Below are 144,179 nucleotides of genomic sequence, written 5' to 3'. Positions count from 1 at the left end.
TTCAGATGTGTAAGCTAGATAATGAAAAGCCATTCCAGACCATTTTAGGTATTGCTGGGATGAAGGTAAGGTTGTTATCTATTTGAGAGAGAATCATTTTTCATTGTCTGCTGGTATAAACGGGTAAGAGACTCTTTTGCTTTCCCCTCACATCCAACTGACATAAAAATCTTAACATTCTCTAAAGAGCAGTATGGAATTTATCCATTCCATTTGCTTTAGCCTGCAACGAAAGGAATAGGGACCGGTGCCTAAAGCTATGTTTTTCCTTGAGCACTTGGAGTGTACAAATTTCATATTAAGTTGTATTTATTTTACATGGTTTCATATTTTTATTCTTCACTCTTTTTTCTTTCCTCCTTATCAGTGTTGCAATACATGCAGAGTGTAAACTAAAGAAGGAGCTACTTTGTCTTGAACTTTGACTTTCTTTCAACAGCAGATGGATATAATTGAGACCAAGATCTTGATTTCATGTCATTTAAAAGAGGATTCTGATAACCCATGTCCCACTGTCTACATTAGAAGACTGGATCTACTCCTCCAAATGTGTCCCCAATACATTTTCATAATTTTTTAAAATATCATTCGTACATCTGCTGAGCCAACTGACCAGTAGTAGTTAATAGGGTATAGTAACAGCATCGTTTGTCAGGGGGGCCTTAGCTAAAGATAGTGATGGTGAAAGACAACCCAATTCTGAGTGATGTGAAATTACTTGAGAGAGAGAGAGAGAGAGAGAAGACAATGAAAAAGCAGTGTTTTTCTCCGTCATTGTACATTTCTTAATTCTTTAGGCCTTCCTCTAACAGTCTTTTTAAGTCATGAGTCTTTCAGAATCCAGACCAGCCCACTGGTTTTGGTTCTTAGAAACAAACATCTCTTACAGTCAACAGGCAACCGAACCAATTCCGTATTGTCAGGTATAAAAAATCCCCATTCTGGAAAATCACGAACCATTATGCAAGCTAAATGTACATTGACTCCACTACACCAACTTTGTTGATTAAATTTCTTGTATGTGAAACAACATGACTCATAATTTTCATGAAAAAACAAAACACCACAGCAATTTATTAGTATAAAAAAACCTCTGAGGAACGACGATTCACCTCATTTCTCAAACTACTCATGTGAATTTCTCAAACCGCTCTGGCTGTTTTCAGAGCTGAATTGTACTTTTGAGTTCTAAAATTTACATAGACTCATTTTTCAGGGAAAATGTATTTCTGGAGTAATGAGCCCAAGGCTGGCTGCATCAGGCTTTGAGTGAAATGGATATGCCATGTGCAATCTACTATTCCTTATGCCAGGACGAGGCCACTGGATTTAACCACACTCCCATCATGCAGCTTTATGGAGAAAACAGATTTGTCAAATCAGCAGTTTTTAACTGAACTCAAAAGCTTTTTTTTTTTTTTATTTTTTTTTCCAGTTAATATAAAAGCTGCTACAAGAATAAAGATGAAGATTATTAAAAATAGAAACTTGTGTAAATATTTCTAAAACCACATTTGAATTGGGCAGATTGCCAAAAGTGCTTACTGACTGCAACAGGAAAGACAAATGTTTGGTATTCTTGAAAACAAGCCATTTAATAAGGAGCCTAATTCTGGACTTCTCTGGACTCATGAAGGAGTCTTACACCCTTTCATGCTCCAAGACTCAAGAGTGGACAGTTTTAATTCAATCTTTACAAAGTCAACCTAAATTCACCCATTGAGTCCTACATCTAACCTCAAATCATGTCAGTGATCTGGGGAACTGCTCAAGCACAGTGCAGATTCCGGACACTGATTTACAACATGGAAAGCCATGGGGACTTTCAATCCCTCAGCTCAGGAGGTGCTCCTCCCCAGCCATTGTGTGGCTACCTGCCAGTGCTGCCCTTCCCCTTCTGATGTTCAACAATACAAAGTGCTCTTCACTTCAGCCCAAGCCCTACGCATTGCAACTGATCATCTTCCAGTATAGATTGCCTGAAAGCGGTGTGACACAGCATTAAGCTACAGAGCTATCCCTTAGCAAGTGCAAAATTAATAAACATTATACTTGGCAAGCTTTCTACTCAACTCCCACTGGTCTCAGTTCTGCCTCAGGACTGGCACACATCTTTGCACCTGCATCAAGTCAACTTACAGCAATGAAGATCTGGCACAACACCATTTTGCTAAGTCAAGTATTGCTAAATTACACCACATTAATTTACTTGATTCCATTTGTCGTTACGCAAATGGCCACCTTTTGGAACAGCAGTTGCAGCATGACTCCATCATCTCACAGATTTTCTCAGGACAAAAAAAGTAAAAATAGTAAGTCCTCTGCAGCTTTTGCTCAGGGATTTGCTTTGGCACGGCGCTTCCTTCCTCAATCCCTGCCAAATGTCAGAATGTTTGGAGAGAGAACATTTCATTCTTTGCCACAAACAAAGCAACACAGAAATAAATGAGCAGTTAAGGGAGAGAGACTGCAGTCTTCTCACCTAGAACACACTGTGATGAGAGGCAGTTGACTGCAATACAGACTTCCAACTGTGGGACAGCTTTCCCAACCCAAGTATGTAAGCCTAGAGCCTGCCAAAGGAGGAAACACCATGGGGGTTTTGTTATTATTTATTTTCTATTTTACTAAGATGCTTTGGTATTTTGAGTTCAGTTGACAACACCTGGAAAAAAAATATTCGAAACAATCACCAGGTTTATATTTCCCCTTCTTTTCAAAGAAACTAATGTAAAGAACAGCATTGCTCTGGCCTGCAGGCACCTCTCCAGCCGGCAATTACAATTGAAAAGAATTACAGCTGCAATCTAGCTGAAGAAATTGTCTTATCTGCTCCACGAATGCACCCTTGGGAGGATTCTTAAATGCTATTTTATATCCCCAGAGAAGAGTAACGCAGAGACAATGATGAAAAAGGCATCTGTTTTAGATGTGTGCAGTTCTAACCACTAACATTGGCTGTGTGATCTATGCCTGTGGATAGTATGACTACTGCTCATTAAAATTTGATCATAGGTTGCTCCAGATCTTATTCACAGTGTAGAAACTCAAAGGAGACCCAAACAGAGTCAGTCTGGAACCTCCAGAATAGGTGTTTTAAAATGGTGAGGGACAGGCCATAACATTTGTCACATTTATGGGGGAGGAAAAAAAAATCTTTAAATTTGTCTGACTGCTGCCAGCTGTCTTCCTAGGCTGAAGTAGCATAGATAGTATTTCACCAATATGGGCTCCTCCAATGACAGGTAAGACAGGAGATATATTCTGAAAATAAGTTTCAAGAAAATCGATCTAGAGAATGATCAAGAAAATTTTCCATTAACAACTCTTTTCAAAAAACATCTCTATTTTTGAAAAGCCAGGTAATACAGATTCAAGCTGAAAGGACTACAAGTTTTCAACCTTCTCTCTTGAGTGACACATGTTAAAGAAAGTCTGCTGGTAGAGCCAACTTGCATCTTCACTCCCACCCGGATTCTCACTCCTATCCTGTACCACAGGATACATGAGACCCCATTGTCCTTTAAGAAATTATCCTAATCATGCGTCAGCCACATCTGAAGCATCAACTCCAGATCATTCCAAAATTAGCATTCTTCATCCAATTTTAGTACATCTTACCACAAATTTAGCTGGCTTAATCCCAAACCAGAGAGAAAACTGCTAAATAGAAAGAGTTTAAATGTAAATTTACTTAAACTGGTTCTAAAGAAACACAAATAGTGAGGTATCCCAAGGTATTTGTTCATATACATTTAGTCAGCTATTATCTGGCTAGAAGAAAAAAAACATTAAAGCAAGGTGGCACTTTTTGTTTGATCCGTCATACGCTGAGGCATAGGGATGGAAGTCACTTGTTCTTCAAACAACCCCCCAGCGTATGCAGAGAGACCGGTTTTACATATATCATCTTCCAAAATCCAAGCTTCTAAATCATGTTTCATCCCAGCCCCCAAAAGGCATGGAGAAACAACAGCGCTCTCATTAAATACCCACCTCTAATCCCACACGTCTAGTCAGTAGTGTTAATGATCTTCAAAGGCGTGGATTGTGAATAAGTCCAGACACGCTAGGAAGGCAGTCCTGGGAAGCTGAGTGCTGAAAATTGGCAAGAAATGATGAAATGAATAAACTACATTGAGGTGCACTGAGTACCTGAGTTGTCATCTCCAGTTGAAGATATAAGTACTCAGCACCTCTCCAAAACTGGGATTCGGGAACAAGAAGCTTACTACCAAACTAGAGCCAGCCTCTCAGAAAATGCTGGTCTCTCTGCCACCTACCCAAGGCATGGACTGAGAAGAGACAGTAACTGTGTCTGCTGTGTGGGGAGCACACTGCGGGGATGCCCTTGCTAGCATCAACCCTGGCTGAAGACTCTTGTGGAGATGCCAGTTCAAGTCCAAAAGCCTTATCAGTTTGATGCTCTGCACAAGATAATAAACGAGCCTGTGCGTAGAGATAATCGGCCTAGTTTCAGTCCTGTGCTGACACAACTGAAATACTTCTCTGTGTGGCAAACCCTGCTCTTGCAGGCGCTTCTTCCAGTGCACCACGCTTGGTGTGCACCGTGCACATCCAAGGCTTGGGTCCCAGCTGATGCCAGCACAGGAACTGATAGAAAAGCAAGGGAATGTTGCCCAAAAACATAAAACAAACAAACAAACAAAAACTTTACTTTCACTGCTTGCTCAACAAATTCTGCATATATAAGAGCAGAATTCCGTACCTGTGATGAATGAGAAGCGTTTTCTAAAAGCTAGGCCTCCACATTCTAGGACAGAGAATATAATTGCCTAATGCATCCCACTTCTATTCTTTCTGCCTTAACACACATACTCTGCCTGAATTTTCTCTTTAATATTTTTGGGAAACAATACCAAGAATTAAACTCAGTATTAACATTGTTATTCTTTTTACTAATGCCCAAAGAAGACTGTTGGTTTGAGGAACTGCACCAGGATTCAGATCTTAGACTATTTAAAAAAATGTCCAACTTATTTCTGCAACGTATGCATGATCCAGAACAACCCCCCGTCTCTTTGTGTCTGTCTATCCATTCGTAAAATAGTGAAAATAACATTCTTCATTATTCTCTGTGTTGCCTTTTTTTGGAGTGATTATACAGCAGCTACTGCAAAGAGGTCTCAGGTGAGGTAGTTAGAGCTTCTCTGCAATGAATAATTGCAACACAAAACACAAATAAAATGCTTCCAAGTGGCCTTTTGTGGGGATTTGTCACTGCAATATTAAAAACAGGTATAGAGCAAGTCAATGCTTTAGGTTTTCTTGATCTACGGTCACACTCTGAAACTCAGTCATTAAAATGACATGATGTTATTTTGGAATATTCATCCAAAAGTATATTGTTAAAAAAAAATCTCCATTGTTAATATTTTTCATGACTGACTTTGTTGTCTAGCCCCACGAAGGCAGAAGATAAGATACAGCAGATAAGAAAACTGAAACTGCAGAGACAATATTGATTTTGAAACATAGGAACAAAAAAGAGAAAATATGATATACTACCCTAGCAAGAGAGTGAAGACATGGGTATCTCTACACCTCCCAACAGAATAAAGCACAAGTTTGTACAGATTCATTTAGGCTTCCCAACACCCTGTCCACAAGTGTTTCACAACAGATTTATGTTTTAGCACTTAACCTACTACACACAGCACAAGAGAATACAATCCTCCAGGTATAATCCATATGCAATCACATTAAAAAAAATCATTGAATTGGTGTATTAGTACCAAAAATAGTACATTTCTAATGTTTTCTATACACGAGCAGTCAAATTACATGTTTGCACAAGCAACTACAGTTCCACAGATCGTTCACACAAAATACCTTGGTCACTTGAACTAGCACCTTCCTTTTACAGGGCCTTACAGGGATGTAGTTCCACCAACTGCACACAATCACTGAGACTTGCTGCTTTTGAATTACTAAGACTTTTTACCAAATTGTTTAAGCCCAATTCTCTTGCCTTTCTTTCATACCAAAGAAAAGAAAAATAAAATAAATCAGCTATAATGAAAACCAGCGATGTCATCAGCTAAAACAAGAACCTTCAGATTGAACTAGTTCAAATGTTATAATCTAGCTCTATTTTTAGGTTCAGGTAAACCACTTCATACAATATGAAGAACATAAATATATGGTTAAAAGTAGAAAGTAAGCACACCATGTGGGAACCAGAAAACATGGGGCACGTTACCAGGTAAAGTTTATTTCTGCCTCCTTTCCTATTCAGCCCTTCTTACTGTCTTCTGCTGTGCCACAATCTGTAAAAGCGTGCATTTACTAACAACACAAAGCAGGAAACAGCAATAAGGCTGAGCGATTAAAAGAAGGAAAGAAAATGAATGTCAATGTTATCAAATTAATTGAATATAGAGTTGGACAGAGGAATCTAATCAGAACATATACTTCCATTAAAATCCAAGCAGCTTGAAAAGTTAGGCTGATTCTATTGTTATTTTATCTGGAAGTGTTATTTTGAAACAACTATATTTTAAACGGCATTGTGTTTAGAATACAGTAACACAATTCCCGCATACATTTCAGGATTTTTTCCCCTTTTCACTTCTTCCTTGCCCAGCACAGCAATACTTACTCAGGCCCCTCTCAGGCTTCTAAGAACAGAAATCCTGGCTCCTGCCTTGCCTTGCTCCTGTCCAGCTCGCTTACTTTTCACCCCTGTGAGCAGAGTCCTGTTGGTGAGCGTGCCCTCAAATCCAAAAGACGTTATCAGATTTTTCCCATTCCCTCTTTATATCATTAGCTACTCTGCAGCTCTATTCAACTCTTCCTAAGCCTTCCTTTTGTCCACCTGCCCCACTTCTCCACACCTCCTGGGCTCATCAGCTCTGCGCCTCTCTGTCAACAGCCACCAGCAGTAGGAAAAGCTCTTTTCCTCCTAAGCACTCTTTTTAGAATGGGACAGAAAAGAGCCAGAGCAAAAGGATCCCTTCTGCAGCTGGCCATACTCAATTTGGAGACAAAACCCAAGGAGAGTCAGGGCTGGGGGTGAAGGACAGAGCTGGGGGCTCTTAGTCCATGCAAGGCAACACCCACGGGAACAGGTTGGGTTGGGGCTGGAAAGCAGCAACTTTCAGATCAGCAGATGGGAAGGACGGGACCAGCTGCAGCACCCCAGGACCACCTCTCAAAGTATCTGCAAATATTAATGGTATGTCTCTGATATGCTAGAAAGAGCTGCAGAAATTTGAAACTTCAAAGAAAAGAACAAGAATTCGGCGTCCTTTCAGCAAAACAGATGATTGCTTCGGAACATCCAACTCAACATTTTTAACCTCTTGAGGCTGGCAAATCCAATAATATTCACTTCAGGCCACCTCTTTACCTCATTTCAAGTACCTACTGCTTCATATTGTCCCAGTTTTGTGGTTTTGGCTTTCCTTCTCCACTGGACTTTCCTCATTGCCTCAATATTGGATTTTCAAGCCCAGCTGGGGAGCTCTGATCCTCTGCTATGTCCCTGAAAACGATCACTTACTCCACCAAGAAGTTCAAGCCTTTTTTTTCTTTTTCCCCAAAGAAAATGCAAAACATTTCTCTTCCTGAAGAATTCAGTCAAAGGGGGAGGGAGAGAGAGAGCATTTGTCTCAGCAGAGAACTAAATCAAATTTAAAACCTCAAAGAGGGAATTTCCAATTTCCGCACAACTCTAAGAAGCACACCAGACCTGAAACAAGGCTGCTCAAAGAACAAGAGGCAGGAAGCTGCAACCAGAAGCAAACAGGCCTTGCAGCTGGTGCTGGAAAGCAGGGAAAGAAAGACACTGGAGCACAATCCAAAGCCTGCAGAAATCGGAGAGTCCTTCCAACGAGTGTCAACTTTGGGCTCAACACACCCAGTCGTTCTCTGCCAAAGTGAATAATGCTGCAATGCTTTACAGAATCATGAAAGAACAGCTAGGCATTTCTGATTGTAACAAATAAAGGAAAGATAATGGCAATTAACCACACAGAAGAGATCAGCTTCTGTGGACAAAACAGAAACTGGTTTGGCAGCAGCTTGCTCAGAAATGTGCTACAGATGTACTCAGCGTCAGGCTACTGGGATTCGCTCACAATTGGCTTTTTGGAAATAAAACAAATCAATAACTAAGAAATTACACTCTGTGTCATGTCTAGGGGAACTCCTCTCCCTGTGTGTGCTAGGAGAGCGGATGTACAATCATCTCATGCTGGTTTGGGCTTTCTAAACACGGAATTAAATGCCACTCATATCATAGCACTTACATAGTGGAATTACTGTGCAGTGTCATTTCAGAACACATGACGGTGGTGTTAACAAGACAGCCACTACAACTGGGTAAGCCCCACTTGAAGTTTTTTTGTTTTGTTTTTTTTTTAACCACCTACCCGTGGCACATCATTTCATATTGATTAGCAGTATTGTGCAAATGGCAGCCCATGGAACAGGTTCAGGAGAGGTGCGGGTCTGAAAATAAACAGCATTACGTGCAACCAGCAATCCTTACTTACATAAGATCATCCCCCAAACCACAACAACATGTCGAATATTCAGAAGAAAAAATGAAGATGTAATTGTCACTTACGGATAAATGTGTTTTGGTTTTAAAAGAGCTGAATGATTGTAAGGGATTTCATCAAATCACATTGCAGCTGTAATATTTAAAAAGCTCTAGCTGCAATGTTCTAGATTATAAATTACATTTGATTTCAGTTTTATCACTCTGAATGGAATATGATTGAAATGAGTATGCAAAGTAATTGCCCATGCACGCCATGCGCCACCCTCCCCCGCCCCCCGAATCTCTTGTACACAAAACAAGGTAACTCGAAGGAAAATGCAGGGAAGAAAAGTTAGTAAATGAAAAACAACCCCTTTTGTCAGGGCCTGTAATTTTTCTGTATTCTTTCGCAGCCAATATCTGCACTATCTTTCATTAGCAGAGCACTCTGTCTGCAGCTATGGATGGCAGAAACTAATTATTATGTTTCTCCAATAAAAAACTTCTGTTCTAAAGAAATTCATTCCATTGCCATGTATTTTGTACTGATTTACTTCATCCTCGTTTTTACAAAAATCTTCCAGGCCCAGTAAATACACATATATATTCATGAAATCCACCTGCTCTCTTTACTTCACAATGGAACTGATTTGGCATGTTTTTTCTATTCCATTTGAAGGTGTCACCATGCTCCACACTTTTCATGATAAACACCTTCCAAAAGTGTGTGGTTTTCTGTTTGCTTTGTTTGAGGAGGAAGGGGGGAGAGGGCTCTGCACTCAGGCGAGAGCTGGGCTGCAGCCTGATTGACAGGGTAATAAAATATCACAATCTTTCTTTGTAATCTCACACGAAATAATGTAAGTTAGCATTACTTCAGCAAAATGAAATCTGCGACTCTTGACACCGCATTCAGTGCTGTCACAGGCAGGCAGCGTGCTTTGGGTCTGGGAGGTCTGGTGCTCACCAGCATAGCTCTGTTCTGCTAAAAGAAGATTTATATACGTACAGATATTAATTACTAATAACATCAGAGGAAAAAGGCACCACACACACAGGAGCATCACGGTGAGCATGGAGGGTGAGTGGGTTGTAACGGCAGTATGCAGAGATGGCAGCAGGCTTTTCACAGATGCTCAGATTGCTCTTTGGAGTGGTTGCCTCCATATTCCTGAGCCCCTTTTGTACAACTTTTGGGTACCTTTAACCAGCAGCCAATGCTGCTCCATTGCAGGAGCTCCCAGCAGGGTTGCACATGGCTGCACCTTCTCCACACCAGCAGGGCCAGGTAAAGGCACTTGGCGGGTGAAGGCTGTGTAACTTCCCCCTGCAGTCAGAGTAAATGGGACATCTCTGTACCTGGGGAGGTCAGAGCCAGGGGGCTAAACAGCCTTGGGGCTTACCAGACATTTTATTCAGAGATGGTCTGTCACGTGAAAGGAAAACAGCCTAAAAGGCTGCAGGTTGGACGATCTAGTATTCAACTGCCACGTGGGTGCAGTGAGTAGCACAAAGAGCCTCGACAGGGCATGAGAATAAACATGCTAACAGAGCAGATGCAATGAGCTATGGCTAAGTGAGAAAAGTTCGATTTACATGATATAAGAGACGTTTTCTTCGCCTCAGGAATTTTTAGAAAGACAAAGTAACTAAGGTTTTCATGGTACTGATTAGTTTCTAGTTGCTAGGAGTCTCATTTTTAGGGCTTGTCCAATTTTACAGCTGTATCAGCTGGTTTACCCAATAATCCTAAATCTCCCCACAAGACCACCTTCATTCATAAAAGATGAGTGGGTAATCCAAACCACAGAAAATAGACATTATTATTTTCTACTCAAACTAAGCAAAACTAAGGCCCACTGTATATACTAATGCAACACATACAAGGCGGCCACCAAAACCAACGTTAAGCACCATTCACCCAAATTTCACTTAAACCACCCTAGCTTTTTCAGATGCTCAAAAAACTCCTCTCAAGAAGATGAAATACCCCACTTAATTTACATGATAGCCAAATTTGCCTTCAAAGAGGTGCTTAAAAAAGAAGGCATGGATGTTCTCATTCAAAGAGCAGGCTGCTGGGTGAGCTAAGGTCAATTCCCTGGTCAGACTTCCCATACAGCAGCAGACAAGTCCCCTGGGACCTGATTCAAATCCAAAGTAGTCTTTCCTTGGGCTTCACGTGGGTTTTGAAGCAGTCACTAAATCTCCCCAAGCTTTATTTCCCCTCCATGAAATGCATACATGAGAGATTCCCACCACACGCGTTAAGATGCTACATGAACCAGGCCTGTGGAAGGACACCCACAAGCACAACCTTGGTAGGCCGTGTTCTCCATAATCCACTGACTGAACAGGGGGAAATCACACGCATTTTTAAAGCCTTAACAACATTTCAAACTGGTATTAGCAAGTTTTATAATGCTTTTGGATGCTTTTTCTTCTCCACGTGCTTTTCGTTGTGGCAACGTACATCCGAATCCTAAAGAAAATCACAGTTCCACTTTTTTGTTATGGTTTTGCTCTCACTGAGAATGATCTTAAAGTCAAGTGGCCTAGGCTGCAAAACCCACCCTTCTGCTGCGATGCTCTGCATACCCCTGGGAAGCAGTGGTGCAAGGCAGCCCAAGGAGACAGAGGCAGCGACCCAGTGCTCTGTAAAATTAAGAGTGCACTGGAGAGAGAAATCTCCTGGTTGGGAGGCAAAACTGTCATGTGAGATGCTTGGGTAAAACCATTAGTTACATATCCCGCAGCACAAAGTGCACGCCACCCATTTTTTTTGTAAAATTATCCCTTTTTTTGTTAAAATTGACTGCTAAGTTAGCTATCATTGAATTATTTTCCTTGGCAATAGGCTTAATTTTTGGTTATTATCCTCCCTGCTGTGTTCAGTTTGGATGCCATGCGACTGCTGATTTCTCTCATAATATGTCTATCAGTGTTTCAACAGATCAACACCAACAGATTTCAGTTCTAGAAGGAGGCCACAGAGGACAATGTGGAGTGAGGTGAAGGAGAAAGCGAGGCAGGCACACTTTTGTCAGAATTCAAATTAAAGAGAATCTTTTTCTGTTATGTCCTCACAAAGCTTCATCCTTCATGCTGAAACAGCTTTCTGAATACACACCAATGGAGATACAGATTTAGAGCAGCTATTGTTGATTAAAAAAACGTGGTGGAAGAATTTTAAATATTTTTTTATGAAAGAGGGGGAGGGCAGAAAATGTGTTAACTTCACACAGCTCTGTGGAAAGCCTGAGAACACTGTTCTCTGCTGAATCTGCTCCTGAGAAGGAGCAGCAACACATCTGCCTGCTTTACATATCCCCACGGCCCCCCCACACCACAGTGTCTGAGTAGACGACATGCTTACAGTATGCCTGTGAGGCAGGAAAATCCTGCTCTCTCTGCTTCCAGACAGAATCAAAAGAGTAAGTGATTTGCTCAAGGTCACATGGGAAATCTGTGAGATACGAGGAATTAAACCCAGAGCTCTTCAGTCTTACTTCATCTCAGCCTGCATTCCTGTACAGTACGGAGCTGAGCACAAACGGGTTAATAGCACGTGGACTTGCACCATCTCCGGTCCTCAATGGGAAGTGTTTTAGCAGAGTATTTCCTAAGGGTTCTAAATAAAATGACACCAGACTTATCTGGTTCTCTAATAATCTAATATGAGAAATATTATTAGTTACTTATGCCATGAGTTTTATGTCATTTACAGAATAAAACGAACCCTGACAATGATGTGAAGTTTTTGCAATATCATAATCAAAACCTTCAACTTTTACTTGCCTTTGAAGCAAAAAGCAAACCAAGTTCAAACACAGCATAGCTGTGAGTTTAAGCATCCTTGGAACATCCCTAGCACGAGTCAGCATTTCAGTTCTGACTGCAATGGCTCTGTTATGGAAGATGCCTTCCCTCGGTGGCTGATGATGTTGTCTGAATACTAAAAATGCAGGACTAGAAGATGGTCTGATACAGCCCATTCTTGTGACATTCACATTTCATCCAGATAATACTGCTCTTTCCATTGATGTAGTAGCTTCTAACAGCGATGGCAAGGAAAGGTACATCGGATCAGCTCGAGAGGTGAGTCAGATAACTGCCATTTCACTCTACAAAGGGCTGCCTTGAACACGAATCTAAGCAGCACAAAAGCAGCACATCACAGGCTTGACTTCCATAAGCTGGGTGAGGCCAGCCTCGAAGGCCAGCAATGGCATCACTTAAACTGATTGTGAAACAAAGATCTCAAAGACTTTCTCAGCTTGTTTGAAAGACCTCTTTTATCCTCCATTGAATGAAGCATAACTTCTTGTAAACTGTAATAATTCGTATACATTCTTCTAAGCTGGAAACAAAGGGATAGATCATAGGGAGTGCAGCAATTTGCAACTGAATATAAATTTGGCTGTCTAGATTCTGGCACTGTCAGTGAGGAATCAGCTGAGACTCAGAGGTGACAGTGCCACCTCCACCGGTGGCCTTCCAGCAGCCTCACATTCTCTGGCAGCCCAGGACCTGCTGACAGATTGCATCTCCAGGGCGAGTGTTCTCTGGACACCTCACAACTCCAGAAAGACTGTGCTATAAATCAACAGACACAGAATTTTGCTTCCCAATTAATCATGGGACCTAAAACCAGCAACGAACAACAACGGGTTAAGAAGCTGCTCGCCATCTCCACAAAAAGCATAGAGAACAGGAGATGATTGCAGCTTGTCTTCAAGAACGAGGAAGCAGCCAGAGTCAGCAAAAAGAACCAAGGAGACTACACAGTAATTTGATTATTTAAGATATTTCACAGTAATAACATGCTGTATTTCTCATAATTTTCAGTGGGAAACATATTCAATAGCACGATCTAACTGAGAAAATATTGCAAATGTTTAAGTGCAGCTATAATTTGTGATGCCAATAGCACAGAGGTATTTGGTAGAATTTATGTGCCCATTGACTTTTACTTATGCTAGTTGAGCATCTTGTAATACCTATCAACAGGTGAAAATACACATTATACTGGAAATGAAAAAAGATTAGACATTTGATGTATAATAAGCAGTCACTGAATCTTTAAAACGCCTTGATAAAAACAGTTATATTGGGTTATTTTTTTAAAATACCATTGTCTTTGTCTAACAAAATACAGATACCCCTCCAACGCCTGCTAAAATTAACCATGGTGCCATTACAGTTAATAAAGAGAAGTTATTATTCATTGATATTGATTAAATACACAATGTATCTATTACAGCTCTATTAGGCAGGCTGTGACCACCATAAATGTACTATTATCTGCTAAATATAAAAGTTATTAGAAGAGTTTCCTACAAATAGTCCTAAGGGTAAATTTAATTTTCCTTCAATTATCTTAGGTATGAAGTTGAGAGTTCAGAGAGGTTTTCAATAGGAAGCGCTGCTTAAAATTCTCCAGCATTTCTACACAACTATTCATTTCAAAACTGCCATTTTCACTGTGCTTGCCTTTAAATTATTTTATCCCTTTTTGCCTAACTAAGAGACTTTTCATAAGGGTTTTTATTAATTTAGAGCTCTATTTCTAGAGCTATTTTTAAATAAAAAAGTGGTTTTCAGGAGTCCATTGTCCTATATTTAGAGAGGCTGTATTTCTAGCAGTGTGTTTACAGAACTGTTTTACACGCATGTCACATAATCAGGCATAAAAATAAATGTAAAAAAAAGACACCCACTAATAAGGGATGTGTTTCTCTGTATCCTTACATTTAACAATGTTTGTTGCAGGTTTGTTTCTTCATTTTTTTAAGTGTGGTTACAATATTTTCATGATATCAAAGGCTAATCAAAGAAGTATCCACAGCTTTCCCAACCAGCCATGTCTCCACTCTCCAGAGCTCACAAGCAAGAAGGCCTTCCCAGCTTTCACCATGATGATCCTACAGTACTCAGGGTATCTGCTTCCCCCGAGTAACAAATCTTCAAAGGTTTTAAGTGTGATCTGTTCCAATAAATCAGTTATTTTTAATCTACTTTTACCATAACTATTTATTTTCCATAGTTATGCATGCAATTATGTCCAACATACATCTATACTAGTCTGTTACTGAATAAGGCCCATTGCTTTCCACAAAGAAAGTTTCTTTTTACTAAATATATTGGATTTGTTTTGATGAAGCTTCAGAGAAGCTGAAGAAAATTTACAGAACATGAAAATTCTCCATCAAGTACGGTGAATTTCATCAGGATTGTATCAGACATCTAGAAATGAGAAAATTTCTCTAAAAATTAATTTACATTTTAACAAAGAAAAATATGAATGAATAATGGAGCAGTACTTGATAAAATCCAATGGAATAAAGAAGCAATAGAACAGACAGATTAATATATGTAGGACAAGAGTATCAATACACCATGTTGCCATAAATGCAAGAATAGAACATTCAAGAGCAAGAGAAATGGGTGAAGAAATATGAAAGAATCGGGGACAGATTTTCTATTTTTTATTTTTTTAAGAGATGCAGTATGTATTAAACATCAGCTCTGCTGAAGGACAGAAGAGATTCAAAACTTAGTTATGCGCACAGGGAAATTAGAAGAACAACTGGCAGGAAAGGCTTAAGGCCTGAGTGCTTAAGACAGGTGAGATGGTATCAAGCAGATAAAGCAAAAAGAGATGGGTGAAAAGCATGACAAGATATCTGAGAGGGTGACAGCATAATTTGCAGCATGGGCTGCTGACATATGAAAGGAGGCAGCAAACCTACCAGTGTATAAGTAGGTAGTAATTTTCAGTATGTTTGGTGTTGGAGAGAAAGAACATATTTTAACAATTAATTGTGCATAGTATCAATCAAATGACAAAGTCCACAGAGAGGCAATTTGATAGATCTTTCACACAGAGCTGCTTTGACCCACACCTGCAGGAGCACCCACACTGGTTTTCTCAAGGCTGCCACATAATGCCAAAGGAAAGGATGCACTAAAAAGTTTCCTGCTGCAACATATAACGCAATGTGGACAACAAAATTTCCACTTACCATCTAAGCTAGCTGCCCAGAAGAAGATGCATTGGTTCAGAAAAAGAAAAAGGGTAAAGCATTTTACTAGCCCCTCAGGAGAAGGGAAGGAATCAGGACTCAATCCTGTGCCTGGAGCAGCACTTACACCAGGGCAGACTGTAAAGTTAGAGCCTGGTCCTACACAGTGGGAAAAAAAATTGTATTTTTGTGAAAAAAGATGTATTTGTCCAACTTTTTTAGATTGTTACTAAACACAGTTCACTTGTCAGAACAGTAAAATTTTGCAAGTTACCACCAACCATTTTTTCTGATCAGTTTAATTTTATGCCACAATAAACACTTGCATCTTCCAATTAAAATCTGATATTTCCACCTAGCACCTCATGTCAGAAGTTACCTGGAGCTAAAAGGAAGGCAAAGAATACTTTGAATAAAATATTTAAATGAATTAATTCAGTGGTACTAGTAATTGTTACTGAGTTCACTCTTCTCTAATTCGCTGTTCTAGTACTTTATTATTGACTCATTACAGCCCTGCTGAAATGAAAACAATATGCTGGGTGAATTGGTTTTCATCACTGCAAAAATCTGAGCTGCTGTATTTACAAACCTTTACCTGATGCTTTAGTGTGTCATTTTAAAGTCAGCTGTTTCTCTTTTGAGTTTCCCTATTATAAATGTAAGTAATGATCAGTAACCGTTACAGTTTTATATAATTTAAAGAACTATGGGTACTGTAGAGTAGCTTAGTTTAAGTGTGTTATGCATGGCACTAACCTCCTCCAGACAGTAACAGGCACGGCCTTGACACTCCTTCCCTCCTCCATCTCCTCCCATCACCCAGTTACTCACACACACACCAGCAGAGGCCAGGTTATCTGCAGGCAGGTGGCTTACAGATACCGACTGCAAACAGCCCCGCAGGCCAACGGCTGGAAGCAGCCATCAGATTTGGCCAGCGAGAGCTTCTTCTACATAAACCAGGCTCAGCTGAAGTTATCTAGAGAAGGGGTGACCAGAGCAGAGCATTTAAATAATCTGCATCTGTGTTATGGTTGGTGTTGTGTCTGTGAAAGTCCCACGCCGCAGCTTTTGCTCAGTCTATCTCAACAGGACCGGTGGTTTCTTTTATCAGTTCTGTCACTGACTCACTGTCTGCCTGTGGGAAATTCATTTAGTTTTGTCTGTCCTCCAGCTTTCTCAACTGCAAAATAGCAACAGGCTTATATACATAAGTGTACACAAATACATGAGCACATTTTACCACTTAAAGAGGATTTTTAGCATGCCTTGTAGGTCGAGGCCCTAGAGTCAGCATTTAACACCAAGTGCAACGTTTTAAAGTTCTTGCCACATTTTTTGATATACCAAAAAGTTGTCCAATAGCAGCAGTCTGCACCTTTCAAAAGCATCCTCAGATTCTAAGCTAAAACAAAAGCTATTTAATCACTACAATCAAGGCAAAAGTGACTCAGATGTGAGATATATTCAGATATAACTAATCATCCATGTAATATTTTTGTTAAATACAACATCATGTTATGCATCTCCAGGCACTCTGAAGACAGAGTACAGGTTAAGTCTTTCAGCTTTGTATAAATGGACTTTTTATGCAAAATATTCAGCAGAATCATGGTCACCACTGGCTATTTCTCCTTTTTGAAAGAAGTGATTAACTCTTTTTTTTTTTCAGGCTAAATGTTTTATTCATTGTCTATGTTGTTTTCCAACTCATAGAGGAGGTCAAAGAACAGATTAAGTTGCTGCATTAAGCTCTTACTTTTTCTTAATAAAAGATATGGGAATAATTTTCAGGCAGTGTTTCTAAACTAATTGATCTAATCACAGCTTCTCAATTGTTGGTTCATATTTCTTGCATGCAAGACCTGAGGGTAATTATTCTGGGTTACATATGTATTTGGTGGAAAGAAACTTCATAGGTGATTCAAAAAATTCTAGACATTCTTTGCAGGTATTCTATACTGGAAATTTAAAGTCAATTAGAAACAAGTTCTGAAAAGTCAATAATTAATGATCCTGAGAAAGCCAGATAGCCAGGCAAATGCTCAGATAATACTTGCCTAATCTATTTTATTTATTTGGGTATTTATAGGGCAGTGATTAACCCTGACATCATTAATCTTGAATGAGCAAGGAAATTATTAATATCCATTATTTTGCTTGCAGTATTTACTTCTGTTTCTACAAACATCTCAAGACATTGAGCAATTTTCAAATACTTTGCTACTGCTAATGACTCAGACAGATTTGGGAGTTTGCCTCCATTAATGAACACAAACAGTGAAGGTAGAAGTAAGGGTGTCTTTTCAATGCCAGTGCTATGTCACCTGAAACACCTTCCCTGGCAGGTATGTGGTGAGGGGCTCACGTTTGGAGATCTCATCACATGCAGACATTCTTGAGGAAATATTGCAGTCCCACTAATTACTGCAATCCCACTAATACCTCACAGAATGCACCCTCCCAGCTAAACAGGTAGTTTCTCACTGTAAAATGTACTCTCACATACCCTTATCACACATACGGAACAGTTACAAAGAACCTGAACAACCTTTGAGCCTTCCATGACAGCTGATTTGTACTGACCTTTGGCTTCAGTCCATTATTTTTTGCCAGACAATTATTACTTCATTTTACGTACAGCATATTATAAAGCTTGCTGTCTGGAGCGAGGTTTAGTGCAGTATTCCCAACAGACTTGATGAAAATCCCACTGAAGCCAATGAAGAACCTCCCACTGACTCTCATGAACACTGGTGAAGGCCATGAAAATGATTCTGTGCTGTTATTTTAGGTTAACATCCATGTTGTTTCACCCCTTATTAAACTGTGTATTATTTATTCACCCAGGAACTTCAACTGTAAAACTGAGACTCTCAAACAATTCCAGGTGTCCATGAAACACGAAGAGCACCATGACTTTTGACAGGAACTTACACAAGATACTAAACCACTTCAAATAAAATAAAACACAGATGCAGCAAACTTCCAGCCCTGCAGTTTTCATGAGACTTGGTTGTTGACATGTGTATCCCTAATTGCCCTGGGACTCACCTTCCTAGTACAGTGGTAAGGAAAGAAAAATAAAAACAACACACAAATCCTGTTAAGTAAGGAATGCAGCTTGCAGAAATGCTGCCTCACGGGACAGGAGTATAAAGGAGAAACTGGAGGCTGTGTGTACACAGAGGAAGGGGAAACCAGAAAGAAAAGAATAAGAGAGCAAAGCTGGAGCAGGTGGGCTGGAAGTGATGAACAGACAAATCTGGGAGAGAAGGGAGGGAACTGAATATAACGAGTAAAATGTATCTGTAAGAATAAATGCAACATTACTCAAGCTGACCTTCATCCAAAATGTTTGGGGGGTTGTGCTTGGGTTTTTTATTATTTTTCATTTTTTCCCCAAGCTAAAAGGACTAGACTTTGTGAACACAATCCTGTTCTATGCAGGCTGAAAACTTTGGGAGTTGTATCTTCCTGGTTGAGCTCACACACAGCTGTGTTTGGGTCCCAAATGCATTGGATCCAGGTATGTTCAACAGCCCTGCCAGTTCTCCCAGTGTGGATACTGCTCCGTGGTTTATAGCAGGAAATCTCCCTCTCTGTGCTGCTCTGAGCACTGACTGAATACATTTGTCTAAACGCTGGATGCCTGTCCTACCAAAATGGCCAGCTCACAGCAACGCTGAATCACATATGCGTAGAGCACTGCATCAGCTTCACTGCACATATGATGCACAGGCTGTGTACAATTGTGCAGTATGCCTGACCCAGCTGGGATGTGTCAGATTTTCTCTGTATATATACATCAGCTGTGCACCAACCATCACTGAACCTAATGCTTTTGGACCTGCCGGCGTTGGTAGGTACATCTACGTTTTGCTTGGCCTAAGGGGGCTCTGGCATTGCTTTTTGCCTTGGCCTTTCTGTAGCAGTTGACTCTCCTCTCTTGTATCTATTTTCATCTCTGATTAGCAAACCCTCCCTTGGTTTTGCTGTCCTTTTTAGGCAAGCAGTTTTGCTCTTTTTTTCAGCTGTCCTACAGCTCTTCCTATCAATGAGGCAAAGCCCTGAGTCTGCTCCCTTTTTCTCACAGATTATTTGCATTCCTACCTAGAAGGCATCCATGGTTCTCAAGTCCGAGCCTTAACACACAGTCTCGTACTCCAGTTTCCTAGGAAATTACCATCTTCAAAATAACTGAGGACAAACCTGACAGACATGTTTATTTAATGATCAGCTATTGCAGTGTCCAATGCTTAGACTGGAACAGGTTCTGATGCTTACTGACCCTCCAATACCACCTGCCTGTAAAACACACAGTCTGGGTATGATTTCATATCTACAGGGGAAAATGTTTCCAGGCAGTAGCTCCATAACCTCAATCAGAACTCATAGGTAAACACAATCCTGAAAATATCACGATATCATTACATAAAACATCAAATGCCAGATTATCTTCACCCTATTATAATAATTCCTCCTGGCACAGGAACTGATCCTGTCCCACTTAAGCCAATTTGAGTTTTGCGATTGAATTCAGTGAGTGGAAGATAAAACCCAGAGAGGAAACAGAATAAAAGAAGGAAAAGGAAGATGATTCATTATTAAATGCAAAGTAAACTCATGTTTTTTGCTATTCATGTGTAAATGTTCAGGGTGGATTTTCAGAAAACCTTTATGACTTCAATGAATTTCCAGACTCTGGGTGCCAGAAGAATGCTGGTGACCAACTGGAGCATCCCGACTGCTCCATGGCTCTTTGCAGCACTTCTGTTCCAGCCTTCTCGCACTCCCCTTGAGACTCATCTGTCTCTGACATTAGCGACAAGGGAGATAGAGCAGTTGGGGAATCAATAGGGACAAGTTGAAAGTTATTTACAGATGTTAGTTGAGAAAATGGAAACCTGCAGAGCAGGGTAGTATATGCAAGTCTATATCTCAAAACAAGCGTTCTGCTGTTGTTAGAAATGGAAATGTTTTCTACCAATATTCAGCTTTTGCTGTGAGCAACAGGACCTAATCTCATGCACAAATATTCTAATATTCATGACATGGAAAGTCTAAACTCTCAAAGTGAAAGAAAAGAAAAAGCACCGTGGCATACTTCCAGTTATCTGCTGAGGCAAAATGTACAGAGTTTCCTGCATCTCGGCTTTGTCATAGCTCCACAACAATGACTTCAGCCAAACACAGGATGTTTATGAAGATCTGAAGAGGGCAACTGCCATCAGCCTTAATGCCATCTCCAATGAGCTCAACTAAATCCTAAATTTATTGTTAAATTTGCTGATGAGCGTGTCCCGCGTCTATCCACGCTTCAGCCATTTCACTGGACGGCAGCCAATCTGCGATCATTTAACCTCATCACAAATAAACAGGCAGAGCTGAATCATAATCGTACTAACCATCATTACCACCATCCCATCCCCGATGCGAGGTCTGGGAGTATGACACACCACTGCCGTCCACAGATGTCTACTTGTTCCTAATCTTCTAATTTAAATTGATCACCTGAGTAAAATTACACAAGAACATGTTGTACTTGCAGGATGAAAGACGCACTCAACAAATCTATGAATACTACGTCCTGGACAAATTGCCTATCAATGAGATTTGTAACATCACCCTTCTCACTACAGCCCGCAATTGAATTCACAATTTGGAAAAAACGTTCTCTGTTATCTACTTCAGAAAACCTAGTGCAATTTCTAGCTATTTTAATAATTCTCCTGCTCATAGAAAGTAATTAACTCAGAAAATTACAGCTGCTTTCTTCAGACAAGTTGAAAAAGATTACTTTTTCTTTATTTATCCATCAACTACTTGGTGGCATATTCCAAACACAGCTTGTTCATATATACCAAAAATCCACGCTAGTTTCATATCAGCCAATCTGAAGAACAATTCTGACTAAAGGAGACAGCAAAATTACAAAAATATGCCAGAAAAACAAACTGGAACTTAACGCTTCCATAAAAATAGGCTTGATTTTCCAGATAGTTGTGTTTATCACTGATGTGCTAACTGATCTGAACACAAAGCAGAATGGAAGTATCGGTTGCAAATCAGATGTCTGCCTGGCCTCTGGCACATACCTCTCCTTTGTGTATGAGATTGCATAACTCCATGCTGGGTTTCTGCACCAGCATTTTCAGGTGTCATTCAAAACAGATATTCACAAGTGTTCTGTTTCCAAGACTGGCCTTAATCAGCCCGGTAATGCCTTCACAGTAGGCTCTCGCTCTCAGCCTTCTATTAAGGCTATAATTAATCCTGCAGTTCTAAATGTTCCATGGCTATTATTTATTTATGGGTCCAGCATTTTCCTCATATCTGAAATTAGATTTTCAGCTCTTTAGTTTTTCCTAAATCTTCCCTTGATCATTCTCAATATATATGGCTACTACACTGAGTGTTTTTCTCTCTGTGACATCTTCAGAAAAGGCCTCTGGTAGAGGATTTTCTGGTCGAGTGTACTGTGATAGTGTCACCCAGAGTAAAGGTCTGTGCTAGATATTTGCTCTGAAAGGCTGACTCACTGCTATCATTTGCTTTTCCCTGTTTTAACTTGTCTTGAACAACACACTAGTATTATTATCATCATCAGACACCGCTCATCGTCATTAGTCTCTTTTCTAAAAATTAGAAAACAACGTTAGACGTGCACATCATGCTTTCTTGATCTTTCTAAGCAAGGGAATACTGGGACCCCAATCTAAAATCTAAACAAAAGAAACAGTGAATAATCACTGTGGTAAGATACATGTATATTTATTTCAGACACTACATATTCAACCCAGCCATGGTAAGTGAACCAACATGGTACATAAAGCCAACAAATCCCAAACAAGCCTTCCAGCCAGCACGCACACAGCCTGACACACTCAAGGGTTTTGCTGCAGCCCTCACTGCCAACCAGGATACTCACAGGCAAATAAGCCCTTCGGATAATCTCCCAAAAAAATGAGCCTTACCTGTTTCTTCTTTAAGAGCAAAATGTTTACTAGTGCCTCAAAAAAAACTATTTTACAATCAGTTTTAAAGGCGTGAGGATGGACACACATTTTTCTGGCATTCATTTCTGCTGTCACTGTTTACACGCAAAGATAGCATAGTCTGAGTTAGGCACGAAGCAAAAAGCCTGCCTTCTCCTTTCAGTTCGGTCACTGGCACGTGTGAAACAGTTTGTTTTGCTTCATCTTGGTCATTTATGCAGCACTTAGCACAAATTTGGCTGAACCTCTAGTAACTGCTCTTATAATAAAGACCTTATTATCTGTATAAACTGCTGCAGTCCATCTAGCAAACGCTGCTTGTACCTTGCACTTCTGACAGGTACACAGATGCTGATGCATTACTCTCTGATAAGTACAAGTTGATACTGGGAAGCTTAAGCTATCCCTACTGAAGAGAACGAGCTACTGACTTACATTACTGCTCAATTATTTTTTCGATAATAGGGATTATGCAACTCCATCTGAAGCATTTGCTTGTCTCTGTTGCCTCCACACGTAATTTCTCTGCTTCAAGCTGGAGAACGGCATCTGCTGTGGTATTGGAGCCTACCTACCAATTGCCCATCCAGAACAGGCTCAGATTTTTCTGTTTCAAGAATGGGGAAGAAAGATCTGGTGTGTGAGTGCCTGGCTGTCAGAACACCTCTCATCCTCACCAGCTTACATCTCCTGAAGAAATGATCCTCTGTGTCTTTACACGTTACGTCAGGGCACAACCGACAATATTATGGGAATTACGTATGTAGTGTAACAAGAGTTATGTTTGCTGATCATATGTTAAGAAAACAGGAAAGTCTCTTGGTTCGGTTTCAAGTGTGTAGGCAAACCAAAACCTATTCCTAACTGTCAAGAAACCATACTACACGCAGTCTGCCACACTAACGAAACCACCGAATGCCACAATGATCTGGAGTCTCCTTTCCAGGTTTATGTCACATTTATTCTCTCAGCTTAGAAACACATTTGGTTCACAGAAAAAAACAAGGAATGGCTTTAAGTGAGTCACTTATACCTCATCCAAATCATGCCGCTCTGCAATGTACTGCAATGCTTCTCTTTCCTAAGAGCAGCCGCTCCATTCAGCTCCAAGCCTGTTTGATTCACAGCCCTCCGACAACTATTTTCCTCTGTGAGAGCAGAGCTCCCGGAGCACATTTGTGTATTCGATCCGAGCAGACATTTCCATGATGAGGGAACCACAGCGAAGGAGTGGGAGTAGAAGGTGGGTGTCAAAGAAAACCAAAGAGCTATCTTGAAAGCACATTGAGGACAGGAAATGGAGTTGGCTGTACCTCAGCTATGAGACCTTACTGATGACAGGGTGAGAAGGAAGTTAACTGGCAGCATCAGGAGGAAAGAAGCATAGTACTGGGACCCAAAATTAAATGAAATTACTGGAAATTCCACTAACTGAACCGGATCAGGAAATCAACCTGATGAGGGCACAGCAGTCTCTGAGGGATGAGGGACAAGACTGATGTAGTTAGCAAGCCAGCAAAAAAATGATTCAAGACAAATTCAAAAGAGAACAGGCAGAGGTAGGAGTTTGTGGATGCCTGCGTGTGTACCACAGGCAGTGATACCAATAAAAATACTGAGTGGTTTGAAATGCTCTGTCACCTGTGATGCTCAGGGAGAGAGTCCCATGCTTCTTACTGCAGAAGGACACAGAAGAGGAACTAATTTAAAAAAAAAAAAAAATAGAGCCAGAATACGGGTAAATATTGCCTTCAAATAAGTAAGTCCATTCATATTTTTAGAGAGGAAAGCATATCTAGAGATAAAAAGGCCCCTGAGTTCAGCCTCATTTTAGGAAGTTTTAGGCAATTACACTGTGATGTCTAGAAACTTATCACGTCTGTACCTGAATGTCCTGTCAGGCTCTCCCAGCGGAATCTCATTGCAACTCCAACACTTGACGCAGCTGAATTCCTACAGAACCGAAGGGAAAACAGAATAAATATTTCACCTTCATGCATTTATTTCAACATTACTTAGTTCTTTAAACATCTGTGATTGAAACTCCTCACAATCACTTAAATTCAAGTAGCAAGAAAATGATACTTCTGATTAGAAAATTAAATTAAAATACAATTAAAATAATTACATGTGAAAACATGTATTAGCTATCGTTACTTTTACCTTGAAAAAATCAATGCCACCTGAGAACTAGTGCATCCAGCCATACAAAATGCATAATTTCTCCAAGCCAGGAATGTCAAAAATAATCTCCCCACATATTCAGCTCCACAGACTCCTACATAAATCACTGAATATATCACCCTAAGGGGACTATGGATGAGTTGCCAATTTCTTTCTGGAGGCTTGCAACAAAACTCTCTCAAAACAAATTTTGTCAAATCATAAGATCAAGGGGATGTTTTGGAAAACCAGAGCATTTTGCTGTGCTCCCTCCTATTGTGGCAAGAGACTCCCAGGGAATGCAAGTTAAATAGTTGTAGCTGAATTGATTACTACCCCCCAAACTCACTGACATTAAATCAGCTGGTGACAGCTAAATCACGTAATTTTGCTGTTCACACTGAGCAACAGATGCGTAGCCTGACACAGGAACCAGATTACCCAGTGAAACATCCCACTATCAAATCAGAGCAAACAGGCTTCATCACGCACTCCTTCTAAAATAAAAAACAAAATAGTTTAGCTAGCAAATTTTAAAGGACTTATTTTCAGGACACTGAGTAACACAACACCAGCACAAGCAGCCCAGGAGTGGCCAACATGCCAAGGAACAGCAGAAGGGAGGAATTTAGCACAGTGCATCACCAAGTGAGGAGCAAGCTCCCTGCAAAGACTCCCAAACAAATGCCACTGAACTTCCAAACAAATCTGCTCCGACTGCATTGCAACCTTCTGTGATTACTTCCCATGAATATTGTATCATGGAAGATGGCTCACTGGAACGCTGAATTTTAAAGGAATGTTGCACAATATCTGAGGAAAGTGTGTTATGAATTTTTAATTTAGGTATCAGCATCAGAAAAAAGTCTCGAGAAGTTTTCGGTCATCTGATCAGATAGACATCTGGTGTCACCTGTGAGTGCCAGTAATACAATTAGAACTTCAAGTGTTAAATAAGAACAAATCCTGAACAAGCATCAGAGCAAGAATTAATGAGACATGGCCTGCATTTTTCCTGACACTAAAATATTAGAATTGTAACTAATGACACTAGCATTTTTTTTTTATCTTTTATTTGGTTTTCAGAAGAAGAATACAATGGGAATTCAAATTCTATCTTCCAATATCAGCCACATGTAGCAATTTATGCAACTCCAACCCACTCCAACTCCTACTTACACCAAGAGAAGTTGATCCAGCTGATCCAAGCCAGCTGACTGAATGGGAGTGGGATCCAGCTGACGGTGTTCTTGGAGAAATAAAAGAGCTGCAGCTCCTCAGCTAAATCCAGTAACAGGGGTTTTCTCATTCTGTTGAGCTACAAATGCTCCAAACTTCACTATGCCTTAATAAATCCTACTGAGTCATAAACGTACGTGATAGCAAGCTTATCACATTTTTCCCATTTTGGGTTTCATAAGTTATTTTTGCTACAGAAACCTATTGTGTATCTCACCCTACAAAATTATATATTAACCAGATGTTGCTTGGTAATCCCCAAACAACTCATATTTTAGCGTATAGCATGCAGACGAATTTTCAGCTGAAGAATTTAATAAAGAACATTAGGCATCCAAATACAGGGAGCTATTACAAAAGCATCAATGAGGCACTGAAGGTCATTACTAATTAAGAAAATAATTAAGAGGACATGACTACAGAGCAGGGCGATATTTCCATACGTTGTACAACTGATACAAGAATGTATTATTAGGTTGATACCACTCCTGTTAATATCAAGTTTACTGTGAAATCACGTACAACCAAGACCAGTATATTTATCACGTAGCTCATGAAAAATTTCTTCCAAAGTCGGAATGATAGAAATAGAATAGCAACCAGAAAGTGATCTGAAAGCCTGCAAGGGGCATATACGAGCAGCCACAGGCCAGATTTCACCAAAAAGCCATGCAAGCTCTTGCAGAGGTTATGATGAACTAAGCCTTACCCCACAGCACCCTAGAGGAGCGGTGCTCAGGCTCGTGATGCAGAACAGCACACTTTAAATGAAGCATGAGGCAAAGTCAAATTTCTGTCAGCTTTTTGCAGCTGTGCCTCCAAAACACGGGGCTCTGCAGACAATTGTGCCACAGCAAGGGGAAAGGGAAGTTAACAGCATCTCTACCCAAACGGAGCTGAGGTCAGCAGCCTGGGGAAACCTGAAGGGGTATCAGCCACAGAAAAGACCCAAACCCACCATTACAAAATGTGTGGGAAATTTAGGCCAGAATGAGAGTGGAAATGAATTACCTGTGTGCTGATTATCTTAAACTCAGCCCTTCTTCAAGTCTGGGCTTGTACAGGTGCTGGTAAGTTGGAAGGCAGCTTTTGTGTGTTTTAGTGATTAAAAAATTAGATGGATTGTGAGTGGCTGGACAGGTATGAATCAGTCCATCAGCGTATCAAGAAAAAAAAAAAAAAAAAAAAAAAAAAACCATCGTGAAAACCTCACATCCTGCCAGACTTCACGGGAATTTAACACATCAGGACATACGTCATACACTTCCAGATTAAAGCTTTCATGACCTTTGTTAAACCTCATCTTTCCTTCTTTTCCTTTATTTATGTGGTGACCCATAAACAACAACCCCTTCTTTCATAAACAGAAATTGTAAAATACCAGCTTACCATGGCCATGCACGTCTTCTTTCACTGTCACTCTTAAACAAATAAATGAATCATCTTCCTCAATCCCCTACAATATATGCCCTGACAAAAATGTTTGCTAAGAGCTGCAATAGTCAGAGCCATTTCATGCTAATATTTCATGCTCTGATTATCTTTTTTCCAATGCATTACCTTTAAAAAAAATATAACCTGTCCAACAATACTATTTACAGTTCATTTCTGTCCTGAGTGTTTTGTGCTTGTTCATGATAGTGTTCTTTATTTCTTTGGTTGATGACACTATCACCTCTCACTTCATCTGTCATTTACACCTCATTAATATCAATTGTGCCCTCAAGGATGGGTTTTGTCATCAGAAAATGGCACAGAGGTTCTGCAAATGGAAGAAACACCAAGAATCAGTGTCAGAAACAGTAGAGACATCACACCTCTTTCTCAGACCCCACAGACACTCCTATGCATAATTAGAGTACATTAACAAAGGTCTACTCACCAAGGTGTTGGGAAGTCTATGCCTTATTAGTTTTAGCACTGAGAGACTCCTCCACCTACTCACATGTAGAGCCACCTGCCTAACTGCACAATGATGGACTTACATCCTATTTTATTGCAAATGGAGTCTACCAGACCTTCTAAGAGCTAGGAATTCCAAACATCCTCCACTACAGCCCCAAAACCTCCATCCTAATGTCACTGGTCAGCTTCTGAAGCCTTTATACACGTATAGCACACTAGCATCTAGGCTGCCTCAGCTTTTCCACCTCAGAGGCCATGCATCTCCTTGGACTGTTCCAGTTCATCCACTGGACCCACAGCTCCCGTGTTGCAACATCAAGATGACCACTCACCCAGATAAAGCTGGTCAGTCCTGTCACAGCTTTGGCAGCACACAGCTGTACCTGTCACGTTAGATAAGCTACCCCGTTTGCTTCACATTAAGCAGCACGGCAGTACATGGAGGGCATCTGGCACGTGAGAAACCTTGGTGAAAAGACAGCTTTATCTAACACAAAAACTATGAAGGGGGGAAAAAAACTAGCAACTGGATGAAGTGTATTTTAACATTTACAAGATTCCTCTTCTGAATTAAAACAATTTAGGTGAAATCACACATCACCACCTTGCTAACAGATGGCCCATTCTTACCCTTGATCTCTCCCAACCGTCCCGTTTCTGTCAGAAACACTCTCCATGTGATAAGAAGTTCAAAAACTTCACGGAATTACACAAAAATCTTTCACCAACTGACAGTCTATGCATCTAACCTTAGTTTTAACAGAAAATGTAACAATAAGGATTTGAAAATCTGTAAGCACAGTCTAAAGGACACCCTCCAAAATACAACGAGCCTTCACATTAAGGCTCTATTCAACTTTGAGGAAAGACATTGTGTGGACAGTACACCATTTGTGATATTTTATCTGAAGAGACTGATGTGACTGGCCTGTATGTAAATTGTTATCGAGTTGAAGCTTTTAATTACCTAAGTAGCCAGGATCCTATTACCCTCATCTCTGGAAACACGGGAGTTCTTCCAGCAAAAAGAATTGCAGCAAATGCCAGAAATAAACAGGAAAGGCAACCAGGTTTGGTGGTGGGTGGTGGGCATCTTATGAAATGATGATTTGTACCACAACAATAACTCACCTCTGTAACTTAATTGATTTAATGAATCAAATGTTAAACAAGAGCTGCAAGAGAAAGTCAGGATCTCAAGTTTTATGACTGATCCAAAACTACAAATATCATTTTACATAGTTCATAACACTGTGAGAACTTACAGCTCAGAACATCAAGGACTCTTCCAAGAGAAGTTAGTCAAAACATGACAGAATTGCTATCTTCTTTCTCTCTTCCCCCAGCACTCAAAATATAGATACTTTTTTTTTTGTCCAAAACAAAAATGCAAACTTCCAAGCTATTTCCTTAAGTTTAACCATTTTGATCATTTTGATTGGAGTTATTCTTACTGCACTAAAAACTTAATTTTTTCACTTGGTAGAAAATTTGTTTTTAATATATAGAAAAGCTTTCATAGAAATTTTTCAAGAAGCACTAAGTTTAAGTTTCTATTCATTTGTTAAATAAAAACAACCAAAAGAGCTTTAGAAGAAGGGCAGCACAAAATTCAGAAGGAAGTGCAGTCTCCAACCCAGACTGCAGCAGCTCACGTCAAACCAAATGTGAGCTACTGGTTTAAGTGAATGTCCGTGGTACCACATCTGCAATGCTTTTCCTTTCATGCTATGCAGATTATTAGCAATCGTGTATTTGACTGGAGTGTGTACATACACAAATTCACTTAGCTTTTAACCCAAGCAATAATATCATCTCAGCAGGAAGCTGGGGGGATAAAAACATTCAAGATCCCGCAGCAATCCTAAATTACGGCAGCAGGAGTAATACAAGATAGAATTGACTGAGGTTTCTGCCTACCACCACGTTTACCCTTTAGCTCTGGCAATGCAGCGAACCCCACAGGTGCAGGGCAGCATTTCCAAAACCCCCATAGTGGGTTAGAACAGGGAGTGCAGAAGCAGTTGCTGTTCCTGGTGAGCTAATACACACCTGGCCACAGTGCTCATCGGTTTTAAGGCTTAAGGTAGCACATCGCCACTCTTTCAGCTGCTCTTTAAATGGGGTATTTGTGCAAATACCAAAATCATGCATAGATATCATGACTATGTCTGCTAATGACCAACTAGATACTAATAATTGTGCTTAACTGCACACGCAGTAGAAACTAGATCCAGGTGGTAGAATTCAGAATTAAAAGTGAGTATCTGAACAAAGGTTGGTGGGTTTGGGGTTCTTTGTTTTGTTTCTTTTGTTTGCTTGGTCGACTTGTTGTTTTACTTAACCTTAGCAGATCAGTGTCCCCTACTGTGGACTGGAGATGTTCTGGGATATATCTCTCATGATATTTATTACCTCCTCTACTGGAGAACTGTCAGATTTAATCAGTTTGTACTTAAATATTCTAGAGACGGAAATTCTGTGTCAGGCCAAAGTATTAATATTGCTTAAATAGTGTAAAGCAGGTGCAGTATTTCAACTCTAAGGTGACTAGGAAAGAGGCATTGTATAAAGCATAATACAAACATTTCGTAGTCAGGACTTCTGCTCCAACTCTGTTGGTATTATTTTCTTTCATTATTTAACTTCAGTGTTGATAAAAAGTCAGCTCGTACTGGAAATTAGTACTTAATATTTCAGGAACTCCAAAATTTTTCTCTTTTTTTGCTCCTTTGTTTATGTGCTTGGAGTAACCAATTGCTTTTTAAAAGAATGGATTCCTTTTTAACTATGAATTACACAGTAATCTAATGAGGAAGGAGAGGAATTAGTCATAAAAACAATCGTGTGTTTAAGCACAGAAGAATGCGTAGAGCCGGATAGTAGGGGGTGGGAGGCCGAGACAGATACAAAGCTGCCATAGCTATTTTAATCAGCAAAAATAATATCGTAGTGGAAAAAAAAATGCTAAGCCAGCTTCATAGCCAGCAGAGGGAGCCAGGAAAAGCCCTTAGTACGCAGAGTTGAAGAATAAAGACAAATTAAAACAGATGCATCTCTTCTCACACCTCTGCTCACATCTTCACCTCTTTGTTGAAAGCGACACTCTTGGATTCTCAAAACGAATCGTCCTTTTCCACCAGGGCATAGGCATAGTAGATGCAACGAAGTATCTTTCAATGTTTCATACCTACTTCCTACCAGATGCCAATAGGATTTCTACAATTTACAGAGAAAATGGAGAGTGCTGCGTGGACTTTGATGTCTTACCTACTTCAATCTTCATTTCAGAAACAAAAGTTCTCCTGCAGTGTTCTGCATAGCTCAACCACAGAGAATGCATGCCCCGACCCATGGCTCATGCTTCTCCCCAAATACTTACCCAGATGATTACCTGGAACCAGGTGACTGAGAGCCGGATACTGCACCTGAGTGGTGAAATGACTAATACTGGATTAGCAATGGACTTAGACACTGCTGTTATTCATCAGACAGGAGAGCAGGAAACCTGAAGGATTATTCAGCCAGCAACAAAAATGACTGAAGAAGTTACAGAACAGATTAGTAATAGCACATAAATCAATTATTTCACTAAGCAAATAGAATAGATCATAATGAGTTGTAGGAAAAACCCAGCCACGCTTCTTTCATTGGAATTTGTCTTATTTATGCAGCTCTGAAAGTCTGACCCAGAGCTGGGCAAATGCTCCTTTAAAACAAAATTGAGAAAACGTCTTTTGTGGGTTATTCTCATTGCTGTTGCTTTTCCCCCCCACACACACACACACTACATAAATGTAACATTTCTTGGGTGCTCATTTCCATCCCTGCTCTTCAGCCACAAAATCACATAGGTAACTTTATCTAAGTGAATAACCCAGAGCCTGAATGGGCTGGTCTTTCAAGGAGGTGATCAGCACTTACTGCAAGTGGGAAGTAGGACTGAATTTGGGCAAGTCATATATAACCTTTTTTTCACCATAAGCAAAATATTTGTTCCAGAACATCTTAATTTTCATTTAAAGCATCATAATAGCCTTGCTAGTTTCAATCTGACAATTGTTTTACCTTGCCTGGTCACAGATACAAGGTTCTGCAGGGAATAAGTCAGGTTGCAAGCATTTTGGAAAAAAAAAAATATTTTCCAGAGTTTCTGGAAACAGATCTTTGACTAATACTTCCAGAAAGCTGTGTTCACATTCATAACCCTACAGGCTTAGAAAAAAAAAAAAAAAAAGAAACACACCATAGTGTCCAGGAATAGCATCACTTATCCCATCTGAAGGACTTTGATCAACATTAGGCACTCACAATGCACTGGCTACAGTGAGCCATGGACCAGGATTTTTTTGGAAACTGTTATCTTGTAAGCAACACTGAAGTGCAACTAGAATCAAGGAAACGTCAGTCTACTCATGAGCATGCTGATATCAGAAAAGGCTGGAATATAATTTATAAAATCCAACTCTTCATAAACTGACCGTATTCTTCTGTGCCCTCTTGGAATGCCAGAACGAGCAGAAACAGGCATTTTAAAAGTCTGTAACTCGGTTCTAAGTGCACTTAGGACAAAAATGATTTACTGAAGCTTACGTCATGTGCTATTATTTTCCACTATGACACAGAATCATAGTTGTTTGGCCCATAACAGTGATATGCAAACATCTTCTGTCCCAAGCATTTGCTCTGTGGCAAGAAATACAGAGCACATTATGTTCTCAGCTCTCCGAGCAATGACAGAGGACTATTCTACTGGCTGAGCAGAAGAGAAAGGAAGAAAGCTATCCATGGCTTGTATTTATAGAGCCTTTTTCTGTAATTACATAAATGTTGCCTGTTCAGCTGCATGCTGTAGATTGCAAATACTGCCTGATCTACCTGACTTATCCCGAATGAAAAAGTATTTCACTTAGCCTTTACTGTTGCTTGCTACAATCTCCTTCTTTTTTTTGAATATTACCTAAAAATCTTGTATGAATATTTTGCAATGCTGTAAAACTGTGATAAATCTCAATTATAAGGAAATACAGAGCAAACAGGTCAAAAATTCTTTTTCTTTTCCTTTTAAATTTGGTGGTTACAATAGTTATGGTGTTTTCCCCTTTGCAAAGCATGTACTTGTTCCTAAGAGATACCGATATGTGCGCCTTACCAATGTTCTTTCTCTTAAAAATAGCATTAGTAATACACAATATAGCAGTTGCTTTGGTAACTGATTTTTTCCCCTTTTAAAAGCTGAATAAATAGTTGTGTAATACACATGTAAATTATCAGCAAGTATGTGATTGCATTGGGTCTGAAGCAACTTTCATACCATATTTTTTTCTGTTTTACCATGAATATGTATAAATGTTGTGGTATGCCATGCTTACTAAGTAAGTAACTTTTGTCAACATGGCATGTTGTGATTAAAGGAGGTTATTAGAAAAACTACGAGCAGAAACTGCAAAATTAACAAGTGTGAGAAATAAGACTTCAAATAGTCTCATTCTACCAGTAACCTCTAATTTAATGAGAGTCCCACCTGTACAAAAACTTGGGTAATTAAATAACTGTAACCTGCATATTTTGAAATGAATCCAGTAGCTGAATCCAGGCCTGTTGCTTTGTGATTCTGGGACAAAGCCACTAAAAGAGCAAATCTTCTTAAACTGCACAAAACTATTAACGCCTGGCTCACAACCTACTTACTTGTGCGTACTGCTCAACTTTCAGAGCAGCCACAATCCTGAGCAGTGCAATCCTGCACTACAGTGGATATATGGGACATCTGCACTGTAACATCCCAGGGAAGCAGAGAATCTCCCTGTTCTCATAACAGCCTGCACAAAGGCAGGGAGCAGCTAATCAAGGGCCAAGAAATTCCAGCTGACTTTTCTACCAAAGTCCCCCAGACCCCAGTGAGCAGAAGGAAGGCACTGTGTGACTCCTGGCAAAATGAAACACATGACACTAAGCAACAACATTTCCACTGAGAAAGCACTTGTTACTAATTTAGAATTGCAGAAGATTTTTACTTATATATGGGCATACTTTGGCATAAGACAGAAAAAAAATGATCAATCATGCCACTGTGCTACACCTAGAAATAAGAACATTTCTACCCCTAAAATGAACGCAAACACATTTGATCTCAACCATTACCATAACATCTCTCTAGCTACTTACTTAAAATAATGTATTATTTTATTACTGAGAGCATTAAAATGACATGTTTCTATAGCAAAGACTTAATTAAAATTCAGATTATAATAATAATTTAACGCTGAAGCATAGAACTAAACTTCTTTTGTTATAAATTCAAAAGAGTACATTAGCACTGATGTATGTCAAGAATATGCCTTACTATCCCATTTGTGAATTAAGTGCATATTAGAGCAGATGACCCTATTCTTATTCCTGCTAATAATGGCCAAACTACTATTCAAATACAGGGAATGCTGCCTGACAGTACCAGAGAAAGAATGACTAAGTGTAAATATTTTCTGGGAAAGATTCCTTACAAGGATGTTCTCAACAAATCTTCTGTTTCTTAAACCCAGATGCAAAGGCTACCAAAGTCAACTGAACAATTCCTGCGAGTTTTGGCTTTAGGCCATAAGAAAAGAGGTTGCTTTGGAAGAGTGGTGGTCCTGCCTCAAGTATCTTAAGAATGTAAGTACAGTGAGTAAGTACAGTGAGTCCAGCAGTAGTTTCAGGCTTCAGGGTGTCAAAGATCCTTCAAGGGTGACATGGTAAGTAATGTGGAACAGACATGAGATCAAACATAAAAACATCTCAAAAAATATTGTCTTATCACTCGTTAATAAATTAGACATAAGTAGTAGCTGATACAGCTAACAGGAGTGACTTTGCAAAAGGATTAAAATTTTTCTGGAGTTACACGTTGACTAATGTTAAGAATTTATTCTTTTCCATCAACCTCTGGAAAAGATTGCCCCATTTCCATTCAAAAGGGCAATACTTCAGAATGACAAGTGTCATAGTTTACTCTCTCTATGTGGATAATCAGACATTGTCAAACATCATCCTCCCTATCATCACTTCAGAGGAAAAATGTAAATTGGCTTTCAATGTGTTTAATTTTCTACTTACATGTCCTTACTTGCACCTTGGTCTGCATAGGAATTTAAAAAGAATTTTATTCACTCCCATCCTGTTTTCTGTACGTGTGACAGTGCAGTGAGCTAAAACATTTTTTATTTTTTTTTTTTTTTAAATTGGATTCACACTTCCAGGCCCCTATGAAAAAGATGCTGATATTTCCAAACAGCTATGTCATGTAATCTGATGTCCAGCGGGACCCGTGCTCATTTAATGCTTGTTACATGTGATTGCCATGTTTTCTCTGCTCCAGTTTCTGACATTCCACGCTAATTTAGAACACGCAGTGTCATTACACCGCTCTGATGCCTCCACATTAGCTAGCAGTTTTACCAAGTGAAGTACTTCCCTTTTATCACTATAGGCAGTGAGTTTCATGTGATCTTATTTTCAACAGCAAATTACTTCCTGTTGTGAGTTCAACTGCTCGAAACACTCTGCAAAGAATCCTACACTGCAGGAAATAGTCCTGTTCTATTTAAATATTTGCTAGTTATAGAAATTACTTCCTTTCCAATTGCTTTGCTTCTTTGGCTTTTTAAATTGTTCAGTTTAATTATCAAACTGCTTTCAAGTACAGGATAGCTGGGTTATTTTTTTTAAGAATACTATTAGTTTTAAGTTATTTTTGTAACCAGTACCTGTTTTTATTAGATGCTTTTCATCTCCCACAAAAAACAATTTGAAAATAATTACAGCATCAGAATAAGTACCACGGGTATAATTAAAGTTTAAGGGATAAGTTTAAATGACAACTAAATAGCAATTTTTTTTTCATTCTGATAAAGACAGACCTTGTCCATTCGACCTTTAAAAATCAAAATAGCTAAATATTTCCTTCTTTTTTTTTTTCATAACAAACACAAAACATATTACGATTTTATTTAAAATGGGAAAGAAGACAGTCTCATGTCAGATTAAGCGCATTAAATGACTCCTGGGGATATTTGATTAAATGTTTTGGAGGCAAGTGCACAGTGACATGAGCCTAATGAACTACCACCAGCTCTGATTTGATCCAAATGACACCACTTTAAGGTTATTTAGAAAGGTCACTGTAAAAATAACATCGCGTTTTTAGCATCAGCTCCGATACCTGCTTGCTCAGTAGAGCAGCACACATCAAGCAATGACAAAAGCAGTTTTATGAAAGTTGAGTAGTTACGGCTTAACTCTGTCGTTTACATCAGGATCTAATTATAGAAGGCTGGGTCACGCCGCTGGCTCTGCCGGCTTCCTCCAGCACACCAGCCCGCAAGGCGGATGGGGAAAGCCTACCACGGGCACAGCTCTCCACCTGGCAGGAGCCACGTCTCCACTCCTGGTCAGAAAAGGAGGGGCGTTTGTGTCTGATTTCACGTGGGGGCATTTCTGATTCACCTCTGCTCAGAAAAAAAAAAAAAAAAAAAAAAAGTATAGGAAACAGCTATAATTCTACAAGACCTTATTCTTTGCCCATTCAAAGCTCTAAATACAGACTGAGCACTGATACATTTTAAGTAATCCAACTGAACGTGTGAAATAATCTCTAGCATTGCTGTTTGTTCTTTTGTTGTTGTTTTGTTTTGTTTTTAAACACAACCTACTTGATCACCTTGTTGCAAAATAAAGGAAAAAATCCACAAACAATTTTGATCCACAGAAAGTCACATCTTCACAGAGGCTAGAAGTTCAGACGTAAATGCTGCTTTCCAAATTACACCGAAGACCTCTCTTATTTGTTATTTTACAGGAAACTGTCTGCTGTGCAATATGGTTGTGAAACAACAGGACTGCGTAGAGGACAGCACTTTGTAAAAGAGAAGGCAGCCCTGAAAACGAATGCAGAAACCTGCACTCAAGAATGCATTAAACTCATTAAGTTTCTTGTGCAGAAATCAAAATATTAAATTATCACTTCTTCAGCAGCCAATGCCCAAAATGTCACTGTTAGTAGTGTCACTACAACACTAATTCATTCGCTATTTTACACTTACTAAGCTTCAAAAATTTGGTCTATTCCTTTTAGCTAAACTTTTTAATTCAGTCCAATTACCATGTTTTAATTCCACAAATGCAAACCGAAAGGTCTGATTAAATGATTTTTTTTTTACCAAAAGGATAGTGATTGTTGACAGCATAAAATACAGTGCAGTTTTGGTATCTTTTTTGTACGCATCACCACTAACCTTTCCCAAGACTGTTTGGTCCTGACTTATGACATTTCAGTGCTGGGACTTTTATGATCAGTTAAATGTTGCTTTTCATACACCTGTCAGTTACAGATTACAGCTGAAACAGTTTCTATTGATGGAATTTGAAGCTAATTTTTCCTTCAGAAATAAGTATGTAACTATACATAAATGAAACAGCTGCAAAGTATTTATTAAATCCATATTTACTGATGAGTGAGCCCCAATTCTGCCTGTGCTTAAGAACTGCACATACTGGAGGAATGGAAACGGTACTAAATGGAGGATATTGCACTACAAAAGAAAACACAGTATCTTCACTCACTAAACTAAGCAAGAGGGTCCTGAAAACTGAAGCAGAAGGCCAAGATGTTACAATTCTCCTTGTAATTAAGGTGATAATTTTATATGACTGAATTAAAACCAAAAGGTGCCAACTCATTGCTGAAAAACTGTTTGAAGGTCAAGTTGCACTGCAGCTGCATAGAAGTCACCTGCATTTCGCATAAAGGGCAGAACCGGCCCTGCATTAGGAAACGAAAATAACTCATGTTTAATCTGATATTTCCTCTGCTTCTAGGTCTCTAGTAAATGCTCATACTGATGTTATTCCCTAAGTTTATAAATCTGAATGGCCCAGTCTTCAAACAGACAGTCTCCCAAGGAAATAATATATAAGCATAGAGTTAAAGGGAGGCAATAAAAATGCTTACAAGCTTGGTCCATACAAACGTTTTCTGGCAACTAAAATTATTGTATTATTTTAAAGGATGATGAAGTTAAACAATGGGAAAAAAATATATATATATACCCCAAATATATGATGATTCTCCACATGTTCGGTACAGGACAGCAGTTCTGCATCAGTCAGCTGAACAGTTTCATTGTGCTGCCAAATTCTTGTAGGTTGATATTTACAACAGCAAAGAGCCATACAAAAGGATGCATTTTTACTGGATTTCAAAAGGAGCCATCCCATTCTGTCTACACCAGGCCCAAATGAACTCTCGTATTTTATTCTAATAAAGGATACTAAGGAAAGCTTTGCATCCTTCCCTGTCCAAATACACATTAATAGCACAGCCAGAAATTTTAAAGTGTATTTAACTGGAGAAACTCAGCGCTTCATACAGATTGGAAGATCCACATTAAGGGTGGTTGTCCACAAAATGAACCCCAGAAAATCAGGTGACCAGCATGACACCAGTGAAGGAAGGGTTTTTCAATCTGCTTTTACATGTATAAAATGACTGAGTATTTAATAACAAGTGGAGACAATGACTCTGGCTCTATGAGCTGGGAGATAGCTTATTGAGGAATATTTTGAAAACCATCCTACGGCTGTTTACAGTGAATTACAGTATGAAAAACTCTCCAAATACTACTACATTGCTTCAGCTTATTGGAAAGAAGAATGACAAGTTGACCAGGCATCAATATTATTACCCAATAATGCAATATGATTCAGCAGCCTCTCTCATCTATCCTGAAAGCTGCAAAACTGAAATGTTTAGAGAAATATTTCCATCACTAGTGCAAACAGTAGCAAACATGATGGCTGGTCTCGATGCGAGGAAGCGTTGCTGTCCCAAAACCCTGGGGGCTGACACCCGGGGATCACCGCTGCTGCACGGGCTGGCACAGGAATCGTCGCGAGTCCACTGGGAACACTGAATTCTGGTTCCTGAAGGAATCTGGGCTTCATGCCAAATTCTTAGTAAATCATAATTAGGAGCTCAGATGTTGGGAATTGGTATAATGATCATATCCAAGCAGGGAATTTGGTTCCAATCCCCTCACTTTACCATGCAAATAGAAGAATGACCACCCAGCACTGAGAAAAGCTCAATTTAGCGATGCATATTGCTCAGTTTAACAGAGTGAATTGCACTTAATAATCTTCTGCTCTCAGAGCAATCTGTCTCCTGAACAATTCTACTTCATCATAGGGAACTAGTTCAAGAAGAAATTATGTTAACCTTGGCATTGAAAATCTCAATAAGATACTTAATACTCACTACTGGACAGAGAAATAAGGTCATACAAGACAGTGCTCTGAAGCCTTTTTTCCTCTTTGTATAGATTTGCAGCCATATTGGGGACCTACAAACACAGTAAGAAATCTAGCAGACAGAACAGAGCCTCTCCTTCGTTAGAGCCCTACTTGGTGCAGAAGACAGAGAAGATATTAGGAAGGAGAGAGATCCCGGGCTGAGGTCCAGCTCTGGAGCCCCAGCAGGGAGTCCTCCTACAGTAAAGGATTTCTCTGCTAGCAGTCTGTGGCCAAGCCCCATGCCCTTTGTGTAATGGAACATACAGCCCAGAACGTCAGCATCCATTCCAAGAATTGTGCCAGATACCAGTTAACAAGGAGACTCATTTTTACATGTTTTATAAATGCTGATGGCATTTATGTGAAGGCTTTGGACTTTGCTGGAGAATGAGTATGAAAGAGCCCACTTTGCTTCCTCCACTGAGGTTGCTTTTCTAGTTCCGAGCAGCAGGACTGCAGCAGAATCAAGATAAAAGAGCAGGTCATGCATAATTAAATATTAATTTCTACCAAGTTTTTAGAAATGCTCATAATATTATTCTCAGTATGTGTGAGAACTCATATATGTCACTGCTCCTGTCTGGAGAGTTTTGCTTATGCTAACCTGTCAGTGTTTCCAATAGCATGAATTTATTTTCACTTCTTACACCTGCTTATCTAAATTAGATATGAGTTTTCTTAAGCGGAATAATTTTCTTCAAAAAAAATTAGTCTAATATTAGAAGTAATTTCCGGCTTTCTGTATATTTTGAGGGAACTAATGTATTTTCCTGGTATTTTTTTTTTTTAAACAATTCTGTGTTTGGACACATTCTGCTTACACTGAAGTCAATGTGCACTCTGCCACTGACTTAGATGGGAAACATTAAGCCAAAACCAAGAGTGTGGCAAATGCCATCCTTGATCCTTGGGTTTGAGCAGGCATCTTTCCTTTTTTTATTATTTTTTTTTAATCAGTTATAAACAGATATCGTATCCAGCAGAAATACATTCCTTGTTGTTAGCCCGTTCTTTAACAGCAAAATATTTGACCACTGCAAGTTTTTTCTACTAGAGTATTAATGGAAACCTTATTACAGCTCCTATTATGTATTTAAACTATTTGCCAATTTTTTTCTCAGCATGTGAAAACCCTTATTTGTGAGCAATGTGCTTCGCACACTGGGAGTATCCCGAGGAAGGCAGTTACTGCATACACCGTGGTTACGGTGTAACCTCCTCCAAAGTATAAAAGCATTAGACAAAACAGATGAGAGTAGCTTTTCCTGCTGCCAGACTCTGCAAAGAGTTACCCTTTAAAACCAGCTGTACCAAAGGCTGACCTTTCTTAAAGGATCTCAATCGCCTTCCAGTTGGCAACACAGTGAATTTATTAAAACACCTTCTGTTTTCAGAATGAATCTCATGAAATTTTGCTAAATTTGCTTTAAGTCAAACCTTCAGCGGTAGTATAGTTTTTCTTTCAAGAGACAGAAAATATTGAATCATTTGTTCTTTATGATGGAAAAGACAAGGAATGGATTTGCACATATCTGTGATGCCTCCTGAAGTTTTATGGACATTTAATTTTCCTTAAAAATACCTAGCAGATAGCCAGCAAGTTTCCAGAAGCGATCACAAAAGTTGAGCTTATAGGTCAAACCATCCTCTCTGAATATTAACAATGGAATAGCTGTTATTTGAAAACCAAAAAACCACAGCCCTATTGAAATATTCCAGTTTAAAAAAAAATAATAATAATAACAGGCAAATTAAAATGTGCTAACACCTCCTTAGAATTCAAACCCTTCAGAAAAAGAGTGGAAAAATCCAAAAAAACAGACCAAGGGACAGGAAAAGATTATTAGGGTTATAAAAAAAGAGTTCAAGAACAGTTGTTCAAACACCTTTTGAAGCTGGGATGTGGAACAAAATGGGAAATAAAATTCCCATTCTAGAACACAGCACAACCCTCTTGCAAGCTAATCATATGAGCAACGTCTGTACACACAACTCAGGAAATCAGGCTAAAAAAAATGAGAGCATTTATGACTTCTGTAATGCCAAAGAAATGCCTCAAACAAAAAACATACTAAATTAGCAATCATTTGCACCAAACAACGAAAGCAATATTTTAGAAGTCAGGTTCAAAATGTTTCTTTGTGTTTTCAAAGCATTTTGGATGGTCAAGCTCTGCAATTCAGTTAGAGAAACAACTTTAGAAAGCTTCTCAGTTCATCAGAAACTGTGCTTGGGTGGAAGGTCACAGACTGCTCCACACCCAGCTATGTGATTCATCTCAGACCCACTAGGAAATAGAAAGTTTTTTGTTTTGTTTTCTTATCCTTATCTCCAGTGCTTAGCATTTCACAATGTACAATATATGCTCAACCAGAGCGAAGTTGTTCTTTATTGTGCTAGCTTTCAGATGCGGGGAGGAACTCTCTGTCATCATGACTAAACATCATTTTATTGGGGTAGTCTGCACTACAAACTACCCCGCAAAGTGAGGAACAAGCATGTTTCTGTCTTTCTTTGGAGCTGAACCTTTCTGGGTAACTTTCTTACGGCTCCTTCCTTCTCCTGCTGAAGCCTTGGTGTTCCTTTAAGGATTTCTCCATTAGTTGTTCCAGTAAAGGGACCGGAAAGGACAGCTCTGTAAAGGAGGCTGCACGATGGCACCTTCCTGCATACAGGGAAATACCTCAAGCCAGAACTGATAAGAATCAGAATTTTTTTCTGAGGACTCAGCTGAAGCCACAAGTTGGTTCCAAGTCCCGAGCTGGCCAGGAGGTGTGGCAGCCCTCCTCGACTCGATGGCAATGCTTGGAATGGAGAAGTGACTGGTGCAGCCCAACGGAGGCTGCATTCACCTGGGCTCTGCCATTACAGATCCAACATCTTAATGACAGGTTTGGCTCCAACGTTCCTGCGTGAAAACATTCTTTTGGAAATTAAAAAATTAGAGTCTTTTGATGCTTTGAATTTTTCCCCCAAAAATAATCTTCATAATTTTCTAGAAAGTTATACCACTGCCACACAGTTTTATGAGCGATTTCAAAAGTCTACCTAAGGTATCCCTTACTATTCATTTCTATGGTAATTCTAAAAGTTTCCATGGGACTTTATTAAATTCTTGTAGAATCTTACTATTCTTGTTCCTATTAAATTTCATAGCATTTTTCCACAGGGGTTTGCAGTCTGTTAAAGCAAAAGCCTGGAGTCAGTATAATCTAATTTGGACATTCTGATGAATGAATTTAAAGGGAAAAATTGAGTCATCATTAATTTATAACACATTGCCAGACTTAACAGTAAATACTGATCACCACAGTTTTGGAAATATCTATCACAAAGCTTATGCTCCAAGCCTTTTACTAACCGGTTTGCTATCACAAACAAGCAATGTCAACAATCGCATGCTGACGTAGACAGCTAAGTATTTGCAACGGATTCCAAGCCCTTATTCTTGAAAAGATGATTTAAAAAGACCAAAAACTTAGCTTCCTTCCCCAAATATTATTATGTGAAAAATAAACAACAACAACAAAAGCAAGCAAACAGAATAGTTCAGTGTCATCTAATTAGAAAGCAGAAGCTTTAGTCTGAAATAAACATATTTTGTGACTATCCAGGATGAACAAACAAATTGGGGCACAGAGCTAATAACTTATGCCAGCATCGCTCCATGCATCAAGGATCTTATATGCACATGGGAAGGCATTACAAAAATTAGGCTAATGTACCAGAAAGAATTAGTTTGATCTTCCATTACAGCACTATTCTAGCACCATGGCTTTGCATTTCAGGCAACTTCATGACAAATCCCTTCTCCAAGACCCTAGATAAGTGTACCTGCTGATCAGAATTCCCCTCGCTTATGTTGGACTGTGGACTGCTGGCCTTTTGAAAAAAATGGAGCAGATGAGTCAAGTCATATTTCCACTACGCTTGCTACCTTTTGTGCAAATGGCTTTATATGTGATGAGAGTATGGAAAATATTTTTCAGCCTCTCTGATCAGGTTGTTTACAGTCATTTAATCAGCTCCATCCCTCCTTCAAGTGACTTCATGGGTTTCACTTCCCCAGCGTAGGAGCATCATCAGGGGACCAATCCAAAACATCTCAAATGGCAGGTGGGAAGATGCTATGAAAACGCTGTGGCAGGCAGCAAGGGAACGCAGGATTCCCATTTTGAACTCACTACCTCAGGAAGTGAAGAAAAAAATAATATTCATTCCTTATTATTGATATTAACAACAAAGTAGCTAGATAAAACCCGATTTATAGGGCTAAATTGTAATCTGCTTTGTGGATATCACAGAAGGGCAGCTACCTTCAGCAAAATAACCCAGGAATGCAGTGACCTGTAATAAAAGTGATAGGCTTTTGATGCTGAACATGTATTCAAATAAATATAATTACTACAAAGCAGCAAGAAATGGTGAGCTGCAAGTTCTGTTACTGAAAAATCCCACATGGATTCTGCTCTCCATTTCACAAAAAGAGTTCACTGGTTGAGTAGGAGCTGCACAATTCTTTCCTGATTTTTTTGGACCTGTATATATATATCAATATATAATAACATTAACTTCTCACGTATGTAATACAGAAGCTCAGGGAATCTACCAATTCCGTACTTCACCCATTCTCTACATTCAGTGTATATTTTGTGGACAAACCTCTGAGACACAAACCCTAGCGATACATTAGCATAACAACAGTATATTAATAACATCATTGCCACAATAAAACAATAACAGCTTAAGGAACATCAATATTTTGTCACCCATGGATCTTCTGTGGAAAAGAATGCTAATATAAATGCCTCTGATAAAAGCATGACTTTATTCTTCTGTCACACACAAAATATCACTACCATATAATTAATGCCAGTAAACTCACGGGCTCTATTTGCGCATTGCTTTTATTCTCTTTGGGAGAAATAATTCCAACGGTTTCCATCATGTGCAAGTCAGTTTTGCAATGAGCCTTCAATCAAAAAAAAAAAAAAAGAAAAAAGAAAAAAAATGCAACATTTAAAGATTTATTAAATACTGTTTTCAGCCCAGATTCCTACAACAAAAGGCAGGGAATCCCATTTCCATGATTTTCCTCTGCAGCTTCTGGAGTTCTACAGCATTTCCTTTAACACACAGAACCAAAACTTGACATACAGTTGTATAGATCAAATGCACTATATGCAGTGACATTGTAATGCTTTCTATTTTCTTTTTTTTTTTTCTGGATTTTTCTCAATATCCAGTTTTCTTTCTTTCCTTTTTTTTTTTTTTCCCCCCTCCAAAGACTACCGAGCATTACGCTGACATACTGAGCTGACTGATTATCAGCTGGCTGATATGCTGACCCTGCTTCGAGCAGGAAGGTCAGACTCTGATTTCTCCAAGCCTCTTCCAGTCTCAACAATTCTGTGAGTCTGGGGTTCAAGGTTAGCAGGCAGCAGGTGAAATGTTTTCGTTCTGCCACTCCACAAGATACTGGAATCACTCCTGTCCCAGCATTACGCATAGCCTCAGCAGCTCCCATTCAAGAAAAATGAACACAAACTGAATCAAGCACAGAAAATCATTACCAAGATGAATGGCAAAGGCAGACCTTATCTTCCATGAGAAAACTGAATGAACTTAGGTTCAGCCTAGCAAACAGGAGCCTGAAAAGGTTTATGATTGATTGTCTGAAGTACATTAAAGAGCTAAATACTGTGAATGTCTATTTAAGCTAAATGACAGCATTGACTTAACAACAAACTGTCCATGTGTATTAACCATTCCTGAAAAAATTTGAGCCAGAAAATAGTAGAAAGGTTGTATGAAGGCTTTAAACAGCATTTCCGTCTGCCAGCAATCCTGGCAGTACCAAAGTCAAAAGCTCATTACATTTAATATGGAGTTCACTGAATTTTGACGTTTTTGTGAGGTCTGTCTGTCTTCAAGCTAAATGCTGGGGAAGACAATGCAGTTTTTCAGTGTGCTTTAACTTTTGTGGAATTTCACACTGTAATGGAATATGACACTTTAGAAATTTCTCTATCCATGTCTTTCTCAAATGTAATACACACAGTTTGAAACTATTAGCTCTAACAACAAGCAAGCGATTTGCTTTCCACCAACTCTGGATAGAACTCTTCAAAATTTAATGCGAGGAAAAACTTCAAAACTCTCAGAACTGTCTATACTAAAAAAAGAAAGGCAGGCCCAGAGGCATACAGTTCTCGGAAAAAAAGCAATTAACAACTTTGAAATTACAGTTCCTAAATCTTTCTAAGGACGCGTGACAAATCTTTACAGCACTGAAGTAGTGATTGATACCTCACATAAAGCCCTCTATTAACGACTGGAAAGACCAACAAATTGCTTGTCTATTAGGTCAGAAAATTCAAGGCAACAGCTTGTATGTTTTCTGTTAAAAGAGACGAAGAAAACATGACCAAATTAACTAACCTGAACAGGCAAAACTTGCTTTCTAAAACTCGGTGTTTCCTGGACTCCCTGTTCATTATGCATCTTGGCTACCAAAAGGTGGGGCAGAGTTTGAAAACCCTTGGTCTCAGCCCTTGAGAGATGTTTAGCTGCCGATGTGTCGGCATGCCAGACTTTGAGCTGCAAAAGTCAACCTGGTAGGTAGGAAGCACAGACATTACACACCTCATAAAACCCTTTAGTCAGGGCATTCCATATAGAAGATTTTGAGTCATTGGCTTCCTGACTTTCAGGACTCATTAAGAACAGAAAAGCAGACTCAATGGATCATTGCTGTGATGAAAGGTCTGTGACTCCAGGCAGATGGCTCATGCCTTTTCAAAAACAGCTTTGTGTACAACCTCTTCTTCCCCAGCAGTGTCCATGTGGACACACACACATGATGTTTGGTGGAGAATCACATGCAGAGATGTGTAGACTACGGTGAGACACTTGTTTGTTTGCTGAAGAAAAAGCAACAGAGCCTCTCTTAACTCTTCACAACTGAAAAAAAAAAAAAAATCTTTAAAGTAATTTTAAATAGGGGAAAAAAAAGATTACTTCCACTTCTTAGAAACAGTCTCTGAGGATCAGCTTTCAAACACGGATAGCACAAGTAGTTGGACATTTTTCCATTTTATCCTGCCTTTTACAGGGTAACAATTACTACATTATCTCTGGAGAGGGCACAAGTCTCCCTACAATTCACATTTTAATTCTGATTTTTATCACTCCCTCTTATGAAGTCTTAACCTCGCTATGGGAATGGGAAATACATCACCGACCTCGAGGGAGTCGGTCTGAGGCAGTTTTGTGTACATAAATTATTTCTAGAACATGTGTGTAAGACACACAAAAGTTTGTAACACTTAAATCTTTAATTACTCTTTCTGCAGGTTAAAGGGATCACTCTCTTATTAAAGTGGTGAACTTCTGACAGGCTTTAAACAAATTGCTTTTCCGTGGTGGAACAGATCACATCTAGCAACAGCCTCGCAGGTAAATCGCCGTTCTGCCTAAGTAGCAGAAGTGATGGCAGCTACCTTGTCAGCCTTCTTTTGAGAGCTCCTGGGGGAGAAGGGGGAAAGGATCAAGGTAGGTTCAGTTGTCAGTGCTCACTTCTGTATCTCTTTACTGTTTTAATTTTGATGCTCAACGGATTTTTCTGAGTCTGTTGGATACCTGAGCTGACTTAACACGATAATTAACTCGCTTAGATTTCAGTTTTCAGATGAAAGAATTTTAATTTGAAGGTGACTACATTTATGTACCCCAGTATATTCCCATGCCTTTTCTTCCTGTGTAATTCTCCTGTCACTTACTAAAATTTACTGCTTGAAAAATATACTGATATATTTCAGATGAAGGGTCTGGCTCCATCCCATCTCATTTGACGGGAAGTCTTTCAAAACGTTGTTGGAAGCGGACGGGTCCCAGCGGTCCCCTGAGCTAACACCAGGTCTAAGCAGCAGCCCTGGACATGCTGGCTGGTTGTCAACACACTTTTCCTCACAAATATTAAGCCAAGCATTACTATATGTTTTAAGCTCTTCTTCAGCATCAACAAATCCTGAATATTAAATAACTTTCTACTTCCTAATACAAATTGAAGAAAAGTCCTCTGGAGTTTCCTGGCATTCTGGATGGAGCCCAGTTGAAGACTTCAGCTCCAGCTTCACTAAACCGACATTTTAGCCATCCACTGTCTTTAGCTCAAAGATAAATTATGATCAGAAATAATTCAAAGACCACAGCTATAATGCACACGTAATCCTCAGTAACACGTAACACATAAATATGATGATTCTTATTTAACTTAGATTCTAAGATTAAGCGACATCTTGCAAACATTAACTAGTTATTCTTGTACTAAACTGCATGGAACAACTAAGAGAAATGATGTATGAGCTTTGTCTCAGCAACGTACAAGAACTTCCCATTATACATAAACAGAATCATCTGGGACTGCATCATCCTAAATACTAAAATAAATGCAAAACTAACACTGTCATCTAGATGTAACTTGACATCTGGCTATATCAACATGTGCCGTATTCTACCTAGCATTAACAGCTCCTCTCTTTTCAGATCTACCAAACTCTGTCCTTAGATGAAACAGGCTTATTTCAAAGGTATCAGTTACAGAATATTACTTTACAAAGGTAGACTTTCAACTTCCCAAGTTGATTTAAGGATTAATACACCAGGTCGTAACTTGAATCAAAAAAAATGATGAAAAGCTACATTAGCTAAATATTCTCATTTACTATATTAATGCAAAATGTTATATAAGTTCCCATTCAAGTGATCAAAGCTGATGCTGCCTCTATCCTCTATTCTAGCACCATCGTTTTAGTTTATATTATCAGTCACATCACTTAAGGCTAAACTTAAGGCATCACTGTGTTAAATAACAATGAAGAATCCATTCAATACAATATATAGACCACTGTAACATAATTTAGACTTACTCCTATGCAATATTCTAAGTTACATCTTAAAATGCAACAGGATGCACAGAAACCTGCTTGTGCTACTTCTCTCAGTAAAATTAAGATCTTTGTAACTAAGTCAGATCAACCCTAAACATAAATTTTAGTACCCACACAATTTACAAATTTAAGACGGGTAAGTTCAGTAGGGCAACATGGTTTAAAGTAAATTTAGCGCTGAAATACATTTTCCATAGAACAGACTGACATTTCCTTGAAGGTCTGCAAAAGGCACTTTATGACCCGTTAGAAGTCAAATACAATATTTGTAGCATGAATGCATATACTGTAACATTTATCGAGCCTATTTATCTGAGATAAAACACACAGGATATGAGATGTGAAAGCCATTATAATATTCTGTCCCCATTTATTTACCTGGCCAGGATACACTATTGAATTTCACAACTTCTTTATGACGGAGTCATGGGAATATGGCAATTCCGTAAGTAAGATCCCAAGTCAACATGCAAAGCTGTAACCATTGAAAAAGTACAATTGCTTTTTATAACAGTTCTTAATCTGCTCTTTCCTCACCACTGAAATGTAACACATTAACCTTTTATTGATCTTCGATGTCATCATGTGAGCTTTAAAATGAAAAGGCATGGGCTTCAACAAAAACTCTGTTCCATAACAACTTAATACAGTTGGCCTTTCTTGTAATATTGTTATACTTTCCAAAGTAAGTGTTTGTGATGTTAGACACGAAGTGTTAGAGTCACAGTAGATACAAAAGGAAGGAGAGACACCATGGATCACAATCGTCGGTTTGCCTTGTGGAATGAGAAGTAACACTAAATAGGAAATACTAAGATACACCTAAGAAATTCCAACTTTTTTAGAACCAATGCTTAAAATACACATACCCGTAGTGAAATTAGTTTTCAACTTGTGACTACAGCATAGTATATGCACATCTCATAGCCAAATCCCTTCAGGCTCGGCATGCTGGAAACCCCCCACACAAGTGATTAAACTGACAGGCATGAAATCCATTTGGGTGCACGAGTCTCCCTGCCTCACACAGACAAACAGGCGGTGATGCTCACAAACACAAGGTGATATCCCTGTGTGAGAAACTGTGTGTGCGAACCAGGTGGAGCTTTTTGGCAGAAATCAGTGCTGCAGAAAACATCACCAGAGATGCGACACGGCAGACTGTAATCACAGAGTGGTGAGATCGGAGCAGGAAACTTCCACATAACCGCCTCCCTCAGCGTTGTGAAGGCAGAGGCTCCAACAACCTGTGGCTGACGTTGTGTGCACTGAGCAGCAAGCTTTCATTTCTGCTGCCTTTTCTTTCCAACTGCACCAGTGATGCTACAATGCCATAATCAGATAAACTGCTGAGTCATTCCAGACACACTGCTGACTCGTGGCTGTTGCAGTTTCTTTGCAGGAAAGACTTGACAAAGTGTTTTGGATAAGCAGTTGCAGATGAATTAAAGCTTTCTATCCCAGTTCTTCTCACATGACAATGATAACATTTAAATGCCTAACTACCTTCTTGCTTGCCTGAAAGCTCAATGAGAGACTTAGTTGCTAACAGGAGAAAAGAGGAAATGTATTCAGCATATTCTCAAACACCAGTCTTCTAAAAAAAGAACAGGCGAGAGAAATATCACAGCTTTACAAAAAGCGTTAAGTCTTACAGCGGGAAGCAACCAATGCCTAGCGTGTACTTGGTGTCAGAATTTCAACACCATTTGGAAAGCTGGACCAGCCATGCCGATTGCTGGTCATCACATCCCAGCATTTACTCAAGAGGCTGCCTATGCCACGATGTTCTCCCCCAGTACTGTAGTCAACGTTCTACATCCTACTTGATATTCCCACCCCAGAAGTAATGGGACATGTGTTTTGCAGTTACAGTAAGAACAATGTGTGGAGAGACAGGACTCAGACAATGCCAAATACTTCTCTGTTGTATGATGTGGCCCCACTGATTTCAAGATGTGGCATTAGGGATGAAACAAAGTATGGAAATACGACTACATGGCAGGCCAGCTTTTGAATGAAGAGACAGAACACAGTGGAGTATAAGGAACATTGTGAGTAACATATAATTATGTTTTAAAGCAGAACTATGGATCAAAATACTTATTAATGGAACCCCTGAATTTATTAATTTCACTAAAGAGGTAACCCACTAAACTGTCTTCGAAGTGGTGTTAATATAAAGGTCAGTCAGTCATTAGCAGCATAAAGTATCCTCCTGCACTTTGGAGAATTCAGATAGTTAGTAATGGATGTTAGAAGACAAGCCAGAGTTGTTTTAGCACATTTTAGTTGAAAATTGGAATACTCTTTACGTATAAGTAAAGCATACTAAAACGCTAACCTTTTCACTATAGAAAATGCCAGTACTGCACTACACAAGAACAGAAACATTTATTTTTTTTAAATGTGTCTTTTTAAGTGTTGGCTAACACCAAGCAAGGATAGACACTAAACAAATATTGCAATAAAAATATATATATTTTTTACCCTACTTATGGCAGCTGTAAGGGATTCAGAACGCCCTCAGACAAGCTCCACCTGTGGAAAGCCAAACAGTACAGGGAAGAGGCAGCTGGGGAGCTAGATTTTTGCTTTCATGGAAAGTTTTAATCAGAGACAAAAACATTTTATTAAAATTGGGAGGGGAGGGGGGTCTGTATAAAACATGTTTTGGATTATCAGAATTGAGAACATTTGGATGTTTTCATATTCTAAGAAAAAAATGTACCAAAAAAAGCTGTTACTCCCCCTTCCCAGAAGTTTTTTAATTGAAAAGCCATTTTCTTTATACCAAAAAAAAAAAAAAAAGAGGAAAAAGTTTTGATGAAAAACGTCCTACTTGCAACTACTAGTTTTAATGTTTGGACTAAGAGTCTGGAAACCAGTGACACTGATAAATTTGCTAGTAGTAGCAGAGCAATGCTGCAAGCTTCCTGCAATCACCCCCTCCCTTCAGGGACCCAGAAATAGCTGCTGAAGTCCCACGATGGGTTTTGCTGACTCAGGAGAAACGTGATTAGACCAGGGAGAAAATGCACTGATAAGTCATTTCTCAGATAGGTTTTGCTCCCAAGATTGCAGGTGAGGAGTGCCGTCTCGGAGAGGCCTTTGGCTCATAGGAAATTCAGCCACACCGCCGAGGTAATAGCAGCTGTCCTTGTTAACCGACTCTTAATCCATGAGTACAAAGTAATTTGTATTCTGCTTGTAGGGATTAATCTAGGCCGAAGCAAGAGTTTCTAGCGAGCCTGCTGCATAAGAAAATCCCAAATACCGAAAGGAAAGCTTGTAAAGAAGAATGTGGCTTAACGTATCTTCTCCTGTTTTTTGCAGCCTTACTGTGGAGTTCTTCATTTACAGCACTAAAAAAGTATTTGTGTCAATAGAGGAAAGGGAGAATTTAGTTACTGAACCAACGGTCTGGACACATAACTCCTTTACCTGCAAAATGTATGAAGCTTTTTACCAACAAATTAATGAAGAGGAACATCTCTTACAACTCCTTATGCAGTTAAGCCTCTCCACAATGCTTGGGTACTGCACAAGGGATTGCTACAGACAGTCCTGGGCCACAAAGAATTCCCGTTAGCACAATTCATTTTCCCTTAACTGCATTATACCAAAGTTTCCCTCAACACAAAATGAAAATGGAACTTGTTTTTTGCACGTCTCCCAAGTTATCTTTTCTAATCCAAACCTTTTGTAAAAGACACTAACCATTACTGCTATTAGCAGGTCCCACATTTATAATGTCTAAACCCTTATATTTTAAAAGATTATGACTAGTTTGATGTGCTGCCATTGTTTGCCACAGGCCTTTAAAATAAAGAAGGCAGAATGCCCTCAAGCTAAAAAAAAAAAAAAAAAAGTGCCTTTTCTTTATGCCATTAACTTGTACTCAGGCTGAGCTGACTTACAAATTGTTTAAAAATTGACATTTTCTTTATTTTTTTGCTTGAATTGCTCAGGAAAATTTAGGAACATGGAAGAGTTCTCCTGAGTCACCAGATGCAGTCGGTAGGCACCGTGTCATACAACCTTTTTCAAAGTACTGAGCTCCACCTTAACAGCAGCCGTTCTTTCTCTGAATCCCCTACCTACCTCATTCATAGGTTGTTCCAGAACCTTAGATAATTCATGAATCTTCTCCAGATTTCCAGCCAGAATATACTTATGGCCACTTTTAGATCCATTTTTTTTTTCCGTAAACAAATACTGCTCTTTAGCTTAAGAAGCTCTTTTTTGTGTCTTGCATTTCTTCCCTCATGTATTCACATCACCTCTCAGTTTTTCTCCTCCTGTGCTGAACAAAGCAAGTCTTTTTTAGATCCTTATGCTACAATGTTCTTAAATGCCCAGTCGAAAGCCACTGAAATCAGTCTCAATTTTCCAGAAGTTTTTAGCTAAATCCAAGGGGGGTGGAAGCGTCCTGAAAGTTAAGTTACAGGCTACAATACCACACAAAGATTGGTACAATTGTATCATCCATGGACTTCCGTGGATACAATTAACATACTTCTTGGAAAAGAAATGTGAAAAATACAACACCAAAATGGGAAAGAAAAACAAACAAACAGGATATAATCATATTTGGTGAGTCAATGTGATTTTGATGCAAAAAAAAGCAAAAGGAACATTAGCTTACCGGCTAGAAAAAGCTCCTTAATGATGAGATTAGTTAGAGCCTAGAAACCAGGAAACTGTGAACATCTGAAAGTCAGTAACACAAAGTGTTGGATGAACAAACTCGCATTGAGCTGAGTGGAAGAATTTTAATTCTACACCTTTTCTCTCTTTTTTTCTCAGGGTGTTAGTTTTTGGGTGATTTTGGTGTGTGTTTTTTTGGTTTGGTTTTTGTTTGTATACTACTCAGAAAATTTTGTTATAAATTCTACCCTGAACTTTTCCCTGTAAAGGAATTTCAAGATGATAGATCTGAGAGGTGCCACATCTCTGTCTCGCACAGCGAACACATCTGATGCCCTGGAGCAGGGAGAGGAGCCTCAGCACTGCTCCACCATTCCTCATCTAAGTCCATTGCTGAGAAACACTGGAGAAAAAAGCGAGATCAAGGGAATCAGTGCATTTGCCATCCTGAAAGGTGAATACTGATCAACGGCATTTATGAATGATTTAGTATTCAGAGTGCATTTGGGACTCTCTTGTCATGTCATCTATCATGGGCACACAGAAAGAAAGACACAAACTAGAAAATTAATCCTTTATATCTAGCTTTATCAGGTACAATGTGTCACTGCTGTGGCTCAGCCGAACTTTATAAAACACATTCTGAAGCTACCACGGTATGTCAGTAGCAATACCTTCTATCTGGGAAGAAATTTGTGTAAACATTACATTCCAGACACCAGCTTAGGAGAAGGGTAAGGTTGGTACCTCTCCTTTAACATATACCCACTTCTCTTCCCTCCTTGGTACTCTGAAATCTGAAGTGATGGACTACCTTTTAATAATAAAATAAATTAAAGAGTAATTTCTACTTAAAAGAGAACTGGGATTATATAGTAAGAGCCTTTAAGGTCACCATGTCATGCATGGCTTTCAAGACCAACAACAGGCCAAAGGCACAGCTGCTAACGTAGCTGTTCCGTCACCTGGTTTAAAAGTTCAGCCAAGTTAGGAAAGTTTTATCTGTTACTGCTCCCTTTTGCTGTAGTAATGACTCCTGATGTCTGCAGTCTCTGTCTTCTGAGAAGAAATAAAGTTTATTTTTTTTAATGTTCCGGACACAACAGTGTGACTACAGAAAATGTTCTCTGCCCAGATAGGAAATTTCCTGTGTTCGCTCCTGAATACTATCGAGAGAAACAAATGTTCTCTGATCTGCACTTCCTGCAGGGAGATGGCTCAATATATCTATTATATTTGAAATTAATGCACATACCTGCTATGTGCATTAATTAATATTCCTCATTACGTTTTGTAGAAATATGTTTTCTCAATGACAAGAAGAAAAGGTGCTTTGGAGGGTGCCACCTACCAATGCATCCACAATCAGCCAGCTCGTGGACTCAGTTCCTTCTGTCTTGTTGGGCTGGTGAAAGAAGGGCAAGGTTTGCCCTGTCAGGCATTTTACTGCCCAACAAAGGCAGCAACTAACAACCACAAGGACGGAGACATATTAATGGATTTCTCAAGAGAAGACAGCATAACCTTTGGGCTAAGCAGACCACCACTTACGACAGCACAGAAATTCTCGTTTTATACACACTGTTAGCCTTCTGAGACTGCCAGAGAAAGTGGTTGGTTTTTATGACATGGGTAACAGTTCATTTAGACCTGAAACTCAAGACTCCAAAACTTACTTCACAGGCAGAGCTTCCTTCACAGGGAGCAGACTGTTTTTTTTTTATGAGCCTTCCTCCACGTTAACTGCTTTTTCAGCCTTTCAAGCGATTGCATGGGTAGAGTTGGCAAGGAGGCAAATACTGAGCATGACTGGCTGCGTGGGTAAGGGGCAAGGGCAGCTCTCCCTCTGCTGCTGTCGCCACCTCTGAAGCAATCACACGAACAAGCCAAGCACAGAGCACAGCCCAACACAGCTGTGACCTACAAGAAGAACATCACAGCAGGCAGCACCACGCCCAGATGCACTGCTGGCCCTGGTGAGACGTATGGGTGGGTCAGCACAGGATCTGCAGGTGGGGCAACAAGGGGATGATGCTTGCTGAAAGGAAGGGAGGTGGTGTGGGGCAGCTGGTATGTGCACAGAAAGGCAACAGCCTTGTTTTGGACACTGCACACTGTGACCCAAGTCAGCAGCAAGGCAGCACCTTTGCCATAGCATTGGCTGAATCAGTCCTGGCTGCTGGCATCTGCACCCTGTTGGACATCGCCCTGTTTTAGCATCACCAGTCTCACGAATCTTTTTCTCCATCAGGCATCCAAGCAGCCCAAGCTACCCCATGAGACACGGAAAATCAGCAAGATCTGCTGGGAAGAGAGCAGGCAGACCTTACCACAAGGATTCCCTTCCCTCTTACACCATGACTACAACTCAATCCCTGTGTAGAGGCATGGGAAGTGGCACACTTCTGTTGATGACTGCTACACATCGTGCGGGACAGCCAGGAGAGCTCTCAGTTCAAGCACTGGCTGTGCAGCTTTCGGGAACCAGGGAACCTACCCCTTGCAACAGGCCTACCACATCCTAAAGCCTCCAAGAAATTCATTTCCAAATTGCAGCTGCTGCTAACCACACAGCACCAAGACCACTAAGGCACAAGGACTGCCCAAGCACATTTGCCAGCCCTACCACTTTCTGAATGCCAAAAGCTGGCGAGCACTTACAGGAATCATCAGGCAGCTATCAAGTGATCGTGTCTTTGGGTTGCACTGTCCTGTAACAGATTTGTATGGCTAACATTCGAGAAAAGTTCAAGAGATGGACTTTGAAATGGCTTGAAGCCTAAATGTAAAGGCATATGAGCAAACACGAAGATGTAGAAAACAGATTCTAGCCACTCAGAAATTATAAACGCCCAGCTGTAGGTACGGTCTGCTAGCTGGAAATCACATTTGAGTGGTACACAGCATCACCACAACCACGGGCAATCATGATTTTCTCACCAGTTTGCTTGTTTCCTGCCTTCTTCCAGCTACAGTTGCACTTGTACACAACACGGTGAGGAGAGAGCACACAGCAGCGCAGAGAGCAAGAGCTCTAGCTCAGAATACATCCTGCTACCACCCTTTTTAATTACTATTTGCAGTTCAAGGCTGCACAGATTACCTCCACCCACACAAGGTAATTTGAACACTTTTATTTTGTATAACTATGTACTGACATGATGTTAACAGTTGCAATTTCAAGGAGTAAAATCCTTAGAACTTCAGTTAGAGATCAAGCAGAAAATCTCAGACCTTTCCCTCTGGTTTCACAGAATATGAGAGCATGAAAACAACATCTGGAGGTCCTTCTAGACCCACCTCCTTCTGGTTGGAACTGGGGAGCCCTTTTCAAAGGGATTCTTAGTTGCCACGTTCTGAAACTGCTTTGTCATTAAAATCAGAATAGAAAATTGTCTGTTATTACCCAGAATTAAATGAGAATGGACTGTTTTGTGCACCAAAAAGTGAAACCGAGAGGCTGTCCAACGTAACACAAAGCAAAACAAGCTTGTTATCCGATGATACTACTATCAATATTCAGCATGGTCCTGCATGAAAAGTTATCTGTACAATATACTTACAAATAATATGCTGCATGAGCTGACAAACAGACAAAACTCAGCTGTTAATTCCATACAGTAGGCTTAGATAGGCTTATTTGCTGTGGTCCGTTTAACCAGAGAGGGAACACAATGTAATGTAAGTCAATGAGAATTACAACTACAACTGACCAGAATGCCAAACTGCAACAAAAATACAGCTTCTGCTTTCAGGAAACTCTGAACCAGAACTAACATGTTGCCAAGAGAATGGTGAAAGAAGTAAAATTAATGCATTATTATAGAACTAATATCACACACAGTAATACTACATGATGAGAGGTGAGTTGGGAGCAAGTCACCTCTTCGGTTCCTTCTGAGATATGATTTACCTCCAGTTGAAGACTCCAGGCCAGAATTTCAGGGAGAGTGAATTGCTGTTGCTACACTGGAGTCATTACTTTCAATTCGCTGAAATGCCCGCTTTCAGGTTGTGGCTTTTAATATGCTCCAACTTGCTTTGTTCCAACCAGACTGGGTAGGAAATCTGCGTTTCATTGCAAAGGTACGGACCTGATTCTCATCTCTACACAGGTTTTACCCTTCCCTGACTTTTCAAGGATTCACAATGGTAAACAAATTGGTCTTTAACATTAAAATGAGGCTTTTTCATTTACTTCTTTTAACTCTCACTTTAGGTCAGTCCATCACAGCTTACGAAAGCCCTATTATGGAGACTGTGGACTAGTCCATGCCTACCATGAATGGGCTGGCTGCCAGCTCATCTATACCAACACAGCCTGGTAGAGACACTAAAATGCAGGTAAGTGGTTCATTATTTGTAAATCAGTACTGCAAATGGAGGTCAAATTTTTAATAGCTACTCTGGTGCTACAACTGATAAAGTTAAATTCTTAACATTTCTACAGTTAAGATTGTTTAGTGCCTTAAAATAAAAATGAAAGCATATAAAAATTAGAATAATGTCTAAGAACTAGAAACTGCTGTTTTGCATGTTGTCAAAAAATGCGTAAGTATGCTTTTGAAGTGTACTTTTCCTGCAAATAAATGCAATGCAAATACTGGGTCCCATAAGGCCTGGTTTATAGCCCTTACCCTAAAAAGCAGTCCTAAGGATTAGCATAGTTAAGCACGTACTGTAATGTAGCCTGTTGTATATTCATTCACAGTGGGTATAATTCTCTTCTTAGAGATATTATGAAACCCAACAACAGCCCTTGTATGTAAATGGCGAGTTCCACTAGCTTGTGTTTAAAGGTATCTATAATTACAAATAATTGACACGTATGAAATATTTACATATTTTAAAATTGCTGATTGTACTATAAGCCACAATAAAATATATTATTTCAAAACATAAAACATCTTTGGATTTTTTTTTTTTTAATTCTTTACATTTTAACTTTCATACTCCTAAGCAATATTTTTGGTAAATACATTCATTTTCAAAAAGTATGTCACTAGTAACATTAGAGAGACTTTCTGAATGCCCATCAGACAAAGTTAACACTACTTCTCCGTGGACTACTACAGGTTTTTCCTATTTTGTCAAGATCTAAAAGTTTTACATTTCCAGGCAAAGAGTAGTTAATCCTTTACTAGCACTTGATAATATTTTGAGCTTGTGTTAGGATACTCAAATATCACATATATGCATTTTATTGAATAAAATCCAACATAATATCCAGGTCCCAAGAATCCTATAACCACAAAAATAAGTCCTTGCTTATATGATGCAATCAGAAACAATGCCAGATATAATTTAATCAATTGCTGGAGCAAGAGCTTGAGAATTGTGACATGGATTTTGTCCCTGACTCTGCAGCTTGGTATGATCTGGAGAATCATTGTACTTTGTTACATTTCATTTTTCAGACCATCATGTTCAAGATACTAACGTTTCTTATTTGGGAAACTATTCTGAAAATCTCATGGAAAATAAACTGATTAAATATAGCTTTATGATTCTAATTTAAAAATCCATTTTATCTTTTTTTTTTTTATTTATTTTTTTACTGTGAGAGTGGTTGAACACCAGAACAAGTTGCTCAGACAGGCTGAGGAATCTCCATCCTTGAAGATGTTCAAAACACAAGTGGAGAAGGTCCTGAGCAAATGCATCTGGTTGATCCTGCTTTGAGATGGACTAGACAATCTAAGGATGTTTTTCTCCAGTATCCATTATTCTGTGATTCTCTAACAAACACGTGTATTTTTGAAACACTTTGGTGTATTATGTTTTTTACACATAAGCATAGAAAAATGGACATGGAGACACTTAGACTTCTAGCTTCAGGTTCTCCACCCTGACAAGTACTGACTTTGTGTAATCCTTCTCATAAATGGATCAGGCTCCATATTGCCCTTCATTAGTAAGGAAGAAGTCTTTTAGTTTTCTGAATTGTTATCTGTCCTTGCATGGTTTCAGAGTTATTACTATAACCATTCAGAGTTACTGCTTCTCATTGTGCTGCCCTCATGAATAGCCTAGCTATACAGAGGATGTTTTGTGAGTGGAAAATACAGAGACCCAAAAGGAGTCCATGCACAAAACGCTGTATTGCTTAACATACAAATATACACAAGTACACCTTCAAACCCTGCATATTTACATATTAGTAGATATTGCTAGCTCAGTGCAATTTTAATAGCACGAAATTTCAGGGAAAGATATCAATTAGCTTACTAACATGCTGTAATGTACTATGATCACTGAATATTATGTATGCTTCGTATGTAAACGATGCTGAATTTGTCAGGTGTTTCCCCTTAAGAGAATTTTTCAGTCATTTCAGTGTTTTCTATCTTGTCTTGCTATTTATGGATTCTTTATAAGGATTCTTGTGCAGACTGTCCACATAATACTGATAAAACTTAACCCAACTTCCTTTAACTGGCACTGCCCAAGTTTCAAGTCCCACGTAGCATTACAACTTCTAACATTCTTAGGTATTCACACAACTTTATTTTTTGCTTAACAGAACAAAGCACTTGAGTTATCCTCTTCACACTTCCGTTTCTACCCACATAAAAATGAGACCAAAACCCAGTGTCTCTTACCATGGATTCTTACCTGATGTTCAAGATATACAGGAATATAAGAAAATAACACTTGTCATTTGCTCCCACTTAATGTATATGATGACTTCCTAAATCTGTTGAAAACAGTTGTGCTGCCAATTTTGAAAGAGAGTTCCCATATGAAATTTATTTCTACATGATCTACACTTTCCCACATGTAGATCCCATTTATTTTTATCACTAGGCACAAAGTTAGCAGATCTTTTGGTTTTAAAAGGACTGTTTGGGTACCTTTCTATTATCTATGACCACGTCAGGTGCAAGAACAGCATTTGCAAACAAGAGAGAGCAGAACATGGAAAGATGTTATTTTTAGTGTCTTTGGGAGGTACTGGCAAAGAACCAATATGTTCAGCCAAAGACAAAGCCATCTTAATTTTCAATATAGGAAAAGACACAACAATGATTAGCTTCAGTCCTTGTTGCCAGACATGGTTCAGTTTCATAAAATGAAACCGTAAATGATACAACAGGATGGCAAGAGGAACCAGAAGGAGAGGTGAACAGCTGTGGAAGGCACTCAAAATCGTAGAGGTCAAAAGAACACTTCCGTTCATTTCCATGTTCTTTGAGTGAGGTCCTACATAATCATTTATGCTCCAGAACAAGTATGTGTTCTGGTAAAGCATCCTCTACAGTGGCTGTTATGTGGCTGTGACAATAATTCATGGAAAAACATACCTTTGCTGACTCACACCAGAAGCCAATTCTGAGCCACTTCTATCTGGGAAGTCTTACTCACTACCAAGTTTTCTTCTTGCTCTTTTCAATGACTGCTGTTACAGAACACTGCTTGTACTGGTTTAGGGAAACACTGTTTTGACAGCGAAGTCTCCTCTAGCAGGGTAATTTCCGTACTTTCTTCTTTTCTGACATTCACATACACTGTCTCTGTTCCTTCTCCTATGATACACCATCCCATGCCTTCATTCTTCAGGCAGTTTTTTCTCCATTGCTTTTTTCTCACGTGATGTCAAGCTGACTGCAATGAGTTGATCCTCATGCTTGCATGGAAATCTGTTAAAAATCAATAAACCACAGGAATCAGCTCACAGAACCAGGGCGCACACTATACCTAATATGAAATATTTCCCATCAAAATTAACTGACAAGCACCTACGTACTAAACAACAGGACTTATTTTCTAAGTCCAAATAGATAATGACACACATACACAACTGCACTATATGGATTCCCATATGAATTATTAACCATGATAGATATTTGTCTTCTTCCATGCATCTTAGTTGGCATGCATTTTTCCACACACTCTTGGTCAAAGTTTCATTTTTTCCCTTCCCAGAAGGGAGCAATATTATATTGGCCATACTTACAAAAACAGAATCTGTTGTGTTTGTGGGAAGTAAAGATGGTTTTCAGGACAGCTGCTATAAAATATCCTTTCAACATCCAAAAGGTTCTCTTCTGTGGCATTTGGCGTACACTAACAAGTAACGTCACTGTGTTTTCTATATATTATTGTTTGCTTCATTATACTGTGTCATTTCAGATTCTGTTTCAAAAGCTTCCTCTTGATGAGAGGTAATTGCATGTTATAAGACCAAAGAAGAGTTTGGAGGAAGACATTAATTCAGCATCAGAATCAAATGATCACAACTACTTGTTTGCTTTCAAAGACAGCACGGCACAGTGCTTTTCCCAAGTTTACTTCTTGTCACAAAATATTTAAATCAGTTGTTAAAAAAATAAAAATAAAAAATGGTGCTTTCCTACTTTCCTTTCACGTTCATCTATTCTCTGATTTTTAGGTACTATCTCTATGGTAAGGACCTCCTCGTCTTAATTGGCAACTCCTTACATGACTTATCTTTGATAATTTTCCTGACAGCTTCCCTGGGATATTCTAGCTCTTTCAGCCCCAAGAACCACACAGCATCAAAGCACCAAACCCTAGGAAATCCATCATGTTGCCTATCACCCAGGCAGAACAGTGGCGTCATAACTGACTCTCCTCTTCCTGCTGTAGATACTCACCATTTCCTGCCAGCTCTTCCTTCATGAATTCACTAAAACTTTCTTTCATTTTCACCCTGACTGACTTTTTTTGTGTTCTGGTCATCCTTCCTTCTTGGGTTTGGCTGTGTTACTGTACTCCCTGCTTCACATCCAGTTGCTGTTACTAAAATATTCCTTTTTTTTTTTTTTTTTGTACAGTCAAGGCTTCACACAGCTTTCTCCTTGCATTCACCTTTGTTTCCTTGTCCTTCTCTCCCTCCTCTCACTCATGCCTTGTTTTCACTCTTCTCTCATTTAATTTTAATACCTCCCTGCCACCTAATACAGGATTTCTCTCGACTCCTTTTTTTTCCAAATTATTCTCTCCCATCATCTGGCTTCCTCTTGAAGACAATGCAGTCCTTTACAGTGACTTTTCATAGAGCTTGCTGCCAAAATGCACTATCAGACTGTACGCTCCTAAGGGAAGTGTATTAGTGACTGCACAATATCTGTAGTATTTGCATGGCACTGGACAGACTGACTAAACAATCAATAACAAATCAATGGCACAACTATGATAACAGTATTTTAGCTTTCTGAAATACAGTAGTTTAGGTTTTAAGTTTATTCAATCTGAGAGATAATTCCTGTAATTAAAGTAGTGGAAACCAGAACATCAACCAAACCAAAAGAAGTGTTCAAATGTGACGTATCGCACTTGGAATGTCTCCCTTGCTTGCATTACTCTCTTGGGATGGGAAATAAGAGAAGGCGGCAAAACAATAAGAGTAATGAATAATCACATATTTAGCAAAAAACGTTCAGTTTACAGTTCGTAATTTGTGCTGCAAAATCCAGATTTTTATAACTTCATTTTATAGTACAGATATTGATGTTTAAAGACAATTAAAACTGGTAAATATTTACTTCCAGAAAATCTCTCACCAGAGATTTTTTTCAAAAAATAGGTAATAAATTTAATTATTTCTACTTTTTCCAGAAGACTCAGAGATATTAGAGACCTGATGGACAAATGAAGGTCAGTTGGATTTTTTAAAACTTAAAACCTTATCTTCTGCTAAACGGCAGGGAAATACACTGAAACCACAATTAACTTTTCCCGTATTTGACAATTGCAAAAGCCCTCCTTTTGCTCCTCACTATTGACTCACACACCACTGCATCCCAAGAGACTGTGTACTCTACAACAAGGAATGAGTAATCAGGAAAAAGATGTTTCCCCTCTTCAAAGTATTTACTAAAGCATTCATCTTTTCAAAACTCCCAAACTAATATTTGTTTGGGTTGTAAATCTTACGGCAACACTATTGACAGCGTTAACATAATCTAAACACCGTGCAATGTAAACACACTTCTCAAAAATATAGACCACCAGCTCACAGATATTTCTTCCAACATGGTGCAAGGTTCGTTGTTCTAATTTTAGTCGTCTGAGAGCAAAATAGCACCAAAGCCCAGAAAGAACTGTCTGATTATTAGACCTGTCTTGAAAGAGAAGACGTATATTCTTCTACAGCTTGGGATGGGACATTCTTTAATTCATTCACGACATCTTTGGAGAGAGCTGATACTACAAGGACAGGCAACAATTTAAAAGAAGGGATATTAAAGAGCATATCTGAAAAATGACTCACAGGGCTTGACTGCCATTTTGTTTACTGCTGAAGAAAGCAGCAAAACAGTAGATGTAATAAAACAGGTTCTAAAGAGAAATGTATTAAAATGTCTACTCATCTACTTACTGAAGGAATATTTTGCTCAATGAGGACCGTGAAGCGGTGATTTGCTAATGTAAAAATAAAATTCAGTTTACTATAAGACACAACGTGTTTCTCAAGATGAAACCATGGGGTGTGATTTTTAAGTAATGCATTTATTACAAATTAAGAACTTCTTGCTGCACTAATTGCTAAAAAATGTCTAAAGGCATGAGTAGTTTACAGTATTTATTAATCCTTTCAACATTTTACTCTTCAATATCAAATCTCAAAAATCCAAATATTGCCAGCAAATTGACAAGCCGAGAAAAATCCTCCAGTTACTTTAGTTAAGACAACAGGTACATTTTATATAAGCAGAGTTGCTTGTCCTTAGGAATTCAATGTTATTGCACCATCCCGTAGACCACATGAACCATAAATGTCTTTAAGCTCCAAACTACTATAAGAGAGGTTTTATTGAACTGTTAGTCAATACTAAACTGGTTAGCTGGCAAGTTCATAATCACCAGAGGTAATATTCACAATTCAGGAGATTGGGTCAATCAAAACCTATATGTGCATCCATTATTTCCTACTTTCACGACAAAGGGTGACAACGTTAAAAATATCCAATATCAATATTTCAAGAATCCTCTCAGTTCGAAGAGTCTTTGGCTCTACCCCACTTGGAACTTGCTGGAATTGGGGGTCATAAATGAAATTTCACAAATAATTCAGTGCTCCATACCAGCGACATATATTAACCATACTCAAGCTTACTAAATTATCCTCAATAACTAACTCCAATCTGCTACTCAGATAATAGTGTGGACGCTGCCAAGTCTCACATTAACGTGGAATACAATGTTACAAGAAGGACTGAATGCAAAACATGAGAAATGCCAATAAAATGAAGATGAACAAAAGCCACAACCAAGCACAGCATCACTCCCAAACTGGAGCAATGACTACTAGTTGTACATCAGTTACTAAGGTGAAAACATGGAGTATAAGCCAGTAAAAACTACTACAGCAGGATCTTCGTGAAGCTAAAACGTGAGAGGTGACCAGAGCAAAGCCCAACGTCACTCCTTCATATCAAGAAACCTAATATTGAGGACGCTCACACTTTACCTGGTGAAACATCTCTCTCACAACGTACAGCCATGAAACCGCATGAAAACGCCTTGCTACTTGAGAAACCTCCAGAGGAACGGAGCCCTTTCCTTCACGGAGCACCTTCGCGCAGATGCGCCTCATGGAGGCCACTGTGCTGGGCCAGAAGGAGACCATGGCGTCTCCACGTGGGCAGCCCCACAGTGGCAGCACTTGAGGAGGACACCTCTGAGGAGAAACCCAGAAGGTTCTGAGATGGAGGCGGCCGCCAGCTCCACGCTGCGTTGGAGGGCTGGATACCGCATGCCCCTGCATGAAGACCAAGCGGCGGGAGGTCGGCGGCTTCCATTTCCTGGAGCGGGCCAGCTAATTTGTAAAATGGCTGCAAGGGCGCGGGGAGAAGGCTCCTCACCGCCTGCTCCAGGGCGGGGGCAAGATAGGGGCCAGACCCCCGCCATCCTCCCCGGGGCTACAACAGGGGGGCGAGGGGGACCGTCGGAAGGGACCCCACCACCTCCATTTTGCTCGCCGACGGCCGCGGGGTGGGTGGGGCGGCCATGAGGCGCCGAGGGGGCGGGAAGGTGGCGGCCGGGGCCGCCCGAGGCTCCCCGCACACCGCGCCGTGACCTTGGGCGGGCGGCGTGGGCCCGGCCCGCCGCGCCGCCTCTGGTTCCCCCCCCCCACACACACACTTCCATTTTTATTTTTTTTTATTATTAATTTATTTATTTATTTATTTTGGCCGCGGAAAGAGTTTGAAGCGCTCCCGGCTCGGAAAGAAGGAGAAAAGGGGCGGGGGGTGAAAGGGGTGGGGGGGGGAGGAAAGCAAAAGAGGAGGCCGCCCTCCGAACGGCCCCGGGACTTTCCCTGGCGGGGGGTAACGGGGGAGCCGTGCCGGGGCCACCCCCCGGGCGGGTGAGGGGGGAGTCGGGCGAGGCCGGGGAGGGGGGTGCGAGGAGGTGGGTGCCGGCCCCGCCGCGGGGGAGACGCGGCTCTGGGCGCTGTGCGCCCGAGCTGCTGCCGCCGCTGCTGCTGCTGCTGCTGGTGGTGGTTACGCCAGCCCCGCCGCCTGCCTCTCTGCCTCTCCTCGCCTCTGATTCTGCGCACAGCCAGCCCCGAAGCCTGTCATTCTGCAAAACACAGTTTACTCAACAGAGAGAAGGGGGAGCGGGAGAGGTGGAGAGAAGGGGAGACGGCGCGGAGGAGCCCGGTCCCGCACCCCAGCATGGCTTCGGGGGACCTCTACGAGGTAGCGGGGGGCCGCGGGGCGGGCGGGCGGCGGGGGGGCGCCGCGGAGGGCAGCGTTTGGGAGCCCCCTCAGTTCCCGAAGAGCGGAGGAAATCGCCGAGGGAAGGGCTGGGGTGGGGGGAAAAGGGCTGGCGTGTGTGGCGGGGGGGGGGGGGGAGGGATGGAGCGGCTGCCCTCCCTTCCCTCTGCCTCTTTCTCTTTCTCTCTCTCTACTTTCCATCGGGCTCGGTCTTAGCAGGCCTTGCGAGAGGGAAGGAGGAAGGAGTGAAGGAGAGCGAGAGTTAGCGGTAGGATGGGGAGGTGATCGCAGTGCGATGAGCCCGGAGAGTGGAGAAAGTCCAGGTAAAGTCGCAGGCGCTCTGGACGTGCTGAATGTGCAGATTAGTGCGAAAAAATGCGCCCTGGCGCTGCCGGGAGGCGCAGGGATGGAGGCGGCTCCGCGCCCGCCGTGCAAAGTGCAGGAGCCGACGCCAGGTCGCCTCACCTCGCCCCCGGGGGGCGGCGGCCGGGGGAGCGGGGCTGGACGGGGCTGTGTGGGGCTGTATGGGGCTCTGCGGGGCCGTGCGGGGCTCTGCGGAGCTCTGCGGGGCGGCCCCGGCCCCGCCAAGTTGGTTGCGGCCCCGCTCCGGCCGGGGGGCGAGGTGAGGTGCCCCCGGCCCCCCGCAGCCCAGGTGGGGGGCAGGAGGGGGGCAGGAAGCCGGCCCCGGCCGGGTTTTGGCCTCAGGCACCCAGTTGTAGCACCCGGACTCCTTGGACGAGTCTGGCCGCCCTGAGCGTGCCGGAGAAGAAGGGAGGAAGCAGGGATTAAAAAATGAGAGGGAGCGGACCCCAGGTGTGTTAAATACCCAGTGCCGGCAAATGGAAGCGGTGTGGAGCTCTGCCAGCCAAGCACAGCAGAAAGGACTGGGTGTCCCACACCAGATCTTGGTCTAGAGCACCCCGCGGGGCTCCACGACTGCTGGTGACACGGCCACTCGTGCCCTGGGTGTCCAGAGCGCGTGGCTCGAGGGCTGGGAGCCGATCACCTTCCAGCCGGTGCTCAAGCACTGCCCAGGCATCGCCGTGTGCTTGGGTGTGCAGCAACTGCTGCGGCGGACGTGGTCGGACTTTGAGTCCGGTTGGTGATGTGGTGTAGGTCCTCAGAGCGAGAACTGGAGGATCCGGCAGGTTTCGTGTAGATGTGTTGTGCTTCATCGTGGTCTCTCAGAGTCCCTGACAAAGGTCGTAGTTATGGGATGACACTGCTCTATTAGGACTTTATTTTACTGAGTGGGACACAGACCTTTGAAGTGGAAAGCACTTATGCTCTCCTAAGTGGTGTTAAATGATCAGAAGCACATGATGATTTGAATAGTACCATTGACCTTTTCCCCACCATTTTGCGATCTCTGTCATGTTACTTTGTAATTTTAAGGCTATTGCATGTCAACTGTATTGCAGTCGGGGCTCCAGTGTAGCCAGTGGGAGTTCTGTGAAGAACAACTTTGACCGGAAAAACTTAGTGATACAATTTTGTATCAGTAACTTCTGGGATGTGTAGAGGATCTCTGCCTGGTCTTGCCTCAGTTTTCATGAGATGTTTTAGTTAGTTCTGAAAAGAAATAAAATAATACCTCTTGGGTTAATGGTAGCCACACTGTTTTAGCTCCTACTCATTATTTTAAAAATCTACTTTTTTTTTTTTTTTAAATATTCTTTGCCTTATTAGAAGGTGATGGCATTTGGCAGTTGGATGTGGGCTGTGCGTTGAGTACTGCTGCTTGACATATGGGTGGTGTTGCTCAAGCAGTAGCCTGGTGTGGAGGTGTTCTGCGAGAGGGCAGGCTCGGAGCCCAGGTTGCAGGCAGTTTTGTGCCCCGTACTCTGCAGGCATTCGTATGGATGAATGTGAATTGTTAGTGTTGTGGTCTGAAGGCTCTGAATCACTTCCTTTCTTTGTTGCTTCAAGTGAACTACTTTTGCTTATCTTTGTGTCATGTGGTAGAATTGTATCTACCAGAACAGGTAAGTGGGAGCATGGCTATGCCTTTCTTGTTTGAGGTGTCTGAGATACAACCTTCTCAGCTGGTCCTGGTGTAAAATCTTCATCTGCATTTCGGACATGTTGGGGAAAAAGTATGTGCAGGTCTTAGGTTATCAGCCCAGCTACATTTCGCATCTCCACTGTGAAGTTCTCCATAACTGAGGGCATAGGAAATGTCAAGAAAGCTGGAAGAGTTTGTATGTGTAACAGGTCACAAGTTTGCAGATTGTGGCTTCATTTTAAAAATGACTCAGTATGGCCTCCCTCCACCTTCCTGTCCCCAACCAACCAACCTCATCAGAGGCACACTTTAGAAAGAACCTCTTAAAACTGGGATGTTCTGTACCAGTTCGCAGATGAGATGAAGTGCTTTGTGTCTTCACAAATAGCTGACACCTATCTTGCTTGGATACACCACTCTTTTCTGTCCTCCTGCACAAGTAAAATTTTATGTGGATGACCCCTGAACAACTTCAGGACTTCAGCTTGAAATACATTGGGGCTGTTGGTATAACAGTGACGTTGGGCTTATGGTAACACCCCCCAGGTGTACTACACTTCTGATTCTCTTTTGACTCTGTTAGTAATATCTGAGTCCTTCAAGGATTCTTACTGAACCTCAGCAAACAAGTCAACAATAATGAATACCTCTGCAACTGTGAGTCTTTAATACTGGCTGCACAATTATGTTTGTTACAGCCAATCTTGATTTAGGAGTCATGATAAAGCAGATTTTAAAAGTACACTTTGTATTACTTCTGCTAACTTCTTGTATGTTGGTGATGCTCAAGAAACTTGAATTTTAAATTTTAAGTTTTGGAAATAGATGTTCATATTAATCCTGTCAGGTCATCAATTATTTTTTTTACTGCTATGTTCTTTTAAAAACCTTTTTAACCTTTCCAATTTAAAGATGAATTCACCGGGTATCTGTATATTAATGCAAATTAAGACCACAGATGAAATAACCTCAGTGTTTAGTTAACTGGGTGCCTTTCTCCAATTAAAAATAACTTCTGATCACCTGAAATACCTCTGATTAAATTTGTTTTAGAACCATAATGCAGTTCCCAATTTATTCCAGAAGCTAAAGAACACCCATTGGGAGTTCTGTTTACTGGTAGTCAGTCCTAGATTTGTGTATTAGAACCAAGACACCTTACATCAAAAGAGAGTTACTTCCATTAAATGTTAGAAGGTTGATATTAGTTTCAATGTTTTTATTTTTAAGTAACTATATATTTATTTTCCTTTAACAGTAACAAATGTATATGTACTTCAGTGTAATTTCCAGGCTATATAAATTACTAGTTTTGAATTGCTTGAATTCCATATTCTTATGACTTCAAGCTTTTGTGGGCAGGTAAGAGCCATGGAATATTCTTTTTTTCTTCTTTCTTGTCAGAGATGACCTGTTAAATATTAAAGAGCTATGCTGCATATTCCTTAGAAATAGCAAACTAAAAATAAAGGACTCACAAAAGGGTATTTATTCATAGTGGCCTTTAGGAAGACAGCCCTATTTTGCTTTATGATTTAAATACATTGTTGGATGTGTTGATAGGAAATCCTTTTCAATTCTGGTAACCAACAGAAAGGGTAATGTATTTATTCTTAAATACCAAATTTGTTGATTCACATTTAAGTTGTTGTCAGTGACTTGAGGTAATATTTTGTATTCTCCATCTTGAATTTAGTTCCCACATTATCTTAACACAAATACTTCTTTCACAAAAGTTCTGCTATTAAAAATATGTAAGATGGCTTGAAAGGAAAAAAAAAAATCAGTATGAACAGTGTACCTAAGTTTATTTTTCCTAACACGGAGCATCCTGCTTAGTGCAATAAAATTTTATTTTATTGATGAATATATGAATCAGTTATCAGTATCATAGAGATGCTCATGAAGCTGACTTTGATGCTCTTCTTTATTTAATATTTTGGGGTTTTATATATAATAAACACAATTAGACATTCAGTGACAACGATGTTGAAATCTGAAGTCTTCTTTTAACATGGTGTCAGATTATATTACACCACTGTAGGTAAGTGATCTAAAGATTATAGCTCAGTCTCTGAAGGGGACTGTCACATGCATATATTTCTGGATCACAGTAATAAAATCATTCTTTAAACTGAGCAATTTTTGCATTAAAGTGTTGCTCTGTTTGGGAAAGTGATGTTTTAAAAAATGCTGTCTTCTTACTGAAATGCTACAATGCCCATTGGAAGGAGGCTCGTCCACCTCAGTGACAGGTTTCAGTTAAATCTTAGCTGTGTAAGAATGAGCCGCCGTTTACTTTAGCTTATGTGATCCACCAGAAAGATAATCTATTTCCAGGTGAGTTGCAACATCTCTCACTTATACTTGCACTCAGGTACCAGCAAAGTCAACACTTGAAGATAGCAATGGCATGGTCTGGCCTGCTGAGTCGTTATGACGTGTGGAGACATGCAAATCACAGAACTGAACTTCTGGATGCTAGGTTTGGTTTGCAGATGTAGAGCCTATAGAAAATAATCTTTGGTCTACCAAAGTGAAGTTTACAAATACAGGTTTTTGAGCACTATTGTTTCCATCTTGCATCTCTTTCAACTGAGACATTTTTAGGAAAAAAAAAAAACAATCCTGCTTACAGAACCCTACTGGAAAGCAGAAATCTATGTTGAAGTGTTTCATGCATGTACCTTCTAAAGCAGAGGTGACTTGCAAAAAAACAGTATATTTAAGTAAACACTATAATTTCCCAATTTAAATCAACCTCTTTATTGACAACAATCCCATGTTGAAGAAACCAGACATTTTACAAGCAGAAGGCAGTGGCTGAGGTGGGATCTGGGGAAGGTAGAACAGAGTTAAGTATCCACTCCTGCTGTAGAATGGGAGGCAATGGATTTGTTAATACTGGGTTTGTTCCCACCAGCTGAGCACCTGGTCATCTGTAATTAACATCTTTCTTTCTTTTATTCGTCTTCTGTTGTTTTGTTTCTAAGTGGAAAAGCTTTACTAACGAGTATCTTGAAGACTCAGCTATTTACCTACCCGTTGTCATTGAATTGTTAACAAAGTCAATTTTCTGAAGCCAACTGTAGCCCAAATAAGGTAACCTGTGAGCAGCATTGTTCACAGCAGGTAGAAATCTTGCTGCCTGACAGAAGTTTACAGGACTGTCCAAATTAGGTGCAATCTGCAGTGCAGACAGTGTTCTTTAATCCTAAACTGGACGATACATTAAGTGGAGGTATAGTGCCAACAAAAAACAGTTAAGCTGAGGTGCCTTCTGCATGGGTCTTGCATTTCTCTAAATAAATGATGCTGAGTGAGTTTCAGAAGCATAACTGGATAACTCCAGCAATATTCATTATCTTACTAAGAAATTCCAGCATCGAGCTGCATATGGAACATTACACTGCCCATAATGACTGTCTTGTTTACCTACAACGTCACTGTTACCACTACTCCAACTTCCTTATTACACTGGAAACTGCTGGGTGTATTTTGGGATACCGAACACCAATCGATTTCTTATGCATGTGGCAATTTTCTTACAACCCTGATCGTTACAAAGTGCTTTATCTGGATCAACTGTAGTTTATCTCAAGATGCATGTTACAAGAATGCTCCCCTTTGGAAAGACTACTGAAAATATGCTCTGTATCACCCTCGAAGGCTTAAACATGCGAAGACTTTCCCCCCAAGCAAAGCCATGGCACTAAACGTGCTTCCCTTCATTGACCAATTTCAGGGTTTATAGCTAACAGAAGATTAAAACAATTAAAGATAAATGTTTGCAATGCTTTCTGAATGACAAATAGAGTGTTTTCCTTTGGCTTTGGTCTTTGGTTCAAAATTAAAAGCTGGCAATAAACTCATTGTTTAGTTATTGTTTCCGAAAGCTAAAATGTTTAGAGAGAGACTAGTTTAAATAATGGCAAAATTTAAATGTGATCTAATATTGAAATAAATTGGCTTTTTTTTTTTTTTAGTCAATGGAGTAATTGTGATGGCCAGCTATGCTGTAAATAGCATTTCTTTGTCCATTCATTTGACTTTTAGCAGTATTACAGTTTCTTGGCTCTGTATGTTTTTGTCAGTGCAATCCTTTTTTGTTGTTCCTCCTTACCCATATATTTTTCAGAAATTTTCTGCAACATGTTTTGTGACACTGGCATTTTGACATTGGCAAAAAATATGTATGTTTATTAACTATTTAATTGTTCCTGATGCCTAAATGATTAGGACAGAATACGTCAAGCAATTTAACATAAAATATTTGCAGTGTAGGGCAACCAATAGTGGGGTATATAGAAGATGTCTCACTTCATGTTTATGCAAGTGAAAATATTCTGGTTTTGACAAAATGAAAATTGTCCTTTTGGCCCGTTGAATAACAGCATCACACTTTGTTTATTATCAAAACTTTAGAATGGTAATATTGCAGAGCTGAAAGGAAACACACTTCAATCTGTTTTCTTCTATTACATAGAGAACATGTAGATTTGAATACTGTCTCATTATCAGTCATAACGTAAAATATTGTTGGAAATCTGTTATGTTTCTAAAAACTTGCACAATAATTTGATATGATGGATCTGTGTAGGAAAAAAAATATTCTTCTGGCTTACCAAAGAAAGATGACTCCAGCAGAATTGTAAATGGTAGCAACATGATCAGTAGATTACAGCACAGCACTAAAACAAAACCAGTATTGAAAATATCTATCAGAAGTACACTTTTCTTTAAAAAACAGCTGTTGTCCCATTCAGGCTTTGCTAGATTTCTCAAGGGCCACCCACAGAAGTCCCTGCCCATTCCTTCAGAAGGGCAAAAGAAGGACAATGAGGATATTCTCTTCCATAAGGCACTTCACTGCGTTCATTTAGATCTGTGGGTTTTATTTGAAACCATCTTATAAACATGTAGCCACTGACAGGTGCTCAACACTTGATGGATTAAGAAGGGGCACAAGGGACTACAGACCACCAATTCTCAGCTATATTGTATGCCAATTAGCAGCACCTGTAGAAAGAAGTACAATCCGCAGATACATGCGAGGATACCTTGGTTTGGAGAAGAGTTACCATAAATTTTTAGACATAGGTCACGTCTCACAGAACTCTTGGAGTCGAAGAAAAAGTGGATAGGGATGGCTATGGCCACTGCAAATGGATTTTTAAAAACCCTTTTGGCAAGAACCCCCAGGAGCTAATTAAACAAAGCTGTAGTCCCAAAGGGTTGGCTGTCTCTTGGGCAGCCTGGTTCAGGGAGAGGAAGCGGTGAAGGGCAGTTACAAATATCAGGGTTTCCAAATATCAGTACCAAGACCTGTGCTGTACAACAGACTCCTCAGCTATTGAAAGTAACCACATTTGTTGCTGATAATCTATAAATTATTATTAGCACTGTCAAAAGAAAGGTTGACAGTGAAGAGCTGGATGGCAGCAGCTGAAATTCAGTGTTTATAAATGCAAGCTAATGATCAAAGGAAAACTAATCCTGACTATACCTGCATAACAATGAGCCTTGAAGAAGCCGTTACTATTCAGGAGATATCTTGGAATCATTGTGGAAAGGCTTTGGGTGTGTCTACATCAGTATTTTAATTTGTATCAGGTGCCTGCTTTTGAAGTGAGTCTCTCCATGAGCTCACACCTGCATCTGCATCACAGAACAGCCTTACTGAGCGGTTACCACTTCCCTTCAGGTGAAACTAAACCAGAAAATGTGTTCCAGCTCTGAAAGGGTGCCCAGAGGATGGGGCCAGAGTGCTGCTTATTGGAGGCAAACCTCAGGCAAGCAGAATTCTGCGTGTTTTTATAAAGCCATTGAGAATGAAACAGAAGATGGTCGTCTTCATGTCACTGGGGAATACCATTGTGCACTCACATCTGCAGAGCTGCACCCGCTTCAGAAAGGAGGGCACAAGGGCACCGAGTGGCTGTCGGTGAAAAGACACCTTATGGCAACTTTCTGGCTGGCAGAAGTGATCGTGGAAGATATGAATTGTGGAGGACTGTGGAAAAGACAAATGGAGGATGATTAGTTAATCCAGTGATGAATGCTATTTCTCATTGCGCAAGAAAAGGCACGCAGCAAACGAAACGATCAGGCAGAGGGCTGAGACAAAGAACTACTTCTTCGCAGTAGTTAAACCGTGGAACTCTTTGTCACAGGGTGTTGTGGAAGTCAAAACTATAAATGGTTTCGAAGAATGGTGCAGCAGCCTCTTGGAGGCTAGATCCTTTTATACCTTTCAGTACAAAGAAATCCTTAAACTGCTAATTATAAGAAGCCAGGAGGGAAGAGCAAGGGCAGCATGTACTCTATAGATTCTATTTTCCTAAGCATCCAGATTTAACTTCTATCAGAATATACACAGCATGGAGCTAGTGGACCTTTAGTCTGACCTTGTGTGGTACTTCTTAGGTTCGTACATACCACAGTCATTAAACAAACATGGGTATTGATTAAGATGTTGATGCGGTCTGTAGAGATCACAAACATACTTGCCTTACAAGTTGTGTTCTGGTATTCTAATTGCTAATCATTGCTAATTAGTATCCTTACACACGAAAGGACAAATCAGAATAGTGGGTCACTCCCTGATGCAGAAAAGGTCACTTTCTGTTTTAGAAACCTCTCAGTCCAGGCTCCCAACAAGATACAACAGGTGGAAGGAGCAAACTGAAGACTGGGAGGATGGAGGAGGTGATGAAGTAACATCAAAACAAACACGCAGAATAAAAACGAAGCGTTGGCTCACTGCCATAGCTGTGTGTAAGAACTGGGGTAAAGGGGTAAGGATATACTAAAAAACACTTGAGTAAATGCACAGAATCAGGGAATTTCTTAAGAGAGTCTTACTAGAAAGTTATATTAATGTAATTGTTTCTTATGAATAAAAATAGCTTTCACTTCCATAAGAAAAGCAGCATCTAAATTTTCTTTGTTTTGTGTGTTTTGTTGTTTGTTTGTTTGTTTGTTTTTTCCCCGAAATGGTGATTACTAATATGCTTAGATGTGAACAGTCTAATCTTTAACTGATGAGCTTAACTTGTTATATCCTTTCACATACACAAATACTAACTTTTTCTTGACATCACTTAGCACTCTGCAGTGAGCAGTGGTATTTTAAACTGTTCTCAGATGTCAGGCTAACTACAAAGGAAAGAGCTTTGCTTATAAATCTTATTGGTCTTAGTCATAAGAGCAGAATTACTAAACACAATATCACATTATATAGTTTTTAAGACTACTTTGTAACATTTGCATGATTATGTTAATGGACTTCAATTGAAATGTTACAAAGCTGAAATTTTTCTAATATTTTTTTTTTTAACTGTTAAATCATTTCACTTTTTTGGAGAAGGGACTGTTGCAAAATATAAAACCATGGTATCACACTAATACACCTGATTAATTTGTCTTTCAGAAATCTTTTTGCAATAGGTTATCAGGTGGTTTAGCACAGGAAATCTCACAGGAGAGGTGCTGGGGAATTCCTGCTAAATACAATTCTCATGGAAACAAAATGCACAGTAATGCTTACTGGGCTCATAAATGGATTTTGAGACTCTCAGAATGCAAAGATGTTGATCACAAAGTTTCTTTGGTGGTTAATATAAGGAAGGAATAGTTGAATCCGATGCAGCAATGAATGCGCAGATTTAGGAGGACAGACCATAAGAAAGCTGCCTTTGGATTGAATTTGATTGAAGTGGTTGAATTTGCCTCTAAATGAGCAGAGGAAGTAACGACCTTCTAGGTTCACCAACAGTATGACATAACAGCATGGCTTTAAATTAAATGGGAATACAATTCGGGTATTAAAATCCATATAGGAAAGGAGGTGGAGAAGTTTTGGATCACACAATGAGTACAAGGAATTGTAGGGTAAACTACATTCATGTACTAAAATGTTTCCACGTGTCTGCAGGGGAAATAAGCTGGAAGTTCATGAAGGAATAAGTCATGGCAATTATGACTGATAAAGGAACGACACAATTTTGCTGCAGTACCTGCAGACTGGACTGTAACAGAGGTTGGGTGCACAAGCTCAAGTTGTTCTTACTCCCAAAATGTGAAAAGTTGAAAAGCAACTTCCAGTCTTGTGTAATTCGGTGTTACCACTGGCTCGTAATTTACTTCTGTGCGGAAATATCAGAACTGATGTAATAGTCAGCAAAAAGATGATTAGTACAGATGACAGGGAGCATGACAGTGTTTTACCCAAACAGTAACTATTACTTACCTAATACTGCTGTATGCTACAGATAAATAATAATGATGCATAGCTCATACTCAATGTATAGGTATACTCAATGTACAGCTGGCAAAATACACCATGCTACGGAAAAAATGACAAAATTATCAGCAAACTGAAAGAAGCAACAGGTATCAGCTTCACCTCTTTGGCAGCAGGTTTTTTAGTATTTTAGAAGCTGCCATGCTGCTGTGTACACACTAGCAGGACGTTCGCACTTTTGGGGGAACTGACAGACAAGCACAGCATCAGCCTGTGCTGGGTGGGATGCCCGAGCTCCCTGACAGCAGCCGGGGAGCACAGCAGCAGTGTGCACAGCCCCTCTCGTGTCCTCGCTCAGCCAAGGATGTTCTGGTGCTGCTGGAAGCTGCTTGGCTGCCCATCTGCCTTCCCTGCTTCCCCTTTTGGGTTGGAAGGACCCAAAAGATGACCCAGTGCCACCCCCTGCCATGGGCAGGGATCCTTCCCAACAGCCCAGGCTGCCACAGCCCCATCCAGCCCGCCCTTGGATGCTCCCAGGGATGGGAGCATTGCTGTGATGGAAGATTCCTGTTTCTCCCAACCAAATAACACCCCCTCGCTTTGCCGTCAGTCTACACAAAGGATGCTGGATCTTTTTCCTGCATTGTTTGACCATCCCACGCTTTGGCTCTTTGACGTGACATTACTTACAGTGTTTCCAGTGAGTGCCAGGGGTAGCACATTTCTCACTCTTAGAAGTGGTATCAAATATTGAAGTGTGTGCATGGTTACCACTTATTGACAAGCTGCTGTGAGCTGTGATTTGAATTGTTCTGCAACTGTGCTGCTGTTATTTTTTGTGCTTCATTTACTCATATCAAATACCGCTGACAACCTGCTGTGTTTAGAAGACAAAGGCAGGTCTTTTTTTAACGTGAACTGGACCTTCCATTTTTACCATGAATGATGCAGTTTTTCTCCTGTGCTATTAACTGCTCCTCTTGTAGCCTACTTAGTGTTAAGGAAAAGAAGGCTTGTGTACTGCTACATTAAAATGTGTAAGCCACCCTTTTACTTTGGATATACAATCTCCATTGCTCTTACATCTTAGTGCATACATCCGTCGATTTTCTATACTCCATCTCGAGGTATGTGTCCAAAGTACAGTACACAAACCAAGGAGAACACTGAAATGCTGTTCCATCCCAAGCCAAGACTTCCTGAAGTGCTTGATATAATTTCCAGCTTAGCCTAACTTCTGCAGAAGTTCTAGGTTCCCAAATAAATTCTGGATTTTACTGCAGCTCAGAAGAGCTCTAACAGAACTTTCCTAAACACCTTTCTTCCTATTGCCATCCCAAGATCATGAGCACTGCTGGTGAGTCGCGGGCTAACGGCAGCTGGTCTTTCCGACCCAGTTAGGCACCGAGCATGTTGTCTAGTAGTGAAAATCACCAAGGTCTGGTTTGGATGTGCATTTAAATACATACACGTACAGGCAGCGAGGGGATATCTGGGATTGCCTACTGGATATTTAATATTTGATGCATCACTTATTCAAGATTTAGAAGTAACCCTCAGGGCTAGCTGAGGAGCTGTGTGAGCGGCCTCAGATCTTGCAGGACTGAGAGCAAGGCCTCCCCTTCCATTCCCCTTCTGATTAGAGAGGAACGTAACACGGCTTTGCAGTAAGAGATGCAGTGCCTCTGAGCGAGACAGGACGGACCAAGAGCGTTCTGCAGTCATTTTGTTGTGTGCTGGGTTTTTTTCTTTTGAAGTGACTGGTCTTCAGCTCCATTTCTGAGAAGGTTTCACGAAGCTCTGACTCAAACAGAGACGTCTCTGACTGGGGTAAACCAGTAGCTGCAGCACGTCTGGGACAGAAACTGCGAGCTGCGAGGAGAACGTTCCCCTTTTCAAACATGGAGGCAGCTGCTTTCGATCTGTGGCTTCTCGCTGCTATTGTGCGAGGCAATCACACTCTGTGAGCTGCAAGAGCCACAACAGAGGCTAAGCAAAGCTGCGGCTCATTTAGGACTGGGTGTTATTTTAATGAGCTTAATAAATCCTATATAGGACCGAGAGCTTCTCTGGAGTTCTCAGTCCTGCAAAGCAGTGCTCCCAGCCCGACCTTTGAACCAGGTACACTGTGGAGCTCTGAAAAACTGCGCCAGCCCCACGCTGCACCAATCTCAGCAACACCAGCGACCCTGGTGTAAGAGTTCACCTGCTTTATTTCGCAGCTGTTTGCAGCATCAAGGTGATCAGACTTCTCTGAGCAGAGCTTAAATGACATTGTACTGCAAATGGCTTCCACTGCCCCGGGTCACCCTGTTCACAGACTTCCACAGAAGGTAAACCTCACATAGAAACAAACTGCTTTGCTCTGTGAAATGAAGTAAGTACCCCGAGAAGATAGGCAGCTGGCACTTCTGTTAACCAAGCTCATCACGTGGCTGAAGTTGAAACGTTCATGAATGTTAATATTGTTCTTCTAAAACACGAACGGCAAGGATTTGTTTCATGTGCAGGATATACACTGACCTTCAAAGGGCAAAATTCATTGCAGCACCATTTATCTCACTTTTAGGAAAACAGGATGGAAAGAAATCATTAATTCTACAGTCATGGCTATCAACTCCTCATCACAGACAGCCATATCATGTAATCACTCCCATCAAGAGAAATGGATATCTGGATCAGACTCTGTCTTAAAATGAGCAGGGCTCTTTCCTCCTGGTCCTAAACTTTAAGGTTGCTTCTGGAAAGGATTGCTGACACCCAACTCCCGCAGTGGTTAGGACTGAAAATGCTCTGAAGGAAAGACCCAGCCAGCCAGCAGACTCTGAGGCCTCCTCTGCAGAAAAAAACATTCATCACAGAAACCGAAAAATGACTCAGGGTGATGAACTGGCATGGTTTTAAAAGGAAAGTACTATCGCACATGTTTTCTGGCCACAGGACAGCCTCGTTAATGGACATGAATTGTAAATTATATATTTGGGGGATGTCTACTTTGTAACATTCAAAAACTTTAAAAAAAATAACCTTTATAAAATTATTCCAGCATGCTTTAATACCAAAAGCTGATAAGTATGGTAGATATACCAAGAAAATTAAAAGCCCTGGGGCTACATATTTTTATAAAAGTCATTTAAAAAAACAGGACTTCAAGTGGCCAAGTTTACCTTGCTCATTACAGCGCTGGAGGGATTTGGTTGTGCATAGCTATGAGGATAGCAGTGTTTAAATAACGTACCAGAATCTACCACTGGTTTAATACTTTGTGTCTTCTACCAAGAAATAATTTACAGCTTTTGACACAGATAATTAGGGAAAGATCAGATGTGCGAGGTACTAGCATTAGTTAGGGGAATGTGGAATTTACAGATATATTAAAAAATATTGCTGTCCTACTGTTTGATAAAGCCATGTTTCCTTTCTTTTTTATGAAACATTTTGAAAAGGTTTTCAGGTGTCTAGAAACAAAATATACCTGAGGGCTGGCCCTTAAATGAAAATATTCACATCTTTCCATAATGCCTATAGTGCAAGAGGTGATGGTGCTCTTACAGGAAAATGACATCCCAGGACACACATCTTGCTGCGATATCTTTCCTTAGATCTGTGCTGCTCTCTTTTTTGTGTTTGTAGCTTAAGAAAGTAGTAAATCTCCCACGTGACATATGGCTAAGGCAGTCATTTTCTTCACCAGCAGGGACACACAATTTAGGCAGTACGTACAGTGATTTCCAGATCATTCCTAACCCCAAACCACTTGTTCTACTCTGAAAGCTCCAAGGCACTTCTGTGCTTAACACTGCTCCATCCATTTTCCATCCCATCTTCTCCCATCCGTTCATCTTGCTTCGTGGAATTTCCCTGGATGTTGCTGGCCTCATTGTTGGGAAGTCATCCACCAGCCCTGCTGCCCGTCCCCAGCTCTCTGGCACCCCATGGCCTCTCTTCCATTCATAGGGAAGTTACCCACACCTGAGTCCATGGCCTCAAAATTAAGCTCAATATGTACAGCTTTCATATAGGCAACAAAAGGATTCGAAGGACAGGGAAGTGTCGCTTCTGAACTTAATCAGTGAAAGAAAATCTCTTTCCTACTCAGCTGCCCTGGCCCAGTGAGCTCATGTACCAATAATGCAAACTACTGGCTGAATTTACCCCGTGGAGTTCCCTGATCTCTGAAATGCAGAACTGGGTTATTTTAATAGAAATTGATTCACTAGTCATGAATTTCATTTGAGGAAATCGTGTATTTTTTGGTTCTGTCTGCTCTAAAGTGACAGCAGCTCTTTTACATACCCCGACAGTCTCAACAAACTATTTAATAAGTTTGAGGTTGAGAATAAAATTCTGTTACTTCTTCAGTTCCCACAACAAATTTTTGGTGAATCACGCCTAGTAAATGATTTCTCAGGTCAGCAAAACCAACTCCTGTCTTATTTTCAGGCACAGACAAAGGATACGAATCCTTGCAACTCTCAAGATAAAAAGGCTTTAATGTATTTAGCTATGGTTAAAAAAATATATACAAACCAGCAAATTCAAAGTATTTAAACTATTTCCTTACATTGGATTAGTACTTTATGTGCCTGCTTTCAGAGTACTCCTAAAGTGTTTTAATTGGTTTAATTAGTATTTTTGCATTCATAGCATGTGCTTTTAAAAAATCAGACACTGAGAATTTCATTTTTAAAGGCAGATTACTAATTTTTTATAGCATGTGTAACTTTCAGATGTGACTTCTTTGCAAGGTTTGCACTGTGTGGTATTATGACTCAAAATAAATTCAGATGAATATCTGGCATTTGAATTTTTCACAAACAGATGAGAATATTCCTGTCCTGTTTCAGCAAGAAAGGGTACAGATTTATGCGGATGTAAAGCAGTTTGTAGACAGATGTGGGCAATTATATAGTTGTATGCAATAATCCAGTATAGCACAGGGGGAAGCTGTTCTCTTTGGCCATATGACTGAACACATGGGTACAGATTTAAGACAATAAGTAGTAAAATTTTTGCATAGCGGGAATAAAACTGGGGCATGGAACTGAACACACTGCATATCTTCCTTTTATTTAATTTTGCCTTTGTCTTTAGTCACAGCTGTCCCATCTTTAAGAGGTACACACTTCACAAAGAAAACAAGATGTCTTGTGTTGGCCTTCTGAATGCAGTTATTGTAGTGCTGCACTTCATAAAAATGTTTTCCCTCCAAATTATATGCAATAAGTTAATTTGAACTTCAAACAGATTACGGAGCCCTAGTGTTTGTGATGAAGTTTTAGAATATGGTTTCTGAAGCAGCTACAAAATTGTAGACAGAGGCACCATTTTAGCACCAAAATCCTACAAAACCTAAAGAAATGTGGAGACCACCTGTGCAGTTAGCTGCCAACCACTCGGCAGGATTTAAAGTTCGGAGAGTTAAATTAGCTTACAGAGAGGTGCCAGTGGCTGGAAGTTTACCCTGCATAAATTAGAAATTAGATACACTTTTTAACATTAAGGTTATAGCATTTTATGGCATTTAAGAAGTTTCCCTAACAGTAATGGCGCACTTCCTGTAAATCTCTTCAAATCAAGATGTGATGGTTTTCTAATAGATGTGGCTTAACTACATCAAAACTTGGGACCTGGTACGGCACTGCTGAATGTAAACCATTGCTGTGTTACCCAAGACAGGCTAGATGGATAGACTTGTCCCTTCTGGCCTTCAAATCTATCAATCTGTGAGCCTGTAAGTAATGCCGTGACAGATAAATAATCAAGTCTGGGCCATCACACAAGAGAAACATGGGTGCCTCTTAAATGAACAATGTCACTCCAGCGGCAGTGGTACTTCTGTACCGTGGCATATAAAACTTATTCTAGATCTGTACTCCACCGTTTGTCAAAATGTTATCAAGACACTGCATCCCCAAAAGTTTTATAGCCACAGCCCAATTGTTTAGCGAAGAAAGGCAACACTGGTGACAGAGAAAAAAAAATGTTGGTATCATATGCTGTTCATTCTGGAAGATCATTCTTATTTTATTAGTCTTCTATTTTTAATTTTAGCTTACACTATGCAGTAAATTTATGCTAGAAATGTGAGCTTAAAATGTTGGAGAGCTCAAGCTCAAACATGCAGAGTATTTCACCATTATTATGAGAATATCTGATGAACAGTGTGTATTTTTAAAAATAGTTAAAAACCTAGAGTTTAAGAAAGCAGGGTGACCAACTGGTCAAGAACAAGTTCTCGTGTGTGAATATACTATAAAGTGCTTTTCACTCTCTTGTGGCAGCAATTTTACTATTTCATACTGTCACAAACAATTTCAGAATCTAATTCTTCAGAATTACAAATTTTCTCATTGTGCCTGCAGCATATGTAGATTATCAGAGGATGCCATTCATAGAGCAATGCCCACAACTACCTGCATAGATTTCATATTGCTGACTACACATCTTCTAACTAGATAGGCATAGACGGGAAAGAAACTAGATCCTAAAATACAAATTCTGGGTTAGAAGTGAGCCTGAAAAATCTCTTTGCTCTCCAAAAATCTACTATACGAAATTGAAGCCAAATAGATTCTTATTTTGGAAATTGGACAGGACTCTCCATTATTAATACGCATGGTATTAAGAAGGTTATTTAAAAATTAAGAAAGTACATCACCAAACAGTTGGAAGTCAAGTTATTTTCCACTTATTTTATTCAAGATTTGATTATCTTGAATAAAAATTACTTTATATTATCTGGCCATCCAGGGAAGTTACTTAGCACCCAAGAGTGCTCATGTGAGCAAGAAGCATTTCCAAGAAAAAGTAGGAGACGTAGAAGTGACTCATATGCTTTGTTCTCCCTCACTGTCACCTTCAGAAGACTCCAGCAGTGTAGGGAAACCGAAGAACGCTCCATTCAGTTTTCCCCAGTGGCTGTCATCTAACTAGCATATATCCTTACACGTGTTGTAAAGCATCTCAGATTCCCTTTGAAAGTAACTCATGGGTGTGAACTTGCCTTTTAAAATTTGTACTGACTGTTTGTAATTGTTCTAAAACAGAATCAACAAAGCAGAAATTGTAAGGATAATGTAGCATACGGTAATGCACATTTTGGATTTGCCCTGTACTGCACAGTGCATATTCAGAACACTGCATGTGACATTCAACAGCCAAGGGCAAGGTCTTTTCCAGAATAACACCGAATTTTTATACTGCAAAACTGACATCATTGGTTTTGGAGCACACTAGCAATCATTAACACTGATCAGACAGACACTCTATACTAGATTTTCTGATCAACATATTCTGACCATTTAATTTTAAGAACAAGTAAAACTTTATGGCATAATACATATTAAAAGTGTTCATAGCTCCAGGCTCCACCTGTCATGCTATTAAATAATAGTAATGATCATTAGCATCTGTGGATTAGCAGGATAGATTTGCATGGTGCTTTGTAACTACAAAAATAATGTTTCAGAGTACTAATTGGGCAAAAACATACTACTCTCTAGGGAAACTCTCAGATTATCGGAAACTGTCAGTTTGTTTAAATCCTTTTTCCATGACCACCAAGACCTTCTTGTTTCCTTGGAATCAAACTAAACACTTTAGTCGTGTGCATACCATCTTGAAATCTTCAAAATATCTACATAAAATACTTTTCCTCCATATCTAGAAGAAAATCTTAGTTGTGTTCTAGATTTCAAGTTTAGTTAATACCCATGAAATACTCCAAAAAGATTAGGATTTTTTTGTTCTATTATTAGGCTACAGCTGACAAACATAATAAAAGCTTTCCCCAATGTTTATGAGTATTCTTGTTGAAGTGGTAAGAATATAACACTCTTCCACTGTGTTTCTACACTGTTTTTTCTATGTATGGCTTTGTACACAACTGCTCCTTGGAGACAAGGACAGGTTGGCATGATCAGAAATTTGTTATGTAATTCCACAGCCATCTAACCCAGGCACATTCTTTTTCCCAGCAAACTAAAATGTGTATTCATCTTATGAGCCTCTTAGCCCTCCTAGATATGCTAGGGATGTTACATTGGATAATCTACTACAACACTGCTAAGTACAAGCAGCAGGTAGCACAAATGCTAAATGCAGACATTCAGTGTAAGTTAAACAATCTTTTTTCCCATTTTAAACAGACTTGCTTCATCAAAATTTTCATTTTTCAGACTGCTGTACATAAAAATTATTTCAGTGCACCTTTCCCATTTTCAATACCAGACCTGAAATCACTTTACAGAAGAGGCGTTCTTTTTAGATAAAGCAAATAAAGATGAAGTGAGCAGTTGAGGTGGTGGCTTGAAACACAAGCCCAGGCTTTCAAGCCCTACCTAAGCATTCTGTGCTATGTTCTCTTACTGTATCTGCACAAACCTCCTGGATAAGTACAACTTAGGAGAACTACAAGTACATTTCTACTAGCATGATTCCTCCTATCTTTGTGATAAAGTACAGCAATTTATCCCTCTTGAATTCAGGCTGGCTTTATAGGATGAAGAGCTCATATGTAGCTGCTACCATGCCACGTATTGTTTGTTCACACCCCAATTTACCACACATTTGCTTGTCCTGCTCATACCATAAATAGTGGATGCTCGTACAAACAGTGAAGATGCACAGGTGTGACCTTAAATGGGGATATTGACTTCACGATGTATCTCGGTATTAAAGAATGTCCATTTAATGACTAAGAAACTACATTTAACCTTGTGATCAAGCTGACCTTGGTCCTCCAACCCATCTCTCCCTCGTACATCTCAGAGAGCAGACTGCTCTTGCTGTATGGCCTGCGAGTCAACAATCCCTGATGCTGTCAGGTCAAGGAAAGGAGGAAGTTCAGAGCTGCTTATGGGAAACTCCCTTCCAGCAGCCTGGTAAATCTAAACTCAGTGTAACCGAGTCAATTCATGCGCCCATTTCTACAGACTGAACAGAACGCAGTTTCCCAAATTCAGCTGCTTTTCCAAGTAGAGAAGAATTAATAAATTAGTAAATAATTAGTAAATATTTTTGGCAAAAACTATGTGTCACTGAGTCTTGGAATAATGTAGGTTGGAAGGGACTTTTGGAGGCCATCTGATTCAGCCCCCTTCCTGCAAGCAGCACCAAGTAATTAGGTTACTCGGGGGCTTGTTCAGGCAAGATCTGAGTATCTTCAAGGATGAATATTCCACAGCTTCTCTGGACACCTGTTCCAGATGATATGTATGGTTTGTGTTAGGGATGACTGTGAGAATACCACAAGACTATCACAGACTCATTAGAAGATTAATTAGGTGCAAGATTCATGAGAGTCTCTAACAACTTATTAGGTATTTGTTAAAACTCCTTTCTGTAATTTCATAAGCCATTTGCAAGTGGAACCTTAGTATTAAATGTGACCCAGAGGTTTTTTATACTAAATTGTGAATTTAAACGTCCATTCATAAACTGTGTGGAAAACAGTATGGGTGTTGGAGCACCAACCCGTGTGTGTTGGTCTCTGCACTGACTCTCAATTAATAATAAGCAGACAGCTGCAGCCCTCACAGCCTCAGTCTGTGACTGGCATAGTGCCACGGAGAGAACATATACTAGTCTAATCCCAGTGAGACGAATGTAGGGAATAAATCTAAAAACCCTACATTTATAAACATGTAGTGCCCCATTCTACAGAGGCCCAGGGAACAAAGCCCTTTGCCTCACCATTGCTGTAAATGCATCCAGGAGCAGCTGAGGCATTACGACAGCCCCCAAGTTAGGAATCTGACTAACAAATAGATGGAAAATTTCCCCACTAATATATTCACTACTTACATATTCGATACTGCTTCAAGCACAGACATTTCTAAATGGTTCCTCAGCTTCACCCAATTTTCCCCTGATGCTTGAGACATCCGTATGACCTACCAACAGAAAGAGATGGTAGCCATCAGCACTGAGAGGTGGCCCGTGCCTCTGCAGTACCCTACAGTGAGCCAACAGGATCTGTGCCTCTGCCAGAGAAACCCCAGTGTTGCTGCTTGGGATCCCTCAGGAAGGAGGGCAGGATCCCAGTCTGCCACAACCCCTGGACGTACGGCCAACGCGGGGCTGCAGCCCTGCCACCAAGAGGAACGGGGGTCACCACTTAACACCACCATGGCTTGGGTCAATTACCAAGGCTGAGATGGACTCACTGAGTCCGTCCAGTTACTCAAACCCTTCTATTCCTTTACATCTGCTCTTTTAGAGCTCCATCCCTGCTTTTTAAATGCAGGTTTCTAACTAGGTGCACTCAGATGTTTTTAAATGCATCAGTCTGAGGAATGCTGACAGCTTTCCTAACTGCCTATATGACAGCCCATAAGAGCTCGTTCCTTCCAGGCACCAGCAGTAAGAGGGTTTTACGCTGGGCACAACCCAGATCTGGAACACGAATTCAATCTGCACTGAAAACCAAAGTAATAATTGAGGTTACAGTTTGGTCTGCTGACCCTACTCATCTGAATGCAATTTCTGAGGGGACAATGCTGTATTATTCTTCCTTTTTGATAATTAGTGTTCCACAGCCAATTTTTGAACCTGTATGTGCCATCCTTCCGTGATGTTGTGCTGGTATCCTGGATACTTGTAAAATTCTGAGCTCCTAGCATGGCATTACAGTCGCCTAAAGCATGTTTCTTTATTCCTCCTTGTGCTCTACCTTTCTTTTTGGCTCACTTCTGTATTCTGCCATCACATTACCTTCATTTGTGTAACCAGGAAAACGATGCATTCTACTGAATTCTGCAAGATACCTTTGTATTTTATGACTTTGCTTCTCTCATTATCCCAGTACTTTACAAACTGCTACTTCAGCTTTTCACTCGGAGGATCGCCCCTCAACCTTCTCGTATATTGTACAAAGTTATCTATTTTTAGCCTTTTCCTTCCAAAGCCTCTCCCTGCATGGTATTGTTCACAAATGTGACTGTCACTGCCTTTGCTGTATGGATGCTCCAAGCCAGTTGCCTCCTATTCTGGTTTGGATAGAAGGCATGAAGCAGATGTATGATTTATCCTTCTGACATCTCCTCATCCCTGCCCAGCCGTTGATACAACACGGACGGAGTTCTTCATTTCCCTCTCCCTCCTGTCTCAGTCACGATGGAGGGAACACCATCCTCACTCACATTCAGGCCCGTAGGCTGAGGATTGTTTGGGTTGCTGCCCGTCAAATCTATATTGATCATTTCAAAGATAGTTGCATCTTCCTGTGTACAGCAGCTAGAAAATGTATGGTGTCCCGTTACATACCATACCCCAAGATTGCTATTCCACATCCCTTATTTTGGAGTAACTTCCTGACGCGTGCTCTAATTGTCCATTTGACATGTTTTTCAACACAGAGCTTTAATTTTTCCCAAGATATCATGGCAATACAGGGCAAGTTCCTCAAAAATATCCACAAAGCTGTTAGATTGTCCTCTTGCAAAGATCGCTGTAGAACTCAGTTCTGCAGTGCTTACAGTACTTTAGCAAGGCAAGGGTGGTGTACGATGAACACGTAGCTGGCCACAGTCACCTTGTGAGCCCTGCTGTCCCCCAGTAGGCTGCACCCTCTTGGTGTCTCCCATCGTCCCCACGGCAAAAAAGCTTTACAAAGCCATCAGGCTGCCCATGGACAACTCTTCCCAGATGTCACTGCATGAGGTTGATAAAGCCTCTCTGAGCAGCTGAAGTCTGCTCACAGTGAAATCCCGAGTCCCCAGCACCTATGGAAACCAGTGAGTGGCGAACAGCTCCTCAAAAACCAGGCTTCGTTTCTTCGTGCTCAAGTCTACCACTTTTCTGTAAAAGGGATAAGAAAATATTTTTCTACCTACCACACAAGAACATGTGGTTTATTTTATGACAGTTGTACCAGTGGCATTTGTAAACCAATGAGTTCACGAGTGGTAGTACAGCAGAGTAGTTCAAATATTTATTTATAGTGTATTATAGCTGAACCTTTGTATTTTTTTTGGGGGGGGGGGGGGGGATCTTCACTTCTGGCTAAGCTTTGGGATGCATGTAAACGTGCTGAGCTGAAGTCCTGGCCTTCAGTTGAATTTGAATGAAGTCCATATGGTGGAGAAAAAGAGTGAGTGAATGGTACAACAGAACACTAAAATAAGCTAGAACTGAGCAAGGTAACAGGAGAACGAAATGAAAATGAACATAAAAGAAGACAGACAGCACTAATTCAATCTAATGATTTCAAGTTCATCTTTTACATAAATTAACAATTCCTGAATTTCTGAACATATTTAGTGTTGTTGGTGAAAAGCTCTAGTGGTAGTGATAGTCAAGATAGCCTTTGTTTTATTTTTACCTACTGCATACACAGTTCTGTATCTCTTTAGAAACATGAGTATCTTTAACACATTCCAGCCAGTTTTACTGAAAGAACTGTGATATGTTCATATAAACATTGGTTTGCTTAGAGTCTCTTCACATCCTCTCCCTGTTCCTATAAACTGCTTTTTAAATAAAAATTTTAAAAATCTCATGGTTTAAGTCCCAGGGATTCCTACTTTGATTGTACGTGCACCTAAGTAAATTGGAAATAATCCTGCTGATATCCCTTAAAGAAAGCGTTGGCAGAATCGGGTCCTTACTAGGTTTTGCTTGTTCTGAACTCATCTCTGACAAACACACACCTTCCCCACACACGTACTCTGAGATGGTATAAAACTGGAGAACCCCACTGAACTCAGCAGAGAAACAACCCAGGATATAGTCCACAGTGTAGAAAGCTGAGAGCCATACTGGTGTCCAAAACCACCAGCTCTTTGTAGAGCTTAGCAAAATATTTTGTCATCTTGCATTTAAATTTCTCATTCATCTTTTAGTCATCTGTACTTGCCACAGCAATAGACTTTACAAGAACAGTTTTGCTTCAAGCAAACTTCATCCACATCTATCTCACTTGTGGTAGTAAATAGGAAGAACATCTATTTTTTTCCTTCGTTGGTCTACACACCAGGAAAATATCTGTTATTTCCAAATTTAAAGTGTGCACTATAATGAGCAAAACAAATTGAGTGTTATAGTAAAAATCACCAGCTGCACTTTACTACTGAAATAAAAGTAAGTGTTCTTTATCATAATCAACTCTTCTAGATATAACTATTGGATTCATTCTGAAAGAACTGACTTTAATTTCTAACGTAAAGGACATTTGGTATGCCCTGCTTCTTGCTTTCCTTTCCTTAAGAAATGCAAACACTGAAAAACAATCATGAACTGATTTACTATAGAAAAGAAAATGATGACTTGATAAATGAAATTCATCATTATGCTTTAAAACAAATAGAAACCCCCATGCTCTTTGGATTTCCACGTTGAATGTGTTGATTACTGCTTCTAAGTAAAGGATTTAAACTGTTTCCTGAGGACAGACCTGAAGAGGTCTGCCACCTCAACCCGTTCTTTTGGTGACACGGGTGCACAGCTGGACTGCAGAGGGAGAAGTACCTCTCTTACATGTAAGGAGCATCGTCAGGATTACTTAGCCTACTGCTAAAGAGCATCTCTACTATTTTAGGACACCTTTGCACCCTAGAAAGCAGCTGGTTTGTTTTCCAGATGGAAACTTTCAGTGTATTTTACAAAATGATTACATCGCAGAACTGCCGGCTGTTTGCTCTGCAACCTATCAATAATAAGCCCAGGGCAGAAATTTGTTTGGCATCATTAATGTGTGCAGCATGAAAGGGTTTATATGATGTAACTGCCTGCAATGACAGGGACTACACATGCTGATCAGGAGGTCCCTTCCCGGTCCCTGCATCATTTTTTAATTTTCCTTTTCCAGTCCTTTCTCAAGGGAGAATACAGGTCCATACAAAAATCCCCTTGTTCCAGTGGAAGGTCCTTGGGTGCTCAAACACCCACTATGATTCTGGCACATCCACCACAGGTGCTTTTTATGCACATACACTTCAATATGATACTAAAAAAATGATTTAGATTATATCCTTAAAGTTACATGGCAGGGGAGAATAGCTTTAAGAGATGGGGAGGGATAAGACTGTAACCAGGAGAAACTGCAACAAGCAAAACCAGAGCAGGCAAGGGCACGGCAATGGGCTCTGTTAGTAGAGTGAGCCAGAGGGATGAATGAGATCAAAGGGGCAAACAGACCGCGTGTGGAGCTGGAGATGTGGCACCAGGGCAGTTTCCAGAAATGAACAACTGAGAGGCCAGAGCAGAGTTTCAGTTTGAGTGAGCCTGCATTTCAGAGAAAGGTGGGGCTTCCAAGAAAAACTGTGTGAAGCCACTAGAGATACGGGACCGCATGGAAGCTGTGGCTGGTTGTTTCTCTGCGGGCTATCAGCCAGGGCTTTGTCTTATCTAAACTGGTACTAAAGGCGAGCTTCTTGTCCCAGAACCCTTGCACAAAGAGGAAATCACATTGCATGTGGAAGCACAGAGCTCAGCTTATGTCTCAGTTTCTTTAAAATATCTGGATGCCAGGGTAGGTAACTAACAGACTGGACTTAGGCAGGCAAAATGCTGGGTCTTGAAAAGTCTTAGGAATGTGCAAAGAGCACTTGTGGCAGTAATTTCGAATTGCCTCCTCACCCCTGCAAAACAGCTGGCGGTGCCCCTCTGCTGTCCCAGATAACCGGCACGCCAACACACGGAGCAGGCGGCCTGCATGGCACTGATGTCTCTTGGGACGCAAAGATCCAACACCCAGACAAGAGCAGCAGGTTTTAAACAACATTTGCTTCGTCTGCCTTAAGCCTTCATGTCCATGTGTTGGAGGACATGTATACCTAAAGCAGTGGCTTGAGTTTAATATGAGGTTCACAGTTTTTTTTCCAGTTAAAATACAGAACTGGTAGAATTCCACTAGCAAGTGAAACACCTCTTCTGATCCTGAGAAGAAATCCATATGCTTACAAAGAGAAAAAGGGAAGAGAATAAAAAGCAGTGTCTTCTTGACATCAACGTCTTCCTGGGAAGATGTCAACTGAGGTTTTGCCTGTGAATAATTTAGATTGGGAATGTCTTCTTATTTATTTTGTGACTATCTCGCCCTTTCATTTCCACTTCCTTCCAGGTAACTATACAAATTTAGTACCAGGGAGGATTTGTAGCTGGCACATGAATTGGATCTACTCTGTTTTTAAACTGTGGATCAGATGCTGAGGAGAGACCCAGCATCCATTCCAGCATTATTTCACTAACGTGGATAGTGACCCTTTCAGAAGATACGCTCCCATCTTTTTCTTACATCTTGAACAAATGCTCTGATTAGCAGTTTTTTTGAGAAAATAAATAAAAATACAAGAGGGACACAAGTCACAAATCCAAGCAAGCAAAATATTAAAGCTAACGATTACATGATTTCTTCAAGAGGAGGTAACAAAAAGAAGGAAGTTAGGGCAGTAATGAATTTTCAGAAAATAAACTTGCTGAATCAGGTGGCATTTATCTCTTGCAGAAGTCTTACTGCCTTTCTTTACTTGGCACCTTCTTCAAATATGCATCTACATCCCTTCCAACAGCCTGAAGCACAACACGGGACACAGATCTCCATAGAAAAAAAATATATATACATAAAGCAGTACAAAGGCTGTAATTTAGAGTAATGAAAAGCAGTTTTTCTAGTGAGTCATGAAATCAGTCTGCTGCTCTGTGCTATATGCTCAAAGAGACCACCTGAGCATCACAGATTACAGTTTAAATTGTTTCCATAGATATGCATGGACAAAGAAGCCATGACTTGTATTTTGGGAATCACTGAGCAGATGCACAGTCTTCCAAACCATTCTGGAAGCTGACTGATCTCCCAGAAGGTGATTATTTGGGAGCCTAAAGATTTTTGTATGTTCTGTAGAGCTGCTGTGAACTGTGAGATGAGTATATAGTGCTCTGATTTTGCAATTGTATCTATAGAAATAATTGAACGATAATTGCCCTTTTTAACTTGGCTTAGATTTTTTTTGGATGTCGGCACTAACACTGTGGTTAAATGAGTGATTTTGACCCTGAATCTTTTGTGAAGAAGGAAACCGTGTGCACTTGATCACCAGATCATATCCCTGAGTTTATGAAGCTCCACATATTTGTACCATACTTGTCTGGGATCATTTTTTAAAATTTCACAGTAAATTTAGAATGTACTTTTTTTTTAACAAAAAGATTTTATTTTTGACTTTCATCCTAATTTCTGCAGTTGTGCATACTGTTAGGTTTAAGGCTATTTAGAAGCTAAAGAGTATGTTGCAAATGCATTTGCACAGATACCATCATCTTATTCTATTTGTTCTCTTTAAACATATTATACAGTGACATATCAGCTCCCCCAAATACCCAGAATTAGTAGAGATGGAGAGAGAGACAGAGTCCAGGCAAGTAATGGGCTATGTCAATTCTAGCACTCTCCTATCTGTGATACCCCTCCATTACACTTTGTCCACGGTCATTTTAATATTATTAGACTTTACTCACTCTTCCAAACAAAATATAGTGAATTCAAGGATTTGGCAAACTAACTACCAAAGTCACTTTTAGGAAGATTTTATTCAGTTGTCATTAAAGACAGAACAGAGGGGAAATGGAAAATCAGACGTGGAAGCTGTAGGTATTTTCTGCATATTCCAAGACCGTGTATTGTTTATTCTAGGAAATGAATGAAAGTATTATTTCTATTAATCACTAGCTGTCACAGAATTACTTCTCATTAAGAAAACTCATATGAACTTGTGTAACCTGAAGTAAATGCAGGAAGGCTAGTACTTTATATATTACCTGTTAAATCAAATATACAAAATAGTGATGTTCTTTATTAACATGGACTGTGAATAGAAGGAAAACGGGACAGACTGTACCAGGTGTGGGTAATAAACTGATATTTATGCTCATGCTAAAGCATTTCACTATATGAAATAACAGTGAAAAAACACAGTGGCACTCTGAAGGGGATAAAAATCAATGGAGAACTTAAAGCCGCGAGGGAGATAAGAGACCATGTTTAGAGGTCAAGCATGTTTGATGCTCCCCACAAATGCACTCAGTAATGAACAATGAGACAGTAATGAGGACGAGGTAAATACCTACTCAGACTTTTTATGCATCATTAGTCAAGCCAGTGGTTTTGATGGCTGAACCAAAAAACTCATTGACAACAAACAAGTTTGGATCAACCCACTTTTTTTTTTTTTATTTTCTCCCCAGCAAAACAATAAACTGAAAATGGGGCTGATCAGAACAAAACATTTTGTCTTTAGGTTACTTAATGCCTCTTTAACCTTTTCATCTTAGTTTTGTTTAGTTAAATTTGAAGTGAAACACTGATAGCTTTGTTCTGAAAATGCTGTAATGAAATGCTTAGGCTTTCCCAAATATATTTGCTTTCTGAATATCTTTTCTGAAACCATTTATTAAATTTGACCCAATTTCATAAATACTTCTATTGTCCCCTCATGATGTTTTGTTTTGAACTGGTTAATCACATTCTCCGTTGCCAGTATTTTGTTTCCAGGAACAAAGACTACTCGTGTTTTTTTTCCTTTTATCCTCTTAATTGAAATGCATAATGTCTCATCACCAAAATAATTCTGTGTTTTCCACAATAAAAAATAAAATAAAATTTCCAAGGAACTTCTTCCCTGTGAGATGCAACAATGTGAAAATGGGTAAAGAGTATAGATAAATGTAAACATCTGTGTGGGAGTGAAAAAAGGTGAGGTTGAAGAACTGGGTTTTGTACGTGATTCTGAAAATGGCAAGTTATTTGTCCATCCTTTCTGAGGCTTTTCCTTCAGTGAGCAAGTAGGACAACACAACTGGTGCAATCCATCAAAAGAAATACCAAAGATACTACGAGGTAGCATCAACCTGACACAGAGCTTGTGTTCCAAGCCTGAAATCCTCAATTAAATAAGGGGGAAGCGCATGCACTGTGTAGCTCGTACAAGCAGAAGAGTGCTAAACCAAATTCTCTGCACTAATGATAGCTGTGGTCTACTGAGTTTAGCAGCAATTTAATTTTTTCCCCAGGATATATTTATATATATGTTTTGCTCCTTGGTATACTGAGCTGCAGTAATTAAAGTAACAAATCCGCAGACAACCACAGGCCACTCCGGGGTTCCGCAGGTTGATGTAGTCTTACCGGCTGGTCCCAGACAGGAGGATGAGAAGTATTTCAAAGCCAGGGATAATTTGGACAGCTGCTCCCTGTGAAGTCCACAAGATCAGAGTAAGTCTATTAGTTCGACGATTGAAAGCCACACGTCCCAAAATGAGGACACAAGAAGGCAGTTCATTTTTCTGTGAGTACTTTTCCTCTTTTCAGACAAATGATCTCAAACTTCCTAGACTGAGCTCCAGTTAATTGTTTTGCCACACTGAGCAATCCTGAAGGGGACTGTGCTAAATTCAGAGCACAGATGATTCCTTGCTTTGCTTCTTCAGTGGTTCCGTGCAGATATTTGATAAGTCAGAGCACAGGGATGAGCTGGTTGGGATGCTGCAGCTGAGTGCCCTGGAGATGGAGAGAAGCTGGCCACAATGACTCAGACCCAGATATCTTAGCACAGTTCCCAGGTAGATGAATTGAGATGGAAGTATAATGTTTAGTTGCTAATTACATTCAGATGCCTTTGGGGAACCCACCAAGATTTCTATGAATGTACAGTTCCAGCCAGTGAACAGACAGAATTAATCCATTGGTTTGCTCTAACAGGGGACCTAAAAAGAACAATTACTTACACGGCTGTGATTGCCCTTCTCCAAGGTTAAATTCTCCGTACAGATTCCACTGTTGTTCTTTACATGAGACATTTTTCTTTGATGAGCTGTGAAAACTCTTACATTAGCTATCCATTTATTTATTTCTTCTAAATTAACAATGGTGCTTTTGTTTAACAATAGTGATTTTTTTTTCACTAGTCACATCTTTATTCCTCTTAAGCCACATTTCCAAGAAGTTAAAAAATTAATCAGAAAATAAAACCTGGGAGAGACCACAAAAGGTTTTCTAACCATACTCCATTTTCCAACAGTTTCTACTCATGGCAGATGTTGGCCTGACAAAAGTTGTTTCTTCTAAAACCCTCTATACCTTCCTAAAGTTATCTACCTAGTGCTTAATTATTCTTACCATCACAAAGATTTTCCTAATGAGTTGTCTATGTGTCTCCTGATGCCGTTCAAACCCATGACTTGCTGTCCAATCCACACAGAATCGTTTACTTCTACCTTTGTACATCCATCTCTAACTCACTTAGGATTGTTGTTATGTTTCCCCTCTACTCAAAAACAAATAATTCTCTTTGAGTCTCACTCACAAGCCGATATAGATCACTAATGTGGGTTCTCATATGCACTCTCCCTCTAGCTGAGACCTTGCCAGTGCTAAGATAGCTCAAAGACTTCCCCAGTTGCACGGTCTGCTGTCCACAACAGCACGGTGCTGTCAATTCGCATTCAGATGGCAGTAATGGCCATAATTTTTGTGTGTAAAAAAGTGTAATTTGTTCTAATCGGTTCTCTGATCAGGATAGCTTCAAGACACCAAGAAGGCATTTACAGGTACCTAATCCGTGTGTGAATTCAGGAGAATGCTGAGGAGCTGACAGCAGAGCAAAAGATGCTTTATCCAGCTCTTTCAGACAAGACGTAGCTGAGGAATGGAGCAGCAGCAGGCTCGTTTTACAAACAGATTTTTGAAGAAATCATGCCTTCAGTACTGATCTTCCGGGTCTCTTGTTTTTTCACATTTTGGCTCTTGCAGGTTCCCAGCTCAGGTCTGATCAGGCGTTTCATGTCTCAATATTTTTAGAAGGGAAAATGGCCTTGCTGTGAAAGTACTGCCGGGGCTACGGCATCCCTCTCATGTGCTGCCAGGTTCGTTCCTGGCAATTCTTTGTCGACCAGAAACGTGTAACTCCGATCCCTAGCCGTTCTGTCGCGCGGCTACATACACAGCAATTAGGCCCTCATCAGCACGCAGCATGGTCTGTGTAGGATCCAATGGGAATATAGCGTTGGACTGCATCCTATGAAATGAAGATAAGCTTTAATCAGGAAAATAGGTTGCTGCCTTTTGGCTAGCCTGGGTAGGCTTTCAGTGTCAGAGTCGTTTCGTATTTTAGGCACTGTGTTGTAGGAGCTGAATCTCATGAATACTAAAGCTGCGTTACAATGTCAAGGAGGCCTTCCTAGCTGCAAATGAAGAACACATTTCTCATGACCAAGCTGCTTTTCTTTCTAATATGATACTTTTTGTGATTTTCTTTCTTTTTTTTAGGTGGAAAGGATTGTAGACAAAAGGAAGAACAAGAAGGGCAAATGGGAATATCTCATCAGATGGAAAGGCTATGGCAGCAACGAAGACACCTGGGAACCTGAACATCATCTCCTACATTGTGAGGAATTTATTGATGAGTTCAATGGACTACACGTTACTAGAGAAAAGCGATCGCGACATGGGAAACAGGCCAGCACTCCAAAATTTTTACGGGAAAGCCGAGGGTCATCTGTTGAGAAAATATCACATAGACCTTCTGAATCTGGGAAGGCCAAAGGGTCAGCACACAAAAGGAAGAGAATTAATCCTTCTCTTCAAAAACAGAAAAGAGGATACGCAGCAAAGCCAGCAGCTGCTAATGACAGGGCTGCTAAAACTGTAACTTACCGAACTACTCCCAGCGGTTTACAGATCATGCCACTGAAAAAGCCACATAATGGTCTGCAGAATGGAGATGGCAGTCATGAAAAAGATTCTAGACATTTTGGGAATGGCTCACAACAACAAAACATGGATATAAATGATCACGAAGGAGAACAAAACTTGCCCAGCGTGTTGGAAGTCAGTAACGACGCACCTGTTGTGAACGGAATTGGTATGTGATTTACACAGCTACCGTCTCTTGAGGGGGGGGGGAGCTGCAGAAACTGCAAGCAAAGAGCCCACTCACGGAAAAAATCGTTGTCATGCTACACAAGGGATGTGGTGAGAAGCACATAACCAAGTTTCACACCCCTTTCCCAATACACTATGGCATTTTTTTGTCAGTTGGCTTCTCTCTTTCTGTTTCCCACGGAGTGGCACGAAGCAGTGTGGGCTTTGTTGCAGGTCTTGGCAGTAGGAAGCCCTGATGGGGCCATGCTGACAAGGCGTGTAGTAGGAATGACAGCCGAGGTATGTATCATGCTGAGACTTTGTTTTTTGATACTATCACTATCCTGGTAAGTATGTCTGGGTAACGTTCAGGTTCTTAAGGATTAATGTAGTCAGTGCTGGGGAATACTCAGACCTTCGAGAGCCCCATGTTTGGCAGTGACTAGCAACACCAGAACTTGCAGGACGCATTACTGACATTACTGGAAGGTACAAACAGCCTTGAAGTGAACAAGGCAACTTGCCTACAGGAAAAGTTTCTTCCTAATCCCTCTAGTTACTGACTGCCTTAGTTACTGACTGGCTTAGTTCTCAAAGAATAAGTTCTCAGAGAAGATAAACTTATGTTATCTATAAAATATCGTGCAGTTTAATTAATTGTGTAGCTTCTTGTTACCTATATATGTACAATCTTTTTTCATCCTACCAAACTTACAGCCTTGATGATGCTTTGTGGCAGAAAGTCCCCCACATCCATATTTAATTTGATCAAGTCCTTGATTGTTTGGTTGTATTTCTTGTTTTGTTTCATTTTGTTAGGTTTGGGGTATTTTGACCTTTACTTTCGGTGTACATTAGTTTTGGCGTTGTTTTTTTAATACCTTTTAAAACCAGCAGGAGCCTTTCCAAATGATTTCCTCCTGCTTACTGATATTGTGGCAACACAGTCTTTTACGTATGATTTTTTCCGCTGTTACACACTGCATAAAGCTTTTCATTGAGCGATACACAGTTGCTCTTCATTATTTTTCTTGCTGGTTGCAGTTAATTTAGAACACAGCTATATGTATGATTCCTGTCATTATGCACTTAATCTGCTTTACTGTTGCCAGTTCACCTTTTTGTTATGACTCAATGAAGCTCTTCAAAATCTTACCTCATTTTTACTCTACTTATTTGGTATTCTCTTCAAATTTTCCTCTCATACTTTTCTTCCCACTTCATTAATACATACAAGAAGTAAACTAATCCTTCTGCAGGTCCTAGGGGCAGCCAACTCCTAAACATTTGACATGATGAAAAGTAACCATTTGTTCCAATTATTTATTTCTATTCGCCACTTTCCGTAGCCCATGATAGCACTCATTTCCTTAACAGCTTCTTGTGAATCGCCCTGCCAAAAACTTTTCAAAAGTCAACATAAATTATATCACTCAGCTTCCCGTTTTCTGCCCTACTGGCAACCTAGAAAATGCTACTGGATTTGGGAGGTAGAGCTGTCTTTGCCTGGTCTTCATACTTGCATCTTACAACTGCTGCAATTCAGGCATCAAGTATCTTCCTAAAAACACGCTAGCAAAATATATGGCCAGCTTGAAATGCGTAAGTGGCCCAGCTGATGTCAGTGACACAACAGAGAGCGCAGGATTCCGGGTTTTGATCGATTCGAGCTCATGTGAGTCTGCTTAAAAAGTTAGGTGCTTCCCTAGAAAGACTTGTGTATCTAACTACAGGAGTGTATAAAGTGATTTTCTTTGCTTTCTTATTGGTTTCTAATTGGTTCTAATGATTTTTAATGCATTTGCTTTATGTTATTTGTAGTGGAAGTTCTGATATAAAATGCATCTTTACGGTGCATTAACTCCCTTAATGTAGATGGGTTTTTTTAATGAAGAACTAAAGGGCTACAAAGAATTGTAAGGTCAAATGAGCCTTCCATTTGTCCCTACAGGACGTACTGAATGGTATCCACCAACCCCATCCAAACGATCCCTATAAGAGTGCTCCGTTTCAGTAGAAAGCTGCTGTGCCGAGGCAGTGTTTGGCCATGTACAGGGGGCTCCTGGCCTAGCAGCTAATCCTTCCCATCTTGCTCTGTGATACCCAGCACATGCACAGTGGAGAAAGAAAACTACAAAGAGAGCAGATGAGACTACCAAGACCAAGTGGTCAAAAAAAAAACACTGGCTCTTTTTCCTAGAGCTTGAGAAGGCCTGTTTCCTGACACAGGAATGTGCTTCATTTGAAATGTCAGATCAGGGAGCCTCGCGCTACTCCTCACCAGTTACAGCAATTTATGACCCCCTCAGCACTCACCCTCGCAGGGAAGTGGCGCAGAGGATGCCAGCACGCCCCTGCCATATGTCAGCTAGAGCCACAGCCCCGCTTTAATCAGGGTAGATGTCACACTAAAACTGCTCTGAAATTTTACAAATTACAAATGAAGAAAGTTTCAGAGGAAAAAAAAATGCCAATTTGTTGAATAACAGAAGGTCTGTTCCAAACATCTTGGGTTTCAAAACTTTCTCCAGATCTGTGCCAAGGTCCCAAGGCTCCGTCCCCTGAGACCTGCAGCTCCGTGGCAGTCTGCTTGGCAGGACTCCCACGTTTAGCTTGGAGGCAGCCAGCTATGCCAGAGGTTTCAGGCTGTCTGCCACCGAGTCTGGAAGCCGAAAGCCCGGCGTGCCCCACCAGCGCTCGCAGGGCTCCCAGGCGCTATATGTAGAACAAAGCCAGAGCCCGGAGGACCTGGGTTTGGCTCCCGGACCCTGCGGATGCCGGGCAGCCCCGTTGCAGGATCCTACAAAGCAGACATCTGTGTCAGCTTTGAGCTTGCCTCTATGAAGCCCAAATGGCAGCCTCATTTTGCAGCTAAGTGTACGAGCACACAGAAAGTGCATTTAGAAATTTTAAGTTCAGTTGGTCTAGAGACGAAGAGCACAAGTGAAAGACTCCAAAAACCCTCAGCCAGAAGCACTATTCCTTTGCATTGTACTGATGGTTGACTCCCAGGGTATGGAGCCAAGCAATATAACGAGTACCCTACCTACTGCAGCTAATCAAAAACTATCTGCTCTGTTTGCCCCGCACTATGTCAGTTCTGTTGAAACAAATAACTATTTGCAAACTAGTTTTTGGCGGCTCTAACAGGCTTCCACCAATTTGTGTTTGGTTTTGTACATCCTCTTGGGGATAATTGTTTCCTGCTCAGCCCATAGATAAAACTCTCACAAAAAAGCAATTTACCCCAGAAAGATGAGTGTACATCTACAGATGTTTGCACAAAATTATTCGTGCCCTAGTGGAGGCCAGGAACCCCGACGTGCTGGAGCTGGGACAGACCTCTCATATAAAACCTCTCTTGACATCTGCACGTCCCTTCAGAAGGAGGGCAGCCATCTCTACTGACAGTTACTTAAGGGTCTGCAGATGGGAACATGTCGAAAACCTCTGCAGGAGAACATCGGAGGATGCTCTCGAGAGCTAACAATAGCATTCCTTCTGGTGACATTTGTTGTCTCCCGTTATCACCTCGCTGTTTCTCTCCATACATTGTAATTGAGAGTGATTGTTTTGTCAGGTCTCCTGACAGCATCAAAAACCAGCCCCTTTTAATTTCCTCTTTCCCTTTCTACATCGCTCTATTTCTGTGCCATCTGCTGAATAATTTTTGCTTGTCATGTATCACTAACCACTGTTTTTCTCCATTACGAAAATCTTTGTAGTCTCATGGTGCCCTTAATTTAAATTTTCGCTATGAACTTAGTCACTGTTTCCTCTTGTTTTTCTTTTAGCTTGTTCTGTTTTATTTATTCTGGAGAAATCCTGGCAATATAAGACAACCAAATATGCTTGCTTTCTCAGTTTGGATAAAAACCCATTGCTTTTAGATATCTTACAGATGCTCCCTTAGCTGAAGAAGTCTGAAATTATTAGTAAATTATCACCAGAACACTGCCTTAAGTATGTGCAGTATTAACCATTGCCCACAAGAAAGACAGAAAGGAGACAGAGAAAGGCTGTCGGAAAGACTGAGAGGAATGCCAAGCTGTTTCACCAGGCAGAATAAGGGAATGTGGTTTATTTCACCTAGAAAAATGAAACCCAAAGCTCCTTTTTGGTCAGCATAAATGCGTGCTGCTAACAAAAGGAGCAGCCCAGCCCTTCTTCCCACGACATCCTGGTCATTATCCCCATCCCCTCCCCTTTCGGTACTCTTGAGCCCACGAGATGAACCCGATCTGTTGGAAAATTAAGGAAGGTTTTGGAGAAAGGTTTTTCCCAGCTTGAGTGGTTGCTCATGGTGTGGCTGCCTGCCTGGCTATCAGCACCAGGTCACCAGGTGGTGGCACAGAGACTGCGGAGCTGTGCTGAAACAGAAAGAAAGGATCAGAAAATAAGGGTGGGTTGAGGTGTCTGTTGTCTCTGGGAGTGGAAGCAAGGAGCAGAGGAAGATGGGGAGTTCCGAGCCCTCCAAAGCCCAGAGGGATGGATCTGTGGCTCACTGCATGTTTTTTGCTCTCTCATCTCCTACTCTTTGTCTGCCTCGTTTTTTTTAGACTTACAAATTCTGATCTGTTTCATGCAGTGCCCAGTATAACAGAACCCCAGAGCGATCTAGAGCCTTTAGGCACCTTCCCATTCCAACAGCAGCAAGGGGAACATCGCGACGTGTCCTCCCCTTTGGTGGTAGTGCAGTACAAGGTACAGGGACCGGCAGCTCAGACGGTGATGTGGATTACCAGACTAAAAGAGTTTTCTTTTGGAGAGAGGGAGGCTAAGAGGGAATCTGATCAAAGTTTATAACATCATGAAGGTCTCTGGTAAAATAAATGTGGAACTGTTGTGTGCTAAATCCCTCAATAGCCGAACTAGGGACCCCTCACTGAAACTGGTGGAACATCAGATAAAAGCGCAGATGAAAGGAAATTCTCCTCTGTGTAGTGGTTACTAAACTTCTCAAACTCGTACCGCAGGAGGCTGCAGAGACAGACAGCATCAACAGGCTCAGAAAGGGATTAGAGAAATCCATGGAAAGGTCCACAAGGAAATACTGAAGGAAACGCGAAGGATCAGTCTTCTCATATTCCTGTCCAATATGAGGAATGATATGAGGGCAAAGGACTGCAGAAAGTGGCCAGCTTGGGTTTCCTCCTCAAGTAGCAGCCATCACTGCCGTTTTTGGAGGAGTACTGCATGCAGCAGTGGTGTGGAAATACCTTAAGTTCCCTTTAGAAATACTGAAACTTGTAAATACCAGTGTGTGTTTAGGTACCTTCACAAAAAAGTTAATGATTACATTACTCTCCCCGTACAGGAAGGATTATTTTCTGCTTCCAATTTGTACTTAGACAGAGCATCATATACTCACTGCCAAGCCGGTAAACCACGTTTAGAAGTACCTAAAGCTTCCTCACTTAATTTGTGATGTCCGTAATTTATTTCCCATGCATTACAGATTGCTTTGTGAAGGCCTCTTTTTTCCTGACACAGCCATTTTTCATTCTGACGTGCTGAGGTACTGTTACCCGGTGTGTGTTAAGCAGGTGCTCACCATTAAAGCTCATGCAAAGACAATATGGATGCTGTAGTGGCTCCAGAGCAAGCCCTCAGTAGCTCCATCACATCTCTGCAGCAGACATGCTGAATTGGCCTGATCTCCCAGGCGTATTGTCTTTGGATTTTGCTGATCATTTTCTCTGGTTTATCAGATTAAACAAGATTACAGGGATGCACTGTATACACTGAGACAACAATTTACTCACTACATCTTGTTCTGTTAATCATCCATTCTTGGAAATTGCGCTTTTCCATTTACATTTCTCTCAAATTTAATTTAGATATTTCTCTACCAAGGTTAAATTTCTGTCAGCTGGCGTGCAGACAGTTAGAATACTGATAAGATCTATAATTTCTTACATCATATATTTAATTTACAGACCAACTACATTACTCAAACAAAGAAGAATGTGACAAAAAAAAAACTCGAAATAAATTATTTCTGTGAAGCTTTTCGCTTAGCTGGATTATCTGTGTGAATTAATCTTCTATCATTCTCTTAGTGTCTGTATTTAAAATAGATGTGGCTTAATCTTCTACGCTAGGTAGATTATCGGTACAGTTAGTCGGACATATATTCCAATTAATGTTCATTCATGCCTCTGGTTTTATAAGTTCTTTACACTTTTCTGGGAGTTTTACCTCTTCATATCCTAGTATTTTGTTGCTGGGTCAAGCTACATAGTAAGGACTGAGTAGAGAAAAACATAATATTTGAATGTCTATCCCAATCAAATAGTTAATTTGTTTCACTATATTATACTAATTATTTCAATTCTTGAAAATTTCAAATTTGGCTGGCTTCAAATACTTGTTTTCAAATTGATGATTTAACTTAATTTGTCATAGGCATTCATTTGCACCAGTTAAATCCTCTCTTTATTATAATACGGGCAATGTTTTGGATGGGATCTCTTAATTTAACTATGAAAAGAGCTTTATGACCAACAGAAATAGCAAACTTTTTAACAAAAACACATTTCTGTATGTAGATCTGTGTGTACATACGTGCACACCCGTTCTATGAGGAAGCCAAGGGAGGTACCAGTAAGTACTCTGAAGTGCTCTGCATATTTTTAACATCACATATCGTAACTGCAGGGTGTACATGGGTATTTCACCTGCTGAACAATTCCACAGGCCATTGCCAATCGTTAGCTACCAGAGCATTCAGTTAGCTACACAAACATCAACTAAGCTGAAACGTAGCTGACATAAATCGAAGGTAACTGGTTTTGCTTTAGAGAGTGATCTGTTATGAATTTACCATTCAATTCTACTCCAACAGAGCATTTTTAATTGGAGAGTGGTCATTTAAGCTATAAAATTTAAATTATGTTCTATTCATGTCATCTCCCCTTTAAAAATTCTCATCTGTTTTATCCCAGATGCTGGAATGAGTTTGCATTGGCAAGGTTTGCATCTTAGCCTTTCTCTACAAGGGAGTATCGTGGGTTTACGTCTATTTAAACAGACAAACAAAAACATTTGGAAACTATTGCAACGAACAGAGTGGATTTAATCCTCCCTGTTTATCAGCAACCTGTCCCTGCTTTACTTTTAATGGAAATTGTGTGAAACTTCTATAATTAGAAAAGGAGTCTTGCATAGAAGTCTTGTAAAGATTTCCCAATGCATCACCTATTGCAACGGAACTCCAAAGATGAGCAAAATAATAACATACAGGTCATTCAACTGTATGTCAAAATAAACTGCTTTTACAGAATAAACTGTTATTACTCTCATTTATGTTTCAAAAGGAACTTTCATCTTTATTTTCATAGGTCTGTTTTTTTTTCCTAATGCTGGATACCGTCCAACATGGCATTGGTGTTAATCCTTTCACTGTACAAGGTCCAATATCAGCATCATATCTGTTAGTCAGCTTATTATTGTGACTGCAAAATGTAATGAGGAGAAGCTTGGGATCAGAGCAGTGATGGGTAACTGCTACTTCTAATGCTAACCATATGGGTTAGAGGGAAGGGAAATCCAGTTGTAGTATCTATCAGCTCAGTAAGAACTTCCCTAACTTACCGTCACATAGAGATGTGCAACGAGAGACAACCCATGTTAAAACTGGCATTTTGTAATCACTTTTTGGTCACCATAAAAGGAAGAAAATGTAACTTTGAAAGATGGGATTTGGACGAAACCTGACTTGTCAAGTTCATCCAAAGCCGGATTGGAATTTCCTAATGAATCCAGGGATCACCCCAAAGTGATAGGACAGACCATGATACAACTGCTTTCATCTTCAAAGCAGAGCTGAATCCCATTAAGAGTACCAGTCCCACATGCTACAAGTCATTTGACCCAGTGGTTGTCTGATCAGAGAACAAAAAGGAACTGCATGTTGGAATATACAGGCTTTAAAGAATAATAGGAATGGCTTGAGGCCACATTTGACTAGACAGGCATATTTCTGATTTACCAAACTTATCGTGTAGAGGCTATTGTAAATATTGCATTATGTTTAAGCTAATAAAAAGTATGACTCCATTTCTTTGAAAGTATAGACATAATTATGCTCTGATTGTTTCCATCTGAAAGGTTCTTCTCTGGCCAATGGCAGCTTGAATCTACACAGCACTGTGAAAAGGAAACTAGATGGGGAAAAAGATTATGTCTTCGATAAGAGACTGAGATACAGCGTGCGTCAAAATGAAAGTAACTGCCGGTTCAGGGACATTGTAGTCCGGAAAGAAGATGGTTTCACACATATTTTGCTCTCGAGTCAGACTTCAGATAACAATGCACTGACCCCAGAGGTAAGCATGTAGCCCTAAAAGCCAAAGAAACCATGCTGATGTGTGGGTTATCGTGGAAACACTGGACTTGAACTGTATTTTTTGTATTTTTATGCTAATTGATTATCTTTAAAAAAGAAATTATGGAGTTCAGATATATTTAATTTTTCCATGGTTGGGATTTCTATCAAAAAGAATGCAATGGAAATTAATTCTGAATTGGCATGTCTGAAACTGAAAATTGGAAGGAAGGGAAGGAATGCCAGTCTGTACTTCCAGCATGGAGCTGTATGAAGCAGTTGTTCACATGCTGAAGTAATTGATATTTACCGTCCTTAGTAGAAATCTGGTCTCTTTCATTATATTAATTTAAACAGCGCTCCAGTTGTTGCATATGGAGGCATTTGAGGCTATATCCTGAAACAGTAACTGTAAAACTATACCTCGATCCCTAATTGCTTGTTTTCTGAATCACTTTATGAATCTTTAGTTATGAAATCTTTGCCAATTAAGGGTTCTAGTCTCAGCTGAATTGCATAAAGATGTTCAATATATACACGATACTAATGAATTCCCTTGTCCCAAAACATTATACACTTAGGGTCAGACTTGTAGCTTGTATTACTCGAGTACATACGTAGTCACAGGAAGGGCTGAGAAGCTGTGGGCCCTAAATTTGACTCCACCTTCCCAAATGCACACATGCACATGGACATTAATGCATAGAATTACACTAAATAGTTAAAACTGTTGGTACATACCTTTATCGCTCCTAATTTTTAATCTATTTAATATTTAAAAGGACTGTCTCAGTAATTAACCCAGAACACCAAACACCTGCTTTTAATACTAGTCCCTAAAAACATGCTAGATGATTGCATCAAATCCATCATTCCATCCATGTATTAATTGCCACTAATTGACGCTGCAGGTAATTTAAATGAAGAGCTCAAGGGCCTGAAAAAAGGTAGGAAATCAAGGACTTAGCGTGTTCAGGCTGAACAGACATATCTTTACACCGCTGGCTGTGCTGTTCCACATCAGCAGCGTTCAAATGCACTGCCCAGTGAATTAATTCAAGCTCTTCAGCTCTGCCAAAGCAATCTGTTTCGTTCTTTGAAAACTTTCAATATGCCTGGAGCCCACCTCTGCCTAAGAATAAATGATGAGCACGTAATAGTCCTCTCCTTGCATCACCAGCATTGACTATTTCTAGAACCTTTATGGGAGCTCATTTGACAACTAGGAAATACATTTCAAAGAGCTACTTTACTGACCAGAATCTGGATAGCCAGGAATTAATCAAGGTAATGAGCTCTCTGCACTTGTCTGTTTAAAACTCATCCAGGCTGAGAGCAATTGAAAGCTGTTAGCCTCTGAAGGCCGCTTGCTGGCAACCATGCAGCTACTTCTTTGGCCTCGCTCCAGGCTGCAGCCCTTGGGCACTCACACCACGAAATCCAGCACCTCCCATGGTGGTAAATTCAGCAAAAATTCAAGAAACTGAAAGGAGTATGTTGAACGTGCTGTCCCTACAGTTTGTCACCCATGGCCATAGCGAAGACAAACTGATGGAGTAGTTCAGGGAAGGTCCGACGGTTTTAGTTTTGGCCCCTTACAGCACCACTGAATAGAAAGGCACAAACCCCAAACTCCTACAAGATGTAAGAGAGCGTGTTTCGTTTTGCCAAAAGAAACGCTAACTTCAAGCTCGATTAAACATTCAGTAAATTGTGTTTGCCAAATAGAAAATGATTAACTTGCAGAGAGTAGGTTTACTCAGTGTGGTCAAAATAGCGGTCTGGTTATCCTCAGCCGTCCACGTTAAGAAAAAATGAATTAAAGAAAGGAAAAGGGGTGCATTGCCCACAATCATTATAAAATTAATCTCATAAAAAATCACTCTCACCCGTAAACACCCCTGCTCCCCTGCTTCCCTTTGGGTTTTACCTTAATCTTCAGATGGAATCCAATCGTTTTGTTCATCCACTGCCCTCTGCTATTTCTGCCACTTTAATTTCACTTTAATTAAAATAACTAAGAACTTTAGCATTACAGCACAGTGTTCTGCATGTCAAAGCTGACTCAAAACAAAACTTGGCCTCCTTATCTCTGACATGATACTGCACTTGTGGCCATGAAACTTACTTCTACAAGGAAAAAATAAATAAAAAATAGAAGGCTTAGAAAAGTCTACCTGAATCTTCATCCCACATTTTGGTAACCACATCACGCCTGTGGTTTAGCACAAAGTGTCGAGGCTCTTCCAGCAGCATTTGCACCGACCGAAGTTGGCTCAGCGCCACTATAGTAATTGAGATTTTTCTACAAAATGTACAGGGACAATAGAAATCCTTTCTTACATTTTACAAGGCCTTATAAAACTTTGAAGCCAGTGTCATGAAATGGCACAGCTTGGTTTTTCGATTGTTTTGTTTTGTTTTGTTTTTGCAGTGGCTCAGGCTTGCCACTTTTAAAATTAATTTCTAAAGCAGACATGCAAAAAGATTTCATCATTACCGCCTCCATTAGGGCATTGTCTCTCACAGGCCTTTTGCTGCTTCTGAAGTTCATTCTCCAATTTTGCTGCTGCTGCTGTTTTATCTCAGCACATTGCAAGGATCCAAGCTCTGTTTCAATTAAATGGATCCTTCCACTGTTTTGACTTCATATTATTAATACAGATAGGAATTAATATTCCACTGAATTAAACACAAAACGTACCCCAAACAGCTAAAGTGTGCACTGAAGACGGGTATAACTACCTCAAGTACAGTTCACCTACAATTTCTAGCCATGAGCACCAAAGGATTTTAAGTCCTACCAGGTGCATTTTGGAGCACTGCCTTGCCTTCACTTTTCCTTACTTACAACTTCTTCTGACTTTGAAAAAAAATAAAAAAATGGCAGGGGAGCAGATACAATTTTACTGTTTTCTGTATTTTTGCTCTCATACAAATTATTTCTTTGGCCACACTTATGCCTGAAGCCAGCCTTGCAGGTTCAGAACTCCTCTGTTTGTCATACAGAACGGACTCAGAATCTGTTTGCACAAAGAGCCAGCGAGTAACAAGAAGTGCATTTGTGTAAAAAGGCACAATTGAGGAAGAGGCTCCAAGAACAACTGAATGGCTTTAAGATTTCGTTTTACTGTAATATTTACAGAATATTTACCTGTAAGGATATCAAAAATGAATCCTCAGAGATTCAGAGAAGTTAACCTTTTAATCTAGTATTTCTATTCATATAAACAAGAGACTTCTGTTGAAGACACTTTGTATAATTAAGGCAATAAATTCCCAGCTTCCTGATTTCCCCAGAATGTAAGCAATATTGAAAGCAAAGGGCACCAAGCACCTTTTAAAACTTCCTCTGTCTTGTGAAAGGCATTAAAATAAGCTTTTAGAAGTTTAATGAAACCTTTAAATATTTTATGTTTGTTTTGCAATACAAGGTGTCCTATTAAAGGACTAACCAACTTGTTTTCTTGATGGGATTAAAAAAATAAGCAACTTTTGAGAAAGTGGTAATTTTATTATATATTTGGGTTTCAATAAATCAGTAAGTGAAGCATTAGGGTTGGTCTGAATTTATAAGCTGATAGATTTTCATAAGCTGAAGGACTAGGCCAAACTGTTTTGTATAAAACTTCTTCAGAAATGTTAGTCAAATATATGCAAATAAAAATACTGCCCCCACAAGTGATAATTGCCTAAAAGGAGATTTAAAATAATAATAATAATAATTTAAAAGCAAAAAAAAAAAAAAAAAAGGCATGGAACTGGAGAATACTGCTGTGGAGCCCTGCACATAGTGGCATTAGATCTGGTCCATTACAGAAACAAAAAAAAAAATATATGAATTGGACAAATGCCACAGTTACATCAAAATGAAGGAAGGTTTAAGTACTACCATGGAAAAGAGAAAAAGAGTTTAGAATCTGATAAAGAAATGGAACTGAAACACGTAGCATCTCTATATATGTAAACTGAATTCCCTGCTGCATTAAATCGAAATTCATACTTCAACACAGACGGCAGGTTCCGAACCAAAATTATATTTAGAGTAGTGCAGTTTAATACACAGCTCTCTAACCCCAAACCCAAACCATCTCTTTTATCCTATTTTACTGTTAGTAGCTTTGCTGTAATCATATAAACATCTACAGGGAAATATCCATACCTGAATAATCAGGGTGAAAGCCACGGTGCCAAGGCATTCAGAAGCAACAGAGATGTATCTCTGGATGTAGATAGGCTGAGGGACAAGGCAACAAGGGTGAATTTGGGATGGCACAGCCACGGAGTTATGTCACAGAACAAGGGAGTGACAACTGACTTCACTGGATTCAGTATATTCCAGTGGTTCTGAGCACCTTTTAATGATTGCATTAACACCAAACTTACAGATATTTCCAAGAACAAAACAAAAAAATCTTTTGGAGATTGAAAACACTGCTACATGTTTTTCTGGTTTATCGTGCTGTTTTATTTTGGTAGGGAAGTAGTGGAAGTAGATTTCCACTCCTGCTCAAAAATACTCTCCAGTATATTGTCAAAGCCTCCCCATTTTCAACCATATGCCAGAAATCGATTTGTACAAATGAACCTTCACTATCCCTCTCTCCTAAACACTGAAAAGACAGTGACAGGAGAATATTGGTTCTTCCCAAAGGTAGTATGATCTCTGCTCCAAATTGTGGTGTACCAACTTTAAGATGGCTTTAGCAATCCAAATCTCTAAGGGGTGAGATAAAAAGGAGACAGGGTTGTAGTGGTAGGGATGTGATGGAAGAACAGCAGCGGTAACATCACAGAGGTGGCACATAAGCAAATGTCACTGCAGGAGGGGGAACAGGAGGGGAACTCAGTGAACAGAGTACCACTTCGTGGCAGAGCTCCTCAGCGTACATAACAATGTTTGACTCTTATTCTGTGATATTATTTATATGCTTTCCCTATGAAAGAGCAGCTTTTGGGGACAGGCAATCTGGCATTCATGTGGAACTAGGAAAATCAAAAGACGTTTTATTACTTCTAACATCTACCACCTTCTAAAGTTTCTTTTTCAACTTTGGACAGAGATTTGTGTATTTTTTTTCCTTGTGTTCCCCCTTTACAAACGTGCAGCTTTGCCTATATTTTTTCCATTTGAAGCAAAGGCAGCCTCTGAGCTTCTTAGAAGAACCAATACTTGTAATATTCCTAATGCCATTTTTGTACCTGCACAAGAATTTCAAATGCACATCCACATTCTGCTGCTTTTAATTGCTTCACTTGCACCCACTGCCACGTACTCGGTAGTGCAGCAGCTCCGAAGTGCAGGAGTAAAAGTAAAACACATGTAAAAGTAAAGCACCTAGAAGTTCTCCACCTGCTTTCTCACGTCCCAGCCTCAGCAGGCAGTAACAAGGGGTGTTTTCATGCAAACGTATGGAAAGCAGACAGCACCGCACTCCGGGGCTTGAACATACAAGTTCAAACTTGTTCGCAGAAGCCGCAACATTTCTCATAGAAGCCTACCTATTTAGAAGAGTAAAAATAAAACTTCTGTGTTTCTTAAATAAAGCACTTTGGAGATACAAAGAGTTTGGAAGCATTAAGTAGTGAACAGAAATAATCACAAGTTAAAAATCTTGGTTTTCTCTCAGGGAAACCAAATTTGATGCCCCAACCACCTTGTGCTATCTTTTACTTAATTTACCCTGAGAGCAAATGAGAAACAATTGGCTGAGCGGGGCCCTGGGCATAGGAGGTGCTTTGACACACGAGGATGTTCAGGCCCAGGCAGTGCCATGCTAGGTGAAATCAGGGCCCTACCGGGGTGAAGAGCAAAGCTCTGACGAAAAAGAGGGGAAGCTCAAATTGCTTAAATCGATTACAGCTTACAAACTGTGCTGACAAGTTACTTGCTGACAAGAAGTTCATGAAATAACATTTCCTTTTAAAAATCATTAGGAAAACAATTGTACTCAGATGAAAGGCTATTTTCTTACAATAGCAGCAGCTCAATCCCATACAGATTTTGATTAGTTTGATTTATGGTGTGATTAATACCTTGATCCAGTCCTAAATCAGAGTGTAAAAACGTCTCTCTCTCTAGTGGCATTTTTGTTCTAACTTCTGTAGGCTGTAACAATATTACTGACCGCAGAAAAATGAATAATATATTTGTCATGATGATGTCTATAATGTCCTCTTGTGCTACCTCGCTCTGATTCAAGCCATACAAACCAAAGCAGTTGAAGAACTGAAAAATGGGGTTTACAGATTTTATTTACAACCTGTTGAGGTTTAAAGACTATTATTGTGTTACAGTGATGTACACTGAATTTTGAATACAAAAGAGTGATATTTGAAATTATTAAATTGTAAGCAAATAGCATAAGCTAGCTAGAATTTCCCATAGAAAAAGCAAAGAACAGCCAAGCTCTAAAAACTCTTTGACTTAATAAGCATCTACAAAGCACTTCCAAAGACAAAATATTTTGCAAACTCTCAGTGTTTTCTATTAAAATTATATAAATATATATCATTGATGTAAGTATTAATAGTGCCCAAAATTTAAGTCTCTCAAAATCAATAAGGTTTGTAAAAGTAGGGAAATGATATTGCAACGGCATGCATGTCGAATTGTTTACTTTTCTTTATCCACAGATCATGAAGGAAGTTCGGAGAGCATTGTGCAATGCATCAGCTGATGACAGTAAACTCTTACTTCTCAGCGCAGTGGGAAGTGTATTCTGTAGTGGCCTAGATTACTCATATTTAATTGGCAGGTTATCCAATGACAGAAGAAAGGAAAGCACTAGGATTGCAGAAGCTATAAGGTGACCCAAGCTTACCTATGATCTCTAAATTATGAAATGCAGTGTGTGATTATAAAGATATTTATCAGGTCCAAAAATGTTGTATATTTAAGTGTTGATTGCCTTCTAATTATAGTCCTACAAATTTGTTTAGTAAGAACCTTGGACCTTTCCTTATTACAAAAGAAAGCACATTTATTCCAGTGCTAACTATCCACAGGGATTTATTTTATTCCACTTCTCTGTATTTAATACTTCAAATTAATCCTCCAAATTCAAATACAACTTTGTTGTTTTTCCAAATTCGCTATTGCTTCATTTTCTAAAGTGGTTCCTGAAAGGCAGATATTTTACTTGTTTTAATGTTCATCATTTTAATGAATTTCAGTACAAATGGGAATCCATGGTTTAGTCATATTCTGTTGCAAAAGCAGTTTTCCACTGTATTTCAGAGCCTTATTAGAAGGGTCTCCACTCTTTCTTAAATTTAAATTACTTAATATATATGCAAATGTAGTTTTATTTTCATAACTAAAATGTGACTTTCCTTATATATATATATATCACGTTACCTTAATAGAAATGCAGGGTTTATGACATGCAGTCTACAAATCAATCTGCACAATACATCACCAAATCTTTCCATTACCCACAAGGTGTCCTTTATTCATATTTGGCAGATCTTCCCGTATAAATCAACATCACCCCACTGAAGTCAGTGGTATTTCACCAGTCTGTACCACCGCAGGGTTTGGTCTCTTAATTTTTTAATTCCCACAAATACGATTCTTCTGAGAGCTTTAAAATTTTAAGCAGCAAATTCTAACAAATCTCTGAAGGAATACTAAAGAATTTGTCTTTCAATGGACACGTACTTTGGATGTATTTATAAAATACGAGAGTAGGTACAGTTGTTATGTGATGTGTTAACCACCAATTATCTTGGTTACAAGTAATGCAGATCAGTTTTGGTTCTCACTTTAATATTTCTGAAATTCTCAAAATATTTTGAAAGAACTAAAATGCACTTCTTAAACATAATAAATCATGACTTGTTTTTAACACTTTAGCTATGCTTGAATATCACTTAGTGATATTAAAAAAAAAATCCTTTTGAAGGATATATCCTAACTGTTTGTTAAATATGAAGCATTTTTAAAAATGCAGAACCAAAAAAACAAAAAAACAAAACAAAAAAAAAAAAAGGAGGGAAGAAAATCAGTATTCTTGTTTGAAAATACAGGCACACTCACACTCCCTGAAAAGATATAAATTTAATACTATTTGTGTAAATATTGTGTAGAGAGGTATTGTTATATATGCACACAGTTACCTACACACATTTAATATACAGGTATACTTACCGATTCAACATTTAAATGACTCTAAGTCAGACTGCAAGACTGTTTTCCTGTCCTTGGGCTCACCAAATGCTCCTGAAGTGCTCCTACAACGTACTTCTCCTCATCAAGAATGTCGGCTTCAGGCCCACTGGAAATAGATTTTTATTGTACTTCTGGAAACAATACACTACGTTTTCCATTCAGCACTGTCTGTGCTTTCTGTGAACAAAGGACTCAACTCATGGAAAATACACCATAATAAGAGTAGTAAAAATGTAGGCTTCCCTTTTTCAGTGGCTAGGATGTCCTCAAACACACCAACGCCTCTCTGCCTGCACTGCTCTACATCAAGTCAGAGTAGCATGCTTCTACAAACGTGAAATTAAAGTCTTCGTTACTATGTGTTTTTCCTTGCTAAACCACGGATCTTGTATACTGACTACAAGTCAAAACCAAATCTCACCTCACACGAACAATATATTCCTTTGGCCCCCGTCCTCATCCGCTGCCTTTGGGGCTTGCGGCTCACAGATGCGCGGTGCTGCTGCTTCTCTCCAGGCTGAGCTGCCACCACCCAGGCACGTGCCTGGCATTGCACTCCTGCAGCAGGGAAAAGGCAGACAGATGACTGCACAGCAGCTACACATGCATGGCCTGCAGAGTCCTGCACTCACAGGAGGCTCACAGGAAGCATTCCAGCACCAGCCTGCCTTGTCGCACCACCAGGCAGGCACCAGAACAGGACCTGATACGTAAAATTCTGGGTATGGTCAGAAGAAAGGATGGACAACCTTACTTGCTCAGCTTCTTTACAGCCTTGGACATGTTTATGAGCCCTGACTGCAGCACTGCAACAATGCAGAGGCATCCCAAAGTGTGTCTGATGGTCAGCTTTCCAGACCTCCTCTAGAGAAATCAAAACCTTCTGCACGTGACACTTTCCTATCATCAAGCTTTGGGTTCTTCTGTCAAGCGACAATTACAGCTTTCAGTCCTTTTCAAAGACTTCCCTGAATTGAAACAAGGATCTTCTATTCCAGCATGTGAACTTATGGGTTGGAGCCACAGGAACATGCCAGGTTCTGAGGGCAAAGAACTCACTGCAACAAGTGATGTCCTAAGCAGGAAACACTGATAAGTGGAGTGCAGCTTCTGCAGACCACATACAGGCATTTGTTCCCCTTGTAAGCTCCCGATATTTTAGCTTTCCACTCCATCCTATAGGTGGCATGTTCCATACCCATCCGTTGTGCCATACTCTGTTCCCCATTCTCCCCTCGTGACAGAGGCTCGGTGTCTTCCCAATGTTCTGCTCCACTTTCTCCCCATCTCCCGGCCTTCCTTACTCACTCATATGAAGATTTCACATTTCCTTCATCCCTTCCCCTTCATTAATGTGTTCTGCGCCCATCATCTCCCCGTTTCCTCTGCACACCACTAATCTCTCTTCCACAGTCGCTTCCAGGTCCCACTTATCCCCGTGCTTTGTTTTTCTCCACAAGTCTTCTTCTGCCTCCACATGATCCTCACATCTGCTGCCATCACTTAGCCATATTGCTTGTTCTTTTTGCCTATCATTTGTTACATCCCTCTTTCCCATGCATAGTCCTCCAAGCAGAGTTGATGACATTACTGCAGTTCTCAAAACCCCAGCATTAATCAGGTGCAGTGATCCGCAGTCACTACTCAAGCCCATAAACAAGAAATAACAAGACAAGGGAACAGCATTGCTTCTGCAAACAAAAATGAACCACAGCTCTCCATAGCGCTGCCATCCTCTAGAGATTGTTTTGAACACCTAGATATGGTGTTCCTTATTTCCCCCACTTTGTGTTTTCTCTGATCTTCTATTTTATTCCCATGACTATATTCTCAAAGTCAAAAAACAAGTCCTTACTAGATGGCCTGAAAAACAGAACTCAGTTATTGAACACTTAATGCTTAAGAGTCATCGGACTCTTTGTTTCCATTTAAAATATAGCCAAAGTCCTTGCACTTCAGTCCAATAAAATACTTATCTTTTTTTGCCAAATCAGCACCCTGACCTGCGAGGCACACCTCCTGCTCCCAGAAGCACGAGTCTCGGTCTTCATGACCTCAGGGAGAAATCTGCAGCTCATTGAAGGGCACCTTTGACAAAAAATCATGTTCTTTCCTCAAATCAGTCTGCAATGATGCACTCTGGATCTAATAAATACCCAAGGCTGGAACAGAATAACCTCTTTTGTTCTGAGCTTGATTTATATACGTCTCTTTTCTAAAATAACTGAGCACCTTGTTTGCCTTCATATACCTGCTGTGCACTGAGCTGCTGGAGCCCAGAATTTGCCCTCAGTTACACTGTTTTTTTTCCTAATTGGTGTATAGGCTGTTCCACTCAACAGATGTCTTTCCACAGTTCCTGGTAGGTGACTTATTTAAAGTACACGGAATTTAATATGTTCCAATTCATTCATCCAGATGAATCAGATCACATTTACTTCCCCGTTATTTCCCATTGAACTGAAACCAAACTGAAAAGTTGTAGGTGGACAAGGGTATCTATTTCACTAAGCCTCTGCCTAAATCAGTTGCAATGAAGACCCAACAGATCTCTCATGAAATTCTTTCCTGCTCGAACATTTCTGTTTCTCTCTGAATCCCCTCTGGGGGTCTTGTTCTTTCAGCGGGTGTGCCATGAGCGTTCACCATTTCACAATCCACTGATGGGACTTGCAGTGACCTTTTTGGAAACAAATATTCAACACTACACCTACGAGCTTCCTGTCCTTCATACGTTCATCAAGTTGGCCAAACCAGACCATCGGAGTCCATACGAGCCATTCTGGAACAAACGGAGAAGCACCATGTACAAACTCATGAGTTACTGGTCCAAAAGTAACACTGACCCTAACCACACCTTTCTGCCAAAGCACAGCAGTCAGTGCACTCCAGTTAGCCAGTTCATACACAACATATGCAAAAGTATTTAATAGGCCAGGTACTCTGAATGATTAAATAGCTAAGTATGAGAGTCATTTTGTGTGTGTGAAGTAAAAAATATCTTGCAATTCTGACCTCATAAAAATGGGCCATGGCATTTATTGTGTTCATCTGCGGTTCTGATTTGTTTTCAGATTAAATACTTTTAATCTCTGGAATTCATCTAAGTGTTACTTCTGTATTCAAGATCTTTCTTTTATTTTTTTCATTTTAGGGATTTTGTAAAAGCTTTTATTCAGTTTAAGAAGCCAATTGTGGTTGCTATCAACGGCCCTGCTCTTGGGTTAGGAGCTTCTATTTTGCCACTATGTGATATCGTTTGGGCAAGTGAGAAGGCATGGTTTCAGACACCATATGCAACAATCCGACTCACTCCAGCTGGCTGCTCATCTTACACATTCCCACAAATTCTGGGTGTTGCACTGGTAAGGTTTTCCACCTAAAACTGCTGAAGAACCTTTGTAAAATTCATGCTGTTCTTTCTCTCCTTAAAAATTAAAACAGAAAACAAATGCTTCTCTGAATTGTCATAGATGGAAATGTAATCCATGGGAAGTTCATTTAATGCCTACCAATTTCTTCTCACGAAATGATCTCTGAATTCAATAAATTGCACAGGCTGTATGCAAGAAAGACTGAACACAGTTTGAAAAGCAAAAATTGTCAAGATCTTGGTAGAAAAGGGAAGAAATGCATTAGCAGAATGATGCTGCAGAATACTTTATGTTGCATTAGGACTGCGCAGTAACAGAGCTGGGTTCTGGTATCTGCTTCTGTAAAGTAGATCCCTCGTAATTCCAGTAAGGCTGCTTAGTTTTTGCCAGAATAACAAAGCAGCATTTGCCCCACAATATATTTCATGCTCTGCTCCATGACTCGGCACAGTAACGCTGTATCACCGACAGTTACTCTCGTGAAGTCAGCAATACGGATTCATCGTGCATGCCAGCACTTTTCACTTATGTGAAACCCATGCTGTGCTCTGGCCACCTGCACAGTCCTTAAATAGCTACCAGAACTCCATTTGAAGTATTTTGCAGTATGGAAAGATACAGCAAACCATTTGTAAATTTAATCTTGAAAAATAGCAGGCAGGTGTAGAAAAAAAAAAAAAAATAACAAAAAAGCAATAATGGAAAATTAAGGGAAAAAAAGGGAAATTTGACCCAAGGTCTCAGGTAATCTTTTGGTTTCACAGGCAAATGAAATGTTGTTCTGTGGGAGAAAGCTGACAGCGCAGGAAGCCTGCAGCAGAGGACTTGTGTCCCAGGTATTTTGGCCAACAACGTTTAGCCAAGAAGTGATGCTGCGCGTGAAGGAAATGGCGTCCTGCAGTGCAGTGGTAAGGACTCCAACTGCTTTGTGACTAAGTTACGCTTTGCAGAGGTAAGGTGTGCTCCCGAGGCTCATCACGTCAGAAAGCAGGTCCTCGGCCATAACCGTGGAAGAAACTAGTAACAGAAAATGGGGATGGGGATTAGCAGTCTCGTGGAGTTTCCCATTTTTCAGGGGCAGGGAGGGTTTTCACTTCCCCATCTCCACATTTAGTCAATGTGTGGAGCTGCCCTGCCACAGATTTTGAAAGGGAGTTTCAGCACAGGTTTCCTTCATGTAGAGAGTCTGAAGCAATGCACCTGTACAGGGAAATCTCTGCAGGGCAAGGAAGAAAACCTATTTGCCTTTCACACTGTCCTGGCCCACTATGTTTCCGCTGACTGCTTTCTCCTGTGCACCTGCATAGTTCCTGACTCCGCACAACATCCCATATGAGCACCTGAAGGGAGGGATAATGCCAGCTAACATCCACTGCAGTGGGATTCAGACACAGGGCATTTGCATGCACTCTGGCCACAGTATTATGACTGCCCTGTTGTGTTTATAGAAGTTGAAAGAAGATCCTTTCCTATTTTTACTTTCTAAGGTTCTCCCCTCCAGGCAGCTACACTCCCATTCCAGGCACATCCTTGTTTTAAAAAATGCAGTGAAGAACATGATACCGGCTGCAGTAAAGCTGCACTAACTGAAGTGCAAATTGCTACCAGTTCTTGTTATACTTCCTATGCCTGAAACTCTCTTGGCATCCCTTAGTTTCATTTAAAAGATCTGTTGTAAAAGAGAAGGTAGAGACACGGGAGATTTTTAATTAAATGAAGTGTAGATTAGATCTCACTGAAGACATTCAGAATGAAACTCTGGAAATGTAGCATAAGCTCATTTGATCATGCTGATATAATGTGCATTATGAGTTGGGAAAACCTCTGGGCCTTACTGAGAATTTTTCTTTCCTTCATGGCAACTGGCTGCCAAGGAAATCTCCTGAGACCTGTTGGAAAGAGCAGTGCTAACTTGTGGACTAGGATGAGAGTTAAATCTCTCCAAGACCAGTTTACTCCCTGAGATCCTCAAACCAGGCTGAAGTCACAAAAACAGTGCACGTGAGGAGTTCATCCAAATTCACTCTGGATACCTGTTCACAAACAGAGAAAAAAATGTGCAGGCCCCACTCTTTACAGTCAATGCCATTTACCTGAGTTACGGAAACATTATTTTGGAATAGCAGTGTTGAAACCTAAACCAGATAGGAACTGGGCTTAACATGTAGGTGTCAACAAGGCTGCCTCTCCTTTACCATTAGGGCTGTATTAGTTTAAATTAAATCTTCTGTCCCCGAAATTCAGCAGTGTATGAATTATTATAGTTTTGTTTGGCTAGTTGGGCTCCTTGTGAGATACATATTTGTGTTATATATTAGAAAAGAAATTTACAGCAGTAAAAGCCCTTTCCTCTTCATTTCTATTCTGGTACGGAAATGATGCATGGAAAAAACTGTTAAAGGCAGATATCCACATTTGGCTTTCCATCCTCCATAGCCTTAAAGACTTTACTAATTACTCTACAGAAAACATTTTAATTTCAACAGGAGGGAGTTCACCTCCTTCTAGTAATATTGCATAGCAGACCCAGATAAACCCAGGTCCTTCAGAGCCCCTCATTCCTTTAAAAACGTTGGCACTAATACACAAACCTCCATCAACCAGTGGGGTTATGGCTGTAAATCATTTCTGATTTCTGTGCCCCAGGGGGTTATTTAGATCGGAAAACAATGTCTGTAGTATAAAATGCTGTTCACACCATTATCCATAGTAAGTTTATCAGATTTGGGATAAAATACTGAGCAATGTTTTGGCTTTAGGTATTAGAAGAGTCCAAGTGTCTCGTGCGGAGCTTCCTGAAATCCGGCCTTGAAGATGTGAATGAGAAAGAGTGTCAGATGCTAAAACAGCTGTGGAGTTCTTCCAAAGGACTGGATTCATTATTCAGCTACTTGCAAGACAAAATTTACGAAGTCTGATGTCTTGGCCTAACAGAAAATGCTCCAGTTGTGACCAGAGTCAAACATTACCTGTGTTGGAAAAGCAGAGGCAATGCATCGTTGAGGAATTTGTGACAGTGTACCCTACTGCATATGGTTGTGTCGATTTCCTTGTGAGCTACACGGCTGCTTGTAGCTGGTTTGATTTCGTGTAACCGAGACGTAGGCAGGCTTGTTCAGTGCACATAATCTCTACAGAGGGCTGCATCTTTCACACGCTCATCCCGACAGAAGTATACATTCCATGTGCTGAGAAGCACCCCCGAGGCCCAATAAGGCCCACCATCGGTGAGGAGGTATTTTGTCTGTCCTTCTTAACTTGTTCTTGCTGTCGCGACACATCTGGGCTGATGCTGAGGGCTCAAGCTAGGAACTGGGTCAACGTAATATTTTGTAGACCCAAACGCCACACTTTTGAAATATTTTAATTATTTTTTTTCTAAGTTCTAACAGTGTAATGGAAAAATCTGGTAATTTATATGTATAATATGTAAAGTTAGGTTTACAAAAAACTACTAGGATTTTTTTTTCTTTGTTGAATTTATTTAACTTATTTATTTTGTGTTCGTATTCAGCTGTTTAATGATCACGGATCTTACTTTCATACTTCCCTTGATTGAGTTAATGGTATCACACGAGAATGCAAACACATTTTTAGCAGCAAAATATGTAGAAAAAAGAAAGAGTATACAGAAAACACACAGCATGCTGTGGGCACTGCAAGAAACAGCCACGGGCATGCTCCTCTATGTGTAAAATTGTACAAAAATCATGGAACTGATTCATCTGCTAAGGTTAAGAGAAAAAAAAAAAAAAAAAAGTGGATTCTGAAATAGTGAGTCCCCCCTAAGTCTCTCTTCACTTTCTGCCTTCTCGAGGAGCACTGAAGGGCTTGCCAACAAGATGCTTCATTTACGTTTACGATATTCCTGTTAGCCGGATGTCAGTAACAGGGTGAGCGGTGCCATCACTTGGCATCGCACTGTTCTTCAGGTTTAGGCATCCCTTTTTGGTCTGAAGTCTGAAAACCAATCCTTATGAGCCTTAGTCTAGTTGCCTGACTCCTCAGGTGTGAGACAATTCCTGCTCTGGAGGCCTTTGGGTGTGGGCCAGCAGTGTATATACACGGTGCTAGGTATCGAGCTGAGTGGAGGGAGAGGTGCTGTTCGGCTTCTCCCAGCTCTCCACATCTGGCCACCCCACCACCTGGCTACAGCAACTTACGGCTATCCATACAAGCAGTCTGCAATGAACAACAAAAACCCAATCTGCTTTTTTAGAAAGTGATCCTGGGACTTCTCAGTGGCACTGATGGACTTGGGAACACTGGATCCCTCTCCTTTCTTCCTTGCCAGCAAGGCAATTCACAAAGAACTAACCCGAGCATGCTCCATGACTTCAGCTGCCATTTTAGCACGCCCAAATTAAAGCCTCTTGAAGCAGAAGCTTTGCACATTTTATTTTGCTTTGTAATTCCTGCACTTGCTCTCCATCCTTGAGCTCAGTGTGTCGCTTATGGTTTCCGCTCTGCAAACGAGGCTGTTAGGTCTTGTCCCTCCCGGTCTTTCCACTAAGAGTTTCAACAAAGCCTTTGTAAAGTTAGCTAACAGGTGATTACAAGAAGCAGGAGCCTCAACACATCTTTATAACATTTCTTGTTCCACAAATAATTAGAAGCACTGTTTCTATGGCCTAATTGTACCGCTGAATTTTAAGGAAATGATTACCCTGAAGGCAGGAGTTCTCATGGAACTTCTTCATTAAAAGACAAAATCTGCCTTCTAACCAGCCTGTTTGAATATATCCAAGAAATCCTATCAAAACAGGTAACTCCTTTTGAAGTATCTGACACAATGCTCTCCCAAGCACCATCTGAGGTGACAGACAGCCCACCCGTTTTATATCAATACTCACTTATTTCCACGAGCTGCCAGCAATGCCCCGGAGCTGCGGCAGCGCTGAGGCACCAGGACGGCGCTCCCAGTCGGAGCAGAGGGGTTATGCAAGGGAAAACCACTCACCTGCACAAGGGTTTGCACAATCAGGCCTCCAGCATATAGCTTCAGAAGTTAAAAACGTTTTAAAAAAAAGCAATGAAAATACCATGATTCCTCAATTTCCTTTATTTCCTTTCTTCCCGTCCAGAGAGCCATATCTCCTAGTCATTGTTAATAAGATGTTAGGAAGTTTATTTCGATACTATGCTTGGTTTTTGTAGATAAATATGGGAAAATTGCTCAGCAATGTGAAGGTATGCTTTCTATGTGAGATTTTCAAACAAAGAATCATGAGTCGTTAGACCTTTAAAGCGCATCATTTCATCTGATTTTTCAAATGTCTGTATCTTAGCATTTTTTATGACAAAGAAATGGTTGAAATACATTTTCTATAATTATTTTTCCATTAAAGCAAGCGTTAACCATAGTTAACACTTTTAATTATTCATATCTATACAGTTACAGTCTAGTTTTCATGGAATCTATTTTCCCTTCAAGAAAAGAATAATAATGTCAAAAGCTTCTTTTCCAGTATTTAAAGATCAGAGTCAATTTTCTCTTGTGTTCCTGTCCTTACTAGGTATTCAGATATTTCAATGTACTGTACATATTAGTCTGGGTACCTTTACTAATATTCACAGTATTTAAGATTATAAATGCAATTTGTTGTTAAGTATGTTATTTTATTCTTGTGTAAATTGTTTTGTACAATCTTTAAAAATCTACAGTTTTGCATTTGTAGATATTAAAGGTAAGCAATTTATTTTGTGTTGTCCTGCATGTATATTTTTGCTGTAGATAAGTGTTGCTTAGTTTACTATTTCAGTACATTTCTGTTTAAATGAATAAGCTTACAAACTTTAATACAGTATATATTTTCAGAATATAAACTTTTATATTTCTGTGGTAGGTTAGGGTATGCGTTTTAGGCAATCTTTTTCACTACTATTAACTGTTCTTTTAATCTATAATATAATGGTTTTGTGCCAATAGTTTTTTCATTAGAATAAAATGCTCTTTTAATGTTAGGGATAAACAGACCATTTTGTTTGGGGTTTGTTTTGTTTTGTTATTTTGTTTTTTAATTATTTTGCCAGCATTTACAGTTTTAAATGTAATTTATAAATGTATTGCATTTGTGAATAAGCCTTACCATTAGGTACAAGAAATCTTTAAAGCTACATAATTCTTATGTAGTACTAAGGACTTCCCCAAATAATTGCTGTAAGAAAGTTAGCAAATCAGAGTACAGGGCCTTAAGTTTTTCTTGTGAAAAGGATAATACGGGTTGTTTGTTTGAACAACATAGTTAGACTAGACAGCACGGGCTTCGTTATATATAAACTGTGCATTTGTGCTCCCAACCACAGTAGTTTAATCTCAGGCTTTGTGTGGCTGGGTCTATAAAAGTCAAATCTGGCTAAAGCCACCACTCGTTAGGAGACACTAAAGAAGTTTACATAAGAGACTTATAGACAATCTTAATCATAGTACATTTGGGTACTCGCTATCCTAGATGTGTTATCTGTGTCTGCCCAATTAACCGTATGTTTTAAGCCATATTAAATCTCTTTACTGCTACTTTAAATACTACACTGAAAGTCATTCACTAGCTTGCTTACTCACGGACGGGATTTCAATTTTTAGTGAATAAAAATATTATGCCTTCCATGAAAACAAAGGACCAAAGAGTTGCATTATTCTAACAAAGCATTAGTTCCTTAGCCAGTGAACTACTTTGACATTTGTACTGAAGATCAAATAGTCTCTTTCTGCTACAAACACTGTATTCTCATCTACGTCGAGTGTAAGGGGAAAAGATGTATCCACTGACCTATTGGGAAAGGAGTGACGTTCAGCTGGGATGGCATGTCTATTGGTAAGGCTTATTACCAAACCTCTGAGATGAAGCAAAGAACCAAAAATTCACAAATTATGTCAATGTAAATTTATTTTCAGAACTTGCACAAGTAATTAATAATTGTAGAACTTTGCAAATTAGGCCCTTAAGTTATTTTGTCAGAACGCCATGGAACAGACTAAAACAGTTTCTAATATTTGTAATGACGAGTACATATTATAATATTATAAGGGTACAGGCACCCCTATATCACAGTGTTGTAAATATTTTCTGAAACTGGTACAGTACTGAGGGACTTGTATCTTCTGATATATCAAATATTGACTGTCTAGATCAAATTGTACACAATTTATTTGTTGATGGTCCTGTAACTAGTGTATGGACACATTTCTGGGTGCCTTAGAAGTTGTATTTTTCATGTGTGTTAATATGCAGTATTTATACATTGTGAGAAGCTGCTTTGAATAAAAACATTGAAACTTCATTTCACTGCAGTGATTTCCAGCTTTATGTAATCAGATTGAATGTGATAAGTAGTAGCCACAGACTCAACCATTACATATTATATTGTATTATATACAATAAAGCTAGTCACAGGCTCTTACCTTTTCAAGAAAGTAAGCATACAACAAGCTTTTTAAAAGAGAAATTAAATTTAAAGCTATTTTTATGGCAAAAAAAAAAAAAAGAAGGCAGTAGAAAGTGCTTCAATAAGAATTCCCAGAAACTATTCATAATGATCACTCTTACCATTTCATGATCAAATCCAAGAAAACCACCGAGGACTGTCTTATAACTGTATTTTTAGGACACCTTCTACAGCACTATCGGTTCCACTATTGACATGTACGTGGCACCTAGAGCATGTCTGCTCAGAACCACCTACTGCATACAGAGTTCTGGCCCCACAGGAGGGAATTTGCATTTGAAGTGCTGTCTGCCAAGGAGGTCTGAATTCAGCCAGAACCCCTTTTATTTGGCTTTAAGCATCCTTGAGTGCTGTTTCCAATCATGTACTGCCCATGACTGGAAGAGTAGCTAAGAAACTTGTCCTGGGGCAGAGAAGGAAGGGTATTTGTACAGGGAGACAGAGTTAGCCAAACCGCCTATACAGCAAGAGCTGAAACAATGCCATCCACTTGACTCAAAGGACAACAACTATGTTCTAACAATTACGTGGCTAGCTCTAACACGACAGACACTGTTAGTAAAAACTGTGGTCAGCTATTTAGAGCAGAGGGTTAGGTAATTTAGTCTTGCTTCACCATCAACAAATCCAATTATTTATTATAATGACTCTTGTCATGAATTAATTCGAGTTTACACTTGACTGTAAGCGATGTGCACATGCTGAAGGTGTTATGACACCTTCCTTAGCTAAACATTTTATTGGTAAGGTTTGATCTTAATATCGAATGCCATCATTTTATTTTTAAATAGATCATTTTAATAGAAAGCAAAAAATCTTTAACATTAAAAATCTACTTAAATATTACAAATTCAGTTTTTAATTAGCAAAGTAAGTGTTGGTCCTTGTGGCTGTAAATTTGTCTACCGACAGAAGAGGAACCCAGTAAGTTGGTGTATTTAAAGAGGACTGCAGCACTAATTAGACAACAGACTAGTTTATGAATTGCACATAGAAAAGAGCAGGCAGGCAGCCATCCTACTTGCTTTAAGATCTTGAAAGTACTCAAACAGGCCAAAACACAACATAAACTCCAATATGCCATTTCTCATTTTGGGTTCTAACAGGAACAATACTGCATGTGGAAAGCACAAGGAGAGGATTTGAATCAGCAAGTGACAGCACATCAGAAAAGCAGAGAATGCCATTTTAAAGGCGGGGGGCACTGAAAGCAAATCAAGTCTCAGGGGCTGATCTTGAAGGATGTTTGGTCAAGGAGGAGAAAGTCAAAGGGTGAAATTCACCTCTCCCTGGTGCCCTATTTTTCATGTAAGAAGACCTGAAGATCGTACAATTTAATAACATGGGATGCATCTGTTTATGACTCCTCTGTCTGATTTTTCCATAAAAACAACCTACTGTCATAGCATGGAGAGTTTCAACTTACTAAGAAAACCAGAGTAACAACCTGGGCTAGAATTCAAACTATTTAAATTGTGCTAGTAACACTTTGCCTTAATTTATACTCTCCTCAGTTTTACAAAATTTGCTCATTACAGAGGTACAGTAAAAATAGAGCCCTTCAGAGTTTTGCTGGATACCAATTATTAAGTCCATTTGGCCTGACATGGTAATTTTCACCTGGAACTGTCAAGAAGTGCTATGGGAGAAAGAAAAGAATTTTCATTTCAGAAAAAAAGGAAACATTTATTGTTTAGTAGGGAATAAATGACTTAACACAGAGCACAAAGCAGCGACCAGAAATGCACAAGAAGCAATGGAGACTTTGCATAAAGTCTCTACCAGTTTATACTGGCCTAGGTTTCTGCTGCAGGCTGGTTCCACAGGAACATTTAAACACATATATAACCTTAGGCTATCGGGTATTGGAAAGTGACCCTAATTTATTTTGAAAAATTTACAGAATGCCATCTTTATCTAACTTGATGCAAAAACAGTAATGCTGCTTAATGAGTCGGGAGCAATCCTGGCAATTACATTTTCACCTGTCCTTCTGGGAATTTCCATCTAATAAGCAATCATCCTCCTTCCACAAGGAGAGGCCATGTGTCTGTGGGGACAGACACAGCACCATCTGTGTGACCTCGTGTCCCATTCCCAGTAAAAACGGCGTGTAAGGACCCCATTGGAAACCTGTAGCCCCTACAACACAATTCCCACAGTACACAAACCAGATACAGCAGCAGCTGGTAATGCAGGAGTAACTTAAAAACTGCTCTGCTTAAGTAGATTGCTTTTCCTTGACCTACTGATTTGTTCCAGTGCCGGGAAGTGATCTAAATCAAAATCCACCAACATCAGTGGAGATCCTCCTGCCAACCAGTTACTTCTAGCTCAAGCCTAGTGGCTGACGGACGCTCCTGCCAACTCCTTCACCATAACAGTGCTGGGAATATCTGCGAGTCATCTTCCTTGAAAAATAATGTGGCACATGAGGCAGAACTCCACATCTTTTCATCAAAATTTAACACCATTGGCTAAGAAATTTTTAATGAAGTTAAACATTTTCAATTTTATCACTGATTCTTGTTAGTAGGAAGAGGTACTCTACTATGCTTTAACCACCTTCAATTTTTCAGTCACATTTATTAATTTAAATTCTGGATGACTATATAACTCATGTCATTCATCGGTCATAGAACTATGTTAGTGCACAACTATAAAATGAAAATGCTCTTTGTAATTAAGGGTCATGTTTGGAAAACGGGCTGTTGAACTACCACTGCCTGCTAAGGCATGAGATAAAAAGCTGCATGTGACATTAGAGGTTCTATAATGAAAAATGATTTAAACAGTAAGCAGCAATCTGGACTTGTTAGGATTAAGTTAATTACTATTATCTAGAAGTAAGCTATGTACAGTCATCCAGAAACGTGTTTCTGATGCGTCTGTAAATAAGTGCTACAATTTCTGTCACTCCAAAAAGATCAGCATTTTCATACAGCCACCCTGCCAGCCTTTTGGTTAGTGATTACCTGCGCTGCCTACCAGGCCCTAGGGTATTCATCTTGTACAAGAGGCTCTTTAAACGGATAAAGGCTTTCACATAAAACTCTTCCCGTGCCTAATTATTCAAGATCTGCATTATCTTAGCCTCTCATTTGTTTATTTTGTATGCAGCTGCAGTGAGCTGTTTGTCAGGGGCTCAGACTCCGGCACACAATTCCCTCCAAGGCCACTTTTTGCCATTAGGCTCATAATGAGCAACCACTCGAACCTGCAGCCAGCCGCGCTGCCAAGGGACTCCCCGCTGTTCCAGGGGTAGGGGTCAAATGAGCACGGCTTTGCTGATAGGCAGCGGCATGCCCACTGCTTGCTGTGTGGGGTAGGGAGTCAGCAACTGCTCGACCCTAATCCTCCCTTTATTTCTTAAAACAAGCCTTAATAATATCAGTGGTCCAGCCCTCTGTGGGATTTCCTGCCACAGTGACCTTGCATCACTCCTCTGTGCACGGCTGCTCCTGGAATGACATCCAGAGAAATGTAAGTCTCTAACTATAAAGCAACCTCTACGTTTCTTACGCCAGTGGCCAGGCTCATCCAAAACCAGCAATGGACAAGATGATCAGCACATCCACGCTGTCTCCAGCACCACGCTGTGCCTGGATTAGCCAGACCGGAAAAACAGGACCTTTTCTTTTTCATGCGCTTGCATGTAACAGGATAAAAGATAGACGTATTTTCCTGTATGCTAATGTGATGCCTATTGGAAAGAAATTCCTCCACACACACTGGTAAGATTCGTCTTCCAGACGTGGCTGTCAGCAGCTAGAACAGACACAGGTCCTCGCTACGTAGAATTTCCTAAAATAAAGCCGCTTATGCTACAATCTCCTGAAAGGCTAAAAAGCAAACCAGGAGGAAATAGGCTGCAAAACAGCTAATGTGAAGGGCTAGAGCTTTTCCTAGCCATTTCAGTTAGGCACAAGAAGATCCGACAGCTCTCCATGTGTGATCTGAGCACCCAGTGAACACCCGGCACATCCGCGGTGGCCCCGTGCCAAGCGCCTGGTGAGTCAGCAGCCAGGGCAGGGAATCAGGTGTCAGGAATGCATTTAACCCTCACTCCAGACAACACTTTTCTTACGAACAGAACGAAAACACCCTATAAAAAGAAAAAAAAAATAATGGATTTTACTCTCCTCTAGTAGAGGAAAACATCTCAATATTCCTCCGACTTACAGAGGCTCTCGGATGTTAATGCAGGAGAAGTGCTTAAGAAAACAGTAATCAGCAAACTGATAGAAAAGAGGTTCATGAACACGCATCGGTCCAGCCCTACAATCCTTCCTCTGACAAAACTCCCACTGACAACCCTCCAAGGCCGAGTTCGGAAGGGTTTCATGAGGGCATTACAATCTATACAACTAAATACTTGCACAGACAGAAGAAGGAGTCCATTTTCCTACCAAAAACACAGTTCAACTGATCTGTCATATTCCCAAAGGAATATCTGTGCATGCTGCTTGGCTTCACAGTATTCTGGTGGAGTGTTTGATGAAATCAGGAGATTTCCTAAATCATTTTTAAACTAATCCCTCTTAAGAAATTCCCCACTGAAGCATCGCTTTGCAAGATCACCCTTCATTTTCTATTCAGGATAGGAAAAAAAAAAAAAAAAGGATAAAAAGATTGAGGATTAAAAAAAATTAAAAAGACTTGAAAGAGGACCCGATCCTCCACCTGAAAATCTCAACGCTCATTTACAAGGCTGTTAAACACGGCCAAACCAGAATGGCAGCATTTTATACCGACTTTCTTACTCACTCTTCGCAGGTGTATAAACCACAGTGGACACCTGTGGAGGAGGGGAGGGAAAGGGGGGGAACAAAAGCCTCTAGTTATTGCCTTCAGAGTGTTAGCTAAGGGTAATTATCCTTCCAGCTACCCCATTAATGCACAGATAGGGCTTCCAGCTAAAGGCTGAGAACAGCTACCTGGGCCGTGCCTCACGCCACTGTATGACAGAATTTTTCTCCCATCTATCAGCCCTGGTAAAGCCTAAGCCCAAAGTTTAGAGACCATCATCGCCTATGGCATTAGGAGATCAGCCCTGCCAAACCCTGCTGGAGGGGCTGAAAGGATTTTTACCCCAAACCTCAGCCCTGTCACTTCTACAAGCAGTAGCAGCCGTAGCAGAAGCTGCAGATGAGACAGCCAAATCTGCACCAGAGGTACATTTGAGCTGACCGTGAGCTCAGCCAGTGGATAAAAACCTAGGACACTTGAAGACGGCAGCCTTCCTCTGAGGCACACAGCACCAAGGTGGTTATCTCTGCAAACACAGCATCCCCTTGCACCAGCACCTCACAGAAATACAGAACGGGACTGGAAATACAGAAGTACGACCAAAGAACAACTCTGGTGGGAAACCAGCATCAGTTACTGTGAGCGATCCCGTCCTGGCTCCCGCTTGGCTTACACAAGTGTGAAAACAGAATCGGGTTCAGCAGAACTCCAGTTCTGAAAGCAAATTTCCTGCGTATGATGGTAAATTCCTCCCTCTGAAATTCATAAGCGAAGAGGAATGTAAAAGATTGTCAGCTTGCAGTATTACGCTTGCAGTTTATGGAAGGAAATCATGACACATCTTTCCTGTGTGCTGAAAGCTCTAAGAAATCTTCCAGCATCACCCCAGCACTACTTCCCAGGAATCCTACGGAGCTCCGGAGCACTGCTCCATACACCCGGCACTCCTCCACCAAAAATAAAAGTCTTAAAAAAATTACCAGTTACAAACAGACCATGATTTGCCTGTTCCTGCACTTCTATACCCAAACTCATTTGTGTACATGCATCATTGTGGGAAATAACATTTACAGTTTATACCAGGTCACAATCTTTGCAACCCACTGAGCGAGGTAGGGCAGTAACAGACCCAACGAAACGGCACAAGTGGTGGCACCACAAGTGAGATGCAATTACTGCTTTAGCAGCAGAAGTATCTGACCACTTTACAACTTGGAAACATTGTACACAGGCTCTTCACCCAGATAAGGATGTGAATTATTGTTGAGAATTTTATTTATATGTCTCTGCAATTTTTATGCAGAAAGCATAAGCACAGAGTGTTTTAAATAATTTCAGATACCCAGCACTAAATAAGTGGCTCACTTTCAAGAAACAGCCAAGAAAAAACATCCCACAGAATGTCAAATATTCCTTCAAATGGGGAGACAGATTTCATCAGGATGGATGCTTAAGTGGGAATAAATCTTAGTACAGGGACTGTTTTCAGCAATAGTTGTTAATTAAGTAGTAAAGTACTAATAAAAGCTTTAGTCAGGTTGTATTTAAATAGCACTATAATAATATGTAATTACTAAAAAAAAGTGCAAAAACATTCAGCAGTAGACTGCATTAATTTTCGTGCACTATGCAAATCCCTTCAAAACCAAAAAGATTCCAACGTCCACCGCCCAGTGGCCGTGCTGCAGGCAGGCTGCGAGACAGGCTCTAGGTCACAGAGAAGGGGCTCTTGTTGGAAAGCACACCTCCTCTAACAGGAGCTACACAAGTTAAAAGAAAAAAATATATATATATATTTAAAACACTGCAGAAGAGAACCCACAAGCACCAAGGAGTTCCACTGCAAAGGGACTGAAATGAAAAAATTAACGCACAGTGGCAGTGATGCCAGCAGCTCTTCTGCACAGTCATAATGAAAAACCCCCAAGGAAACAAGGAAGAGCTTGTCAGGAAGCCCGTGTGCTGAACAGGCAGTGGGTGACACAGCAGAAACCTGCTCCCAGCACGACTCTGCAAAGGGTAAGGCATTCAAGGCAAGAGTGAACTTGGTAGCAGAGGCACCAAAACGTTTTGCTAAGGCTAGATACGGTTAGGAGGCAGAAGTCTGTGTGTAAGCAAAAAATGCAGTAAGGAAAAGAAACTCAGCACAGCCAGGATTAATTAGAACCACAAGAAATTGCTAATATTTAAAACTGAAAACTATGTTAATGAAGATAAAAGGGTCAGGGGAATAAAAAGTGTAAGTCAAAATGCAGTCCACAAAACTGCAATCGTAGCAGAAACGAAATAAAATCTACTGGAGTGAAAACTGTTGATAATGTACTTACATTATTATCTTTAGAAGATAACAACCCATGACACCAAGTACAGAGACGTTTTGATTTTATAACAGCTCCTGCTTCTGCTGACAGGAGTTCTTTATTTGTGGTATAAATGCAGTAACTACCTGACACCCTAACATGTCCCAGAGCTGCTCACAGAACCTCAATACCCCACAGTAACAGCCGGTGGTGTCTTTAAGACTAATTAACAATAGGCTGCTGTGAACATGGGCCCTGATTCCAGAAAAGGTGCTGCTTGTTCTTAAATCTAAGCTTAAGTAACATTCATACATCACTGTGATGACAGATACTTTATACTCATACACAGTCATTTGAATTTTTATTTTTAATCTGTGTTAAATGAAAGCTCGCCAGGCCACTGCAGCCTAAATTATTGTATGATTTGCAAACCAACTCGGCACATTCCTGCACCATCAAAACCCTCAGATTTCTTGAGGCCACTGTTTCACATGTTTTTAAGACCACCGCTATGATTACATTGAAGGGCTCCTGCCAAGTCAAAGGAAATGAGGCCTCTCCTCATGGCATTTATTCAAAATTTGCTTTATTGGAAATTAGGTTCCGAATTCACACAACTGCTTTGGAGAACCCGTCTTCTGTGTCTGCACTGGCATTTTTTTCTGTGTGTTCAGGTAAACTCTGTTGATTTAGAATTATGCCAACCTTTTAAAAACCCAAACTGCCCGCTTTTCTGAGCTGAGGCAGCATTTTGAGCATGTGTGCAGTGACACAGCTACCAGCCAGTCATGTTTTTCTCATGTGTGACTTCTACATGTTTAAAAACACGAAATTAAGAACCTTTTGTTGAAATTAAGTCCTCAAATCACCTTACAAAACAGAGCTGGACTGAGATATTAGAGGTGAGGAGACTTGGCATAGTTTTGCCTATGCTCTACCTGCAGATGATCTATGAGACATAACATCACAGATTGCTTCTGTTTGTAATGAAAGCAGCAGACCGCGGGTTATATGCATAGAAATAGCTACCTTTTTTAAAACAGGAGGAAGGTCTCTTTCATTTGACAAGAAGAATGGTACATTTTTTAGATTCAAATCTGACCTGAAACACTACAAAAATAGGTCATCTTCAACTGCTATGAAAGGATTTATAACCAACAAAGTACAGAAAGCAAACCCCGCATGCTTGCAGTGAGGTTCTCAACCTGTAACTCAATTAATGCTCTGAAATAAGAACATTTTTATTCTGCGAGAATTCCTGGTTTTCACTGTGTAAAATCCACACTTTGAACATTAAGGAAGATGGCATTTATGTTATAGGAGGATGATTTGCAGCGGGTTAATGTTCTACCTTGTGAACAGATTACCAGGGAAGAGCCTCCCCGTGTCATAAAAGCAGCTTTTTTCCTTGGGATTCAGCAGGCTGATTTCACCATGTAACTGAGTCATCCAGGAGACCGCTGAGCAGCAGTGCCAGCCAAGAAATAAAGATTAGGTTGCATCTGCTGCTGCTCAGTTCTGTGCCTTGCTTTTCCCCAAATCCACCTCTAGTTAGTCACCACGCTGCCCAGGATTCACCTGCCCAATGTGCCCAGCAGCCTGTTTTCCAGCTGTGCTGATGCACAATGCCGTGCTGCTGGAGCAGAGCTGGAAGCTCACTCCCACTCTCCCAGGCAAATGCCCCAATCCCTCAGCCACAGCCATAGGATCCCTCTCTCCCTGGCCTACTGACCATCTACCAGCAATATGCAGAGAAAAACTTTTTAACAGGAGGCTCAGAGAAAGCCTTTCGTCACTGGTAGGTGTGCTGTTCACTATCTGGAGTGTACCTTTGGATGTTGCAGGAGGTAGATTCATCCACTGAGCAGGTCAGGGCACTACAGCTACAGCTTCCACATTCCGTGTTCTAGGGAAAAAAAAAAAAAAAAGAAAAGAAAAAAAAAAAAAGAAAAAGCTATGATAATGAAGAGCTACTACCTACTGTTCTCCAGTGAGCTTTTCACAATTTTATTGAGTTTTCCTGCTTGGTTACAGATCCCCTGCTCAGCCATCTAACCTGTGCAGCCACCTCAGCACCTAACCTGCTGTGGATCCTTAACCTCAAGGCATTGCAGCACTGCCCAGTGGAAGACCTAAATTCCCTACACGGATTTAGCTCACAGACTCAGGTCTTCAAGTTTCCAACGGGAAGAGCAATGAATTAGGGATTTTAAACCAGAGGCTGTTCCAGCTCAAGAGGAGGGCTGCCCACTCACCTCTAGCCAACAGCCCCTTTTATATATACTCAAAGCAGTTTTAAAACCCCAACGAATGATGGAGTTTAAATGATCTGTGAGAGTGGAAGAATGAGAGGCTTTTGTACACGACCAGTCATTTACCAGACAAATATTAGATTCTCTATTATATTCTTTAATCATATTTATGACAAATTTTTCCCCAAATTAAACTCCAGCCAATAGAGCTGAACTCAGCCACATCCCAGCAGCTGCAATTTGCTCTCCCTTGTTTACAATATACATTAGTTACAATCTAGTATTTATTTTTCTTGTGGGCATAGGTGCATTTCTAAATGCAGTACCATTGTATTTGAAGGCCAGCTGACAGAGAGAAACCAAGTAAGTGTGTTAGGGTGGTGGTACGCCTGCTGTACAAAATGCAGGTTCAATTCCCTGCTCCAGCAAAACCTGCAGTGTGACATCTGAACTGGTTCTGGTCTCAAACTGCAAAGATATTTAGGTATGGTCACTGAAACTGCCTACACCAGACTGGATTAACAAAGCACCTTCCTCCACCACCAGTTTCTTCTTCCAACCAAATTCCTGTGCTAAGCTCCTAAAGTGGTCAACCCGTTAAGGCAAAAGAGAGACAATAAAAATATATATTTTTTAAAAACCCTCAGATACCAGAGGGGAACGAAGCTGTGTTTTTGTTCCATACAAGCATACCACTCCACATTTGCATGACTATATTTTTCTGAGGTATGAAGGTTCCTCTGGAAAAAAAAAAAAACACAAACGTCTCACAGACTAACCATTCATCCACACATGAGATAAGTTTGGACCTAGAAATTTAATAAAATGCAAAATAAAGTGACTGAGAAATTAGGCACTGAACAATTACGTTTGCAAATAAATAATGCAGATTGTACAAATGGTGCCTACAAATCTCTCCTAGAGGCATACCTCTATCTGGATTGAGACCAGTGATAAAGCTTAGGCTGATTTCCACGTTAGAAATGTCAGGATTAGAGTTTGGGATCTGCTGCTGAAAACCTAGACACTTCAACTTGCACCGGACAACACCTTCAGCAGGTATCAGTCATGTAATCTCTATGGAAAATCTACCAAGGATATATAGGAAGAAAAAAAAATTAAATAAAGTCCCCAAAGTCCTTTACTGTAAAGTCAGATACTGCCTGAGGATGGTGGGTGAACCTCAGCATTCAGCTCCAGCACAAGACAGATAGCTGCAAGGCAGTACATATTTCCATCTGGGAACAATTCCAATTTTATATTAATAAACTGGTTCTTTTTTTGTAAACAGAATCAATATCCTGTTAAAAGTAATTCTCAGAAGAGCAGGAGATTAGGAAACATTAGTATTAAATTAATCAAACTTCTCTTTATGAAAGTTGGTTAGTTTTCTTTTTGGTTTTCAACATAAGAACTACAAACTATGAGCTTATTTGAGATATACAAAAGCCACATAGATTTTCTTTATTAAATGGTGATTCCATGATTTCTAAACGAGTGCAACTTCTATTACCAGGGATTATGAACTTAAAATATGATGCAATTTTTTTGGTTGAATCGCACATCAAAATAAGTTTCTTTTTGCTCTTTGGTATTTCTCAGAAATACTGGACATCTCTCTAACCTTAAGGAAAAAAACATACAGGGAAGCAGAGATTTCCTAAAACATTTTATTATAGGCATGCCAAGTCCTGATTTCCCTGTTTTTTTCAGGAAACCTCAGAAAATCAAACAACATCAGTTGCATCACCGAAGTCTTTCTAGACCTTGGCTTTATTTTTAACACTGCTGTGGAATTTCTAAGCTCTCCATGTTTTTTCTTTTGCAGAAGAGCAAAACCAGTTCCCGGTTCAGAAGAAATGTATCCAAGGCAGAGAGAGGCCTCCCTGGGAAACAGCAACGAAAGCAGGGACAAGGAGGGAGGCCAGAAGAATGAAAGGGGGTGAAGCTTTGGGGAACAAAATGTCCAAAGAGATCAGTAATGTGGTTTGGCTCGTGACCCTGATGAATATGAAAAACACTCAGAAAATATTATTTGGGCTGAATGTAGATAAGAAGCTTGGATAGAATAAAGGAAAGATTTTGCAGTCTTGCTCAAAATCTAAAGTCATACAAAATCATCTCCTAGGAAGATAAAAAATGTCTGCTGAATAGAAATGAGTTTATAAAACAGGCTTACCATGCAAGTCTCAATTTAACTATAGCATTCATTACCAAACACGCTTTAAAATACATCACACCCAGGGAAAGTTACTTTTAGAAGAAATTACGTACTCCATCCAGCCTGTCATTGTAAACCTGAAAACTTTGCTTCCTTGCTGATTGAGCTATTTTAACGCCCATACTGAAGAACTCCAGCTCCTTTCATATGACCTATGATGGAAGTTACACTTGAGAGGAATACACCTGAAAATATCAACTGCATAAATCAACGGCTGAATATCTCTAGAACTCCTTGCAGGACTCAAGTGCAGTTTTATTTACTGAGCCTTTTCCCTTTTGCGTTCGCAATTCACAAACTGTGACTTTTTATGAGGTCTACTGGAATCCTCGTGTGAGAGCTCACAGCGATGCCTTTGAAGCAAGGAGCAAACATTTTTAACTGTGAGTGTGCTAGATGAGCTGTGAACTTCACATCTACTGCCCCGCAGCTGAGATCACCGCTAACGGTCCCTAGCTGGATCCCACAAGCTGGTGAGTGGGAAGGAGATATGACAGTTCATTCAATTACTCATTCTTCCCAACATACACTTGGTCTTTTATTACAACATACATAATTCACATGGGGGAAGGAAAGTAAAGCTATTAACAGCCTTCACCATTTCTCCCCTTCCAGTAACCCGTTTCAGCGATGTCAAGTCACCCCTCTTCCTTCTGTTACCTGTCAGAGGTACCACGGGTGCTCAGACCACCAAAACTGCGTTACGTGTCTGTGCAACTGGGCACACGGATCTCTGGGCTTTCCTCTGCAGCTCCCAGCTTACACACACGAACAGGAAGATCCACAAATTAAAACCTAAGGACTGCAGATACTCAACTGTACTTGCACATTTTGCAAGCGCGCAAGTCAAGGCAATCTGCTCTGGAAAAGGGAAATACAAGCTACAGACTGTCTGCTGCGTGCACGGCAAACGAAACCACACAGCGTGGATACGTTTCTCTTCTACTGTGCTCTATCTTGCATAAGACTTTTAAAACAAACACAAAATATTTTGGGTTTGATGCGCCCTAAATATGCCTTTGGGATGCTCTGTGGACAACTGCAAAATTTCACTACAATATACTCGATGTGTTTGAAATATTGACCTCCATTAAAATATCATCATTTTCTATTGTTACCTCTGTCAGCAGGAATTGCCAAAGGGTATTTGTACAAAAAAAAATTCCCTCCTCTGTGTCACCAAGTAATGCTGCAGTACAGCTCCTAGACCAGAGGCCAGATACACCCAGCGTTTGTTTCTCCAGTTAAAACGTTGATCTAAATGACACAGTAAAATCTCTGAATAGGTGAACTTGCTGCTAAAAACCAAAAAGACAGGATGCCTGGTTATTCTTATGCACTGAAGAAAATAGAGGGCTATAAATATAGCCAAAGCTCCCACTAAGCAGCCTTGTTTTACAGGCATATGCAGAGTCAACACGGTAGCATGTTTTATGTATGAGCCTACGTCCAACATATAACCACACAGGCGCAGCAGCGAGGACGGGGTTTTGCACATCTTGAGACAAAAAAACAGACATGTTTTCCACACTGTGAGCTAGGAGCAGCTTTGCTTAAGCAGTTAAATGTTCTTGTTGCAGGGCCAGCCGCTAGAACGAGGTATGAGCTCACGGAGCCTGTCTGTTACAGGGGTTTTATCACAGAAAGTACTAAGAGGTTACACAGGGTTACTCCGGTTCCATTTAGGAGCGGTACTCAGCCTGATTATTTGCTTTATGCTGTAAGTCAACAAATCATTACACAGGAAACCCAACAAAGCCTCTCACGAAAACACGCTCGGGTATTGCACGGCAGCAGCTCAGCTACAGCTCTGCTATTGAAATCCTCCCGGCTTTGCAGCCCTACCAAGGCAGGGCACAGCACTGCCACTCTGTTCTCGGGTGATAATGTCTTTGCCAGACTTGAAACATTCGTGCCAGTAGTCTGTCTAGATGGGGGAGAACAGGAGATAAATAGGGAATGGAACTAAAACACAATTTGGCAGGATAAGACTTTGCAGGGGAAAGGGAAAGCAAAGGACTTGGAAGTGCTGTGCAAGGTGCCAGCAGAACTGGTGCTTGCAGCAACATCCCATGGAGTGTGCAGCATATTATGGCCCTTGGTGGGGGAAGTCCATACTGTTCTTTCCATACTCCCTGCTGCTCAGGATGGCTACAGGCTGGGCTCGGTCCATTAGGAGAAAAAGGCTGGTTCCCCCCACGTTGTCACTGAAGCCCGCAAGCACATCTGAAACAACAGGGGTGGCCGTGGGAAGAGAAAGGCAAGAGGAAAGGGGACAGCCTCGTGTTAGGACACCTGAACATCACATCTAGGGAACTGATTTCATCCCCATCTCTGCTCTGCTTCCTCACAGCTGGAAAATCTTTTGCATCAGACTGTCCCACAGTTGCAGAGCTTCTGACTGGAGGTCGGTGGGTAGGGCGGTTCTGCATGCTGCCTACCTGCCGTGGAAGCTGTTCCCTGATCATCACATCTACCATTCGGTGGCTGAAAACTGTAACTTAGGTCCCCAGTGTCCCTATATAGGCAACCAGCGTTAGTATAAATTGTCATTAGCTTTGCTTGCTTCAGCTTATTACCTGTAGAAGGCGAATAGCACTCACACATTGCTCAGCCTGTTTTGAAAAAAAATAATTACAAGACAAATATGTTAGAGCAGAAAGCCTCTGAAGGAATTAGTCAGCTTGTCTACATGGCTGAGTCTGAATGTTGTACACAAGCCACTGGGAAAAAAAAAAAAAAAACAAAAAACATAAAAGACCAAAATACCAAGCTGCTGGCCATTTAATGTACAGGAAGTTCATTCACAAATTTCAGTCCTGTAATTGCAACTTTTCTAGCAAATTTGGCAATATTTTTTTCAACATTTTATAGACTCATTCTGGTGGGAATGACTCTAAGGTCACCCAGTCCAACCTTTAACCTCACACTAAGCCCACCACTACCCCATGCTACAGCTCCTACATCTCCACATTTCCTGAAGCCCTCCAGGGACGGTGACGCAGCCACCTGCCCGGGCAGCCTGTCCCAGTGCCCCACAACCCTTTCCGTAAAGACATTTCTCCTAATATCCAACCTAAAATTTGCATAAAAGATCTACGGAAGGGATACCACGCTCAACATTCAACTCAGCCATACAACCCTACAGTAAACTGGAAAGCAGCAACCAAAGCTTCAGCTTTTTAATGGAGCAGGCACAAACTCAGACTCATGCATCCACAGAGTGTAGCAACACAGGTTGCGGAGTATTTTACCGAGCAGATCTTCCCTATGACACCACCTTTCTTAGCAGAGCGCATCTTACTATCCTCCTCTCTCAGGTACATGTGGAGCAAGAGCTCAGGATGAATTCTTGCTGTTACAGAAAAGGAATTAACCACAAAGCAACGCTGAAAACTCCCCAAAAAACTTACTCTTTTTGAACTCTAAGTACCTCGGAAAACACACAGGCTACCGGATACACGTGCCTTTATTACTCAAAGCCCTGGCTTCCTTGCTTCAGTCTCCACATATGGTTGTTGCCAGCATCTGCAGGAACAGTTTTCACTACCGCTGAGAGGAGGAGGAGGAAGCATAGTGCAGAACAGAAAAGTATGTGTAGTGCTTATGTACATCTAAAGGCGGCCGTGAATGCATGCATTCATGTGCAAGAATCACTGTAACAAATCCTATAACCACAAGAAAAAAATCAGCTTTTTTTTCTTTTTTTTAAGCCTCCTTAGTCCTCACATACTATAGCCTTCCTTCTCTCTCCTGCTGACATGCCCTCAAGTTTCCTGTACTCTGATCTTGTGGTCTTTTTGGCAGCCCTTAGACTGAATCCGCAGCCTGATGACACAGCCAGTTGCCCATCACTGGATTTGCTGGGAGGCACAAATATTCAGACAGGTACACTGAGAAGAATCTGAGCTGTTTACGGCATTTATGAGATCACAAATGCAGCTCTGTTGACACATTTACTTACTTTTTCTTCAGAATTTGAGAGGCGGGGTAGATGAGAATGACACTACAGAGACAGTTTCCATGAGAGTCACTGCAGTATTCTCAACATTTTTATACAATTATAGGCAAAAGTACATCCTGTGAAAATTGCTCACCCAACTTCTTACTGATCTGTAAGAAATGATACCAGATTTTTACGTCTGTATCATCTGCCCAAAAGAACTGATGTACCCAAGCATATCGATGCTCAATATTCTGTTACAGGTGTGAGTGAACCCAGCAGGAGGCTGAGATCACATCAATTTCTCAAACTAGCTTTCTCTATTTTAAAACCGATACATGATCCAAGCTAAGGGTTCTGTTATGTTCACTGCAGTACAATGCAGAAGCTTAAATACAATACTTGGTTATTCTTCCTCTCACAAACTGCTCAAACAAAATCCTTCTGGTGGGATTTTTTTTTTTTTTAACATAGATATTTGCTTTCTTTTTAGTTAAGCTGCAAGTAAAATAGACAGAAATATGCATGGCATTAAATATTGTAAAGAACATTATTCTGAACCAGATCCCTCAATTGCATGTTACATAGCATGATCTGATAAAAGAAACAGAGCTGCAGTGATTTACATTGGTGGAGAATCTTGCTTATTATATACTTATATTGAAATATATTTTCTCCCGTGGGTACGACACAAATATCAAAACCAGGGTGTTTTCATTTCAAAGGTCCTCTAGTGTGCGCTATCCTGTAGAAGGTACCGAACCCTAAGAAAGACGAAACAGCCAGAAGAAATAACATTGCTAATTTCAGAATGTGCAGCTGACTTTTACCATATTTCAATAATGCTTCTGATCTTCCATCACGCAGTATCACCAGTTCTCCAAAAGGTTAAATAACCAACTTCAGCTGCTGTGATCTGCCCAGAAGACTCCATTTTAGCAAAAAAAAACCACTTGTTTTATTTTAATGTCAGTTTCTGCTGCATTAGATAATTATTTATCCAAGTTTTATTTTCCATGTGCTGTGCTCTCGTCATTTTACAAACTTTTCGGAAAAAGAAAATCATGAATAAAACAATGACAACAAAGAGGATGATGAAGATGAAGATCTAAGAAAATCTCCTTGGCAAATTTTTTACCTGCCCTAAGTGTGTTTTCTTTTCTGTGTGTACTCACCTCTTGCAATGACAGTTTTGTAATAAGAACTTTCATAACAGACTGGGCTCCTGGCTGGCCTTCTAACGGGATGGAGAGCTTGAGGTGGAAGTACAAATCATACTCCCACAGCCCGTGCCCCATAAAGGAACCCACTCCATTGATTGCTGTTTAAGGACACTGTTCCCAATCTTTGAAAAGACACAGGTTTTCTCTGCATCGAAATGGCCCAGGGCTGATGGGTTGCCCAGACAGCACGGGGCAGCTGGGGATGTCCAACATCTCCCATGCCAGAGCAGAGGCAGAGGGCACCTTCACCCAGCTCCTGGCTGAATGGCCCAGCACTGCGGAGGGATTTAATACTCATTCCTTATCCAGCTTTCCTCCAAAAATGAGAGAGGGGGGACTTGAGAAGAAGAATTTAGAGCTGATGGTTTGTTTTAATTTGAGTCTGCCCTTCTTGTTAAGACAATGCCATGCGTTCTCAATCACTACTTAATTAAGAACTAAGGACATGAGACTGGCAGTACCACCTCACACAGCCTCTGCTGCCAGCTCTCCTCTGCTCATCTTCCTGTGGATCCTCAGTGGCCTTGATCGTGAAATGGGAAGAGAAGGAAGATGTATCTATTAATTCCTGAAGAAATCAGTCATTCAGCCGATGGGAAAAAAGAAAATAAAGAGCGGTGTATTATCAAATTTGGCTTGCAACTATGAAATAAGATCTTTGCTAATCCTTTAACTGACAGTGCGTTCAAGAGCCAGTATATTTTCCTGAGACATATCATATTAAGCCTTCCTCGTGCTTTCTATTCTGATAATCTAAGATCCTTTACCTGCCAAACAGAAAAGAATGATAAATAATACAAGATAATAAAGTATAAACATGTAAAGCTTGCAGCAGCACATATCTGAGGCTTTGTATGCAGGCATCTGTTTTATTAGATTCTTAGCTCAGCTCGGCAGAGGGAAGGACCCGGGGGTGTGGATAAACACCCACCTTGCACATCCCTGTGCTGGTGGAAGGCTTTCTCCCAGACACCGATCGACAGCTCAGCTGTGCAGGTTGCTGCCCCTTCGCTGCAGCTCCCAGCTGCTCACTTCCAATGGCACCAAAACCACTTCAGCCAAACAGATCAGATAAGCACACAGAAAAATTTAGGCTAATGAAAGTTGGAAATGTGGCCCCTGCCCTTCCCCCTCCAATCCACTCCTCCTCTCCCTCACGCAAGGAGCAGCACTTCACTGACCCCCTTGGGCATCACAGGATGCTCAGCAGACAAATAATGACTTCTTATTGAACGAGGCAAAAACTGGGGAAGGGGAAAAGCAGGGGAAGACCCTCTTCAGCTGGGGTCTTGCTGTATCCTGGAGGAAAGTCAGCAGGAAGCCCTGGCTTCAGAGCTTCAGCATATAAATGGCAGAGAGGAGAAGGGCTAATTTATCTCACTTGAGAAATATTATGCTTCCTCTCCAAAGGATAAAACACAGAAGTAATGGCTCAGGAAAGAGTAAACTAAGTATATTGCAAGACAGTTTTAAACCATCCCGGGTCTTCCTCTGTGTTAGGTTCATGATCTCCTATCCTTTTCCTTCTCATGCCAAGAAAATCTTTCACTGTGCAACAATTTAGAAAGACAATTCAGATTGTTTTACATCTTCCAACCCTAAAACACCAGAATGAGTAATTACAAGCATGTTCAGCCTCGCTATTAGTTTTAAAGCCCTCTAGGGCAAGCTGTTCAATTCTTGCCTTTGAGGCTGAAAACTCTTTTTCCTTCTTGAGACGCAGTTCAGAGAATGGCATGGTTTTGATCAAGAAAGATTTGAAATACAGAATAAAAAGAATTTGTCATTATGGGCAGATGCTGGGAATCTCTTACCCCCACCTCTTCTCTCTGTCTTTAAGGAAGACAAATCACTAAAAGTTTAGACATATAAAAAATAACAGCAGCATCAATTCTGAGGCAATGTATATTTCAGCAGACAGCACATCAGTCAGTTTGGTTTATAGAACCTGAGAAATGATGTTTTAACTTTTCCTATTGCTTCTGTCAGGGCAGGAAAGATGTGGCTTTTCTGCTTTGGAGCACAACAGATAATACTGTCATGTTCAAAATTACACTTACTGCTCATGCATATCATAATTATGATATTTGTCCTGCGTTTAGGTTTCATTGTTTGCTTGGTTTAAAAAAAAAATCAAGTGTGAGAGTGCATGCATGTTACTGTATGCGAGAGCTTTTTTTAATGCAGTGTCTTATTTGTGGAAACAAAACAAAACAAAGAGGTAGAGCTGCTACATATTTTCGGGAAGCTCATTCAAAAGCACTCTAATATTACCTTAAAAGCTAATTACACCTTAGCTATGGCAACTGCATTTCTGCAACACAATGGCAACAAGCTCAGCCGAAAACCTTCAGAGCTCTTCAATTTCCTCCTGCCCACTGCAGATACCAATCTCACCAAGTGACATTGTTCTTTAGTCAGAAAAACTAACTAAAGTTTTAATGCATTCTGGGGAAGTTTTCTGAGGACAAATGTAACTCATTCCCTAAAACTGCTCCATGCAAACCTGTCCAAGGTCAGCTTTTTTGTGCCACGCTCCCTGCACGTGCTCCTCAATGCTGAGAGCCCCACAGCACGCGGGCAGGTAGCAGGAGGTGGCCCAGGAGGTGTGAATCCTGCCAGCATGCAGGAGGGCACAAAGTGGAATCATTTCCTTCAGCAACACATCGACACACCCCAGTTAAATTCATGTTTAAATGCACAAGTCTCTCTTTTTTTTTTAAGACCAGAAAATGAGGTTATTCCAGACAGCTCAGGTATCTTGTGTCTGCAGATGAAGCTGATGCTTCCGTGGGGTTTGCACTACCAATTAACTCGCCCAAATAATGAGGTATAATCCCCCCTGAGAAAGCCTGCTTCATCTGTGATATACTCCCCACAGAAATGCACCAATCTAGCTGCCTAAATTCAGATTCATGAGTTTTATTTTTTTTTAAATATTCTTTGAAAAGCTACAGGAATGAAAACTACATGGGAGCCCCTTCTGCTGTTTTCCTTTCTGGGACAAATACTATATAACCAGTGAAGAGTATTTTAACACTAAGAAAAGTAACAAATTTTATAATCAGTGCTCATATAAAGCCATGTGCATTAAAAACATTCAGCCAATCTTTGTAGAAAACAACGAAGATAAACGACTGTTGAGAATTAATTTGGGGCTGCTACTAGAAGATTTCTCAATTTCTCACCTATTATAGATAATGAAATTTATGATTTACTCAGGCTTTTGTTCACTGCCACTGTAATGATAATAAATAAATAAAAAAGGCTTGGCAGTAATGTAAATGGTTTCCCATCAACATGATTAGTGCCAGTCCACGGACCTGTATCTGCTTTCACTTGAGCTCACGTAAATCAGAAGTTAACCGCTTTAGCCACTTACACATGAATTGCACTGATACAAGTTTCAGAATGAAGGAATCGGCCCCAGCCATTGATTCTGCGCGCCCTTTGCTAATGAAAGCAGCTCTGCTGTTGTTTATGCCCCAACTGAACGCTATCGCAATCATTTGGCTACAATGAATAGCTCTTGCAGATGGCTGACTGCTAAAGAGGAGAAAAAAAGAGGTGTATAATGGCCCCAGTAAGCGGCTTTGATAACAACA

The 144,179-nt window shown here is 40.3% G+C and overlaps 1 protein-coding gene across 1 annotated transcript; it reads left to right on the top strand.

Annotated features, from left to right (window-relative positions):
* Nucleotides 1-65,264: 65,264 nt before the first annotated feature.
* On the top strand, nt 65,265-123,721 carry CDYL2 (chromodomain Y like 2). The gene is made up of 7 exons (XM_068693225.1): nt 65,265-65,439; nt 95,971-96,565; nt 104,677-104,894; nt 111,530-111,702; nt 116,221-116,431; nt 117,205-117,348; nt 119,200-123,721. Exons 1-7 carry the CDS (start codon nt 65,416-65,418, stop codon nt 119,356-119,358), a joined length of 1,524 nt encoding a protein of 507 aa, XP_068549326.1. The 5' UTR covers nt 65,265-65,415; the 3' UTR covers nt 119,359-123,721.
* Nucleotides 123,722-144,179: the final 20,458 nt, after the last annotated feature.

The sequence above is a fragment of the Anas acuta genome, chromosome 10, assembly GCF_963932015.1.
Source record: "Anas acuta chromosome 10, bAnaAcu1.1, whole genome shotgun sequence".
NCBI classification, from domain to species: Eukaryota; Metazoa; Chordata; class Aves; order Anseriformes; family Anatidae; genus Anas; species Anas acuta.
Note: the sequence above shows the minus strand (reverse complement) of the source record. Positions and strands in the feature narration are given on the sequence as shown.

What these genes read in the sequence shown, in the direction of transcription:
- CDYL2 (XM_068693225.1), top strand. Translation starts at nt 65,416, where the DNA reads ATGGCTTCGGGGGACCTCTACGAG. An exon ending in AGGATTGCAGAAGCTATAAG is followed by an intron (nt 111,703 to 116,220) that starts GTGACCCAAGCT and finishes TTTTCATTTTAG; the next exon opens with GGATTTTGTAAAAGCTTTTA. An exon ending in AAATTCTGGGTGTTGCACTG is followed by an intron (nt 116,432 to 117,204) that starts GTAAGGTTTTCC and finishes TTGGTTTCACAG; the next exon opens with GCAAATGAAATGTTGTTCTG.